This window comes from Carcharhinus amblyrhynchos, chromosome 32, assembly GCF_965287045.1.
Source record: "Carcharhinus amblyrhynchos chromosome 32, sCarAmb.v2.hapA, whole genome shotgun sequence".
Taxonomy (NCBI): Eukaryota; Metazoa; Chordata; class Chondrichthyes; order Carcharhiniformes; family Carcharhinidae; genus Carcharhinus; species Carcharhinus amblyrhynchos.
The window spans coordinates 17,594,388-17,738,566 of NC_137355.1; the positions used below are offsets into that span (position 1 = coordinate 17,594,388).

Sequence of the window (144,179 nt, forward strand, 5' to 3'; positions counted from 1 at the left end):
CATTGCATTGAAGTTACTGTGAAATTCCCCTAGTCGCCACACTCTGGTACCTGTTTGGGTACACAGAGGGAGACTTTAGCATAGCCAGTCTACCTAACCAGCACATCTTTCAGAATGTGGGGGGAAACTGGATAGTTTCCAGGCGGGGAAGGTCGCGCACAGACTGTGCGGGATCAACAGTTAGCACTGCTGTCCCACAGCACCAGGGACCCAAGTTCGATTCCAGCCTCGGGTCACTGTCTGTGTGGAGTCTGCACATTCTCCCCATGTTCGTGTGGGTTTCCTCCGGGTGCTCCAGTTTCCTCCCACAGTCCAACAGTGTGCAGGTTAGAGGGATTGACCATGCCAAATTGCCTGTTGGTGTCCAAAGATGTGCGGGCTAAATTCCCCCTTAGCATCAAGGAGATTAGCAGGGTAAATAAGTGAGGTTACAGCTATAGGGCCTGTTTGGGATTGTAGTTGGTGCAGATTCGATGGGCTGAATAGCCTCCTTCTGCCCTGTAAGGGTTCTGTGATCTTAGATTGATGGCCGTTAGTTTTCCATTCACATTCAAGTGGAAATATCTCATCTAAATCTCCCCTTTCGAACCCATTATCCAATTTACATTTTCACAGATATTTTCAGTCAGAAATCCGGGTGGCAATCCCAAGTTAAAATCTCAACCAGTTCAGAATTTACCTCCAGGCAGAAGAAAGATCAGTGAAATTATCTTACGATCCAACACTGCCTTTTTCAAAATTAAACTGTTCGAAATAACGATTCCCTGTAAATGTCTCTGTTTTCGTGCCTGGCTTTCTTTCAAGTTTGGGAAATATTTCATTTTTTTTAATATTTGCTGTTGACACAATTGAAAGAAACTGGCGGGAGAGGTGACAGAGTTGAAAAACGTGTGGGAAACAGGAACTGAATTAACATCAGTAAAGATCTGCTCATTCATTCTGAATGCCTCAGTAATCATGTCTTTCCAGTGTATGTGTGTCTCTGTATGTTTCCGTGTGCGTGTGCCCATGTATATATGTGTGTATGTGCCCATGTGTATCCTTGTATGTGTGCAATGTGTATCCATGCGTGTGCATCATGTACCTGTGTGTGTGCGTGCCTGCCTTTCCATGTGTGTGAATGCATATTGCTGTATGTGCGTATCCATGTACCATGCACATTTGTGTGTGCGTGCGTACCTGTGTGTGTGTATGTGTGTGCATGCGTGTATCTGTGTGTGTGTGCATATCCATTGCGCATGCATGTCCGTGTGTGTATGTGTGTGCATTTGTGTGTGTAGCATGTGTGCGTATCTGTGTGCGTATGCATCCGTGTATGTGTGTGTGTGCATATCCGTGCATGTGTATGTGTGTGCATGTGTATCTGTGCGTGTGCGTGCGTATCTGTGCATGCGTTTTTCTGTGTGTGTCTGTGGCGTGCGTGCGTGTGGGTATCAGTATGTATATCCATGTTTCTGTGTACGTGTCCATGTGTGTTTATGTATGTGTATATCCATGTGCATGTATGCATATTCACGTGTATGTGCATGCATGCCTATTCTTGCATCTAACTACATATGTATCCATGTGTGTGTAATAACCAAAACATGTATGTGCAAAGTACAAACCAGTGTGTGTGTGTATTCATGTGTGTTTGTGTTTGTTCGACTCCCATGCACAGCTGGCTCAGGAACTTGTATCTGTCCAGTTCTCCCATCTCGTATCCCTCTCTCTCCCCCTCCCCCTACTTTGTCAAAGACTCTGCCACCCCTGCACCTCCCGCCCTGCAGTTTAAACTGAAAAGCTCAAACTGCGGGCAGCGTTAGTGTTCTGGGTACAGTGCTGCACTGTAACTATTCCTGCTGCTGTTTCCAGAACAGATGTCAGTTCTTATGGTTCCTTCAGCTGCCTGGACCCTAAGCTCTGGAATTCCCTCCCTAAGTCTCTCCTCCTTTCTCCCTCCTTTAAGATGCTTTCTAAAATCAGCCTCTTTGTCGGATCAATTACCCACCTGCCTAATAACCCCTTACATGGCTCAATGTTAAATTAGAGGCCTTGAGCACTAGGGACCTGGGTTCAATTTCCGGTTTGGCTTGCTGTCTGTGTGGAATCTGTACATTCTCCCCGTATCTGCATGGGTTTCTTCCGGGTGCACCAGTTTCCTCCCTCTGTCCAAAGATGTGCAGGTTAGGTGGATTGGCCATGCTAAATTGCCTCTTAGTATCAGGAGGTCAGACTAGGGTAAATGCGTGGGGTTATGGGGATAGGGCCAGGGTGAGATTGTGGTCGGGACAGACTCGACGGGCCTCCTTCTGCACTGTAGGGATTCTATGATTCTCACAGCGCCGGGGACCCAGGTTTGATTCCTGGCTTGGGTCGCTGTCTTTGTGGAGTCTGCACATTCTCCCCGTGTCTGCCTGGGTTTCCTCGGGGTGCTCCACTTTCCTCCCACAGTCCAGGTTGATTGGCCATACTAAATTGCCCCTTGTGTGCCAGGGGATTAGGAGAGTAAATATGTGGTGTTCCGGGGATAGGAATTGAATCTCTGTAACTAGGCAAAATACAGGAATGTTTATTAGTGGGGCATGTCCAGAGTTAACATGAATGAAGTTACCTGCAGTGGCTCGAGGTAGAAAACATACTTGGATGAAAGTGAAAATTCAACAGCAGTTGTGCAGTTTTATTAAAATCAAGGCAAATGCAACCAAGGCTCGATGGACCAAATGGCCTCCTTCTACATTGAAGATCCTATGATCTAAGAGCTAAGATACACTGTGGAAACTTTCTCTGTTAACTGGTTGATTGGCTGTGCTAAATAGTATCATGCTAAATAGTATAGTACCATGCGAATAGTATCGTGGGGCATAGCGGGGTAAATATGTGGGTTTATGGGAATAGGGCCTGGCTGGGATTGTTGTTGGTGCAGACTCGATGGGCCGAATGGCCTCCTGCTGCACTGTAGGGATTCTATGGAGTGGTTGGGGTGCGGAATGGACTGCCTGCTGTGATAGTGGAGTCGGAACTTTCAAGCGGTTATTGGGTAGGCACATGGAGCGCACCAGAACGATAGGGAGTGGGATAGATCTTGGTTTCGGACAAAGCTCGGCACAACATCGAGGGCCGAAGGGCCTGTACTGTGCTGTACTGTTCTATGATCTAAGATACCCTGTGGAAACTTTCTCCCCACATCTGCTAATCGACCTGCTCCTGTGCGATTCCTCACCCTGTTTATTTTGGCTGTGTGCGATTTCCATGTTGTTTGCTCCTGTGAGAAAGCTGGCTCCCTTTTCGCTGACAGCACTGTTTATTTTTTTCTCTCCCTAAAATCCTGCTCTCGTGCAACGGGCTCTGAAATAAACTTGCCCGTAACGCACCCCAGCCTGGTTGGATTACCAGCTGCATCCCACTCTTTCCCCCCTCCTCCCAAAAGACACAGCTTCTCACAGGGAAACAATGAGGTTTCTTTTTTTGGCCGGGGAGGGGACAGCGTTCTGGAACTGCTGCCAGGGACGTATCGATGAACAGGCGCCGCTTAGCCAGGCCGATCTACATGACAAAGGAAGGAGCCACTTGACATTTGTATGGGCTGTGTCTCTCCTACAGGAATAGTCTAACCCATTATCTGAAGGAGTCATTTGAAGTGTTTAATCAAATCCTGCACTTTTTCTCCCCCCCCCCAAGAGAGCAGCCTGTTTAGATTGGACAAGTCAAGTTAATGACTATGTTACTATGACTATCGTAGTTTGACTATCTGTGTGTGATACAGTCACACGTGTGTGTGTGTGGGCCCGATGTATATATTCACAGTAAGAAGTCTCACAACACCAGGTTAAAGTCCGACAAAAGCTCCTGGACCTTAACCTGGTGTTGTGAGACTCCTTACTGTGCCCACCCCAGTCCAACGCCAGCATCTCCACATCATATATTCTCAGTTACAGCTCCAAAAAGATACAGAAGTCTGAGAACACGTACCAACCTTTAAGAGGCATTCCGTTCATAGAGTATGTAGGGGAGAAGGAAAGGAGAGAGTGCAGAATGTAGTGTTACAGTCGTAGCTAGGGTGTAGAGAAAGTTTAATAAAAATGGCAGGTCCACTCAAAAGTCTGAAAACAGCAGGGAAGAAGCTGTTCTTGAGTAATTTTTTAAATTCATTTATGAAACGTGGATGTCACTGGCTGGCCAGTATTTATTGCCCATCCCTAGTTGCCCTTGGAGGGCAGTTGAGAGTCAACCACATTGCTGTGGCTCTGGAGTCACATGTAGGCCAGACCGGGGTAAGGAGGGCAGATTTCCTTCCCTAAAGGACATTAGTGAACCAGATGGGTTTTTCCAACAATCGACAATAGTTTCACGGGAATCAAACCTGTGTCTCTGGCGCTGTGAGGCAGCAATGCTAACCGCTGTGCCACCATGCTGCCCCAAAACAATGGCAGTAACCTGAATGCGGTGTTAATGTAAGGGTACTTGTGACACTAATAAATAAGCTTAAACAAGATCTAAGCTGACAAGATAAGGCATTGGGCTTGATCGGACATTGAGAACAAAAGGGGTTCCTTTGTTTATAAGATTCAATTCTCCCCCCCTCCGCCGTATACATTGAGCTACAGCCTATTTACTCAGTAATTAACATCAGACCCTGTGTGTGAGGCAAACTCCAGATTAAGTTCTCGTCACAAAGAAGGAATATAGGCTACGATTCTCCCAAACGTGCTGAATTGGTGGGAAAACTGTTGTAAATTCCGACTGTTTTCTCAGTTCAGCTTCAGATTTGAATCTCCGCACTCTGTGCACTGCCGAGGTCCCAGTCGTGAATCTTATTAAAAACCCGGAGTGGGGGTGCGGAGCCCACTCACGCTGGAGTTTGACAGACCTGGAACTCTGCGCGTGCACAGTGGCCCCAATCTGTCAGACTCCCCGTTTGGTGGCCAGCTCGATCGCTGGCCAGACCCGGGGCCCCCGCAGTGCTGCCCCTCCAACACACCCCCCCCCCGCTTCCCCGGCCCAATCGCGGCCCCCATGACAATTCCTGGACAGACCCTGACACTAACCCCCTGCGCCCCCCCACCCCCACCCCAACCCCAGCCTGGAGTGTCCCGATGCACAGCCCACCACCACCAACACCTCCCCCCTCCCCCCCACCCCAGCAGTGGCTGACACCACCACCCCCCCCAACCCCCTTCAACCCAGCAGATTCCCTCCTGCTGACACCCCCCAGGGTTAGACACCCCCCCACCCCCAGCTCACCCCAATCGCCGCCCTCCCTCTATCTCAGACCTATCCCAATTGCCGGGTGGCAGCAGGACCCCCCCCCCCCGAACTGTTCCTAGGCCACACCCATAATAGGCACCACCCTTGGTATTGCTTGATGCTTGGTGGGCAGTGCCAGGCCCTGGGCCTGGGCACTTCCCCCCCTGGGCAGCACCAGAGGGCACAGGCTGGCCCCACTAAGGTGCCCATGCCCAGGGGGCATCAACCTCCTCCTCCGCCCTGACCATCTGGTGGGGGGGTCCTCAATTGCACCCCCCCCCTTCACTCCGGCGGGGTCTCCCGCTGGTTCCCCGAAGGTGGGGAGCTAGTCTAGATCCCGCCAGAATGAAGAACTCCCGGTGGGGAAGGATCCCGATAATGAGCTAATAAACACATTTCAAATACATTCAGAAAAGATTGAAGTGATTTACCCGCCTTCCCGCTGGTGTCCAGCGTGGTCTGACCAGCTCTGGAAGGTGCACCTGCATTCCCGGCGCCTGTACAAATCCGTGTTCAAGGCCGGAGAGGCGCATCTCCCACCCCGACCCGACAGGAGAGTTGCTGGTTGCGATGGGAGAATCGTGGCCATAATCTTTATTTTGAGGTCAGTACCCCTCCTCCTCTCTGCCAATACCCAGTCAGCCTGGGTTCCACCAGCATTGCACCAAAAAATAGAACTCTGAGCAGAACGTCTGAACTGAATGGTAAGAATCATAGAATCCCTACAGCGCAGAAGGAGGCCATTTGGCCCATCAAGCCCATACGGACCACAATCCCACCCATGGGAGATTCTATCCTTTGTATAGATTGGACAAATTCGAGCTGACTCGAAACCTCAGCTCTTTTCTCTCCTTACAGATGCTGTCAGACCTGCTGAGATTTTCCAGCATTTTCTCTTTAAAGTTAGCCCGTTTGCAAAAAAGATAGTGCGGAATATTGTTTAGTTTAGCTTATTTATTCGTGTCACAAGTAGTCTTACCTTAACACTGCAATGAAGTTACCGTGAAAATCCCCACACTCCGGCGCCTGCTTGGGTTACACTGAGGGAGAATTTAGCACGGCCAATGCATCTAACCAACACTGTGGGAGGAAACCGGAGCACCCGGAGGAAACCCACGCAGACACGGGGAGAATGTGCAGACTCTGCGCAGACCCGAGCCGGGAATCGAACCTGGGTCCCTGGCGTTGGGAGGCAGCAGTGCTAAGCACTGTGCCCGATTGGTAAAGATTAAACTTTACAATGTGTAAGCAACATTGGCAGAAAATGAAATCCCTCGGAGGGGGAGGGGAGGGGGGGTGAGGTTAAAGCTTCGAAAAGGGTGTAAGTTTAACGTGGTGTGTTATCAGACTTCTTACTGAAGGTAAATTTAATCGCGACTTAATCCATCCCAACAGCTCTTGTTCTCAAACAGGCGTCTTGCCTGTTTTAAAGACCTCCAGATGATTTTGTTTTGTTGCAGTGGGTTGACGTATAAACGCCACCACGTTTTTTAGTATATATATATGTCCTTACATCAATGAAGTGGGGGGGGGGCGATATACTGGCAGTTAATGCTGCAATAAGTGGTTGTAAAATGTAATGGCAAACAGATTATTCTCAACAGAAAAGTACTGAGTCCTTTGTCTGTGTGTGTTGGGCACTGATTCCCTTGTGTTTTAAACTGCCTCTCTCTCTTTGCCCTCTCCACACTGCAATGTTCAAATCCTATTCAGAGCAACCCCCCACCACCCCTCCCCTCGCATTGATGAATGGCTCATTGTATCCCATTCCCAAATTCTCTCCCTCTCGCCTTCCCGACAAGTTCCTGTGTGTTTCGCTTTGGAGCTGTTTATGTAAGCGGGTTCAGCTCTCCGGCGCTCAGGGCAAAAAGAAAGGGGAGAGTGCACTGGGAGTCAAACGTATCCAGATGGACTCACTCTCCCACTGTAAACTTTCTCCTCGCTGTTTAATAAACAGCATTGCACTACAGCCCGTCACACACCCTCCACGCTTCGGAGCTCAGCGCTGTTTATTTGAATATTTGGATAATGAAGCGAAAAGCATAATGAAATAGAATTTACAAGTCAACAAAGAAAAGGCGCCCAATGAGGGAATGGTTTTTATTTTGTTGTTGAGGGGAGGTTCATTGAATTTCAACCTTGAAAAACATGATTTTTAAAAATTTATGTATTTATAAATAGAGAGAGAGAGAGGACTTGAACATTAAAATAGGACAAGGACCCCACACACCCCGGACATTCTCTCCTCCACCTTCTTCCATCGGGAAAAAGATACAAAAGTCTGAGGTTATGTACCAACCAACTCAAGAACAGCTTCTTCCCTGCTGCCCTCAGACTTTTGAATGGACCTACCTTGCATTAAGTTGATCTTTCTCTACACCCTAGCTATGACTATAACACTACATTCTGCACTCGCTCCTTTCCTTCTCTATGAACGGTATGCTTTGTCTGTATCGTGCGCAAGAAACAATACTTTTCACTGTATGTTAATACATGTGACAATAATAAAATCATCCATTGAATTTTACAGATTATAGGTGTAAAAAATGGATACTCAGCCACGGGGAGAGGGAGTTAAATATGATGGTTAGCACTGCTGCCTCCCAGCGCCAGGGACCCGGTTCGATTCCCGGCTTGGGTCAACATCTGTGCAGCGTCTGCACGTTCTCCCCTGTGTCTGTGTGGGTTTCCTCCAGGTGCTCCCGGTTTCATAAGAACATAAGAACATAAGAAATAGGAGCAGGAGTAGGCCATCTGGCCCTTCGAGCCTGCCCCGCCATTCAATAAGATCATGGCTGATCTGTCGTGGCTGATCTGTCGTGGCTCAGTTCCACTTTCCCGCCCTCTCCCCATAACCCTTAATCCCCTCTCTTATCAAAAACCCATCAACCCGCTTCTTAAAAATATTTAGCGAGGCAGCCTCCACCACTTCAACGGGCAGAGAATTCCAGAGATTCACCACCCTTTGAGTGAAGAAGTTCCTCCTCAACTCCGTTCTGAACCGCCCCCCCTTTATCTTGAGGCTGTGCCCCCTAGTCCTACTGTCTTTTTTGAGCGGGAAGAGTCTTTCCACCTCTATCCTATCCATCCCATTCATCATCTTATACGTCTCAATGAGATCTCCCCTCATTCTTCTAAACTCTAACGAGTACAAGCCTAGTTTATTCAGCCTCTCCTCATAGCTCAACCCCCTCAACTCCGGTATCAGCCTAGTAAACCTCCTCTGCACTCCCTCCAAGGCCAAAATATCCTTGCGCAGGTGCGGCGCCCAAAACTGCACACAGTACTCCAGCTGCGGCCTCACCAATGCCCTATACAGCTGCAGCACCTCCCACAGTCTAAAATACATGCAGGTTAGGTGAATTGGCTGTGCTAAATTCTCCCTCAGTGTACCCGAACAGGCGCCGGAGTGTGGCAGCTAGGGGATTTTCACAGTAACTTCATTGCAGTGTAAATGTAAGTCTATTTGTGACACTAATAAATAAACTAAACTAGATTTTTGATCAGTGAGAGAATTAAGGGTTGCTGGGAAAGGGACAGGAAAATGGACTTGAGGAAAGTCGGAATAGCCACGATCCATGATTAGCCACGTAACCCAGACATACTCTGTTCCACCTCTTCTCCACCCGGAGGGTGGTGAACGTGTGGAATTCATTACCACAGAAAGTAGCTGAGGCCAAAACATTGTGTGATTTCAAGAGGAAATGAGATATAGCTCTTGGGGCTAAAGGGATTGAGGGATATGGGGAGAGGGGGATCAAGATATTGAATTTGATGATCAGCCATGATCAAAATGAATGATGGAGCAAGCTCGAAGGGCCAAATGGCCTCCTCCTGCTTCTAATTTCTGCGTTTCTTCTGTCAGGGAAAAGATACAGAAGTCTAAGGTCACGTATCAACCGACTCAAGAACGGCTTCTTCCCCACTGCCATCAGGCTTTTGAATGGACCTACCTCGCAGTAAGCTGATCTTTCTCTAACCCTAACTATGACTGTAACACTACATTCTGCACCCTCTGCTCTCCTTCTCTATGAACGGTATGCTTTATCTGTATAGTGTGCAAGAAACTACTTTTCACTGTATACTAACACATGTGACAATAAATCAAAAAAGAGGCACAGGTTAGGTAGATTGGCTGTGCTAAATTGCTCCTTAGTGTCAGGGCAACTAGCTAGGGTAAATGCATGGGGTTATGGGAATAGGGCCTGGTCGGTGCAGACTCAATGGACCAAATGGCCTCTTTCTGCACTGTAGGATTCTACAATTCTAATATATATAAGGCAGACTGTGGTCCCTATTGTAAACTTTTTTTCAAATGTATGCAAGAAATATTACATTTCACTGTATCCCATTGCATGTGACAATAATAAATCAAATCCTAATAGATGATGGAACTGGCTCGAGGGGCCGAATGGTCTACTTCTGTTCCAATTTCTTATGGGCTTAACAGGGAGAGGGAAGGTATGGTTGCGGATGTTTTAAGGGCTGGTGTAATAGTAGCAAACCCCATCAAATAAACCTGTTGGACTTTAACCTGGTGTTGTGAGACTTCTTACTGTGTTTACCCCAGTCCAACGCCGGTATCTCCACATCAAGTCTAGACAAGGCACATAAAATGTTCTGGGAGGCAAGGGGTGGAGACCTCGGTGGGGGAGGAGTGGAATCTTGGGGAGGGGAGGGGAGAGGAGGGTGTAGAACTAAACACCCCAGTCCGGACACAGATTGAGACAGTGGGGTGGGCTCAGCAGCAGGGGAAGGGGGCAGAGTCTGCTGGTGGGAGGCCTGAGCGAGGAAAGTCAATACACAATCAGGACTGACTGTCAGACGTGCAGACTGACAACACAGCAATGGAGAGGGGGAGAGAAGTGAGTGGGGGGGATAGATGCAGGACTGGGTTCAAGCCCCCCGGAAGACAAAAACAGAACTCTGCAAAACAGATACAAAACTTTACCTAAATTTATTTCCAAACCTTATTAGTTGCAAATCCATAAATAGTGACACAAAAAAAATCTCCACTTTTGTATAAAAAGCCTTCAGAAAGTTAACAAATCTATAAAAAGCCAAGAGGTCCAGAAGTTCTGGATCCCGTTTATCAATATTCATTATAAAGACCAGTTGAACCATTTAAAAAAATATTTGCAGGCACTGTATATGTGTTTAATTCAATCTGGCCAGGTCCCAAGCTGGTTAGATAAGTGGCTTTTAAACAAACCCCCTGTTTTTATCTATAAAATATAATTGACTTAGTGGCAGGGTGGGAGGGAGGGAGCTGTGATAGCCGGGATACAGGGGGGTGGGGGAGAGGGATGGGGCTGTGATAGCCGGGGTACTGGGGGGTGGGGGAGAGGGACGGGGCTGTGATAGCCGGGAGACAGGGGGGTGGGGGAGAGGGATGGGGCTGTGATACCCGGGGTACTGGGGGGGGGTGGTGGGGGAGAGGGAGGGAGCTGTGATACCCGGGGTACGGGGGAGGTGGAGGAGAGGGAGGGGGTTGTGATACCTGGGGTACTGGGGGGGGTGGGGGAGAGGGAGGGAGCTGTGATACCCAGGGTATGGGGGTGGGGGTGGAGGAGAGGGAGGGGGTTGTGATACCTGGGGTACAGGGGAGGTGGAGGAGAGGGAGGGAGCTGTGATACCCTGGGTACAGGGGGGAGGGGGGTGGTGGGGGAGAGGGATGGGGCTGTGATCCCTGGGTATGGGGGGGTGGGGGAGAGGGATGGGGGGGTGGGGGGTGGGGGAGAGGGACAGGGCTGTGATACCCTGGGTATGGGGGGGTGGGGGAGAGGGATGGGGGGGTGGGGGGTGGGGGAGAGGGATGGGGCTATGATACCTGAGGTACGGGGGGAGTGGAGGAGAGGGACAGGGCCGTGATACCCTGGGAGTGATGCCCAGGGTAGGGAGGGGGGGGTCTGGGATATCCCTGGGGGGGCTATGATGATCAGGGGAATGGGGGCTGTGATACCCGGGGTGGGTGGGCTGTCAATAGCCCAGAGTGCCGGGGGACCTGTCATACCCGGGATAGTCGGGGGTTGTAATTGAGATGAGAGGAAGGGAAGCTTCAGTATTTGAAATGTTTGTGTTTTGTTACCACTTGAGTTACTCAGTGCCCCCTCCTCACCGCACAGACATAGAAAAAACCCAGACAGATGGCAAAACAGAGAGAGAGAGAAAGAGACTGTGTGACAGAGAGAGAGAGAGAGACAGAGAGAGAGAGAGACAGAGAGAGAGGGAGAGACAGAGAGAGAGAGAGACAGAGAGAGAGAGAGAGACAGAGAGAGAGGGAGAGACAGAGAGAGAGAGAGACAGAGAGAGAGAGAGAGACAGAGAGAGAGAGAGACAGAGAGAGAGAGAGAGACAGAGAGAGAGAGAGACAGAGAGAGAGGGAGAGACAGAGAGAGAGAAACAGAGAGAGAAAGATAGAATGTGACAGAAAGACAGAGAAAGCGACAGAGAGAGAGAGACAGAGAGAGAGAAACAGAGAGAGAAACAGAGAGAGACAGAGACACAAAGAGAAAGACAGAGAGAGAGAGAGGCAGAGAGAAAGACAGAGAGAGTGACAGAGACACAGAGAGAGAGAGCAAGTCAGAGAGTGACAGAAAGAAATTCACAGAGAGAGAGAGACACACAGAAAGGGAGAGAGGGAAAGATATACACACACAGAGAGGGAGAAAGAGACATACAGAGACAGAGAGAGAGTCACGGAGAGAGGGAGAGACACAGAGGGAGACACACACACACACACACACACACACACACACAGTATTAGGAGAAGCACAAGTTTAGCAGAGGGATGAGGAGGGGGAGCAGCAGGAAGCAGCCCCCTGCCTGTGCCCCCAGCCTGGCACAGCCACTCAGCGGCCAGTCAGTGCCCCCCACCTGCTTGGTCCTGTTGCCCTGCGAGTGCCCGGGGGGGTATGCGGACCGGCCCGGGGGGCTGGGGGTGAGGAGGGGGCGGCTGCCCAGCGGGCAGAAGCGCCGCATGTTGCCCTTGACCACCTGGCAGATGGGGCGCTCCAGGCCGTCGCAGGTGCAGCTGTGGAGGGGCAGGCCGGCGGGCAGTGCCAGGAGGCGCTGGATGCTGGCCCGGCACAGAGCGCTGCAGCGGCGCCCATTGAAGAGCTGCCCGCAGCGGGACAGGTAGCCCCGCAGCGCCGCCTGGCACGGCGCCTCCTCCTGGCAGCGCTGGCGGGCCGCCGTGCAGCCCAGGTCGGCGGCGCCGGGCCAGCGGCCCCGGTACCTCCGTGGCAGGCACGGCTCGATGGCTTGCTTGGCTCGCCAGCACTCGGCGTCGCGGCCGCAGTCGCAGCTCTCCAGGTCGGGCCCACTGCGGGTCTGGTTGAGCTTGACCAGCGCCCCGATGCAGTGGCTGGGGCACTGGCTCCGCAAACCCCGCAGGAAGGGCTCGCAAGCGGCGCTGTACTGTCCGTACGCCCAGTGGCAGTCCCTCTCCTCCTGGCAGCGCAGCACCGCCTGCCAGCACACCGGCTGAGTCCCCGACACCGTGCCCAGGCAAGCCAGGATGGCGAGGGGGTACCAGCTCACACTCACGTCCCAGGGCATCCTTCCGCACCCTGCTTCACATCCCAGGAGAAAGCTGCTCACTTTGCCAGCCGCAGCTGCCTTGCAAAAGTCCTTCTCAGTTGCATAACAGTCGTAATAAGTTTCTCAGTCCCACAGCAGTTGCCTTGCAAAAGTTCTTGTCACTTGTACAACAGTTGCCTGGCAAGTTTCTGAGTTCCACAGCAGTTGTCTTGCACAAGTCCTTCACAGTTCCATAACACCAGAGTTTTAGCACAAATGTCAACTTTCTTTGCCCCCAAATTCTCCAGAAGAAAGTGAATCTCAGTTCCACAACAGTTGCCTTGCAGAAATGTTTCTCAGTTGCATAACAGCAAGGGTTCCAGCATGGATTTCAATTTTCTTTGCTCCAGGATTCTCCAAACGAAGTAAACTCAAGCTGACACAGAAGTGAACTCGAGACTGTTCGAAAGCAGCAGAATCACAAAATCAAGCCTTGTGTCCTGGGAGCATTCCCTCCCAAAAATGTCCATTCAACCACGTCCTCCTGGCTGATGCCTCCACTTTCCCCTCTCCCTCCTTCCAAGGCTTTGTCTAAACTCATTGGAATTGGAACTCCAGAGCGGAAATTTGCCGCAGTTCTTCCCTGCAAGATGCGAATTGTCGAGAGAGAGGACTTGCTTTCACTGCCTCCCCCTCTCTCTGTAAAGACCTGCTCGCTTTCTTCCAGTGCTCTGTATCACGCCTTGAATTAACAAGCTCATTCTCTTCCTCCCTCTCCTCTCTCCCTCTCTCTCTCTCCCAAACTGGGGGAGGGGGTTGAGAAAGAGAAAAAAGTTTTTATTTTTCTGGGGGTTGCTTGATTTGCGTTTGTGCAGCCTGAGATTTACCTCCATAATGACATAATGTTTTGGGGGGTGGGGGGGGGGGAGGTGGTGTGGTTGGTGGGGGAGGGTGTAGGGGAAGCCAGTACGTCACATATTGGATCAAATGTTTATATAAATTTACTTTAGAGAAAAAGCAACATGTGTGGTCTTAACTTTTTTTTAAAAAGTTTTGAACCAGCAGGGGGAGTGAGATGTAGAAGCAGGAATGCAAAATGTTCAGTCCCCTCATACTGTGCAGATCTGACTTAATCTGAAATTTCACCTTCCCCTCCCTGCACTCAAAGAAATACTAAGCAAACTTTAGGGGAACCCCAAAAAAAGTTGTTTAATAAGAGATCGCCCCTCCAGTCTCAGTGCCCCCCAGCCCACTTCTACCTCCTTTCCACAATCCACAAACTGGACTGACTTGGCACAGCCTGCTCCAGCCCCACTATACTCACCCCTACCTTTATTCCCTCCTCCCTCCCCTTGTCCACTTACATTAATAAAAGGCAGCACAGTGGTTAGCACTGCTGCCTCAGAGCGCCAGGGATACTGGTTCAATTCCAGCCTTGGGGGCTGTCTGTGTGGGTTAGGTGGATTGGCCATGCTAAATTGCCCCTTAGTGTCCAAAGATATGTAGGTTAGGTGGATTGGCCATGTTAAATTGCCCCTTAGTGTCCAAAAATGTGCAGGTAACACTACATTCTGCACTCTCTTGTTTCTTTCTCTATGAACGGTATGCTTTGTCTGCAGAGCATGCAAGAAACAATACTTTTCAGTACATGCTAATATATGTGACAATAATAAATCAAATCAAATCAAAAAGGTTAGAATGGCCGTACTAAATTGCCCCTTATTGTCCAATGATATGTAGGTTAGGTGGATTGGCCATACTAAATTGCCTCTTAGTGTCCAAAGATGTGCAGGATAGGTGGATTGGCCATGCTAAATTGCTCCTTAGTGTCCAAAGATGTGCAGGTTAGGTGGATTGGCCATGCTAAATTGCCACTTAGCATCCAAAGATTTGTAAGTTAGGTGGATTGGTCATGCTAAATTGCCCCTTAGCGTCCAAAGATTTGTAAGTTAGGTGGATTGGTCATGCTAAATTGCCACTTAGCATCCAAAGATTTGTAAGTTAGGTGGATTGACCATGCTAAATTGCCACTTAGTGCCCAAAGATTTGTAGGTTAGGTGGATTGGCTGTACTAAATTGGTCCTTACTTTTCCAAGATCATTGAATCATAATATCCCTACAGTGCAGAAGGAGGCCATTTGATCCATTAAGTCTGCACTGACCACAATCCTGATCCCTCCCTGGTTTCAAATTCACCTCCCCACCTGTTCCCCGTATCCCTTTGACACTAATTTTAATTAGAAGTTTATCTATATGGGGGGGGAGTCTAGAACCAGGGGTCCTGGTCTGAGGATAGGGGAGGTGATGGTCTAGTGGTATTGTCACTAGACTATTAACCCAGAAACTCAATTAATGCTCTGGGGACCCGGGTTCGAATCCCACCACAGCAGTTGGTGGAATTTGAATTCAATAAAAAATGCTTGGAATTGAGAATCTACTAATGACCGTGAAACCATTGTTGTTTATTGGAAAAACCCATCTGGTTCACTTTAGGGAAGGAAATCTGCCATCCTTACCTGGCCTGGCCTACATGTGACTCCAGAGCCACAGCAATGGGTTGACTTTTAACTGCCCTGTGAACAAGGACAACGAAAGCTGGGCAATAAATGCTGGTCATGTCCCACAAATGAATAAAAAAAAGGATATCAGGTAGACCATTTAGGATGGAGATGAGGAGACATTTCTTCACCTGAAGAGTGGTAAGCCTGTGGAATTCATTCCCACAGGAAGTAGTTGATGCCAAATGTATTCAAAAGGCAGTTGGATATAGCATTTGGGGCAAATGGGATCAAAGGTTATGGGTTGGATGATCAGCCATGATCATGATGAATGGCAGAGCAGGCTCGAAGGGCCAAATGGCCTCCTCCTGCTCCTATCTTCTATGTTTCTATGGTGCATTGGCCATGCTAAATTGCCCCTTAGTGTTCCGCGATGGTTAGAGGAATTAGTGGGGTAAATATGTGGGGTTATAGGGAGGGGTGGGATTGTTGTCAGCGCAGATTTGGATGGGCCTTCTGTCGGAGAACCACCCCAGCCTTGCCAGCATTTTCAGCCAGAGATTCTGCCCTATTAGCCATCCCCAACACCGCACCCCCCCCCACCCCCCCACCTCCTCTCCACCACCCCCAACCCTTTAGCCAGTGAATAGCATTTTCTGGCCTGTTTGATTCCCATTGTAGGGGCTGCTCTTGTGCGCTGTGCTGTATTGCCGGTACGCTGGATCAAATTGTTTACACTCTGCGGGGTCTGAATGGGGTCCGTCCTGAGGGGAGGCAGAGGAGGGTGGGGGTGGAAGGGCCCTCCCCATTTAACTGCCTCTCCCATTCAGCCGCACTTTACAGAGTGCCCCGAATGGCAAGCAGCTCCCAGTCAATTCCATTCTCCCTGCCCCGTCCCCCACCTCGCCTATTCAGATGTAAAGTGACCCGATTTCAAGAGTAAATCGGCCGACACCATGACCGCCTCTGGGAGCGTAAACCTGCAGGGAGAAAGAGAGAGCGAGGCGAGAGACAGAGAGAAAACAGAATAATAAGACTGGTGATTTGTTACTGAAAAGGGCCTTTTCCTTCTGTCCTGATCTGAGCTTGATTTACATCTGCCTTGCTATCCTGAACAGTAAGTTCCTTTAAAAGGAATGACACTATTTCTCCTGATATTGTCTTTGCATCGAAATGCACTCTGAATAATGTAAAAATAAGAGGGGTTTCGTGGAAAATTACTTACCTGATTACTGGAATTAAGTTCTGGATGTGTTTATCTGCACTGTGTGCAGATTTTAATTTTATTTTACCGATATTTATTTGACTTTTAGGGTATTTCATTAAAGTACTTTGGAGTTTACCACAAGGTACGTACATTGCGGTAGATTGTTCATAGAATCATAGAATCCCTACAGTTCAGAAGGAGGCCATTCAGCCCATCAACCCTGCAAAGCCAATCCCACCGAAACACCATGTATTTACCCCACTATTCCCTGAAACTAAGGGATAATTTAACACGGCCTTGAGACACTAAGGGGCAATTTAGCATGGCCAATCCACCTAACCTGCACATCTTGAAACACTAAGGAGCAATTTAGCATGGCCAATCCACCTAGCCTGCATATCTTTGGACACTAACGGGCAATTTAGCACAGCCAATCCACCTAACGGACACATCTTTAGACACTAAGGAGCAATTTACCATGGCCAATCCAGCTAACCTACTCATCTTTGGACACTAAGGGGCAATTTACCATGGCCAATCCACCTAACCTGCACATCTTGAGACACTAAGGAACAACTTAGCATGGCCAATCCACCTAACCTGCACATCTTGAGACACTAAGGAACAATTTACCATGGCCCATCCACTTAACCTGCACATCTTGAGACAATAAGGAGCAATTTAGCATGGCCAATCTACCTGACCTGCACATCTTTGGAGTAGGTATTTACAGTAAGAAGTCTCACAACACCAGGTTAAAGTCCAACAGGTTTATTTGGTAGCACAAGTTTTCAGAGCGTTGCCCCTTCATCAGATGATGGGGTAGTGTTCTGAAAGCTCATGCTACCAAAATGAACCTGTTGAACTTTAATCTGGTGTTGTGAGACTTCTTACTGTGCCCACCCCAGTTCAATGCCAGCATCGCCACATCATCTTTGGAGTGTGGGAGGAAACTGGAGCACCCGGAGGAAACCCACACAGACACGGGGAGAACTCCACACAGTCGCCCAAGACCGGAATCAAACCCAGGTCCCTGGCACTGTGAGACAGCAGTGCTATCCATTGTGCCACCGTGCTATTGTTATTCATTCATGAGATGTGGGGCATCACACCGACAAGGTCAGCATTTATTGCCCATTTTTAATTGCCCTCGAGAAGGTGCTTCTGGGCTACCTACTGAAGATCAGCTGCATGTTTCAGAGGGCGTTTGAGAGTCAACCACATTGCTGTGGCTCTGGAGTCTCTTGTAGGCCAGACTGGGTAAGGATGGCAGATTTCCTTCCCTAAAGAAACATTAGTGAACCAGATGGTCCATCAGTGGGCCAGCTCTGATGAAGAGTCATCCAGATGTGAAACATTAGCCGATTCTCTCTTCACAGATGCTGTCAGACCTGCTGAGATTTTCCAGCATTTTCCATTTTGATTCGGATTCCAGCATCTGCAATATTTTCCTTTTGTTTTTGCAAACTAGGTGGGGTTTTTTAACAATATGAAGGATATAACATAACAACATTTAAGAAGCATTTAGATGAGCTCTTAAAAATGCCACAGCTTGCAAGGATATGAACCAAATGCTGCAAAATGGGATCAGGATAGATGCCCTGCTGATTGATTGATTAGTATCACAAGCAGGCTTACATTAACACTGCAATGAAGTTGCTATGAAAATCCCCTACTAGCCACATTCTGGCACCTGTTCAGAGGGAGAATTTAGCAAGGTCAATGCACCTAACCAGCACGTCTTTTGGACTGTGGGAGGAAACCGGGGCACCTGGAGGAAATCTGTGCAGACACAGGGAGAATGTGCGGACTCTGCGCAGACGGTGACTCAAGCTGGGAATCGAACCCCATGGCCGGCGCAGACAGGATGGGCCAAAGGGCCTCTTTCTGTCCTGCAAAATTCAATGACGACAAATGTAAAGCTAGCCTCAGTAACCATGACAACTGTCTTCAGTTGTTGTAACCACCAGGGATGGTTTGTGATACACACAGTAGCTGCAAGTGGGGACTGGCTAGATGGGCAATGTTGGTGAGACATCACCATAAATGGTTCCGTATCACTGACATATAGGAGGACCAGTCTCCCTCTGCTAATTGACGCATTGTTTAGGGTTTGAGATCATTCTCTTAACAAGAAACAAAACACATTAAAAGTGTCTCATTTGCCTGAAATTTCCTTTTGTCAAATGAATGTAAATAACTTTGAAATTGTTTATAAATCTATGTCCTAAATTATTTGTGGAATTTTCAAGTGAATGACCTTTGTTATAAACAAGCTGCAGTTCTTGTGGCTCAGAGTTGCCTCCCTGACATGGAACTGTCTCTGACTGAGTCCTGATAAACCTCTCTACAATCTCCCTCTCCAAAAACCCCCTGGAACTCACTGGCCGTTGAGGGAGGGGTAGCGGGGGGGTGTGGAAACGCCTGTATTCTGACATTATTAAAACAAAGTAGATTAGTTCACAATAGGCACAACAGCGTGCCTTATATATGTTAGAATCATAGAGTCCCTACAGTGTAGAGGGAGGCCATTCGGCCCATCGAGCCTGCACTGACCACAATCCCATCCAGGCCCTATCCCCATAATCCCATCATTTATGTGCCTTATCCTTGTAACTCTACATATTTACCCCATTCATGCCCCAAACTACACATCTTGGGACACTTAGGGGCATTGAATTCAGGTGGTGGCACAGTGGTTGGCACTGCTGCCTCACAGTGCCAAGAGCCCGGGTTCAATTCCAGCCTCGGGTCACTGGCTGCACATTCTCCCCGTGTCTGCGTGGGTTTCCTCTGGGTGCTCTGGCTTTTTCCCACAGTCCAAAGATGTGCGGGTTAGGTGTGTTATAAAGCCCTGCCCTTTGTTTTTATTCCGTACTTGCCAAAGGTTGAAGGCAAAATAAAAATGTCTTGTTCGGAAATGTTCGGATGTGTTTTGATTGGATCACCTTCGCCTTGCTAAGAAATTAGACAGAGTTATAATTACATAATGGATTTAAAGCATTATTAATAAACTCACGTTGCAGCTAGCAGAGATTTGCATTGAGTTAGAATACTGAGGAGGGACATATTTACATATCAGACAATTAAATGCAAGAGATTTTGGATGTGAGAAATTTCCATGTTATCTGCGGGACAGGAAATGGATCCACAAATAGTGTTTTTACAAGATCTTAGATACATAAGTCACCATTTTCCTGAGGCAAGGCACAGCAAGATCCCACAAAACAGCAATGAGCTAATTGGCTATCGGGGAATTGAAGACATTAGTTCTTTTATTTGTCCATGGGATGGGGGCATCGCCGGCTGGACCAGCATTGATTGCCCACCCCAAGGGCATTTGAGAGTCAACCGCATTGCTTTAGCTCTGGAGTGACATGTAGGCCAGACCAGTTAAGGACGGCAGATTTCCTTTAGTGAATTAGATGGGTTTTTCCAACAATCGACAATGGTTTCATGATAACACCATAAGACATTGGAGCAGAATTAGGCCACTCGGCCCATCGAGTCTGCTCCCCCATTCAATCATGGCTGATATTTTTCTCATTCCCATTCTCCTGCCTTTTCCCCTTAACCCCTGATCCCCTTATTAATCAAGAACCTGTCTATCTCTGTCTTAAATACACTCAATGACCTGGCCTCCACAGCCTTCTGCGGCAAAGAGTTCCACAGATTCCCCACTCTCTGGCTGAAGAAATTCCTCTTTATCTCTGTTTTAAAGGATTGTCCCTTTAGCCTGAACCCTCTGGTTCTAGTTTTTCCAGTAGTGGAAATATTCTCTCTATATCCACTCTATCCAGGCCTTGCAGTATCCTGTAAGTTTCAATGAGATCCACCACCCCCGCACCCCTCCCCCCCTCCCCAGTCATTCTAGTAGATTCTTAATTCCAGATATTTTTTGATTGAATTCAAATTCCAACCATCTGCCGTGGCGGGATTCGAACCCGGGTCCCCAGGACATTAGTTGAGTTTCTGGATTTATAGTCTGGCGATAATACCGCTGTCTCCCCATCGATGGGTTAACCATGGCTGCAGGGTTGAGGGGTTAGAGCTGGGGGTAAGAGCCTGGGTTAGATACTCTGTCAGAGTCGGCGTGGACTCGAAGGGCCGAATGGCCTCCTTCTGCACTGTGGGGATTCTGTAATGAGTTGGCAATTCAACCCTTCAAGCCTGTTTAGCAATTAGATCACGGCTGATTTTTTTTCAGGGCTTTGCCAACCTATAAAATAGATGAGGGATAATGTGTCGCTGTGTGCTGCAGTAAGGCTTGACTAAGTGCTTAATCCAGTATGAAATTTAATTTTTCATTTGCATATTAGCAGTTACCATTCTGAGAGATGTGACTATAATTAGATCTATTTAAATGTATTATGAATGGAAATCATATACAGGAACAATTTTCTCAACAGGAAAAGTCTGGCTGATTCATTGTAATTAGTTCTCCAGGGTCTGTTTCAATAGCTACTTCCCACTGATTGATGAACAGAAGGTTCAGACATTTAAGTAATTGTATCTGAACTTTTGGTGCAGGAGTCACTGTGTCGTCAAGGTTATCTGGGATTTAATTGTCCGCAGTTTTGGGTTTTTTTACTGTAATTTCTTTCTCCTTTGCTCTGGGGTACAGCTTTACCTGACCTTCACCTTTGTTCGAATGATCTTTCTCCATCTCCAGGCCCCGGACCTTCTCTCAGCTCCCAGGAGCTCATATCCAAAAGACAGGAACTTCTGACAGTGCAGCACTCCCACAACACGGCACTGGGGTTATCAGCCCTCTTCATAGGATCCCTGCAGTGCAGAAGGAGGCCATTCGGCCCCTCAGGTCTGCACCGACCACAATCCCACCCAGGTCCTATCCTCATAACCCAATGTATTTACCCTCTTAATCCCACTGACACTAAGGGGCAATTTATCACGGCCAATCCACCTAACCCGTACATTTTGGGACTGTGGGAGGAAACTGGAGAACCCAGAGGAAACCCACACAGACATGGGGAGAATGTGCGAACTCCACAATGAGACTGGAATTGAACCCATGCCCCTGGCGCTGTGAGGCAGGAGTGCTAACCACTGTACCACCATGCCTCTTCACCCTGTCGCCCTTTTTCTCCAACCCCATACACTCAGCATGGCCAATCCCCCTAACAGACACATCTTTGGACACTAAGGGGCAATTTAAAATGACCAACCTGCCTAACCTGCACATCTTTGGACACTAAATCCACCTAACCTGCACATCTTCGGACACTAAGGGATAATTTAGCATGGCCAATCCACCTAACCTACACATCTTTGGACACTAAGGGGCAATTTAGCATGGTCAATCCACCTAACCTACACATCTTTGGACACGAAGGGGCAATTTAGCATGGCCAATCCATCTAACGCACACATCTTTGGATACAAAGGGGCAATTTAGCATGGCCCATCCACCTAACCTACACATCTTTGGACACTAAGGGACAATTTAGCATGGCCAATCCACCTAATCTACACATCTTTGGACACAAAGGGGCAATTTAACATGGCCAATCCACCTAATTTTTAAACATTCATTCAAGGGATGTGGGCAGGCCAGCATTTATTGCCCATCCCTAGGTGCCCTCGAGAAGGTGGTGGTGAGCTGCATTCTTGAGCCGCTGGAGTCCATTCATGCTCGAGGCCCCTGGAGTGGGAGTTTGAACAGCTACATTCTGGCAGAGATGAGAGTGTGACCCACTGAGCTACAGGTTACATGGGTTATTAGTGGTCAACAAGGGGTATTACAGCTGGATTTGATCCTGTGCCCTTTGTGATACCAGCATTGGACTGGGGTGGGCACAGTCAGAATTCTCACAACACCAGGTTAAAGTCTGACAGGTTTATTTAGCAGCACAAGCATTTGGAGCGCTGTTCCTTCATCAGGTGAGTGAGGACTGTGTCCACAAACAGGGCATATAAAGACACAAACTCAATTTACAAAATAATGGTTGGAATGCGAGTCTTTACAGGTAATCAAATCTTAAAGGTACAGACAATGTGAGTGGAGAGAGGGTTAAGCAGGTGTGTATTGTCTCCAGATAGGACACTTAGTGAGATTTTGCAAGGCCAGCCCAGGGTTACAGATAGTGTGACATGAACCCAAGATCCTGGTTGAGGCCATCTCTTTGTGATAGTCACTCCAGTACTAGCAGGCAATCAGAACTTGGCACACAAGCTGACCTTCCACTTCCTTAAGGTGCTGGTGCCAACCCAGCTAATAAAGCACTGACTGACATCAACCCTGCGCAATCCTTCTCTCTAAACTTAGAGAAATAATTATAGTTGAAAACAATTTTGTGGCAACATTCGACAAGGATGTGATTAGGGGATTTCACAGTAACTTCATTGCAGGGTTAATGTAAGCCTACTCGTGACACTAACAAATAAAAAAAAGTCCCTTCTTTTATGGGTGGCACAGTGGTTAGCACTGCTGCCTCACAGCACCAGGGACCCTAGTTCGATTCCCAGCTTGGGTGACTGTCTGCGTAGAGTTTGCACGTTCTCTGTGTCTGCATGGGTTTCCTCTGGGTGCTCCGATTTCCTCCCACAGGCCACAGCGGGTTAGGTGGATTGGTCATTCTAAATTGGCCTTAGTAGCAGGGGAATTAGCTAGGATAAATGCATGGGATCATGGGGATCGAGCCTGGGTGGGATTGCGGTCAGTGCAGATTCAATGGGCCAAATGGCCTCCTTCTGCACTGTATGATTCTATGATACTTCCACGATTGCATTGGAGAGGGTGCAGAGGACCTTCATAAGAACATAAGAACTAGGAGCAGGAACAGGCCATCTGGCCCTTCGAGCCTGCTCCGCCATTCAATAAGATCACGGCTGATCTTTTTGTGGACTCAGCTCCTCTTACCCGCCCTCTCATCATAACCCTTAATTCCTTTACTGTTCAAAAATCTGCTATCTTTCACTCAAAAACATTCAACGAGCGAGCCTCAACTGCTTCACTGGGCAGGGAATTCCACAGATTCACAACCCTTTGTGTGAAGAAGTTCCTCCTCAACTCAGTCCTAAATCTGCTCCCCCTTATTTCGAGGCTGTGGCGCCCCCCCCCCAGTTCTGGTTTCACTCCCCTGCTTCATAATTTGAGAGATTTCTATAAAATCCTCCTCATTAGATGGTTGGCAGTGTTAAATTGGTCCTTAATGTCCAACTATGTGTATTTTTTTTATTAGTGTCACAAGTTGGCTTACATTAACACTGCAATGAAATTACTGTGAACCCAAAGGGGAAAATGCTGGAAAATCTCAGCAGGTCTGGCAGCATCTGTAAGGAGAGAAAAGAGCTGAGATTTTGAGTCCAAACGAGCCTCTGTCAAAGCTAAAAGGAATAAAAAGTGGGAGATATTTATACTGCAGATTCCAGCATCCGCAGTAATTTGCTTTTACCCAGAAGTTACTGTGAAAATCTCCTAGTCGCCACACTCTGGCGTCTGTTTGAGTAGACTGAGGGAGCATTTAGCACGGCCAATGCACCTAACCAGCCCGTCCTTTGGACTGTGGGAGGAAACCAGAGCATCCGGAGGGAACCCACGCAGACACGGGGAGAATGTGCAGACTCTGCACAGATAGTGATCTCAGCCGGGAATTGAAGGGTCCCTGGGCTGTGAGGCATGATGTGGAGTTGCCAGCGTTGAACTGAGGTAAACCCAGTAAGAAATCTCACAACACCCAGGTTAAAGTCCAACAGGTTTATTTGGTAGCAAAAGCCACCAGCTTTCGGAGCGCTGCCACTTCGTCAGGTAGGTGGGAGTTCTGTTCACAAACAGGGCATACAAAGACACAAACTCAATTTACAAAATAATGGTTGGAATGCGAGTCTTTACAGGTAATCAAGTCTTAAAGGTACAGACAACATGAGTGAAGAGAGGGTTAAACACAGGTTAAAGAGGTGTGTATTGTCTCCAGCTGGGACAGTTAGGAGATTTTGCAAGCCCAGGTGAGTCGTGGGGGTTACAGATTGTGTGACATGAACCCAAAATCCTAGTTCAGACCGTCCTCATGTGTTGGAAACTTGGCTATCAGTCTCTGCTCGGCGACTCTGTGTTGTCATGTGTCATGAAGGCCGCCTTGGAGAACGCTTACCTGAAGATCAGAGGCTGCATGCCCGTGACTGCTGAAGTGTTCCCCAACAGGAAGAGAACACTCTTGCCTGGTGGTTGTCGAGCAGTGTTCATTCATCTGTTGTCGTAGCGTCTGCCTGGTCTCCCCAATGTACCATGCCTCGGGACATCCTTTCCTGCAGCATATCAGGTAGACACCAGGTTAAAGTCTACTTGATACGCTGCAGGAAAGGATGTCCTGAGGCATGGTATATTGCGGAGACCATGCAGACACTGCAACAACAGATGAATGAACACTGCTCGACAATCACCAGGCAAGACTGTTCTCTCCTTGTAGGGGAACTGTTCAGCTGTCACGGGCATGCAGCCTCTGATCTTCAAGTATGCGTTCTCCAAGGCAGCCTTCATGACACATGACAACACAGAGTCGCTGAGCAGAGACTGATAACCAAGTTTCGCACACATGAGGACAGCCTCAATCGAGATCCTGGGTTCATGTCACACTATCTTTAACCCCCACGACTTGCCTGGGCTTGTCACATGTCACAACTGTCCTGCCTGGAGACATTACACATCTCTTTAACCTGTGTTTAACCCTCTCTCCACTCACATTGTCTGTACCTTTAAGACTTGATTACCTGTAAAGACTCACTTCCAGCCGTTACATTGTAAATTAATTTGTGTCTTTATATGCCCTGTTTGTGAACAGAACTCCCACTTACCTGATGAAGGAGCAGCGAGTGCTCCGAAAGCTAGTGGCTTTTGCTAACAAATAAACCTGTTGGACTTTAACCTGGTGTTGTGAGACTTCTTACTGCTGTGAGGCAGCAGTGCTCACCACTGTGCCAGGCACGGTAAACATGTGGGGATAGCTCCTGGGTAAGATAATGTGTCGGAGAGTTGGTGCAGACTCAATGGGTTGAATGGCCTCCTTCATTGTGGTGATAAGTTACACCACACTTGGCAAATTTCTTAATTTCTGAATTCTCTGTTGGATTTACTGGTGACTGTCTTGAAGTATATTGGACTTGAACTGGAAGCATCAGAGATACCAGCAGCTTCCTCACAGTAGGGGACATTGCTTTGTTGCCTGGTGGGAGGAGGGAGGATATGGATTTGGGAGCAACTGGATTCAGGACCCTTCATGTTTGTGAGCCTAAGTTTAAAGGGGTCTGGCAGCTGGTTTCCCATGTCCTCATTGCTGGGCTTGTGGCAATATCACTGCTGACGGACTGTTGCCAGGCTCCTCCAGGTCTGCGAGCAGTTCGAGCTGGCCTCGGGAGCCTAAGTCAACCAGGGTAAGAGCGAGGCCGTGTTCTTTGGGAACTGGGCCGACAAATCCTTTGTCCCCTTCACCGTCAGGGCAGATTACCTGAAGGTGCTGGGGATATGGTTTGGAGCGGCAGGGGCATGCGCCAAAAACTGGGACGAGCGCATCACCAAAGCCAGGCAGAAACTGGGTTTGTGGGAGCAACGCTCCCTCTCCATGATAGGAAAAACCTGGTGAACTGGTGCGAGATGCTGTCCGTGTTGTTGTACATGGCACAGGTGTGGCCTATCCCCAAATCCTGCGCTGCAGCAGTGACGCGGGCCATCTTCAAGTTTATCTGGAGATCAAAGATGGATGGCATCCGGAGGGAGGCGATGCACAAATCTCCAGAGAACGGAGGGAAAAACGTTCCCAATGCCGCCCTCATCCTGATGGCCACCTTTGTGTGCGGCTGCATCAAGCTGTGCGTAGATCCTCGATACACTAACAGCAAGTGCCACTACTTTTTGAGGTTCTACCTGTCCCGAGTGTTGCGAAGGATGGGTCTGGACACACTGCCGCGGAATGCTCTGAGTAGTTGGACTGTACCGCAGCACCTGTCCTTCGTGGAGAAATTCTTCCGCAAACACACCTTTGACCACATGGCGATTAAGCAGTGGTCAGCGCGTAATGTCCTTGGGGGCCTGAGAGAAAAGGAGATGGCGGATCCTGTCGGATGGTTCCCTGAGCAGACTGTCAGATTCATCTGGCAGAACGCCTCATCATCAGAACTGACAAACAAGCACCAAGATCTGGCTTGGCTGGTGGTGAGAAGGGCACTCCCCGTCAGATCCTTCATGCAGGCTCGAGGTCTCAACAGCACCGCACGCTGCCCTCGAAGCAGCTGCAGGGCTGATGAGACGGTCGCACACCTCCCTGTGGAATGTGCCTTTGCAAAGAAGGTCTGGAGTGAGATGCAGTGGTATTTGTTGAGGTTCGTCCTGAGCAGCTCGGTGACGCAGGATTCTGTGCTCTACGGGCTGTTTCCAGGGGCGCACACCGAGACAGATATCAACTGCTGCTGGAAGGTCATCAACTCGGTGAAGGATGCACTTTGGTCCGCCCGAAACTTGCTGATCTTCCAGCTGGAAGAACTGTCCTCGACCGAGTGTTGCAGACTGGCACATTCCAAGGTCCAGGACTACGTGCTGAGGTTCGGGCTGAAGCTTGGGGCAGCAGCCGCAAAGGCACAATGGGGAAAGGCCACACTATAAGGACTTTTAATGGAGGCAGACCGAGGGCCTGGGAACTGCAGAATACCCTCGGCCTGCGTAACTGTGTGCCGATCTGAAAAATAACGGCACACAGTAATTTATTGAGGCATGTATATAGCTTTAAGTATTGAAATGTATTGACTGTAATTTGTATAAAAATGTAAAAATGTTTTGATTCTGCTCTGTTTGCAATTTCAAGCCATGTATATTTGCAACAGTTTGTTTCGAATTTTTTATGAATAAAGTATATTTTTGGAAAAAAAAGGAGTGGTCCTGTAGCTGGAGCCACTTCCGCCCCGCAGTAGAAACTTCCGCCCCGCACTGAGAACTTCCGCCCCCAGTCAATACTTTCGCCCCGCACTGAGAACTTCCGCCCCCAGTCAATACTTTCGCCCCGCACTGAGAACTTCCGCCCCCAGTCAGCACTTCCGTCCAGTGGATTTTCCACTCCAATTAGAACTTCCGCCCCGCAGGTAGCGTCATCAGGCTTGCACGTGATCAGGTCGCCGGTGTGGACCAGGCCGCAGCCTCCGCCGTTATCTTCCCCCCCACCCTGGGGCCCCGGCAGCGATGGACATCGCGCACCTGAGGAGCGGCAGCTCGGTGCTGAGCAACGTGGCCGAGGTGGTGGAACGGATCCTGACCTTCCTGCCGACAAAGTCGCTGCAGAGGAGCGCCAGGTAATTCATGCCCTTCCCTTCCCCTGCACCCCGCCTTGACAACCCCCCCCATCCCTAGCAACTGGCACCCCCCCCATCCCTAGCAACTGGCACTCCCCCCATCCCTAGTAGCTGGCGCCCGCCCCCCATCCCTAGCAACGGGCATCCCCCCATCCCTAGCAACTGGCACCCGCCCCCCCATCCCTAGCAACGGGCATCCCCCCCCATCCCTAGCAACTGGCACCCGCCCCCCCATCCCTAGCAACTGGCACCCGCCCCCCATCCCTAGCAACTGGCATCCCCCCATCCCTGGCACCCTGCTACCCCCTGCCCTGGGAACTGGCACTTTGTTCCCAACAGCTAACACTGCCCCTTTCCCCATGGCATCCACAACCTGCTGCCTAACAACCAGCATGCACCCTCCTTCCCCACCCCCAGAACCATCAGCAACCCATTCAGTCTCTCTCAAGCTCCCAACCCTCAGGAACCAGATCCCCCAACTCCAAGCATGGTAACCAGCTGCTACTAACCCCTCCATCCCAGATGCCTGCTTTCTGCACTGGTGCCCTATCTGTTTCAGCAGCTGGGAGTCTTCCCCCCCCCCCCCCCCCCCCCCCCGGCCAACCCTGAACTGGCGCCCTGTACCACTTGGCAATCGGCCTCCAACCGTAACCACGCATCACCTGCCACACCATCTCAAAAGCCAGTTCCACCACGTTTCTATGTTTTAGCGTTGAGGAATTATATTGCAGGGTATGCAGGCTGTGGAGGGACTGTGCACGGAGGGTGATCCGGATGCACCAACGACTATCGTGGATCTCTACTAAAGGCCACACTTGGATCGATGAGGAAGATGGCAATCATTTCCTGATGAAAAAAATGATTGTTGACTTGGAGGTAAGAATTGATGGGCTGAATGGCTTCCAGTGCTGTTATGTACTCTGTTCATTGCTGTAAAGGATGAAGGAAATTTAAAATGATGCAAGAAGTGATCTAAAGTGCCAGTTAGCCGTGCATTATTTTACAAAGGTGACTTCGCTTCTGAACGCCTTTGGAACATCCTGGGGTTATGAAAGGTGCGAGAGAATCATCTTGCTTTATCAGCACCTCTGCCAGTGGATGAAACTGAATTCAAGGAAAATTGTATTTTTATTCTAATTCGTTCATGGAACATGTGGGTGGGTGGCTGGCTGGGCCAGCATTTAAGTAAAGTTAAATAAAAAGCTTGTTTATTAGTCACAAGTAAGGTTTACATTTACACTGCAATTAAGTTACTGTGAAATTCCCCAAGTCTCCACGGTCCAGCGCCTGTTGGGCCAATGCGCCCTAACCAGCATGTCTTTCAGAATGCAGGAGGGAACCAGAGGAAACCCACGCAGACACAGGAAGAACATGTAAACTCCATACAAACAGTGACCCAAGCTGGGAATCAAACCCAAGTCCCTGGTGCTGTGAAGCAGCAGTGCTAACCACTGTGCTACAGTGCTGCCCCATCCCTAGTTGCCCTTGAACTGAGTGGCTCGCTAGGCCATCTCAGAAGGCAATTGAGAGTCAACTACATTGCTATGGCTCTGGATTCACATGCACCAGACCAGGTAAGGACAGGGTGGCAGTGGTTAGCACTGCTGCTTCACAGTGCCAGGGACCAGGTTCAATTCCCGGCTTGGGTCACTGTGTGGACTTTGCACGTTCTCCCCCTTTCTGCTCCGATTTCCTCCCACAGCCCAAAGACGTGCTGGTCAGATGCATTGACCCGAACAGGCACCGTAGTGTAGCGACTTGGGGATTTTCAAAGTAACTTAATTGCAGTGTTAATGTAAGTGACACTAATAAATAAACTGAAGCAGACTGCCTTCGCTAAAGGACACTAGTGAACCAGATTTGTTTTTCTGTCAATCGACAATGGTTTCATGGTCATCAGTAAATTCTTATTAATTCCAGATTTTTTTTGCCTTGGTGGGATTCGAACCCGGGTCCCCAGAACGTGAGCTGAGTTTCTGGGTTAATAGTCTAGCGATGATACCCCTAGGCCATCGCCTCCCATTTAACTTCTCTGGTATTGTTTGTTTTAAGCTAGGACTTGTGGTATTCCTGTCTGACGCTATGTCTGTAAATTGCCTTGGATATTTTCCTACATTTATCCTGCTGAATAGGTTAGGTTATTGAACATCACAAGCCTGCTCCACCATTTATTGAAACCATAGAATCGCTACAGAAGGAGGCTGTTCAGACCAGCGAGCTTGCACCAACAACCCCACCCAAGGCCTATCCCTGTAACGTCATGTGTTTACCCTGCTAGTCTCCTTAATCACTAGGGGGCAATTTAACATGACCATTCCACCTAACCTGCATATCTTTGGACTGTGGGAGGAAACCCCCACAGACATGGGGAAAATGTGCAAACTCCACAAACAGTGACCTGAGGCTGGAATTGAACCCAGGTCCCTGGCACTGTGAGGCAGCAGTGCTCTCGTGATTGGCTATTCAGCCCTGTAACTCGATTTCTCCTTCACCCCTTTATATCCTTATGTAACAAATATTTCAGTGCGAGCAACGGAGGAGGAATGTTCACTTGACTCTTTGTGAACCCAAGTATCAATCCAGATTGTATCCTCCCAGCTGGGCAGGTTGCCCTCTGAGCCAAGCTGACATTAAGTGATGTTCTTAACCCTGATCAGAGTAGGTAATTCAGAATCTTGCTTTCTTTCCTGATCCCATTCCAAAGGCTGCTCATCAATCATCCCTTTCCTCGCCAACCTTGTCATCAGTTCCCCAACACCCCAGATATGAAATTCTCATTCTTGTTTCTACATCTCTTTTTGTATTTATTTTATTTACGCGTGTCACAAGTAGGTTTGCATTAACACTGCAGAGAAGTTACTGTGAAAATCCCCTAGTCGCCACACTCTGGTGCCTGCTCGGGTACACTGAAGGAGAATTTAGCATCTAACCAGCACATTTTTCGGACTATGGGAGGAAACCAGAGTACCAGGAGAAAACCCACATAAACGTGGGGCGAACATGCAGACTCTGCACAGACAGTGACCGAAGCCGGGAATCAAACCTGGGTTCCTAGCGCTGTGAGGCAGCAGTGCTAACCCTGTGCCACCGTGACGCCCATCTCTCCATGGTCCTGGATCTTGATAGCCTCATGTACGTTTGCCCCTGGCTCCAGCTGCTTTCAGCTTGTTAGGTGTAGAATTCTCTCTCTCAAATCTCCCTGATCATTTCTTCCTTCAAACCTAACTTCGAACAAGCCTTACTTTTATTGTGCTGACTGGGCCCGTAGCTTCCAGACTCCCATTTGTTGGATTTGGGAATTACTCCAAAGGTGCAGTGGGGTAACGTGCTCTGACCTTGCTTGGTGAGCATTTGCACAGCGAATGTCCAGAATTGTAAATCAGCCCTGGGCAGCTGTGCTGTGCTGTGAAAGATCTAAGAAAGCAACTTAAATTGCTTTGGACGATGCCGTCAAGGTTACACTAATTGTTACTGCTAATAAAAGTTAAAAGAATTAAACTATTAACCATCTGGATCATTCCTGCATGGGACTGGACTGTTCCCTCTCCCCTCTCCATCCTTCCATGGGGTTTCTGCCCCACCTCAGTCACAGCCCTGACTCATCCTCAACCTGACTGATGCCACCCTCCCTCATCCCTGACCAACCTGGCTCCTCCTAATGTCTCCCCCTCCCCTGAACTCTGCCACCAGCACCCTCTCAAAACCATCAAATTCTATCCATGCAGCTTAGACACCCATCTTTTCCCTGCCTGTCATTTTCAGTCGGATCTCTAAACTTACCTGGTTTATGGCACTTTGTGCAATAAAAATGGGGCCCGTCCTCCTTTGCTTCAGCTATGTTAGTCTTCAACGCTGGAGCCTGAGTTCGCGCTCTGCTGCCTGGATCTCGCCTGGCCTGAATTGGAAGGTCAGGCAAGATGGGCATGGTCCACTACAACACTCTCCAACTTTTACAGCTACACCATAGAAAGCATTCTTTCTGGTTGTATCACAGCTTGGTATGGCTCCTGCTGTGCCCAAGACCGCAAGGAACTACAAAAGGGTTGTGAATGTAGCCCAATCCATCACGCAAACCAGCCTCCCATCCATTGACTGTGTCTACACTTCCCACTGCCTCGGGAAAGCAGCCAGCATAATCAAGGACCCTACGCACCCCGGGCATTCTCTCTTCCACCTTCTTTTGTCAGGAAAAAATTACAAGGTCACCTACCAGCCAGCTCAAGAACAGCTTCCTCCCTGCTGCCATCAGACTTTTGAATGGACCTACCTTGCTCTAAGTTGATCTTTCTCTACACCCTAACACTGTCTGTAACACTATATTCTGCAGTCTCTTTTCTTTATGAATGATATGCTTTGCCTGTATAGCACACAAGAAATAATACTTTTCACTGTATGCTAATACGTGACAATAAATCAAATCAAAGAAATTTGGTGCAGTAAGGAGTAGCAGTATGACACAGATTGCCATTCTGTGGAAGTTGCAGTCCATTCTTTAGCTTGTAGTCGTTCAAAGTTGGGCCTGGAATCAGGTCTCTAGGGCTGTGAGGTCCTCGGTGAACCAGTTGTATTTTTACAACAACTTGACCACTGTTGACGACTTGACCGTCATTGGGGTCAGTTTTGCAAGTTTACACGAAGGGATTTGAATCGGTGGTATCTTGGTTGCTAGCCCCAGTAACAGTACTTCTATATTAAGGAGAGATGATGGTGTCGTGGTCCTGTCACTGGACTAGTAATCCAGAGGCCCAGGGTTGAAATCCCACCATGGCAGCTTGTGGAATTTAAATGCAATTAATTGAAACTGGGGTGAACAAAGCTAAGCATTGATTATTGGTAAAACCCATTTGGTTCACTAATGTCCTTTAGGGAGGGAAATCTGCCGTCCTTACCCAGTCTGGCCTACATGTGATTCCAGACCGACAGCAATGTGGTTGATTCCAAACTGCCCTCTCTTCTCAGACAAACTAAGATTGAGAGATGATTGGTTATGATCATGGACAGTCTAAGTACCGAGAAGATGCTTCTATTATCGAAGAATCAGTTCAGGGGAAATTAACAATGGGCAGCAAAGGGTGGACTTGCCAGAGATCCCACATTGTTAATTTTGATTTGATTTATTATCGTCACATGTATTAGTATATAGTGTAAAGTGTTGTTGGTTGCGCTGTCCACAGACAAAGCATACTATTCATGGAAAAGGAAAGCAGAGGGTGCAGAATGTAGTGTTACAGTCATAGCTAGGGTGTAGAGAAAGATCAACTTAGTGCAAGAAAGGTCCATTCAAACGTGTGACAGCAGCAGGGAAGAAGCTGTTCTTGAGTCGATTGGTACATGACCTCAAACTTTTGTACCTTTTTTCCGATGGAAGAAGGTGGAAGAGAGAATGTCCAGTGTGCGTGGGATCCTTAATTATGCTGGCTGCTTTGCCGAGGCAGTGGGAAGTGTAGACAGTGTCAGTGGATGGAAGATTGGAGAAAACCACCATAAAGCGTTCCTCCAAAAGATCCCACTTGCTATTCTTAATGGGTGCCATCTTCATACATACTGCCTTGCTGCGTTTTAAATCCAAACATCAAACACAATAGGCGTCAATTAAAAAATCATCAAAATTTAAATCCCCTGTGGCTTGGCTCATAGTAAGTGCAATGATGTGTGTTATGCATTCATGTTGGTACAGAGTTATGGCTTCGCAGTGAAGATGTGCTTGAAACAGTTTGTCCTCTTAAGACCACATGTCTGAGGCCAGCCAGCGTTTAATTGCTGTAAGGGGGAGAAAAGGGATTTGCGGATTGCAAGGAGTTGATCATTTCTTGCTCGCGAGCAACACCAAAGCTGCACATAGCAATTTTGATTTGCTTTATTATTGTCGCATGTCTTAACATAAGTGAAAAGTATTGTTTCCTGCGTGCTATACAGACAAAACATACCATTCATAGAGAAGGAAACAAAAGAGTGCAGTACGGAGTGTTATAGTCATAGCTAGGATGTAGAGAAACATCAACTTAGTGCAAGGTAGGTTCATTCGAAAGTCTGACAGCAGCAGGGAAGAAGCTTCTTGAGTTGGTTGGTATGTGACCTCAGACTTTTGTATCTTTTTCCTAATGGAAGAGAGAATGTCTGGGATACGTGGGATCCTTAATTATGCTGGCCGCTTTGCTGAGGCTGCAGGAAGTGTAGACAGAGTCAGTGGATGGGAGGCTGGTTTGTATGATGGATTGGGCTACATTCACAACTCTTTTGTAGTTCCTTGTGGTCTTAGGCAGAGCAGGAACCAGACCAAGCTGTGATATAACCAGAAAGAATGCTTTCTATGGTGCATCTGTAAAAGTTGGTAAGAGTCGTAGCTGACATGCCAAACCCCTATCCCTCTCTCTTTATGAATGATACTGACACTTTGAATGATAGACCATTGAACTCAACATTGACCAGAGATGGAATTTTCAGCCCTCTCTGTTTTGGAACCAGATAATTTCCACACAATTTAATCTGCTTGTAAAATAAAAGCAATTTGTGTTGCTATTGTTGGCAGGTTCTCAACAATTTCCTGTTCTGCGGTTGGGATGGTGTATTCCATAAATACTACTCTCTCTCTCTCTCTCCCTTCTAAATAGGAGATTTATCTACTGCCTGATACAGTGCTCTACATGGCTGGCACTGACACTTTCAGCACACAGACTTCTAACAGGCGGAAGAAAGGTGAAATACTTATTTTGGACATAAATGAATTTATTTAAACAATGAGAATTAATTTCAGTATAAATAACACAAATGTTTACATTGAGTTAATTCATTTGAATGCAGGGGAGTGATTATATTTTGATGTAAATCGCTCCTGATGTCTTTTGGTAGCAACTATAATTTCCAGTTTATACTTAATGTCAGCCTCCTCCCACCTCTCTTGTCCAATCCATCAAGATGTCCTTCCATTCCTTTCTCCCTCGTGTTTAACTAGCTTCCCTTCAAATGTGTCTGTTGGTTTTGCCTCAGCTGCTCTTGATGGTGACGAATTTCTGATTCGCACTGCTCACCAAGGGCTACCTGGTGGCACGGTGGTTAGCACAGCTGCTTCACGCACTAGGGACCAGGGGTTTGGTTCTTGGCTTGGGTCACTGCCTGTGTGGAGTCTGCATGTTCTCCCCGTGTCTGTGTGGGTTTCCTCCGGGTGCTCCGGTTTCCTCCCACAGTCCGAAAGACGTGCTGGTTAGGTGAATTGGCCAAATTGTGCTAAATTGTCTCTGTGTATCCGAGTGGGCACCAGAGTGTGGCAACTAGGGGATTTTCACAGTAGCTTCATTGCAATGTTGATGTAAGCCTACTTGTGAGGCTAATAAGTAAACTTAACTTTAACTTTACTTGAAGAGATGTACCCTTAAAACTAATGACAATTCCTCTTTTCATGCAAACCACAAGTTGTTATTGTTACCCCATAGCTAATGCCCAAGACTTCAAGGTTGTTACAAATTGATTCACTGGCTGATGGTCTGAGACAAAAACTGACACTCCCCTGTTTAAGAGAAATTCCATTAATGCATTTGCAAAATTTATACCTCAAAAGTTGGAAAATAGTACTTTCCAGATGTTGTACTTTGAAAAGTTTCTAAACAACTATTTGTCTTTGCGCTTAACTCCAATGTGTGCACAGGATTTAAGGCAGCCTCATGTTATTGAAACCTTTTATTATTCACTTGTTAATTGTACCTGTTTGTTTATATCTGGCTTAATGCCAAATGGTTGGGCTGCCCGATGATGTTTCACTGCCGTTTTGTTCCGTCACTAGTCATAAGACCATGAGGTATGGAGCAGAATTAGACCATTCGGCCAATCGAGTCTGCTCCACTCGTCAACCATGGCTGATAATTTCTCAACCCCATTCTCCCACCTCTTTCCCCGTAATTTTTGACCCCCTTCCCAATCAAGAACCTATCTATCTCTGTCTTAAATACGCTCAATGACCCAGCCTCCTGTGGCAATGAATTCCACAGATTCACCACTCTCTAGCTGAAGAAATTTCTCATTTTGGTTCTAAAGGGTCGTCCCTTTACTCTGAGGCTGTGCCCTCAGATCCTGGTCTCTCCTTTAATGGAGAACATTAATGGAAACATCTTCCCCGCGTGTGCTGTATTTATACAAATGTGTATATAAGTGCATAGCTGGTACTTGTTCTGCCTTTCTTAATTTGAATGTTGCAGAGAGAAGAGATGGGCTGCCGAAGAAAAGCAAGGATGCAGAAGTGGCAGCAAAACTGGAGAGCTTGCTACCCTTGGAGTGCAAAACAGTTGGTGTCAGCTGCCCTGGAATTGTCTGTAAGTGGCATCTCTTGTGACTTGTGTGTGTGTGTGTGCTGGTTAGTGCTTGTGTGACTGATCTGTGTGAGGTGTTCTGAAATGAAGTATTGAAGAGATTAAATATTAAAAATTCTGTTGTTGTTCCTAATCAGAAAATTACAAAAAGCATTAAAGTTAAAATTCCATCTTTGACTACTCTCCCATCCTGAGCCATCTGCTGTGATATTGAGAGAGAGACTGCTTAATATTACTACAACTGCAGATTTAGAGCCAATTCTGGAAACTGTACTTTAGTGAAGATGTGAAGGCAAAAAGAATGGCGAGAAGATTTACACAAGAGATAGAAGCTGGAGTAGGCCCTTCGAGCCTGTCCATCCATTCAATACTGTCATGGCTGATTGATGCCAGCCTCAACTCCTTTTCTGTGCCTTTTCCCCATAGCCCTGTCTCTCTTCCTCAAGCTATCAAATATTTATCCATCTCCATTTTAAATACTTATTATGATCCAGCTTCCATTACCCTTTGGGACAGAGAATTCCAGAGAATCGCCACTCTCTGCAAGAAGAAATTTCTACACACCTCAGTTATATGACTGGCTCTATCTTGTAGTCATGTAGCTCTTGTATCTTGTTTGAGAATCTCCCACTAGTGAAAACATCTCACGGTGTACCCTGTGAAGCCCCCTCAGGATCTTATATGTTTGAATAAGGTCACCACTCACCCTCTGTCTTCATAAGATATAGGAGCAGAATTAGGCCATTTGGCCCATTGAGTCTGCTCTGCCATGGCTGATATGCTGCTCATCCCCATTTCCCTGCCTTCTCCCCATAACCCTTCAACCCCATTACCAATTAAAAATCTGTCCAACTCCTCCTCAAATTTACTCACTGTCCCAGCATCCACTGCACTTTGAGACAATGAATTCCATAGATTCACAACCCTTTGGGAGAAGTAGTTTCTCCTCCAACTCCTTATCCTAAGTCTGTGACCTTTCGTCCTAGCATGCCCCGTAAGAGGAAGCATCTGCTCCGTGTCTACTTTATCCATACCTTTTATCATCTTATATACCTCAATTTGATCTCCCTTCATTCCTCTAAATTCCAGAGCATATAGGCGTAAGCTGTTCAATCTCACTTCATCCAACAAACCCTTATCTCTGGAATCAATCTAGTGAACCTCCTGAACTGCTTCCAATGTCACTACATCTTTCCTCAAATAAGGGGACCAAAACTGTGCACAGTACTCCAGGTGTGGTCTCGCCCAATGCCTTGTACAACAATACTGCCTTATCTTTATATTCTATCCCTTTAGCTCTTGATGGGACAACCCTCTCGCCCCAGGAATTAGCCTGGCGAATCTCCTTTGGACTGCCTCCAAAGGAGGATTGAGGAGAATGGTTACAAGGATGAGGAACTTCTGGTGCGTTGGAGAAACGGGGCTGTTCTCCTTAGGAAAGAGAAGATCGAGAAGAGATTTACTAGATGTGTTCGTAATCATGGCTGGGGGTTAGAGTGGATAGAGAGAAACTTCCTCTTGCTGAAGGTTTGAGAGCCAGGGGCCTCTGATTTTGAAAGTGAATGATAAAAGACAAGGGGAAAAGTGTTTTTGTAGAGTATGTGGTTAGGATCTGGAATATACTGGTGGTGAAGGAAAAGTTAATTGTGGCTTTCAAAAGGGAATTGAGTAATTGTCCGAAGAGTTTGCAGTGCTGTGGGAACAGTGGGTTTCCTCCGGGTGCTCTGGTTTCCTCCCACACTCCAAAGATGTACGGGTTAGGTTGATTGGCCATGCTAAATTGCCCCTTAGTGTCAGGGGGACTAGCTAGGGTAAATGTGTGGACTTAGGGCCTGGGTGAGATTGTGGTCAGTGCGTACTCGATGGGCCGAATGGTCTCGTTCTGCATGTCAGGTTCTCTGAGTGGGATAAGCTGAGTTGCTCTTGTAGAGAGTCCACATGAACAAGAGGAGCCAAATGACTTCCTCTGTCTGCAGTCATTTCTGATGTTGCCCAGAATGCGAATGTCCTCTGGCTGTTGGAGAGGCAATGGAGCTGAGCCTCATACTGCCCTCTGCCAACAGAAAGTGCATGTTTCCCAGCAAGAATCACAAGTTTGCCTTTTGTAGTGGGTTCCCTCACTTTTTTTCCCCAAGCACGCTTTGCTAAGCTGTCCACCAGATGATAGTGTCAAAATTCACATGTTTTAGAAGAGATTCATTGTGCGTGTTTTATCAAGCTTCTGTTAGTTTGTTTCGTAAACAGTGGTTAGTGCAGATCATGAAACCTATCAGTAATCTGGAGGTTTGAAAAACTTGAATTGGATTTAGAATTTGGTTTTTGGAGCAAGCAAGCAATGGGTTTGCCTGGTCCATTCTGAGCATTGGCTTCATAATCTTAAGAATGGAATCTATCCAACCAACTTGTTTGCCAACAAGATTTAGACCTGTATCAATGCTGTATGTAAAATCCAGGACTTATTCAGCATGGCTGAGAAGGAAATGCTTGGAAATTTGTCCAGCTTTGCATTCTTGTGCAAGATGCTAATTACCCAGTGCATGTCTTGAGGGCTGAAGCAATAAATTGTTTCTCCTACGGCCATATGTTCTAATTCTAGTATACTGTGAAGGGACTGTGCAATTGGAATGGAAATCTCTTCAATATGCTGCTGATAGCACACGCTAGTTGGTTAATAGAATCCCTACAGTGCAGAAGGAGACCACTGGCCCATCAAGTCCACACCAACTCTCTGACAGAGTATCTTACCCAGACCCTCTTCCCCTGTAACCCCAAACATTTACCGTGGCCAATCCACTTAACCTGACACATTTGGACTGTGGGAGGAAACTGGTGCACCTGGAGGAAACCCACATAGACATGGGGAGAACGTGCAGATTCCACACAGATAGTCACCCGAGGCCAGATTTGAAGCTGGTACCGCGGAGCTGAGAGGCAGCAGTGCCAACCACTGTGCCTTTTACTTGGCATTTGAGCACAGGCTTGTCATTTTGCAACTCATCACCCAACACTTCATATTTGTGGCAGTGAGAGATTAGATTAGGGACATTGGAACAGGAGTAGGCCATTGAGCCTATCGAGCCTGCATGATTCAACCAATTGTTGAGTCATAGAATCCCTACAGTGCAGAAGGAGGCCATTTGGCCCATTGAGCCTGCACCAATGACAGCTCACCCAGACATTATTCCCATAACCCCATTTATTTACCCTCCTAGTGTCCCCCCCCCCCCCCCCCCCCCCTCCAATACCAAGGGGCAATTTAGTATGGCCAGTCGACCTAATCCACACACCTTTGCAGTGTGGGAGGAAACTAGAGCACCCAAAGTAAGCCCACGCAGACACAGAAGAATATGCCAACCCACACAGTCAGTGATCCAAGCTGGGAATTGAACCCAGGTCCCCTGGCGCTGTGAGGCAGCAGTGCTACCACTATGCCACCGTTGCCGCTCGTAATACGATCATGGCTGATCGGACCCTTCAGTGGCTTTTACACACACCCAGTTGTCAGCTGTGCTATGCAGTCCTTCATTTGAGTACAGTTTCTCCAGAGATAAATAATAATAATACAACCCTTCTGCTGCCAAACCACCTTTGGAATTTTCCTTTAGCTGGACTCCAATGCGTAAATTTCTGACACGTAAACTGGATAGAAGAGATAAATCCGTTGGCTTGTGAACTCTGATTTGACTTGGGGAAACTCAACGTTGTGTTTATTTTATGCTATTAAATTTAACAGTCCACATGTTGTAACACATCACCTTCCATGTACATGTTAGGAACAAACTGTCAAACTCAACTAAATTGCTGACATTTAGGAAAATGATTTATTAGGGAAAGGATGCAGGTAATTGTAAATGTTTTATGAAGAAGTTCCGGACAAGTTAGACAATTTGAGGTATTTAGCAAATAACTTGTCATGGCACGATAGTTAGCACTGCTGCCTCAGTGTCAGGGACCCTGGTTCAATTCCCAGCTTAGATCACTGTCTGTGCGGAGTCTGCATGTTCCCTCAGTGGGTTTCCTCCAGGTGCTCCAGTTTCCTCCCACAGTTTGAAAGATGTGCTGGTTAGGGTGCACTGGCCTTGCTAAATTCTCCCTCAGTGTACCCGAACAGGCGCCAGAGTGTGGCGGCTTGGGAATTTTCATAGTTACTTCATTGCAGCGTTAATGTAAGCCAACTTGTGACATTAATAGATAAACTATATATTAGGAGAATTTTCACTTTGCATTAAATGGCAATAATAATATCTTGTCAGTAAATTATCCATGGAGTTCCCTACGCTGAGTTGATGCAGACATGTTATTTACATTTGCATGGTGGCACAGTGGGTAGCACTGCTGTCTCACAGCGGCAGGCACCCAGGTTCGATTCAAGGCTTGGTTGACTGTCTGTGTGGAGTTTGCATGTTCTCCCCGTTTCTTCTGGGTGCTCTGGCTTCCTCCCATAATGTGGGTATGCCGGTGTTGGACTGGCGTAAACACAGTAAAAAGTCTGACAACACCAGGTTTTAGTCCAACCGATTTATTTGATAATAGACTCACAAGACACACTAACCCGAAAGCTTGAGTCTATTATCAAATAAATCGGTTGGACTAAAACCTGGTGTTGTCAGACTTTTTACTGTGTTCCTCCCATAATCCAAAGATTTGAGAGTTAGATGCATTGGCCATGTTAAATTGCCCCTTAGTATCAAGGGGACTAGCTAGAGTAAATACATGAGGTTATGGGGATAGGACTTGGGTGGGATTATGGTCAGTGCAAACTCAATGGGCCGAATGGCCCAATGCACTGTAGGGATTCTGTGATTCTACGTGTTGTAACGCGTTGTAAAGTTGGCAACAAGAGACTTGAGAAACTAACCGGCTAGCATTCATGCTAGGATTTCCAGTCTAAATGTTTACATGGGCAGTTTCAATGTTGACCATTGATATAAACCAAAAGTTGATTTATTTTTCAAAAGAAAAGACTTTATTTCACTCAGATCTGAAGCCGATTGCCTGATTAATTTGTTGTTCCAGACACTCCTATGGGATGTGGCACGCAGAGACCTCTCGAGGTAGAAGACGGAATTGCAGGGTTTGCCCTGCTCCTGCCCAAAATTGACGGCGTGACGGTCAAATTCTTCCACTTGTCGAACAGAGATTTGAACAATAATGCATTTGACCAAGAGAAACTCCAAGAGGCAGGTAAGTTCTGCTCGCCCGCCTGCCCCTATCCCTTGGCTGGCACAGTGGTTAGCTCTGCTGCCTCTCAGCTCCAGGATCAGGCTACTGTCTGTGTGGAGTCTGCATGTTCTCCCTGTGTCTGTGTGGGTTTCCTCCAGGTCCTCTGGTTTCCTCCCACAGCCCAAAGACGTGCTGGTTAGGTGCATTGACTGTGCTAAATTCTCCCTCAGCGTATCTGAACAGGCGCCGGAGTTTGGCGACTTGGGGATTTTCACAGTAACTCCATTTCAGTGTTAATGTAAGCCTACTTGTGATTAATTAATTAGCTTTAACTTTTTTTACTTTACAGCGTTAATGGGGGAATAAATTTAAAATAATTGTGGAAACGTAAGGAGTGCAATTCACAGGATAAATTCAAGTTCTGATACTTTTTACACTTAAGAGTGTTTCTGTATCGAAAATATTGATGATAAAAACTGAGTTTGGTAATGGTCAATAATTAATTGGCCAAAAAAAAACTCATTGTACTTGATTTAATTTTGGAATGGCTCGCTGACTGTAAACATCTGTGGCTAACTATTGGATGCAGTGAAAAGGAGCTATTTACTGCATTAAAAAATGTCTTCTGAATTTCACTCCTCCTGTAAATTGACTTCAGACTAAAGGTCAGCTGCTCCAGCTTTAGTCAGTGCCTTCAGTTAACCACAATGATGCCAGACAGGATGGCAAGGTGGCATAGTGGTTAGCACTGCTGTCTCACAGTGCCAGGGATCTGGGTTTGATTCTTGGCTTGGGTTCACTGTCTGTGTGTGTTTGCACGTTCTCCCCATGTCTGTGTGGGTTTCCTCCAGGTGCTCCGGTTTCCTCCCACAGTCCAAAAATGTGCGGATTAGATGCCTCTTAGTATCAGGAGGCTAGCTAGGGTAAATGTGTGGGGTTATGGGGATAGGGCCTGGGTGGGATCGTGGTCAGTGCAGACGTGATGGGCCAATTGACCTCCTTCTGTACTGTAGATGTCGGTGTCTATGTAAAAGACAAGCTCTCCACCTAGTTGGAGAATTGCAGTTCAAATGTTCTTGTAAGCGCAAGGACTTAAACAGAAGCAGTCACGAGCCACACGGGCCTTTGACCCTGTGCTCTGCTGTTGAGCAAGGTCACGGCTGATCTACCTTAACTCTGCTGTCCCATCATCGAATTTTACAGTGCAGAAGGAGGCCATTTGGCCATTGAGTCTGCACTGACTGCAATCCTTTCCCCATAATTCCATGCATTTACCCGAGCTAGTTGCCCTCATACTAAGTGGCGATTTAGCATGGCCAATCCACCTAATCTGCACGTCTTTCAGACAGTGGGAGGAAACCAGAGCACCCGAAGGAAACTCATGCAGACACTTGGGGGAACGTGTAAACCTCACACGGATAGTGACCCAAGCCAGGCATCGAACCCTGCCACTGTGATGCAACAGTGTTAACCACCAAATCTCCATAATCTCCAAATCTCAATTCACTTAACACCCAAATATCTACTATTCTCAGTCTCGAACACACTAATTGGCTGGGAAACCATCACATCTGAAGTTGAAAATTCCAAAGATCCACAACACTGGGGAGTGAGGAAGTTTTTCCCTGTTGTAACCCCCCTCAATCACAAAGTCTTCCCAAATTGCCTGAGACTCTTTGACTTGTCATTCCCAGAACTTGTCGCTTTAAGATACATTTTTGGAAAAGGAAATGAAAGTGATGTGAGGGAAAATCTCTTATTCATGCAGAGTGTGTTTAGGATGTGGAATGTTTTGCCTGAGAGCATGTTGGAGGCGGATTTGATCCAGGCTGTCTAAAGACAACGGGTAATTAACTGAACAATGTTTGCAGACCTTTGGGGAAAAGGCTGGGGAACGGGATGAGCTGAGTAGCTGTTGCAGAGAGCCCACGTGGATACAATGGGCCGAATGGCACCCTCCTGTGCTGTAACCATTCCATGTTTCACCCCAGGCAAAGTAATGCCTTTGCCATTATCATTTTTTTAATCTTTAATTTAACGTTGCACACTTTTTTTTAAAAAGTGTACAAGCTTTTTGCAGTTAAAGCACATTGCATCTCAATGTCTAGGTATGTTGCCATAAATGTGCAAAGTTCCCGGAATGAAACTTTGATAAAATTAAAGTTAAAGTTAGTTTATTAGTCACAAGTAGGCTTATACAAACCATTGAAGTTACTGTGAAAATCCCCTAGTTGCCACACTCCGGTGCCTGTTCGCGTACTCTGAGGGAGAATTTAGCACAGCCATTGCACCTAACCAGCACATCTTTGGACACTAAAGCCAGAATTTTACCAGCATACCTGCCCCGATTCCAGGGTGGGTGAAGCTTGGAGAATGGCATTCTCCGTTGGCCTCGGACAGACGTGCCAGTAAAATTCCACTCTCAGAGACAATTTACCATATCTAATCCACCTAACCCGCACCTTTTTGGACTGTGGGAGGAAACCGGAGTACCCGGAGGAATCCCATGCAGACACGGGGAGAACGTGCAAACTCCACACAGTGACCCAAACTGGGAATCGAAGCAAGGTCCTTGGTGCGGTGAGGCAGCAGTGCTAACCACTGTGCCACCATGCCGATATGTGAGCTGCTTTCAGATTTTACTCATTGTATACTTGAGCTAAGTACGCTTGCTTTACTCCCACGGTGGGGGGTGGCTGGAAGGGAGAGAGGCGAATATTGAAATATTTAGGCTGTTTTGGATCCTCTGAGATTGCTGCAAGCCATCCATCACTGGAGTAAGACTTCCACTTCCTGCCAGCATGGCCTGTGAAACTCTCCAAACGGACCTTTCACAGCGAGGCTTGTTCCAAATAAAGATGTTACAGTTTAAACACAGAAGGGATCTTACTACTAAAAGCAAGAAATTTTCAAATGGAAGTTTTGGCTTTAGCCAATGTATGTGAAAGCTTTAAAAAAAAATCTTGTTGACAGTACATTTGATAGCTGGCAGGGGAATATAAATTTTGATCATGATCCAATTGTAAGTGGATTGATTACAATCTGTGTGGCATAATGAAATTGAGGTAAAGAGAGCCAATTCATTTAGAACAGTTAAATATTACCTTTGTTAAAAAGGTTGTGAGATTGGCCAGGATTTGCCTTTTGCCACTGTTACTAAGTTTATTTATCAGCGTCACAAGTAGGCTTGCATTAACACTGCAATGTACCTTCCAAACCCACAACCACTCCCATCTAGGAGGACAAGAGTAGCAGATACCTAGGAATAGCAACACTTGCAAGTTCCCCTCCAAGCCACTCACCATCCTGACTTGGAAATATATCGCTGTTCCTTTTACAGTCGCTGGGTCAAAATCCTGGAATTTTCTCCCTAACGGCATTGTGGCTCAACCCATAGCACATGGATTGCAGTGATTCAAGAAGGCAGTTCACCACCACCACCACCACCACCACCACCACCACCTCAAGGGCAACTAGGGATGGGCTATAAATGCTGCTGTAGCCAGTGACACTCATGTCCTATGAATGAATTTTAAAAAAAAATGAAGTTACTGTGAAAATCCCCTAGTCACCACACTTCAGGTACACTGAGGGAGAAGTTAGCATGATCAATGCATCCTAACCAGCACGTCTTTTAGACCATGGGAGGAAACTGGAGCAACCGGACGAAACCCACGTAGCCACAGGGAGAACATGAAGACTCTGCACAGAGCCCCAAGCCAGGAATCGAACTGGGCTCCCTGGCACTGTGAGGCAGCAGTACTAACCACTGTGCTGCCCTGCATTAACCCTGCAAGTTGCCATCCCTATGAGATTTTTGACTTGAGTTCTATAATTCATGTTGGGATAAAGCCTTTCATTAGAAAGGGATTTTGAGGGAAGGCAGGAAGTTGAAACTGAATTGCAGAAAAGCTATGACTGGGTTGATTGGTGGGACAGATAGGAGGGTTGACTGTCCTTCCCCGTTGGTATGTTTTAAGATCAAGGACTGGCTTTTGAGCATAGATGCTGGTTGAGGTTGATCCTCATCTAACAAGAGAAGGTGATGGCCTAGTGGTAGTATCACTAGACTATTAACCCAGAAACTTAGCTGTGTACAATTCTGGTCACCCTATTATAGAAAGGATATTATTAAACTAGAAAGAGTGCAAAAGAGATTTACTAGGATGCTACTGGGACTTGATGGATTGAGCTATAAGGAGAAGCCATATAGACCGGTCCTTTTTTCTCTGGAGCGTAGGAGGCTGAGAGATGATCTTACAGAGGTCTATAAAATAATGAGGGGCACAGATCAGTTAGATGGTCAATATCTTTTCCCAAAGGTAGGGGACTCTAAAACTAGAGGGCACAAGTTTAAGGTGAGATGGAAGAGACACAAAAGGGTCCAGAGGGGCAATTTTTTCAGAGGGTGGTGAGTGTCTGGAAAACATTGCCAGAGGTGGTAGTAGAGGCAGGTTTAATTTTGCCTTCTAAAAAGTATTTAGACAGTTACATAGCTAAGATGGGTATAGAGGGATATGGGCCAAATGCAGGCAATTGGAATTAGCTTAGGGATTTAAAAAAAGGGTGACTGGACAAGTTGGGCTGAAGAGCCTGGTTCCATGCTGTAAACCTCTGACTCTAATGTCCTAGGGACCTGGGTTCGAATCCTGTCAGGGAAAATGGTGAAATTCAAATTTGATTTAAAAAAAAACCTGGAATTAAGAATCTACTGATGACCATGAAACCATTATCAATTGTTGGGAAAACCCATTTGGTTCCTTTAGGGCAGGAAATCTGCTGTCCTTACCTGGTCTAGCCTACATGTGATTCCAGGCCCATTGCAATGTGGCTGACTCTCAACTGCCCTCCAAGGGCAACTGTGGATGGGCAATAAATGCTGGCCAGCCAGTGACACCCATGTCCCATGAATAAATAAAAAAAAAATCCATGTATGCAAGTTTTCCAAACAAGGTGACGGTCAGGAATGCAGCCCCCTGCTAACTTTCTGACTAACTCCCGGTGTGGAGCTGATTGTAATCTGCTTATTGCTACTGTGTCTGAGATTGGGCAACTGGACACCATTCACTGACCCTGTGATTTCCATGGTCTGCATAGGCGCCTTCACCAACTGAGCCATTGGAAGAACTAAAATCACAGTTTTTAAACAGTGGCGATTCTATATAAAAATAAGGATGCACTTAATTTAATAAGAGCCTGTTTAATAACTGACCCTTCTTCCCATCCATTTGCAGCAAGTAGCTACTTGTCACTCTGAAGCACCAATTACAACAAATCAGCTATGATATCCCCGTTGCGAAAATTGTCCCTGTATCTGATTTCCATTCATAATACACTTAAATGGATCTAATTACATTTGTGTCTCAGAGAATGATCGCCAGTAGTATGCAAATGCAGAAGAAAATTTCATAACGACACAGTGTAATAAGCATTGGTGATTGAGCATCTAACCCATTTACTGGATTTTGTCAGACTTGATGCGGAAAACTCCGATTTACTGTCTTGGTGAGATCTTTTGCTTTACCTACCACACTTTAGCACAGACTGGGTCTTGATCTGTTGAAAAGCAACTTGCTTTTTGCTTTCTTTGGTAAGTGTTAAATAGGGGGAGGCGATGGCCTTGTGTATTTTTGCTGAACTATTAATCCAGAAACCCAGCTAATGTTCTGGGGACCCAGGTTCGAATCCTGCGACAGCAGATGATGGAATTTAAATTCAATAAAAATAATCTGGAGTTAAGAATCTACTAAAGACTGTGAAACCATTGCTGATTGTCAGAAAAACCTATCTGGTTCACTGATGCCCCTTTGGGAAGGAAATCTGCCATCCTTAACCCTGGTCTGGCCCACATGTGACTCGAGAGCCACAGTAATGTGGTTGACTCTCAAATGCCTTCAGGCAACTAGGGATGTGTGATAAATGCTGACCAGCCAGTGTCGTTTATGTTCCACGAATGAATAAAAATAAAAATGTGTTAAGTGAAAATGTTTGGATGGTTTTGAATTAATCCCCGGGGTTGTTCTATCACAATTCCATCCAGTCCACAACTGACCTGGCAGTCCAACTTTGTACTGCAATGTGTCCTAAGCATTTTGATGAATAAATGTTAGAACACTTTTTGACTTGAGAGTGTTGACTGAAAGCTCTTGGCCTCAACAACCATTTGCTGCCAGCTTCGTTTGGAAGGGAAAAAAATGCAAAATTCACATTTATTTGATTCTTGGTAAAACAACATGTCGTGTCAATGAATTACTTTTTAATTTTGTATGTGGATAAACATAGCAACTAGAAGCTGGAGTAGGCCATTCGGCCCTTCAAGTCTACTCCGCCATTCATTTTGATCATGGCTGATCATGGAATTCAATATCCTGATCCCTTTGGCCCAAAGAGCTATATCTAATTTCTTCTTGAAATCAGACAATGTTTTGGCATCAACTACTTTCTGTGGTAGTGAATTCCACACACTCTCCATTCTCTGGATGAAGAAATTTCTCCTCACCACAAATTCTTAAAGGTTCACTCTTATCCTCAAATCATGACCCCTAATTCTGGACTTCCCCATCATCAGGGACATTCTTTCTGAATCTACCCTGTTAGAATTTTATAAGTTTCTATGAGATCCCTTCTCAATCTTCTTAACTCCACTGAATATAATCCTAACTGATTTAGTCTCTTTTCATATGACAGACCTGCCATTCCAGTAATCAGCCTGGTAAACCTTCACTGCACTCCCGCTATGACAAAGACATCCTTCCTCAGATAAGGACATCAAAACTGCACACAATACTCCAGGTGTGGCCTCACCAACATCCTATGCAATTGATGTTTGGGACCCAGATCAGGAAGTCCAAGGTATTTTATGAAGTTAGCCTAGACCCCAACTTTTACATTTGATTTTGGTATTATGGTGAGGATAAGGTATTTTGTTCTGGGTATCATATAATCCCTACACTGGAGAAGGAGGCCATCCAGCCCATCGAGCCTGCACCAACGACAATCCCACCCAGTATCCCCACAACCCCACCTATTTACCCTGCTAATACCCCTGACACTAAGGGTATGGCCAGTCAACCTAACCTGCACATCTTTGCACTGTGGGAAGAAACCAGAGCATCCAGAAGAAACCCACGTCGATATGGGGAGAATGTGCAAACTCCACACAGACAATGACCTGAGGCTGGAATCAAACCTGGGTCCCTGGCACTGAGGCAGCAGTGCTAACCAATGTGCCACTGTGTCATATGATTCGATTCACCCACTACAAACGTAATGTAAGAACACAGAATCAAACAAAAAGAATGAGCATAACTTTTACCAATTAAAGTACTTAAACATGACAAAGTATAATTCTTAACAGTTAGCTATCTTCCATAGACATAAATCCCTTTTTCAAAACCAGCAATCTGCTCATATGAATGCTAGTTTTCCAGCCTTTTAATATCTCTGTCCAGAGATCCAGACAGCAGTTTCCAGAGAAGGATGTATCCTCAAACAGTAGAATTTCAGAGAAATAAACCTAGGCTCTGGCTGGTTCTAGTCTCCCAATTTCAGAGACTCCAAGTTACTTCTTTCTACAGTCTCAAAAAGCAACTGAGCTTGATTTCTCTGCGTAAGCCTAGCTCCACCCAGTCACCTGATTATTACTATCAGTCAACCCAATCAAGGTCTACTCTGCAAAACCCCAGAGAGAAGCACTAAAACAGTGGAACAGCATTACTTTAGATTGAAATGAGTATTCTAGCAATTAGGAACAATTATGCTGCTGCAGTAACAATATAAGGCTACTGGATATAGACCCAGCAGGTACCGGTAATTAAAAAACTGCTAAAACGGATCTTGCACAAGAAACATGACAAATAACATTTATTTCTTTAAGGCACAATATTGTCACAGTGGGACAAGGGTGATGTTGGGAAACTGCAGTTTTTGTTCATTAACTTTGTCCATTACTTTCAGCATATTGTCCAAATGGAGAGCATTTTCAGAGTTCAGCAGTGCAGAGGGATCTGTGTGTCCTGGGACATGAATCACAAAGTTAGCATGCAGATGCAGCAAGTGATTAGAAAGGCAGATGGAATATTGTTGTTTATTTCAAGTGGCATGGAAGATAAAAGCTGGGGATGTTTTGCTACAGTTGTACGTGGCATTGGTGAGGACATGCCTTGAGTACTGTATACCAGTCTGGTCTCCTTATTCGAAAAAGGGCATTAGAGCAGTTCAGAGAAGGTTCCTGGGATGAGGGAGTTGTATTATGAGGAAAAGTTGGTCAATTTGGGCCATTATCCATTAGAGTTTAGAAGAATGAGAGGTTATCTTATTGAAATGTTAAGACTTTGATGGGGATGTACAACTGATGCCAAAGGGATGTTTCTTCTTGTAAGAAAGACCAGAATTACAGTCACTGTTTAAAAATCCCATTTAAGGCAAAGATAAGAATTTTATGTTCTCTCAGGGTCGTGACTCCCTATGAAACTCTTCCTTAGGGAACGGTAGAGACAGGGTCGTTGAGTATTTTTAAGCAAAGATAGATGAATTATTGACCAACAAGGACATCAAAGAGTTGGGCCCCATACCTGAGGAAGGATGTGCTGACCTTGGAGGGGTTCCCAAGGAGGTTCAGAAGAATGATCCCAGGATTGAAGGATTTGTCATATGAGGAGCGGTTCTACAGTCAATAGAGTTTAGAAGGAATGGGGTGGCGGAGGGAGGGATCTAATTGAAACTTACAGAATACTGAGAGGCCTAGATAGAGTGGACATAGGATGTTTCCACTTGTGGGAGAGACTAGAACTTGAGGGCACAACCTCAGAGCGAAGGTATGCTCTTTTAAGATTGAGATGAGGAGGAGTCTCTTCAACCAGAGCGTGGTGAATCTGGAACTCATTGCCGCAAAGGCTGTGGAGGCCGGGTCTTTGAAGTTTAATTATTAGTCACAAGTAAGGCTTACGTCGACACTGAAATTACTGGGAAATTGCCCTAGTTGTCACACTCTGGAGCCGCAGTTCAGATCAAAGCACCTAACCAACATGTTATTCGGACTTTGGAGGAAACTGGAGCACCCGGAGGAAACCCACACAGGCACGGGGACAATGTGCAAACTCCACACAGACAGTGACTCAAACCCGGAATCAAATCTGGGACCCTGGTGCTGTGGGGTAGCAGTGCTAACCACTGTGCCACCCCCGAGTGTCTTTAAGACTGTGACAGATAGATTCTTGATCAATAAGGGGATCAAAAGTTATGGAGAAAGCAGGAGAATGGGGACGAGAATCATATCAGTAATGAATGAATGGCAGAGCAGACTCAATGGGCCAAATGGCCTAATTCTGCTCCTATAGAATCATAGGACTCCTATAGTGCAGAAGGAAGCCATTCGGCTCTTTGAGTCTATATCTTATGGTAAAGGGTGCACAAGATAGTTGCACTGAGGCCATAATCAGATAAACCATGACCTTGAATGGTGGAGCAGGCTCAGGGGGCCAAATGACTTACTCTTACTCCCAATTAACATATTGTGTACTTTGAACTGGTGATCGTGGGCCTTCTCTTTGAACCACTGTAATCCTTATAGTTACACTGCTGGAAAAATTATGGTGTTAATTAAGGAATGTAATTCAAATTTTTTAAAATTCATTTGTGTAACATGGGTGTCTCTGGCTGGCCAGCATATATCGCCAATCCCTAGTTGCCCTCAAACTGAGTGGTTTGCTAGACCATTTCAGAGGGCAGTTGAGAGTCAACCACATTGCTGTGGCTCTGGACTTGCATGTAGGCCGGACCAGGTAAGGTCCTAGAGGATGTCCCTAAAGGGGATTAGGGCATTTTCACAGTAACTTCATTGCAGTGTAAGTCTACTTGTGACAACAAATAAATGGATGTAAACTTAGTGAGCTAGGTGGGTTTTTCCAACAATTGACAATGGCTTCATGGTCATCAGTAGATTCTTAATTCCAGATATTTTTTATTGAATTCAAATTCCACCATCTGCTGTGGTGGGATTCGAACCTGGGTCCCCAGAACATTAGCTGAAGTTTCTGCATTAACAGTCTAGTGATAATACCACTAGACCATTGCCTCCCTTTTAGGGAATTTAGGAAATGTGATGTGAAGGTGATGGTGTACCCGTGATAATGTTACTCTTGTCCCTTAGGGTGGTGAAGGTTGAAGGACTGATAGATGTCCTGCTTTGACGTGAAGGTATTGTTATTTTGTAGGCAAGGAAAAGTAATGAATCCCCATTAGGGCAGCCTCTTGAATGTTTCTAGGTTTACTAATCATTTAAGAAAATTGGTTTCTGATCTGTTGCCACTGGATGGTGCTGCAGTAAAGCTTTGTGTTGTTCTGTGAACTATGTTGCATAGGATTTGCAGTGGAACTCTTGAAAATTGGTAACTTTGGAGCTTATTTCATTGAAAGGGCACAGAGGTGCCCACTAGCAAAGTTTAGGCACGAAACCAAATAGATTTGACTTATTATTGTCACATGTATTAACATACAGTGAAAAGTATTTGTTTCTTGCGCGCTATACATTCAAAGCATACTGTTCATAGAGAAGGAAATGAGAGAATGTAGACTGTAGTGTTACAGTCACAGCTAGGGTGTAGAAAAAGACCAACTTAATGCAAGGTAGGTCCATTCAAAAGTCTGATGGCAGCAGGGAAGAAGCTGTTCTTGAGTCGGTCGGTACGTGACCTCAGACTTTTGTATCTTTTTCCTGACAGAAGAAGGTGGAAGAGAGAATGTCCGTGGTGTGTGGGGTCCTTAATTACACTGGCTGCCAAGCCAAGGCAGTGGGAAGTGTAGACAGAGTTGATGGCTGGCTGGGGCTGACAACAATCCCACCCAAGCCCTGTCCCCATTACCCCACGCTAGTCCCCCTGACACTGAGAGAGAATTTAACACGGCCAATCAACCTAACCTGCACAACTTTGGAGTGTGGGAGGAAACTGGAGCACCCGGAGGAAACCCACACAGACACAAGGAGAACATGCAAACTCCACACTGACAGTGACCTGAGGCCGGAATTGAATCTGGGCCTCTGGTGCTGTGAGGCAGCAGTGCTAACCACTGTGCTGCCCCATTGCTCTGTGCTACATTTTGGTGGGTTTCCGGCTTGCTGCAGGCTTGTGTCAGTTAGAGCACCCCTATCCTCTCATAGAAGGGAATAGAAGAGATGCATTTGTGCGGTGCCTCATCATGACTTTCAAAGTCCTTCACAAGCAATGAGTTACTTTGAAGAACAGCTACAGTTAATAGGCAAACACAACTGCCAGTTGGAATCTTATTTATGATGTGGAGTTGGATTGGGATGTGCAGTAAGTAGTCTCATAACACCAGGTTAAAGACCAACAGGTTTATTTGGTAGCACAAGCTTTTGGAATGCTGCTCACCTCTCACCTGATGAAGGAGCAGCGCTCCGAAAGTTCATGCTACCAAATAAACCTGTTGGATTTTAACCTGGTGTTGTGAGAGTTCTTACTGAACCTTATTTATGTAAGAGAAGAAAACTGGGTCTCCATTGCTGTTTCTAAAATGAGACTAAATGAATGAAGAAATTTATGCTAATACTATCTTTAAGCTGCATGCATGTGCATCTTAAAGTAGCTTTTTATTTTGCAAGAGTTCCTGGCTGGAAAATGTTTCAGATTTTGCCCTTGCTGCTTGCTGTGCTAGTTAATGAACCTGTCCCAAATCCAGAGTGTGCTGAGAAATTGCACGGCTTTCATTTCTCATTCTGTTTCCTCTCTCAGGTCTTCAGGATAATCCTGACCTCCGCGTTGTGCTGCTGTTTGGATACAACACCTTCAAACCTGCAGCTGCTGACTTCATTCAGCGACTTACCAGGCCGTTCAATGTGAGGAACACTGTTGTGGTGGGGGGCCACATTGACCGAGTGTTTTCTCCCAGTTCCGAAAGGTAGGTACCCTGTGCAGCCACCAAGCCTTTTCCTGTCCACACAGCTCGTTAACACAGGGAAGCAAATGCTTCTGTGCTTTCTCCCTGCAATTAATTCATGCCACGGCTACGAGTGATTTATCCGTCCATCAAGCTGGCTCCCTGCAGTGTAATTAAGCTCCACTCCACCACATTGCCATGTAACCGCATGCTCCCAGACTGCAGTGTAAAAAAAAATTTGCAAATCAGGTCCCCCAAAGGCCCAGAGGTAGATGCACCACTTGGATCTGTGAGTGAGCCCTGGAGAGCAGGGAAGCCTCGGGTTTATTCCCTGCTCCGTGCTGAGCTGGTTGTTCTGGGGAAGGAGTGTTATTAACTGGCTTCAGTGTCACTAAACCAGGGAGAGTTAGAGTCATCTAGGAATTCTGCTCTATTCGCCCAAAGATGTGTATGTTATGTGGATTGGCTGTGCTAAATTAACTGTGTGGGGGGATTAGTAGGTAAATGTGTGCCGTTACAGGAATAGGGCCTGTGTGGGATTGTGGTCAGTACAGACTCAATGGGCTGAATGGACTCCTTCTGTGATTCTATGAGTCTGTTTAGTTAGCTGTTGTTGGAAATGCATTTCTGCAGCAGCAAGGTGAGAAAGTGGTTAAAGAGGCATGCAACAAAAAGGCCTGGAATACAGAAGCAAAGAAATTAAGATGAACTTATATAAAATAGTAGCCTGTTCTTGACTGACATATTATCTGATCCTGCATTTTTATAAATAGAGGCATAGACTATGAAACCAAGGGAGCTTTGGGAACCTTCATAAAATATTCAAACATAAAACAGTACAGCACAGGAACAGACCCTTCAGCCCACGATGTTGTGCTGAACATGACGTCCAATTAAACTAATTCCTTCTACCTGCCCTTGGTCCATACCCCTCTATTCCTTGCACATTCATGTGCTGATCTGAACGTCCATATCGTATCTTTTTTTATTCATTTGCGAGACATGGGCATCACTGGCTGGGTCAGCATTTATTGCCAATCCCACGTTGCTTTTGAACTAAGTGACTCACTCGGCCATTTCAGAGGACAGCTGAGAGTCAACCACACCCCTGACAGCATGCTCCAGATACCTACCACACTCAAAAAAACTTGCCTCTCACATCTCCCCTCTCACCTTAAGTGTACGCCCCATAGTATTCGGCCTTTCAACTTCTGGGCAAAGGATTCGGACTGTCAACCCTATCTATGCCTCTCATAATTTTATAGACTTTGATCAGGTCTCCCCTCAGCCTCCGTTTGTTCTCAGATGGAGGATTGTTCAACTCGGCACCGCACTGAAGGAGGGATGTGAAAGCTTTAGAAAGGGCGCACAAATGATTCATAAGACTTCAGATTCCAGAGACTTCAGGTGCGTGGATAGGTTGGAGAAGCTGGAGTTGTTCTCCCTCGGCAAGAGAAGGTTGAGAGGAGATTTGAAAGAGGTGTTCAGAATTATTAGATGTCAAGATGCGCAGTAGACAGGGAGAAAGTGTTCCCAGTGAGAACAGGATCGAGAATCAGAGGACAGAGATTTACACCTTCAGGGACCAAGGTTCGATTCCCAGCTTGGGTCACCGTCTGTGCAGAGTCTGCACATTCTCTCCGTGTCTGCATGGGTTTCCTCCAGGTGCTCCGGTTTCCTCCCACATTCTGATATACCTGCTAGTTTTTTTGATTAGTGTCACAAGTGGGCTGACATTAATACTGCAGTGAAGTTACTGTGAAAATCCCCTAGTTGACACACTCCGCTGCCTGTTTGGTCACACTGAGGGAGAATTTAGCATGGCCAGCCAGTACATCTTTCGGACCATGGGAGGAAACCGGAGCACCCAGAGGAAACCCACACAGATACAGGGACAACGTGTAAACTCCATAGAGACAGTGACCCAAGCTGGGAATCGAACCTGGATCCCTGGCGCTGAGGGGCAGCAGTGCTAACCACTGGGCCACACCTTGCATTGGCCGTGCTGATTTCTCCTTCAGTGTGCCCGAACAGGTGTCCGAATGTGGCGACTTGGGGATTTTCACAGTATCTTCATTGTGGTGTTAACGTAAGCCTGCTTGTGACACTAATGAACTTTAATTAAGCTTAAAACTGCTCACTGTCCTGTTGAACGCTCAGTGTAGCCGAAGTGCTGTTTTGATCCTGCTGTTCCCTGAATTGTCCAAGCCGAGTGGAAAATATTCCATGGGTGCGTGTGAACGGCCCCTGAATATGGATGTAGTGGAAAGCTTGATAGTGGAATGATTGCTTTGGCATGGTTTGTGGAACTTGAATTAATTGTTTTGGTGTATTTATGTGACTGATTTTTCTTGTCAGCCTGTTTTGTATGTTCCATTTTGATTAAAGTGATAGTAGGCATGTGGGTTCACCAGTGAAGATGTTGCCCATTAGAGAGCCTTCACTGTGTTTTGACTTGCATCTTAAAGGGAGGGAAGCCCGGATGAGTTTCCTTTCATTACAAGGTGCTTTCCCACCCCACCTTTAGTCGCTTCAAAAGGTATGTTTCTCGTTTCATGTGGTGGGAAAATGCCGTCAGCAATTTTAATATCAATTGTCAGTTAGAGTCAGAGCAGAGAGATGAGTCAGCACTGTAAGGAACTTCCAGTTAATGAAACAAGGTGTAGGATGCAGTACCTGACAGCAGATTACTCAGAGATATGAAGGCATGAAGAGAGACAATCTTGGAAGTTAAATTGTTGTCTTAACAATGTTTGTCTCCAATTATAAATCCACTGACAAAGTTGCATTAGAAATTCCACATTTCAGAACCATATGTTAGATTTTCTTCACAGGTTGGAGTCATTCTCTGGGGTTTTTTTAGATTCTGGCCCACCTGGACTCAGCTGTGTTGTTTTATTTTCCCACGGAATTGACACCTACGTAGAGAAGAAAAGTATTTAATTCATAATTAATTCCTCTTACCTGTGCAATAGCGAGGTGACTAAATTTAAACCATAGAATGAGTCTTAAAATTGAAGCCTGCCATTTATTTTTGTTCATGTGAATGTTACACAGATGGAGGTGAGGAAGGTACCACCAAGAGTATATTTATTAGTGCCACAAGTAGGCTTATGTTAACACTGCAATGAAGTTATCCCCTAGTTGATACTCTCCAGTGCCCATTTGAGGGAGACTTTAGCATGGCCAATGCACCTAACCAGCACATCTTTCAGACTGTGATGGATTGGAGGAAACCGGAGCATCCGGAGGACACCCACGGAGACATGGGGAGAATGTGCAGACTCCGCACAGTGACCCAAGCCGGGAATCAACATCCCTGGCGTTGAGGCAGCAGTACTAACCGTTGTGCTACTGTGCCAACATGAAGAATGGGACGTTGAATTCTAGTACAGTTAAACACCATCTAGTTAAGTACGAACATTTAGATGGGGGAAGAGTTCCCTCTGTTGTCCCTCAGTAGTGTGTCTCAGCTCTATCCTCACAAAGATATTTGACTACCCCTATTCCTTAAGGGTTTTTTTCAGTTGCAACCACATTTTTAGAGATTTACCAAACTCGCTTCAAGTTGCAGACCAGAAAGCACTTTGTGTTGGCCTGGGTGTAATTTTTAACCCTAGTCTCAGAGGTAAATGACAGCAGTCTAATCCACAGCAATCTCTCATCCACACAGTATCTCCATAGAAGTGCCTTTTGGGTGGCACAGTGGTTAGCACTGTTGCCTCACAGCGCCAGAGACCCAGGTTCTGCATGTTCTCCCCATGTTTGCGTGGGTTCCTCCGTGTGCTCCGGTTTCCACCCACAGTCTGAAAGACGTGCTGGTTAGGTGCAGTGGCCATGCTAAATTCTCCCTCAGTGTACCCGGTACAGGAACCGGACTGTAGTGACCAGCGGATTTTCACAGTAACTTCATTGCAGTGTTAATGTAAGACTTACTTGTGACACTAATAAATAAACTTTTAACTTTTCCTTTACTTTTTCCCCATAACCTCTTTTTTGTTTGAGAGCACAAAATGATGTAAGAGTGGTTAGCACTGCTGCCTCACAACGCCAGGCACCTGGGTTTGATTCCTGGCTTGGGCCGCTGTCTGTGCGGGGTCTGCACATTCTCCCTGTGTCTCCATGGCTTTCCTTCGGGTGCTCCGGTTTCCTCCCACGGTCCGAAAGGCGTGCTGGTTAGGGTGCATTGGCCATGCTAAATTCTCCCTCAGCGTACCCGAACAGGCGCCAAAGTGTGGCAACTCGGGATTTTCACAGTAACTTCATTGCAGTGTTAATGTAAGCCTACTTGTGACATAAATAAATAAAATTTAAAAACTCATCATAGAGATTAAGGAACAAGTATTAATTTTGTACAATTCCATCAAAAACACTGGCTCTGGGAAACTTCCCAAACGATGTCTATTATCATTTAATGTGAATTATTGGATATTCACTCTATTCACTCATAAACGCAATACGCATAAAGTGTATAGACAAAAACCTGAACTAAAGAACCTTCAGACTATATGTAGCAACTCGGTAAGTAAACAAATCTGTGTTTTACTTCTCCCCCTCGCCCACGTGACTCCCACCTTTTTCTCCAGCATTGATGTCCGGCACATGTACGGTTTTGTTGGCCTGTCCTTGAGCGGGAGATCGATCCAGGCGGCGTCCATCCTGCTGGACGAGGACGTCGAGACGCCCAAGAGCGCCGAAGCAGCAATGCAACGCCTCAAAGCAGCCAACATTCCCGAGACCAACACGGTGGGATTCATGTTCGCCTGCATCGGGCGGGGTCAGAACTACTACTCCAGCAAGGAGAACGTGGAATCGGACGCCTTCCGGAAGCAGTTTCCCGGTGTCCCATTGTTTGGGTTTTTCGGCAATGGCGAAATCGGCTGTGACCGAATCGTGACCGAGAACTTCTCGCTGAGGGAGTGCGGCAACTCTTCGGATTGCGATGAGTTGCTTCATGGCTACACTACAGTGATGGCGCTTCTTCACCTGGGGCCGGTTAAATAAAAATTTTAAACACCCTCCGATCAGCTCAAAGGGTGGGCCGACGGTACGCAAGAATACACGCCAGTTGTGGGTCAGTCTTCGCAAAGGTGCAGAAAATTGCTTGAAATGACCAAAAAAATTCACGGGACAAGGCTGGTAAAATGGTCAGGTTAAGTAATCTATTCAAACAATCCTCTTAAATTTCAGGAGAACAGGGGGAGCAATCAAGCTTTTAGATTATCCGTTCAATCGATTCTGTAGTTTTTGATAGATTTGCTTTATTATATTTGAATGCAGGACTAATAAATAAATACGTGGTATTCCTAGGTAATTTTTTTTTGTAATTTTTAAAACCTTTTGTGATTTTAAACCAAAGCTGTGTGCAGGATTTTAACAACCTGACGGGTGAAATCTGGGAAGGGCTTCCTTGTTATTGATGAACGCGAAGAAGCTGGTTATCTGCTCTTCTTCCAATAAAATGGACTGGCTGACGTTCTGTTATTGTCGTTCTTAAAGTTTCAGCAAAGAGCAGTGGCGGCGAAAGCGAGAATGTGGGGAATTTGCACGTTTCCCTGGCAAAAGTTTGGAGAGGAGGAAAAGACCTGTGTTTATATAGCACATTTCACCACCTCGGGACCTCCCCAAGCGAGTAAGACCGATTTTTGGCCGGAGAAATGGAAAGGCAAGTTATTATGTAGACGGAAAGCAGATTCAAAATGCATCTCGGCAGAAGGATCTGGGTGTCTTTGTTCATGAAATGCAGGTACAGCGTGTAATAATAAAAGCAACTGAGTGTTGGCATTTATTGCAAAGGGGCTGGAGTATAAAAGCAGAGAAGTGTTGTTGCGATTGGGTAGGGTGTTGGTGAGACCACATCTGGAGTATTTTGTCCAGTTTTAGACTCCTTACTTTGAGGACGGATGTGGTGGTATTGAGGCAGCTCAGAGGAAGTTCACTAGATTGATTTCGGGGATGAAAGGGTTGACGCATGAGGAGAGATTAATCAGTCTGGGCTTAAACTCGCTGGAGTTTAGAGGATGAGAAGGCGTCTGATGGAGGTATATCAAATACTAAAAGGGATCGATTAAAATAAATGTAGACCAAATGTTTCCCCTTGAGGGGCAGTCTAGAACAAGAGGTCACAGGTATAGGTTGAGAGGCGGTAGATTTAACACTGAGATGAGGAGGAATTACTTCTCGCAGAAGGTGGTGAATTTGTGGAACTTGCTGCTTCCTAACATACTGGAGTCTGAATCATTGAATGATTTCAAGAAGGAGATAAGATATGTTTCTGATTTTTTAAAAATGGGTTAATGGCAGGTTGGCATAGTGTTTAGCACTGCTGCCTCACAGTGTCAGGGACCCCGGTTCAATTCCAGTCTTGGGTCACTGTGTGGAGTTTGCACATTCTCTTCCATGTCTGCGTGGATTTCCTCCAGATGCTTCTGTTTCCTCCCACATTCCAAAGATGTGCAGGTTAGGTTGATTGGCCATGCTAAATTAACCCTTAACGTCAGAGGATTAGCAGGGTAAATATGTGGGGTTACGGCAATAGGGCCTGGGTGGGATTGTGGTCAGTGCGGACTCGATGGGTTGAATGGCCTAAGAATGTAAGAAATAGGAGCAGGAGTAGGCCATCCAGCCCCTCGAGCCTGCCCTGCCATTCAGTAAGATCATGGCTGATCTGTCGTGTCTCAGTTCCACATTCCTGCCCTCTCCCCATAACCCTTAATCCCCTTGCCTATCAAAAACCTATCAACCCGTGTCTTAAATATATTTAGTGAGGAAAACCTATCAACCCGCGTCTTAAGTATCTGTACTGTTGGGATTCTGTGAAAGGGGTGAGGGGAACAGGTCGGAAGGTGGATTAGGAAGTCTTGTGATGTAGCCTCCAGGATCACGCCAAACCAGAGATGGCAACTCGCGTTTACCCCACCATTCCCTTACAACTTCTAATCTGAGACTGCAGTCCTTGTGTGAGCGAGGATGCTGCATGATGGGATAAGTGCAGCTTATGTAGCAGGTGTGACCTGTTTGTTGTTAGATCAGAGATCATTATCTGAATTGGAAGCACTGTTACTATAATTAAAATTGCTAATTACACTCATTAACTTTCCTTTTATAATAGAGGTAGGGTTTAAAATAAATGCATGTAAATAGTCGACATCACTGCCTTTTTCTCTGTTTAGAATTACTCGCCGACACCAACACTGGGCAACTATTGCTTAATAAGACTCTAAACTTTCGTTCAATTCTCTCATATTTCTGTGCGATTGGCAAGTACAAAAGGAACACCCCAAATTCTGGAATGTTACAAAATTCACACAGTCCACTCTCAGGGACTGAGGATTTGTAGTGGCAGGCAGGGTCGTGTTTTCATTCAGTACATTTTGTAACATGGCTAATTCACTCAGTGGAGGAATTGCAAATCCTTCAAGTACCCATGCCTATGGTTTCCCCACCGATGGTTCAACAAGCTTATTCGTAGAGGGCCTGAGTCACACAGATCAGCACAATGTTTGTTTCTATCCCAGTGCTGACCTTAATATAAAAGGAAAATACTGTGGGTGTTGGAATCTGAAACAAAATGCTGGAAAATCTTGACAGGTCTGACAACATTTGTGGAGAGAGAGAATAGAGCCAATGTTTCAAGCCTAGGTGACGCTTTGTGAGAGTTGACGCTGTGACGAAGGGTCATCTAAACTTGAAATGTTGGCTCTATTTTCTCCCCACAGATGCTGTCAGACCTGTTGTGTTGGTCTTGTTGATTTAAGTTGAGTTGCACTACATCACAAACGTTTAAGTTTGAGAAAACAAAGTTTTTAAGAGTAAGATTTAATTCTGATTTGTCCTAACTTAAATCAGTGCATTTCTTCTTCCCCATTTTTAAAGTTTAAAGTTTATTTATTTGTCACAAGTAAGGCTTACATTAACACTGCAATGAAGTTACTGTGAAATTCCTCATTTTAATTAACAACGTGCATTTACATAGCACCATTTCATGTAGAGAAAATTTATTTATTAGTGTCACAAGTAGGCTCACATTAACACTGCCCAATAATGAAGTTACTGTGAAAATCCCCTATTCGCCACATTCCGGCCCCTGTTTGGGTACACTGAGGGAGGATTTAACATGGCCAATGCACCCTAACCAGCATGTCTTTCAGACATGTTCTAACATGTTGCAGCATCATTGAAATAACATAAATTGTGTAGGCATTCCCACTCAGTGAATTAAAATGTGCAGATTCCACGCAGACGCAGGGTGAACGTGCAGACTTCGCACAGACAGTGTCCCAAGCCAGGAATCGAACCCGGGTCCCTGGAGCTGTGAGGTAGCAGTGCTAACCACTGTGCCACACATAGATATCTGAACTGGGGCTTCTGCAAATTTATAAATCTTAAAAATCCACATACAATAAATTTTGAGAAATATAAAAATATATCTTGAAAGGAACAATCAGGTTTTACCATTTATCAGCAGGAAATTTTTAGAAGTTTAAATTCATTTATTAGTGTCACAAGTAGGTTTAATTAACACTGCAATGAAGTTACTGTGAAATTCCCCTAGTTGCTACACTCCAGCGCCTGTTCAGGTACACTGAGGGAGAATTTAGCACGGCCTGTGCACCCTAACCAGACTGTGGGAGGAAACCTGCGCAGACATGGGAAGAACATACAGACTCTGCACAGACAGTGACCCAACCCAGGAATCAAATCCAAGTCCCTGTTGCTGCAGTGCTAACCACTGTGCCATCCCTGGTCATTGCAAATGGGAAGACAGGACTGAGTGAGGATAATCAGACCACAATATCCAGATATAATGTAGCCACATTTTAAGATTTTTTTTAGTTCAAGAGTAAGTCAGGAATTTGGAAAGCTCTGAGGTTGAGAGGGCTGAAATTATGCAAATTGCAATTTTTTCTTCTTTATTTACAATGGGAGTTGCTGGAAAGGGCTGCAGTTGTTGTCCATCTGTAGCCCATTGTGGACGGTAACTAAGAGTTACCAAGTTGCTGTGGGTTTGGAGTCACGTATAGGCCAGACCAGCTGAAGGACGCCTTACAGGGGCATTAGCAAACATCCATATATACAGTGCAGATGGAGGCCATTTAGCCCGTTGAGTCTGCACCAACTATGAGCCCACCCATCCCCGTAACATACATACATGTGGAAGGTGATCTCACAGAAACATACAAGATTCTGAAGGGACTGGACAGGGCAGGCATAGATGTTGACGGGGATCTCACAAACTTACAGAATACTGAAAGGCCTGGATAGAGTGGACGTGGGGAAGAAGCTTCCATTAGTCTGAGAGACTGGGATCCCAGGGCACAGCCTCAGAGTAAAGGGACGACCCTTTAGAACCGAGATGAGGAGGAATTTCTTCAGCCGGGGCGGGGGGAGGTGGGTGGATCTGTGGAACTCTTTGCCACAGAAGCTGTGGAGGTCAGGTCATTGAGTGTATTTAAGACAGAGATAGATAGGACCTTGATTGGTAAGGAGATCAAAGGTTATGGGGAAAAGGTGGTAGACTGGGGTTGAGAAATCTATCAGCCATGATCATGAGGCAGATTTGATGGGCTGAATGGCCTAAATCTGCTCCTTTATCTTATGGTATTATGGTCGGTTCCACTGGTTGGGCATTCTAGAACATGGCGGGGCACAGTCTGCAGGATAAGGGGCCGATCCCTTAGTGATTAAGATGAAAAAGAACCTCAACACCACCTCCTGGAAGTCTCCCTCCAAATCACGCACCACCCCTAACTTGGAAATATATCGGCCGTTCCTTCGTTGTCACTGGATCAGAATCCTGGAACTCCCTCCCTAGCAGCACTGTGGGTTTACGTGCACCATGTGGAATGTGGCAGTTCAAGAAGGTGGCTCGCCACCACCTCCTCCAGGGCAATTAGGGGACGGGTAATAAATGTTGGTCTAGCCAACAACGCCCCATATCCCTTAAATGAATTTACAAAGAAACCTCGAATGTTTGGAATTCTCTAACCTGGAAAGTTGTGGTTGTTCCATTGTTGAGTAAACATAAGGCTGGAGATAGATCTCTGTGGGAACTGAGGAGTGGGCTGTGCGATGGAGTTGAGGCAAAAGGTTAACCATAATCGTATCAAATGGCCTGAGGGAGTGTTTGGTTTTCGCCTGTTCATGTCACTTACATTATGAAGAAAAGTTAAAGTTTATTTATTAGTCACAAGTAGGCTTACATTCACACCACAATGAAGTTAATGTGAAAATAAACTTAGATCAGATGCAAATCATGGGGTGGGATTTTTCGGCCATTCCCGCCAGCAGGATCTTTCAAATTCCGTCAACCCCCAATCCCCTTTGACTCCATTGTTAGTCAATAACCTGCCTTAAAAATATTCAATGACCCTGGAACTGTTCTCGGATTAGAGTTCTGGAGAAGAGAGTTCCAAAAATTCATGACCTTTTGAGGAGGAAAAGAAATTTCTCTCATCTCTATCTTACATGGGTAATGCTTTATTTTTAAACAGTGTTAGCTGGTTCAGCACGGTGGCACAGTGGTTAGCACTGCTGCCTCACAGTGCCAGGGATCCAGGTTCAATTTCAGCCTTGGGTGACTGTCTGTATGGAGTCTGCATGTTCTCCCCATGTCGGCGTGGGTTTCCTTTGGGTGCTCCAGTTTTGTCCCACAGTCCGAAAGATGTACAGGTTAGGTGGATTGGCCATGTTAAACTGCCCCTCAGTGTCTAAAGATGTGTTCATTAGGGGGATTAGCAACGTAAGTACATGGAATAACAGGGATAGGGCCTGAGTTGGTGCAGACTCGATGGGCTAAATGGCCTCCTTCTGCTCTGTGGGGATTCTGTGATTTAATGGGAGGGTCATTAATCAAAAGGCACAGACTTAAAGAGCGGCACAGTGGTTAGCACAGCTGCCTCACAGCGCCAGGGACCGGGTTCAATTCCCAGCTTGGGTCACTGACCATGTGGAATCTGCACATTTTCCCTGTGTCCACGTGGGTTTCCTCCGGGTGCTCCAGTTTCCTTCCACAGTCTGAAAGATGTATTGGTTGGGTGCATAGGTCATGCTAAATTCTCCCTCAGTGTACCCAAACAGGCACCGGAACGTGGGGACTAGGGGATTTTCACAGTAACTTCATTGCAGTGTTAATGTAAGCCTTACTGCACACAGACAGTGACCCAAGCCAGGAATTGAACCCAGGTCCCTGGCGCTGTGAGACAGCACTGCTAACCACTGTGCCACCCATTTTGGATGATCTCAGGTTTATGGAGACTGGAAGATACAGGGTCAGCTGAGGGATGCAACTGCCAAGTCTGGAGGTAACAAAGACTTTGAATGAAAATCATAGGAGTACATGAGCCAAGGCAGTGTTGGAGCTTTCAGAGGTGAAGGCAGACAATCTGAGTATAAATACTGACTCACAGACGTCACTCAATTGCAATAGCATTCCTCACGTTTATGCAATAAATCCCAGGCAAAATAACAAGGTATACACAAACCATCTTCACAAAGTTCAGTTCTGGAGTTGTAGATAAAAAATTTACACTGTCCTTATAGGGTGACCACCACTTACAAGTTGGGCAGTTGTTCCCCTACATGAGATTGTGCTGCCGCTATAAGTCTTTCAGCACAGTCCAGGAGTTGGGAGAGTATGGACGAAAATCCAACTTCGAACATTCTGAGTTTAAGAAATTTCATCGCCGGAATTCAGAACCAAGGGTAACAGCTGAGATGACCATGGAACACAGAAAGAGTTCCAGAGACATGTGGAGATCCTCTTTTTTCATTCGCTCGTGGAACATGGGCACTACTGGCTGGCCGGCATTTATCGCCCATCCACTGTTGCATGAGGGCAGTCGAGAATCAACCACATTGCTGTGCCTCTGAAGTCACGTATAGGCCAGACCAGGTAAGGACGGCAGATTTCCTCCCCTAAATGGGTTTCTCCGACAATGGTTTCACAGTCATCAGTAGATTCTTAATTCCCGATATTTTTTAATTGAATTCAAATTCCACCATCTGCCCTGGTGGGATTTGAACCTAGGTGCCCAGAACATTAGCAGAGTTCCTGGATTAATAGTCTGGTGATCATACCACGAGGCCATTGCCGCCTCATTATTTGTGGTCTGGGAGGACGGGCTGATAAGAATGAACGAGGTGATGGGGGGGTTTGCTGTTTGTGCTGTCACACCTGGACACTTGTGTGTGTCTCCAACATTCCAGTCGCTCATCCATTCAAGCCTGCAGAACCAATTTCGATGCCTCTCATTTAGAATGAGCCCGTCCTTGGTGCGTTTAAACAGGTCTGCAGTCGACATCCCGTGTGATGAATCTGACTGATATTATGTCCCTGATGTTGGTGACTCTGCGTGTTGCCACTGTGTAGTACGGGCTGCTATTTCGCTGATTGCCTCTGGTTTGCCTCCATCTCCTGAAAGTGCAAGAAACTGTGTGATTAACTCAACTGCCAGGCACTCATCTTCAGCTCTTGGTTGCAAGCTGCTGCAACTTTGCAAAGGGTCGTTTGTGTATCTTGAGGGGAGTGGGGGTAGGGTTTTTCACTCGAGCTTATGCAAAATTCTGCTGCCCATTTTACCACCCATACCACGTCCTGTCCACCCATCAGCTACTGCACTTGCTTAACCGTGCAGGGCTCCCAATCTGGAAACGTGGGGTGGCACAGTGGTTAGCACTGCTGCCTCAAAGCACCAGGGACCCAAGTTCCATTCTGGCCAAGAAATGTGCTATATAAATGCACAGACTTTTACACAATACATTGAAAGCATTATGGGCGGCACAGTGGAACAGTGGTTAGCACTGCTGTCTCACAGAGCCCGGGTTCAAATCCGGCCTTGGGTGACCGTCGGTGTGGACTTTGTACATTCTCCCCATGTCTGCATGGATTTCCTCTGGGTGCTCTGGTTTCCTCCCACCAAAGATGTGTAGGGTAGGTGGACTGGCCATGCTAAATTACTCGTCAGTGTCCCAAGATTGGTCATGGTAAATGTGTGGGGTTACGAGGTCAGGTGGGGAAAGGGCCCAGTTAAGATGCTCTGTCGGAGAGTCGGTGCAGACCTGTTGGTTTAAATGGCCTGTTCTGCACTGTAGTGATCATATAACATCTCCACTTTATAATTTTCACCTCTGTTTTCAGTGTGGCCTTGCTCCCTCTCCCTCCCTATTCCTACAATCTCCACTAGTCCTGCAATACTGTTGAGATCTCTGCATTCCTCAATTCTGGCCTGATTCTGAGCGCTCCGCCATTTTGATTGCTGGGGCTGAAACTTGGAATCTCCCTTTTGAATAAGCCTCTCTAATTCTCTCCATTTTAGAACAAAGAGAAGTTCAGCACAGTAACGGGCTCTTCGGCCCTCCAAGCCTGTTCCAATCACGATGCACCAATTAAAATCCCATCCAGGCCCTACTCCCATAACCCCACATATTTACCCTGCTAATCCTCAGACACTAGGGTTAATTTAGCATAGACAATTCACCTAATCTGCTCATGTTAGGACACTTAAGGGGCAATTTAGCATGGCCAATCGACCAAACCTATACGTCTTTGGACATGAATGGGCAATTTAGCATGGCCAATCCACCTAACCTACACACCTTTGGAGTGTAGAAGGAAACTGGAGCACCCAGAGGAAACCCACGCAGACAAGGGGAGACAGTGGCCCAAGCCAGGAATCGGAGCTGTGTTCCTGGTGCTGTGAGGTAGCGGTGCTAACTACTGTGCCACTTGGCTGCATCTTTGGGCACAAGGCTAATAAAGGACAGTTGTACGTTTATCAGCAGAGAGAAACCGAGACCTTCCTTCCCTGATCCTTGCCTGGCTGGCAAGTCCAGTTAATGACAGTTACTGAGAGCCACTTACCTGTAGCACAGGTATATTCCGATGATGCTCAGAGCTAATGTAACAAGCAGGACTGCCACAATAACAGCCACCGATTGGTTTATACTCCTATCTGGCTTTTGGCTTTGGAGTAGGAATTCTTCGCAGCGGCTTCCTCTGAAGCTGTCATCACACCTGGGGGAAACATCAGTCTGAATTAGGCCCATCCACAGGGAGATTAGCTGTGGATAAATGTCAAGATTAGTGTGATCCATTTGGATCAGCTCACACTTTTCAATCGCCCACCTTTGTTCAGAAGGTTGATCTCAATGCTGAGGGGATTATACTGGAACATGGGAACTGGCTCAGCCATTCAGCCCCTCTATCCTTTTCCACCATTCAACTCAGATCAGATCAGCTGACCTGTTCCTTAACTCCACTGACCCATCTTAATTTCCAAACCCTTTATAAAAAAACCTTAGCTTGAATCTTTAATTCATAGAATCCCAATGAATCATAGAATAGAATCTCTTCAGTGCAGAAGGAGGCCAGTTGGCCCATTGAGTCCGCACCAATTCTCTGATAGAGCACCTTACCCAGGCACACCTTCTGCCTGTAACACTACGTAGGTTCCCTGCTAATCCTCCTAATCTACATATCCGAGGACACTAAGGGGCAATTTAGCATGGCCAATCCCCCTAACCTACACATCTTTGGACATTAAGGGACAACTTCGCATGATTAATCCACCTAACCTGCACATCCCGGGAAACAAAAAGGCAAAGCACGATTAATCCACCTAACCTGCACATCTTTGGACACTAAGTTGCAATTTAGATTGGTTAATCCCCCTAACCAGCACATCTTTGGATACTAAGGGACAATTTAGCATGGCCAATCCACCTCACCTGCACATGAAAAATGGGCTAGACTGTTTCTAGCTATTAGGGCCAGTGGGTGGGGCTTAAATTGCCAGCCAGTAGTAGAGGGAGCTAGTGCATGCGTGCAGATCCGTGTATTTGAACATGTGCAAATGTAACATCAAAGGCCTCAACCCAGCCCCGGCCATGATCGCAGGGGCCCACAGCCGATCACAAGCCCCGCATTGCCTGGAAATATAGTCCCTGCTACCCCCTCCACCCCCTGCTGCTCAGCCCGATCGTATCCCTTCCCTTTGCCCTTGGCCTCACCCAGGGGGCTTCAATGGCCTCCAGTTCCACCAGCGAGGCCAACATGACTGTTCCCTGTTCATGGGGAGCAGGTGCTTTCCTTGCCGGAGCGAACCTCTCCCGGCCAGGCCATGATGACTGAACACCAGGCTCACTAAACAGATGCAAATTCATATTTAAATAAATCTAAGTACATTATTCAGCCTGTGGCCAGAAGTGGGTAAGAGGCTGACCTTGCCGGAAAACTGGTTTTGGTAAGATCGCAAGAGCCAAGAAAGTGGGCGGCACAGTGACACAGTGGTTAGCACTGCTGCCTCACAGCGCCAGGGACCTGGGTTCGATTCCCTACTTGGGTCACTGTCTGTGTGGAGTCTGCACATTCTTCCCGTGTCTGTGTGAGTTTCCTTTGGGTGCTCCTATTTTCTCCCACAGTCTGAAAGACGTATTGGTTAGGGTGCATTGGCCATGCTAAATTCTCCCTCAGTGTACCTGAACAGGCGCCGGAGTGCGGCGACTAGGGGAATTTCACAGTAACTTTATTGCAGTGTTCATGTAAGCCTACTTGTGACACTAATAAATACTTTATTTTAAATTCCACCTGTAGAGTCATACGGTGCAGAAAAGGCCCTTCGGCCCATTGAATCTGCACCTACAATAACTACCACTAGAGGCGCACTAGTCCCACTTTTCTATATTTGTCCCATATCCTTGAATGTTTTGATATTTCAAGTGCTCAGCCAAATGTTTTTTGAAGATTCCATTCCCAGGCAGTGCATTCCAGATCCCCACCACCCTCTGAATGAAAAGGTTTTCTCAATTCCCCTCTGAATCTCCTGCCCCTTACCCTAAAACTCGTGATTGACCCATCAACCAAGGGGAACAGCTACTCACCCTGTCCATTACCCTCATAATCTTATCCACTTCAATCATGTCCCCCCCTCAGCCTTCTCTGCTCTAGAGAAAACAATCCAAGCCTACCTAGTCTATCCTTATAGCTCAAATGTTCCATCCCAGGCAACATCATAGAACATAGAATATTACAGCACAGTACAGGCCCTTTGGCCCTCAATGTTGTGCCAAGCTATGTCCAATCCCAAGATCAAGCTATCCCCTCCCTATCATTCTGGAGTGCTCCACGTGCCTATCCAATAACTGCTTGAAAGTTCCTAAAGCATCCGACTCCACTATCATAGCAGGCAGTCTGTTCCACACCCCAACCACTCTCTGAGCAAAGAATCTACCTCGGACATCCCTCCTATATCTCCCACCATGAACCTTATAGTTATGCCCCCTAGTAACAGCTACACCCACCCAAGGAAATAGTCTCTGCACATCCACTCTATCAATCCCTCTCATCATCTTATAAATCTCTATTAAGTTGCCTCTCATCCTCCTCCGCTCCAAAAAGAAAAGCCCCAGCTCCCTCAACCTTTCCTCATAAGACCTATCCTCCAAACCAGGTAGCATCCTGGTAAATCTCCTCTGCACTCTCTCCAATGCTTCCACATCCTTCTTATAATGAGGTGACCAGAACTGAACACAATATTCCAAATGTGGTCTCACCAACGTCCGGTATAGTTGCAGCATAACCCCACGGCTCTTAAACTCAAACCCCAGCAACGCCCATGTCCCATGAATGAATGCGGTGGTCCAAGAAGGCAGCTCACCACCACTTTCTCAGGAGCAATTAGGGCTTGTCAATAAATGCTAGCATTGTCAGCGATACCCACATCTTATGAACAACCCCAAAAAGACCTGGTCACTCAGTGTCCTTCCTGATGATGGAGAGAAGGAATAGGTTCACATCCAATTGGTCAGGAGTTGTCCTCAGGTCTTCATTCTCAGCATGGAGGGACATCATTGTGCATCTGTGATCTGCATGGAGCACCATATCAGGGGTCTGCAGTAACTTGGTGGGGTCTTACTGTGACCTGTTACACATTGAGGCTTATATTTGACTTACCAACAGAACGCTTTGGATGTCCTTAGAATGTAGCAAGTGCCTCCATTAAGACAGTAGGAATCATAGCTACTTGGACAGAGCTCCCCGTGTGCTAAAGGAATTGAAAAAGAACCAAGGTGTGGATTAGTTTACTAAATCTTTGAAGAACAAACCATAGCTCAAGACAGATGTTTACTGTGTTAATGACCAACTCAGAAATTCCAAGGTGCTTTAAGGTTAACCTAGACCCTAACTTAAACATTTGATTTTGGCATCGTTGAGCACAAGGGAGGTGGTGGTCTAGTGGTGTTATCGTGAGACCATTAATCCAGTAAACCCAGCTAATGTTCTGGGGGCAGATGCTAGAATTTGAATTCAATAAAAAAATTCTAGAATTAAGGATCTACTGATGACCATGAAACCAGTCTCAATTGTCGGAAAAACCCATCTGCCCTTTAGGGAAGGAAATCTGCCGAGCTTACGCGGTGTGGCCTACATGTGACTCCAGAGCCACAGCAATGAGATTGCCCGAGGGCAGCTGAGAGTCAACTAGGATGGGCAATAAATGCTGGCCAGTCAGCAACGCCCATGTCTCATGAACAAATAAACTAAAGTGTTTCTCTTCAGGTATGATTCTATTAACCCACTCGGAACCTTTTATCAAAACAAACATTATTTAAGAACACAATTAGAATATAATAAAAAGAATCAGCACAATGTTTACCAGTTAAAGTATGTAATAAAGTATAATTCTTAACAACTAATGGTGCAGTGGTTAGTACTGCTGCCTTACAACGCCAGGGACTGGGTTCAATTCCCGGCTTGAGTGACTATGTGGAGTTTGCACATTCTCCCTGTGTCTGCATGGGTTCCTCCAGGTGCTCCAGTTTCCTCTGAATGGCCATGCTAAATTCTCCCTCAGTGTACCTGTACAGGTGCCACCGGAGTGTGGCGATTAGGGGATTTTCACAGTAACTTGTAACCTACTTCTGACTAATAAATAATCTTTAAACTTTTCTATTGCTCCAATTTAATAGTACCCCCACAGACATGAATCCCTTCTTCAGCACCAGTTAGCTCAGAAACCAAAGATACGTATATAGGTACTAGATTTCCAGCCTTTTGACACTTCTGGAGAGTGATCCAGACAGACAGTTGTTTTATTCTCATGCACTAACTTCCAGAGAAAGTTCTACCCCAAACAGTAGAATCTGAGAAAGAGATTTATTTCTGAGCAGATTCCAGTGTCCAGACCTCAGAGAGGGGAAAGGAGAAGCACTTCTGCCTCTCCCAAAAAGCAGATTGAGCTCGAGTTCTCTGTGTAAGCCTAGCTGTCCCCAGTCATATGACCTTACCTGTCAATCAGCCTAATCAAGCCCCGTTCTGCAATACCCCAAGGAAAAACACTAAACAACAAAGCCCTGCATTAATTCAGTTCAAAAACAAACACAGTTTTAATTAAGATCAGTTATGTTGCTGCAGGAACAACACAGTGCTGCTGGAGCCAGACAGAACGGCTCCAATAAAATGGAAGGGACTAATAAGCACATTTAGCACAGGAACATGACTAAGATACATTTCTTAAAGGCACAGAATTGCCACACCTTTTACCTTGTTATTTGGTTAGTTGAGCTATGACAACAGCATGGGTTCAATTCCTGTCCCGGTTGAGGTTATTAATGACCTTCTCAACCTTGGGGTGCAGTGACCCTCAGGTTAAATCACCACTCGTCAGCTCTGGCCACCCCGAAGGGGAAAGCAGCGTATTGTCATCTGGGACTATGGTGATTTTACCTTTCCCTTGTTATTGGGTATTTGATATTCCACACGGGTAGTTTATCACTATGGCATATTAGCGCTATTAAAGTTGCTTTCATTCATGGGGAGTGAGTTTGATCCAAATTCCAGGGAACGGTATCAGCTCCTGCTGTTCACACTGCTCAATCTATTCCCCCTTTCCGGCTGTGGGAATACGGAACCACAAATGAGACTGAGATGGGAGAGGGTGGGCGATTCTCCCATCCTGCTGTGTGGATTTTCTAGTGCAGGTGACCGGGAGAATCTTGCAAGTGGGTCGATTCACAGCGTTCCCACGTGTGTTTGTGTCCCGCGGGCATCTCCCAGCGCCGGATTTCCAGCACAGTCTGCTCTGCGCTGGAAACTGGCGGGGAGGCAGGTCTAGTATTTAAATAATAACTTAAATATCATTTACATGCTATTAGTGGGCTGGGGACTGAATTCTCCAGGCCCACTAGCTTCTCCCATCCCGCCAGAGTGTTTCACTCCAGCAAGGTCTACACAAGCTCCTCACTTTTGGGGAGCTAGCAACCTGACCGTGCTGGAGTGAAGAGGGGGGTGTTCTGAGACCCCCAGGGGGTTGGACAGCAGGTGATGCTGTCCTCTGGGCAAGAACACCCTGGCAGTTCCAGCCTGTCCCTCTGTCACTGCCCAAGGAGCAAAGTGCTCATGCCCCTGGGGCACCTTAGCACTGCCCATCGGGCATGGGGCAGTGCTAAGTGGGTGTGGCCTTTGAGGGCAAGGCCTAGGGGGCGGTAGGTGGGGTGGAGAAAAAGATACAGAAGTCTGAGGTCACGTACCAACCGACTCAAGAACAGCTTCTTCCCTGCTGCTGTCACACTTTTGAATGGACCTACCTCGCATAAAGTTGATCTTTCTCTATACCCTAACTATGACTGTAACACTACATTCTGCAAGGGGGGGAGGGACTGAAGATTGGGGTGGTCCAGGACAGGGGGGACCTGGGTATGATTGGGAAGAGGGCTTCCATCAGGCTATGGGGGTGTTGGGTGGGGCAGCACTGTGGGGTCCCGGGGCTGGCCAGCAAAGGGAAGCTGAAAGTTTGTGGTGACTGCGCATGTGCAGAGTCCCCACCTGTTTCAGTCTCTCCAGTGGGAGTAGGCCCTGTCCCTGAAATCTAATGATATTCATGCTGGTGGCCTCTGCCCTGCACACAGTGTGGGTAATTCTAATGTGAACTCACACTGAAAAAACCGACATGAATTACTCCAGTTTTCCCGTAAATTCAACACTTAGGATTTTTTTGAGAGAATCCTGGCTGAGGAGTTTGAAACCAGCCTCCCATCCATTGACTCTGTCTACAATTCCCACTGCCTCGGAAAAGTAGCCAGTGTAATTAAGGACCCCACCCACCCCAGACATTCTCTCTTCCACCTTCTTCAGTCGGGAAAAAGATACAAAAGTCTAAGGTCACGCACCAATCGACTCAAGAACAGCTTCTCCCCTGCTGCTGTCAGACTTTTGAATGGACCTACCTCGCATTAAGCTGATCTTTTTCCACACCCTAACTATGACTGTAACACTACATTCTGCACTCTATCCTTTCCTTCTCTATGAACGGTATGCTTTGTCTGTATAGCGCACAAGAAAGAATACTTCTCACTGTATGTTAATACATGTGACAATAATAAATCAAATCAAATTGTGTGAACAACAGGGGGGGAATAGGCAGAAATCTCCTGGAATGTGATCTAAACAAGTTCCGATCATTACTAATCCCTCCTCCGCTACACTCTGTGATCAATTCTGACACCAACACAGTAGGAAGGATGCCAAAACTCTGGAGTGGCCTCAGAAAAGGTTTACCAGAATGGCATCAGGGATACTGGACTTCAGTCATGAGGAGAGACTAGAGAATGGCAGCCCGGTGGCACAGTGGTTAGCACTGCTGTCTCACAGTGCCAAGGACCCAGGTTCGATTCCTGGCCTTGGGTCATTGTCTGTGCGGAGTCTGCATGTTCTCCTCGCGTCTGCGTGGGTTTCCTCCGGGTGCTTTGGTTTCATCCTAAGTCCAAAAGATGTGCAGCTTAGGTGGATTGGCCATGCTAAATTGTCCGTTAGTGACCCAAAATGTGCAGGTTAGAGGGATTAGCCATGGTAAATTGACCCTCAGTGTCCTGAGGTGTGCAGGTTAGAGAAATTAGCCATGATAAATTAACCCTTAGTGTCTCAAGATGTGCAGGTTAGGTGTATTAGCCATGCTAAATTGTCCCATAGTATCCCAAGATGTATAGATTAGGTGGATTGGTCATGGTAGATTGTCCCTTAATGACCCAAGATGCGTAGATTAGGTGGATTGGGCGTGCCAAATTGCCCCTAAGTGTTCAAAGATGTGTAGATTAGGTGGATTGACCATGCTAAATTGCCCCTTAGTGTCCCAAGATGGGCAGGTTAGGTGGATTGGCCATGCTAAATTGCCCCTTAGTGTCCAATGATTTGTAGGTTAGGTGGATTGGCTATGCTAAGTTGCCCCATAGTGTCCCAGGATGTATAGATTAGGTGGATTGGTCATGGTAGATTGTCCCTTAGTGTCCCAAGACGTGTAGATTCGGTGGATTGGCCATGCTAAATGTATGTGCTTACAAGGATAAGGTGAGGAGAGGGCCTGGGTAAGATGCTCTGTCAGAGAGTTGTCGCTCACCTGGTGACCGAATGGCCTCATCTGCGCTGTTGGGATTTTATGAACAAATAACGGATGGATATATTTATCCGACGTTTGAAAGTATTTGGTAACCTTGTTGGTGGCAGAGTGTTAGATCACCAAAGGGTGTGATTGGGAAATCGGGGAAATGGTTAATGTGATAGAGTTTCTTATCTGCGGATGACACAGAATCATTAGTCAGCTATCTGGAATGTCAGGTGTTGACATCACTCGGATTCGGTATAAGTTGTTATGAATGACTTCAGGCAATGGGTTGTGTAAGAAAAACCACAAGGTGGGCCTCACTACTTATACTGAGAACTCTTGAATGCAGGTGGGTATCGTCCCACAGTCAAACCCTAGATTGCTTAACCCGAGTTCAACACTGGAAAGAGCCCCTCCCCGTGGGGCCACCTGACCTGCACTCTTAAAGGGACAGTACGCACCCCTAAACCCCAACATAAATATATCACAAGTAGGGGGTGGTAAGGTTTAGTAAGGGGAGGTGATGGTGTAGTGGCATTGTCATTAGACTGGTATTCCAGAGACCCAGGCCAATAAAAAGTCTGGAATTAAAAGTCACATGATGATTAATACAGAAACTCAGCTAATGTTCTGGGGACCCGGGTTCGAATCCCGGCCACAGCAGATGGTAGAATTTGAATTCAATGAAAAAAACAATAACTGGAATTAAGAATCTACTGATGACCATGAAAACATTGTCGATTGTGGTTAAAAGCCCATCTGGTTCACAAATGTCCCTTTAAGGAAGGAAATCTGCCGTCCTTATCCGGTCTGGCCTACATGTGACTCCAGAGCCATAGCAATGGGGTTGACTCTTAAATGCCCCCAGGGATGGGCAGTAAATGCTGTACGATGCCCACATCCCATGAACAAATAATAAAAAAAGTGAATGTTGAACAGGACAGTACAAGTTAAGATGCGGGCAACAGAGGCTTGGATGAGTTATTGAAGACGGAAGGTGAACTAGGCGAGTGTTGAAATGGCTAGCTATTTTATCAGACATGCACATTAACTATCCTATACTTAACCCCCAACTGACTTTCTCTTGATATCTTCATAATTTCCCAAAGATAAATTGGGCCTAGTCCTAATGATCCATTAACAAAAGGGGAGGTGATGGCTTAGTGGTATTAATCCAGAAACTCTGCTAATGTTCTGGAGACACGGGTTCAAATCCCGCCACGACAGATGGTGGATTTTGAATTCAATAAAAAAAACCTGGAATTAAGGATCTACTGATGACCATGAAACCATTGTCGATCGTTGGAAAAACCCATCTGGTTCACGAATGTCCTTTAGGGAAGGAAACCTTCTGTCCTTATCTGGTCTGGCCTACATGTGACTCCAGAGCCACAGTAGTGTGGTTGACTGTCAACTGCCTTCTGAAATGGCCTAGCAAGCCACTCAGTTATATCAATCACTACAAAGTCTCAACAAAGAAGTGAAACCAGATGAACCACCTGGCATCAACCTAGGCACCGGAAAAGACAACGACAAAACAAACAGCCCTACCATCCCTGCAAAGTCTTTGCTTACGGCATTGTGGGTCAATCCACAGCATGTGGACTGCAGCAATTCAGAAACACAGCTCACTATCACCTTCTCAAGGGCAACAAGGGATAGGCAATAAATGCTGGCCAACCAGTGATGACCACGTCCCACAAATGAATAAAGAAAAGAAACAAGGGATGGCACAGTGGTTAACACTGCTGCCTCACAGCTCCAGGGACGTGGGTTCGATTCTCAACTTGGGTCACTGCCTGTGTGGAGTTTGCACGTTCTCCCGGTGTCCACATGGGTTTCCTTTGGGTGCCCTGGTTTCCTCCCACAGTCAAGATGTGCAGGTTAGGTGGATTGGCTATGTTAAATGGTCCCTTTTTGTCCAAAGATGTGCAGGTTAGGTAGATTGGCCATGCTGAATGGTCCCTTTGTGTCCAAAGATGTGCAGATTAGGTGGATTGGCCATGCTAAATTGCCCCTTAGTTTCCAAAGATGTACAGGTTAGGTGGATTGGCCATGCTAAATTGCCCCTTAGTGTCCAAAGATGTGTAGGTTAGGTGGATTGGCCATGCTAAATGGTCCCTTAAGTGTCCAAAGAAGTGTGGGTTAGGTGGATTGGTCATGTTAGATTGCCCCTTAGTGTCCAAAGATGTGGGGGATAGGTGCATTGGCCATGCTGAATTGCCCCTTAGTGTCAGGAGGATTAGAACATAAGAACATAAGAAATAGGAGCAGGAGTAGGCCATCTAGCCCTTCGAGCCTGCCCCGCCATTCAATAAGATCATGGCTGATCTGTTGTGGCTCAGTTCCACTTTCCGGCCCTCTCCCCATAACCCTTAATCCCCTCTCTTATCAAGAACCCATCAACCCGCTTCTTAAAAATATTTAGCGAGGCAGCCTCCACCACTTCAACGGGCAGAGAATTCCAGAGATTCACCACCCTTTGAGTGAAGAAGTTCCTCCTCAACTCCGTTCTAAACCGCCTCCCCTTTATCTTGAGGCTGTGCCCCCTAGTCCTACTGTCTTTTTTGAGCGGGAAGAGTCTCTCCACCTCTATCCTATCCATCCCATTCATCATCTTATACGTCTCAATGAGATCTCCCCTCATTCTTCTAAACTCTAACGAGTACAAGCCTAGTTTATTCAGCCTCTCCTCATAGCTCAATCCCCTCAACTCCGGTATCAGCCTAGTAAACCTCCTCTGCACTCCCTCCAGGGCCAAAATATCCTTGCGCAGGTGCGGCGCCCAAAACTGCACACAGTACTCCAGCTGCGGCCTCACCAATGCCCTATACAGCTGCAGCAAGACCTCCCTACTTTTATATTCAATCCCCCTCGCTATGAAGGCCAGCATCCCATTCGCCTTCCTGACCACCTGCTGCACCTGCAAGCTGGGTTTTTGCGACTCATGCACAAGGACCCCGAGGTCCCTCTGCACCGTCGCCTGCTGCAGTTTTTCGCCACGTAAGTAATAGTCCTTCCTACCATTCTTCCTACCAAAGTGGACCACCTCACACTTGCCAACATTAAATTCCATTTGCCATTTCCTGGCCCATTCGCCCAGCCTATCTAGATCCTTCTGCAGACTCTCCACACCCTCCGCACAATTTGCCTTTCCCCCAATCTTGGTGTCATCAGCAAATTTCGACACCCTGCACTCGGTTCCCTCCTCCAGATCATCTATATAAATGGTAAATAGCTGAGGCCCCAGCACCGACCCCTGGGGCACCCCACTAGTCACCAACCGCCAATCCGAATAGCACCCATTGACCCTCACTCTCTGCCTCCTATTTGACAACCAATCCTCTATCCACGCTAACACCCTACCCCCAACTCCATGTCCCCTGACCTTCTGCAATAACCTCTTGTGAGGTACCTTGTCAAACGCCTTCTGAAAATCCAGAAAGACCACATCCACCGGCTCTCCTCTATCCACTGCCCTAGACACATCCTCATAGAACTCCAGTAAATTTGTCAGACACGACTTCCCTTTAATGAAACCGTGTTGCATCCGCCCTATCAAGCAATTCCCTTCAAGATGCCTCGCAATTTCCTCCTTAATGACGGATTCTAACATTTTACCTACCACAGACATTAAACTAACCGGCCTATAATTCCCCGCCTTTTGCCTGGCACCCTTCTTAAACAACGGCGTAACATTAGCCGTTTTCCAATCTTCCGGCACTTCCCCGGAATCCAGCGACGTCTGGAAAATGACCACCAAGGCATCCACTATAACCTCCGCCATTTCTTTCAGAACCCTCGGATGCATTCCATCCGGTCCTGGGGACTTGTCCACAATCAGCCCCTCCAGTCTGTCGAGCACCACCTCTCTAGTAACAGTAATGTCATTAAGACCCTCCATTCCTACCACCTTTCCATCTCTAACACCCGGCAAATTATTCACGTCCTCCTCCGTGAAGACAGAAACAAAAAAGTTATTCAAGACCTTAGCCATATCCCCATCCCCTACCACTAGCTCCCCTTTCTCATCCTCTAAAGGACCAACGTTCACCCTAGCCAGCCTCTTCCTTTTTATATATTTATAAAAACTCTTGTTATCCTTTTTTATATTAAGTGCTAGCCCAGCCTCATAGCTTCTCCTACCCTCCTTTATCAACTTCTTTGTCAATCTTTGTTGACATTTAAACCTTTCCCAATCCTCTTCTCGCCCACTGCTCTTAGCTACTCTAAATTCCTCCGCTTTTAATTTAACACTTTCCTTCACCTCCTTCGTTATCCACGGCTTATTACCTCTCTTCCTACTGTCCTTTTTAACCATCGGAATAAATTTCTGCTGAGCACCAAGAAAGATCTCCTTAAAGATCCTCCACTGCTCCTCAGCAGACCTACCTTCCAACGCACTCCCCCAGTCCACATTCGCCAATTCTTCTCTCATCCTACCATACTCCCCTCTATTCAAACAAAGGACGCGTGTCCGGGAACCCACTTTCTCCTCCTCCATCTGCACCAGAAACTCCACCATACAATGATCACTCTCTCCAAGAGGATCCTTCACCGCAAGGTCCCTAATTCTACCCGCCTCATTACATAGCACCAGATCCAAGATAGCTCGCTCCCTCGTCGGCTCCAACACACACTGTTCAAGGAAATTATCCCGGCAGCATTCCAAGAACTCCTCCTTGAGCCCACCTCGTCCAACATGGGTCGACCAATCAATATGCAGATTGAAATCTCCCATAACTACTGCCGTCCCATTCCTGCACGCCGCACTTATTTGCGTGTTAACAGCCCGCCCCACCTCCAGATCATTATTCGGGGGCCTATAGACGACACCCACCAGCGTCTTCCTCCCTTTGCTGTTCCTAATCTCCACCCACAACGATTCCACGTTCTGCTCTTTGGTTCCTATATCATCCCTTGCTACCACCCTGATACTATCCTTAATCAGCAGAGCTGAGGTTACAGGGATAGGATCTGGGTGGGATTGTGGTCGATGCAGACCTAATGGGCCAAATGGCCTCCTTCTTCACTGTAGGGATTCTGTGATTTTATAAATAACGGATGGATATATTTATCCGGCACTGGAAAGTATTTGGTGATCTTGTTGGTGGCAGAGTGTTAGATCATCAAAGGGTGTGATTAGGAAATCGGGGAAATGGTTAATGTGATAGAGTTTCTTATCTTCGGATGACACAGAATCATGTGATAAGATGTCAGCTATCTGGAATGTCAGTTGTTGACACCGATCAGATTCAGTTTAGTTGTCAAAGCATCTGATGTGTTTACTTTTATGTAAACATTACATCATTGACACTAACAGCGAGGAGGGTTTCTCAGGAATACATTGCCAGCTGAGGCTACGAGCTCTCTACCCTCACGTGGGAGCTGGACAGGATCTTGACTGCGGTCGAGGTTCATAGAATCATAGTATCATCGAATCCCAACAGTGCAGAAGGAGGCCATTCGACCCATCAAGTCCACACCACCCACAATCCCTATTCCCCGTAACCCCACACATCTTTGGACTGTGGGAGGAAACCGGAGCACCTAGAGGAAACCCACACAGACATGGGGAGAACGTGCAAACTCTACACAAACAATGACCCAAGGCCGGAATTGAACCTGGCTCCCTGGTGCTGTGAGGCAGCAGTGCTAACCACTGTGCCACCTGGTTGCACAGATATAGAGTGTAAATGAATGGTAGGCAGCCCATGTGGGGAGGTAGTGGCATAGTGGTATTGTCACTGCACTAATTAATCTGGAGACCCAGGGTAATGCTGTGGGCACCTGGGTTCGAATCCCCCATGGCAGATGGTGAAATTTGAATTCAATAAAAATCTGGAATTAAAAGTCTAATGGTGATCGTCAAACCACTGTCAATTGTCATAAAAACCCATCTGGTTCACTCATGTTCTCTGGGAAGGAAATCTGCCGTCCTTACCTGGTCTGGCCAACATGTGACTCCAGACCCATAGCAATGTGGTTGACTCTTAAATGACTCTAAAACTCAGTTCAAGACCAATTAGGGATGAGTCACAATCGCTGGCCCAGCCAGCGACACCCACATTCCATGAATGAATTTTTAAAAATCTGTGGCCTGGGTTCTGAGTGCGGCCCATGATGGGGCCCACTGCCACTCTGCCTATGATCAGTGAGGGAGGAAATGGGGGTTGTGATCGGTTTGGGTTGCTAGGGGCTGCTTCTTGGGCCAGGGGAGGGGTTGGTGGTTGAGGCTGTCTGCAGCAGCAGGGGCCTGACAGCTCTCTCTGTTGGACAGACCTCTGTTGCTACTAATGCGCATGTGCAACATCAGAGATCTCCACATGCGCAATACGTCTCTCTAAGCCCCATCCACAGCCTGTCTGGCTAAAAACTGACTAACCCATCTTTTCAGATATAGATTGCATAAGATTTGGGTGTGAAAACCTGCCCAAAAAATGGATCATCAACTCTCCTATTTTCACGCTAGCTGGACACTTAGAAAAAACCTTTCAAAATTCCATTCAAATAGTCAACTCTGTATTCCCCTCTCCACAGATGCTGCCAGAGCTGCTGAGTTTATCCAGCATTTTCTGTTTTTATCTCTGGATTACTGGCCCAGTGACATTCCCACTGCTCCAACATCTCCCCCTTTTCAGTGGTGTTGTTCGAAGGAGGAATGGAAAGCTTCCTGCTTGCTCAGCTGTAAGTCATAGATTCATAGAAGCCCAACAGTGCAGAAGGAAGCCATTTGGCCCATCAAGTCTGTCTGACACATCGACAGAGCACCTTTCCCAGTGCTACCCTCATCCTATTCTCCTACATCTATCCCGCTAATCCATCTAACCTACACATCTTGAGACACCTAAGGGGCAATTTAACATGGTTAATCCACCTAACCTCCACATCTTTGGACACTAAGGGGCAATTTAGCATGGCCAATCCATCTAACCTGCACATTTTTGGACACTAAGGGGCAATTTGGCATGGCCAATCCGCCTAACCTACATATCTTTGGACACTAAGGGGCAATTTGGCATGGCCAAACCACCTAACCTGTACATGTTTGGATTTGTAGGAGGAAACTGGAGGAAACCCACACAGACACATTTCCATTAGTTGGAGAGACGAGGATCCCAGGGCACAGCCTCAGAGTAAAGGATGACCCTTTAGAACCGAGATGAGGAGGAATTTCTTCAGCCAGAAGATGGTGAATCTGTGGAACTCTTTGCCACAGAAGGCTGTGGAGGCCGGGTCATCGAGTGTTTGTAAGACAGAGATTGATAGGTTCTTGATTGGTAAGGGGATCAAAGGTTAGGGGGAAAATGTGGGAGAATGGGTTGAGAAACTTATCAGCCATGATTGAATAAGTTTTTAAAGTTTATTTATCAGTGTCACAAGTACGTTTACATTAACACTACAATGAAGTAACTGTGAAAATCCCCTAGTCACCACACTCCGGTGCCTGTTTGGGTACACTGAGGGAGAATTTAGCATGGCCAATGCACCAAAGCAGCACGTCTTTTGACCTGTGGGAGGAAACTGGAGAACCCGGAGGAAACACACACAGACACGGGGAGAACGTGCAGACTCCACACAGACAGTGACTCAAGCCGGGAATCGAACCCAGGTCCCTGGCCCTGTGAGGCAGCAGTGCTAACCACTGTGCCACCATGAATGACGGAGCAGACTCGATGGGCGAGTGGCCTAATTCTGCTCCTATATCTTATGGTCGTGGGGAGAATGTGCAGACTCCGAACAGACAGTGACCCAAGGTCAGGAATCCGACCTCAATAATACAGCTAGGGATATGATTTCCAAACGAGCGTTTGGAATTTCTTTGTCCCCTTGGCGGGATTAAGGAACATTCTTACCCCATTAATCCTGATTCCATTCCTTACCTGGCATCATCAGTTCACCGTGATCCATTCAATTTAAGATGATCGTCCTGTGAAACAGGGAAACAGATCAGTTAAGCTCGATGGTTAAGTCTCACTTTCTGGTGTCCCTGTCAGACTACAGCAGTGAAAGCTGTCCGCATCAAAAAGGAAGCAGGTTAATGGCCAGTCTGACATTTGATTGAAAGCCTCTTTCATCCGGTGTGTTTTACATAGATGGAATCTTTTCCGGGCACAACAACAACCTGCATTTATATTGCAGCCACAAAGCGGTAAAACACCCTCAAGGCGCTTCACAGGAGTGTTCCAACAGTAAGAAGTCTCACAACATCAGGTCAAAGTCCGACAGGCTTATTTGGAATCACAAGCTATCAGAACGCTGCTCAGGTGAGTGGAGAGTTGGGTTCACAAACATGGCATATATAGACAGAGACACAAGTACAAGATAATGGTTGGAATGCAAGTCTTTACAGGTAATCAAGTCTTTATAGGTACAGACAGTGCGAGTGGAGAGAGGGACTTTAATCTGGTGTTGTGAGACTATTTACAGTGCCTACCCCAGTCCGACGCTGGCAATTCCATGTCGGAGCACTGAGCCATATAGAACAAGTGACCAAAAGTTTGGGGAAGGAGGGAGACGGCATGGTGGCAAAGTGGAAAGCACTGCTGCCTCACAGCACCGGGGGACCAGAGTTCAATTCCCGGCTTGTCTGTGGGGAGTTTGCACGTTCTCCCTGTCTCTGCATGTGTTCCCTCCGAGTGCTCCGGTTTCGTCCCACAGTCCAAAGGTGTGCTGCCTTGGTGGATTGCCCATACTAAACTGATCCTAATATCGTGGAGAATTAGCTATGGTAAATATTGGGGCTACAGGGATAGGGCCTGGGTGGGATTGTAGTTAGTGCAGATTCAATGGCTGAATAGCCTCCTTTGGCACTGTAGAGATTCTATGATTCTAAAATTCTGCCCAAGGCCAACAGAGATTTCCATTTTGTGGTAGAGCTTCAGCCAAAGTTTAACTACACGTATTTACCCTGCTAATTTCCCTAACCTTTGCATCTTGGGTCACTAAGGGACAATTTATCTTGCCTAATCCACCTAACCTGCACAGCCTTCGGACTCTGGGAGGAAACTGGAGCACCCGGAGGAGATCCATGCAGACATGGGGAGAACATGCAGATTCCACACAGACAGTGACCCAAGGCTGGAATTGAACCCAGGTCCCTAGTGCTGTGAGGCAGCAATGCTAACCACTGTGCCACCGTGCCGTCCCAGAGCTCCATGCAAGAATTTGCCCTTTTTTTGCCACAATTCAGCAATGGTATAGTGGTGGCATTCTCATGTCTGATGTGGGAGTTTGTGTGTTCAAGTCCCACTGCTGCAGTTGAACCCAAGAATTTTAGTTGACATGCCTGTACAGTTCTGAGGAAACACTGCTCTACCAGAGGGCAGATGAGATGTTAAACTAAAACCTGGACTTCTCTTTCAGGTGGACAGAGAAGATCCCATGATTCTACTTTGAAGAAGGGCAGGGGAGGTATCCCTGGTGTTCTCCCCAGTATTGATCCCTCAAGCCAACATGGTAAAAACATTATTTAGTCATTACTTGCATTAACGAGTTATATATTGGCAAGTTTTAATGAAAGGCCCATGTGTTGTACACTGACTTCCAAAGCCTGTTTGATTTGATTTGGTTTATTATGGTCACAAGTATTGGGATATAGTGAAAAGTATTGTTTCTTGCATGCTATAGAGACAAAGCATACCATTCATAGAATACATAATGGAGAAGGAAAGGAGAGGGTGCAGAATGTAGTGTTGCCAATAGGTTGAAGAGAAAGATCAGCTTAAAATATAGTAAGTCCACTGTGGGAGCTTGCTGTATGCAAATTGGCTGTCACAATTCCCGCAAGAAACTACAAAGGGAATGAATGTAGCCCAGTCTATCACGCAAACCAGCCTCCCATCCATTGACTCCATCTACTCTTCCCACTGCCTCGGGAAAGCAGCCAGCATAATGAAGGACTCCACGCGCCCTGGACATTCTCTCTTCCAGCTTCTTCCATCGGAAAAGGCTACAAAAGTCTGAGATCACGTGTCAGCCGACTCAAGAACAGCTTCTTCCCTGCTGCCATTAGGCTTTTGAGTGGCTTATATGTTAAGTTGATCTTTCTCTACACCCTAGCTATGACTGTAACACTATATTCTGCATCCACTCCTTTCCCCCTCCCTTATGTTTTGTCTATGTAACGCACAAGAAACAATACTTTTCACTAACCCAATGCATGTCATAGAGCAAGAAGTCTCACAACACCAGGTTAAAGTCCAACAGGTTTACTTGGAATCACAAGCTTTCGGAGTGGTGCAAAAGCTTGTGATTCCACATAAATCTGTTGGACTTTAACTTGGTGTAGTGAGACTTCTTACTGTGCCCACCCCAGTCCAACACCAGCATCTCCACATCATGTCATAGAGATATAGAACAATACAGCATGGAAATAGGCCCTTTGGCCCATCCAGTCCATGCCAACCATAGTGCCCTCCCAGCTAATCCCAGTTGCCCGCATTTGGCCCATATCCCTCTAATCCTTTCCCCTCCGTGCACTTACCCAAATGCTTTTTAAATGTTGCTATTGAACGTGCCTCTACCACTTTCTGGAGCAGCTCATTCCACATTCACACCACCCTCTGTGTGAAGAAGTTACCCCACTTTTAATTCTTTCTCTTTTTACTTTAATAAAGCCTGTGACAATAATAAATCAGATCAAAAGATTATTTGGCCATTACTTATATTAACGAGGTATAGATTGGCATGTTTTAAAGTAAAGTTTATTTATTAGTCACAAGTAAGGCTTACATTAACACTGCAGTGAAGTTACTGTGAAATTTCATAAGAACATAAGAAATAGGAGCAGGAGTGGGCCATTTAGCCCTTCGAGCCTGCCCTGCCATTCAATAAGATCATGGCTGATCTGAAGTGGATCAGTTCCACTTTCCCGCTTTCTCCCCATAACCCTTAATTTCCTTGTCTATCAGAAACCTATCTAGCCGTGACTTAATTTCTCTAGTTGTCACACCCCAGTGCCTGTTCAGGTCAATGCACCTGACCAGCAGATCTTTCAGACTGTGGGAGGAAATCAGAGCACCTGGAGGTAACCCACACAGACAATGTGCAGATTCCACACCCACAGTAGCCCAAGCCGGAATTTAACCTGGGTCCCTGGTGCTGTGAAACAGCAGTGCTAACCACTGTTCTACCTTGTCACCCATGTGTTGTACCCAATCGCTGGAAAATCTCAGCAGGTCTGGCAGCATCTGTAAGGAGAGAAAAGAGCTAATGTTTCGAGTCCAGATGACCCTTTGGCAAAGCTTTGATAAAGGGTCATCTGGACTCAAAATATCATCTCTTTTCTTTATATACAGCGTCTGCAGTAATTTGCTTTTATTCAGTGTTTAACTCACTGCCACTTACTTCTCTTCCAGAGAGAAAAGAGTGACATTTCGAGTCCAAATGCTGTACGCTGATTTCCAAAGCCTGTTTGGGAGAGTTTGCTATGTGCAAATTGGCTGCCACAATTCCTACATTACAATAGTGACTACACAAAACATTAGCTGTAAAGTGCTTTGGAATGTTCTGTGAATGGTGGAAGTCATTTTTAAAATGTTATTTCTACTGTCAGACGCAGGGTAGGCATTTGCCAGGCTTTGGCAGTCACATGGAGATGAATTTGCCCATTCACAGCGACAGAAACCGACACGCTATGTGCCCTCCAGTAACACCACTAAATCGAAAATGGAATGACAAATGTACGTACTTACCTTCAAATACAGTCCGCAGTTAGTGGTTACTCCTCTGCAAGATTTTTTGATATCAGCCCAATATCTATTCAACCCTTGGTTGTGCCATTGCCATATGGGAGTGTGCTGGGTGTGAACAAGTGCTCAGTTAACCCCCAGGCAATTATAATCAAAGAACGCATGGGTCTTAACCGAGTGTGAAACCAACGCTGGACGCAGAATAACTTATGTGTTTCTCAGTTAGATCGTAAACCGACGGCAAACTCTGAGAAACAGCTCCTGGACAATTTTGTCAGCCTGGCTATATCAGCTAGAAAAGTCTCAGCTTGTTCTGGGAGGTCCTACACCTTTCCCTACTTCCTTGTTCCTGCATTCCTCAGCTTGGCAGATGGCCCAGTGAGATCAGATCTCTGAGATTTCGTTCCCCTGATTTGAGGGAAGGGCAGTGGGGGCTGGCAGAGTGCTTGCAACATCTTCAAGAGCAGTCACAAAGGAACAGCACACAGTTTTGGAATGCGTAAAGAACTTTCCCATCAAAAGCTTTTAACCCACGGCGACAGTGATTATTTTGAAATCACCATTATGTACATGGCCCTTTCATTAGGCATGTTGGAGTAGAACTAGTTATTACATGCTGCTACATAACGTCTTTACAAAAGTTGAACAAACTTGTTGAAACTCTGAAAAGTTGAAAGGTAAGATTTGTAAACAACAGTAAGGCTGATGAGGCCCAAACCTCGCATCGCTTCCACTCACCTTCACTGCCTCTCCCACCCTCTCACTACTGGCCCTCTCAGTCTTTCCTTCCTACTCCAGAGATGTTCCCCATTGTTTTCCAAACTCACTGTCAATCTCCACTTCAGTATTTTTCCCTGGAAGTTTATTCCACTGGTGTTGGCACAACTGGCAAAATGCTGGGGGGGTGGGGGGGTCGCTCACACGCTACTATGCCCACATCCAGTAAAATAATCCGTATCCTGTGCATTGTATCCACAAACCACCACCTCACATACACAATACCACACACACGCAATACCCCACACACATAGAACCACCACCCCACACATGCAGTACCCCACATGCACAATACCCCACACACGCAATAACCCACACACACACAAAGCCCCACCCCACACACACAAAGCTCCATCCCACACACACACACGCACACACACATCCCCACCCACACATATGATACCCCACCCCACACACATGATGTGCCAGACTCACACTCAAACACACATACACACACACACACACACTATGCCCACTCACATACATACACACACTACCCCACCCCACACATGCAATATCCCCATCCACATACACACTACCCCACCCCACACACTCAAACTCCCACCCCACACACACAAAACTCCCATCCCACACACACAGTACTCCCACCCACACACACAATTTCCCCTACCCACCCCACCCTTACCCACACAATACCTCATACCCTTCCCCATACAAACACCCATCCCCCGCCCCCACTTTGGAGAACTCAGCGCGTTTTACAGGTTTACTTGGAACCTTTACAGATGCACCATAGAAAGCGTCCTTTCTGGTTGTATCACAGCTTGGTCTGGCTCTTGCTCTGCCCCAGACTGCAAGAAACTACAATGGGTTGTGAATGTAGCCCAATCAATCACACAAAATAGCCTCCCATCCACTGACTCTGTCTACACTCCCCGCTGCCTCGGCAAAGCAGTCAGCATGATTAAGGACCCATGCTCCCCAGACATTCTCTCTTCCACCTTCTTCCATCGGGAAAAATACACAGAAGTCTGAGGTCTCGCACCAACTGAGTCAAGAACAGCTTCTTCCCTTCTGCCGTCAGACTTTTGAATGGACCTATCTTGCACTAAGTTGATCTTTATGCCCTAGCTATGACTGCAATACTACGTTTGCACTCTCTCTTTCTCTATGAATGGTATGCTCTGTCTCTATAGTGCGCAAGAAACAATACTTTTCACTGTATGTTAACACATGTAACAATATCAGATCAAATTAAGTCAAATCAAAAAATCCCATCACGTTCTGTTTGAAGATGGCCAGAAATTCTAAGAAAGGGTTTATATTTAAATCGCATCTTTGGATGTCCTTAAGGAGTTCACAATCTACTGTTAACTTTGAACTGTGGTATTGCAAGGAACAGGTCAGGTTCTGAGCGGCCTGACCAGGCTGGATATGGAAAGGATGTTCCCCCCCGGGATATTCTAGGGCAAGGAGTCAAATGGACAAGGAAAGCGTAAAGAAAATTTATTTATTAGTGTTACAAGTAGACATACATTATCACTGCAATGAAGTTGCTGTGAAAATCCCCTAGTAGCCACATTCCAGTGCCTGTTTGGGTACACTGAGGTAGAATTTAGCACGGCTAATGCACCTAACCAGTACGACTTTCAAACTGTGGGAGGAAACCCACGCAGACACAGGAAGAATGGGCAAACTCCCCACAGACAGTAACCCAAGCCAGGAATTGAACCCAGATTCCCAGCGCTGTGGGGCAGCAGTGCTAACCACTGTTCCACTGTGCTGCCTCGAGTCACAACAATCTTGTTTGAGGGATAAATATCAGGCAGGACATGCTGAGGGCCCGATTGATAATTGAAAAATTCTTAGAATACTTGGGATGATTCAGCAAATGCTACACACTTACATCTATTTTATTCCGAGTTTTGCATGTGCCTTGCATATTGCCCAAGGGAAGGTGGTAGGTCTGATTAATTTGAACATGAGCTATATGAAAGGTTTTCCGCATACACCGACATGGTCCATCCTAAATTCAGTTTCACCTTTGAAATGGCGCAGTCCAGCAAGCTCCACTTCTTCAAGGAGCTCGCTGAAGAATCTGCTGATGCGTTCTTTACTTCCCTTCATCTTCCGTCCACAGCCTCCAACCTCATCATCTCCCAACCCCGGATCACTCACCCCTACCTCCTATCCAAAATCCACAAACAGGACCAGACCTTGCTTCACTTCTACACATCTTCACTGCCTCTCTTACCCTCTCACTACTGAGGCCCATCGTGTCTGCCTGTTCCTGCCTCACCAAACTCCTATCCTCCTATCTTGACTCCATTCTCTCTCCTCTCATCCAGTGCCTACATCTGCAATTCCTTCAATGCCGTACACCACATCAACAACTTCCGGTTCCCCGGCCCAAAGTGCCTCCTCCTCACCATGGTCGTCCAATCCCTCTAACCTCCATTTCCCACCAGGATGGCCTCAAAGTTCTTCACTTCTTCCTTGAACAGAAGTCTGAAGTGTGAGGCACTGGCCTAGTGGTATTATCACTAAAGCATTAATATAAAAACTCAGCCAATGTTTTGGGGACTCGTGTTTGAATCCCGCCACGGCAGATGGTGGAATTTGAATTCAATAAAACAAAAATCTGAAATTAAAAGTCTAACGATGACCATGAAACCATTGTTGAAAAAACCCATCTGGTTCATTAATATCCTTCAGGGAAGAAAATTTGCCCTCCTTACCCGGTCTGGCCTACATGTGACTCCAGAGCCACAGCAATGTGGTTCACTCTCACTGCCCTCAGACAACTAGGGATGGGCAATAAATGCTGGCCAGCCAGTGATGTCCATGTCCCATGAATTAATAAAAAAAATGAACAACCCCTTCTGCCACAAGGCTCTTCCGACTGGTTTTCTCACTCAACGGCTTCTCCTTTAACTCAGCTCTGACGAAGGGTCATCCAGGCTTGAAGCATTGGGTCTATTCTCTCCCTACAGATGCTGACAGACCTGCTGAGATTTTCCAGCATTTTCTGTTCTTGCTTCTCTCCTGCCATCTATCACAAGCTCAACTTCACTGGAAAATATGCACACATTGGGATTCCTACTGCTCCATGTGCTGTAAGATGGGCCTCATCAGCAACCTGGTAAAGGAGGCCCAAACCGATTGGTCACCGAGCAAGGTTGTTGCCAAAATGGGACAAATCAAAGCATCCCGTGGCGCCCTCATTCCCATCATCACTTGCTGCCATGGGAAGACTGACGAATGGGCCTAAGGCCACCATCTTTGGACCTGAAAAATGTCCAGTCCACCTCAAATTATCCTGGAAGGTCTCAAAGTGTCTCAGAAACCTTGAGCAATGGATGAGGTTAACCGTTTCATGATGTTGTCATGCAGTAACCAAGGCACGTTTCTACTGACAAGAATCTGCCATAAAGCCAAAAAAACCTTCGACCTATCACACAATTGCAACCAGTCTCCCATCATTTGACTCTGCCTATACTTCCCGCTGCCTCGGCAAAGCAGCCAGCATAATTAAGGACCCCACCCACCCTGGACGTTCCCTCTTCCACCTTCTTCCATCGGGAAAAAGATACGGAAGTCTGAAGTCACATACCAACCGACTCAAGAATACTTCTTCCCTGCTGCCATCAGACTTTTGAATGGACCTACCTTGCATTAAGTTGATCTTTCTCTACACCCTAGCTATGACTGTAACACTATATTCTGCACTCTCTCCTTTTCTATGAACAGTATGATTTGTCTATATAGCACGTAAGAAACAATACTTTTCACTGTATACTAATACCTGTGACAATAATAAATCAAATCAAATCAAATCAAACTCACAAAAAACTGCCATGAAGCCAAAAAGTCCTGCGACCTATCACACAAGTGAATAATGTGGTGTATGAGTTTCAATGCCTGTGTGATGTCAATTATGCACGGTGAGCGTCCCAGTACAGGCCGATCCTATCAGATAGCATGTCCCTTTAGCTATTCATAATAAGCATAGAAACAGAGAAGGTAGGAGCAGGAGGAAGCCATTTGGCCCTTCGAGCTTGCTGCGCCATTCATTACAATCATGGCTGATCATCCAACTCAATAGCCCAATCCTGTTTTTTCCCCATAACCTTTGATCCCATTTGCCATATCTGTGCTACATCCAGCTGCGAAGTGCTGCCTGTACTCAACCCAATTCATACTTACAAATCTTAAGACACAGCAAGTCGGAATTCCCAACATTCCCACCACATTGAATCTTCTGGTCCTGCTGATGGCAACCGCTCCCCCCACCGTTGCATGTTCCCTAGTGCCGGAGTCTGCAAACTGCAATAGGAAAACACGTTGACAGCGACGGGATGGGAAGATCCCGCTACTGGCCAATAGTGGACCACGTCCGCCGCTGCAAAACACTCCCCAGGGATGGGAGCTACATAAAATACCCCCGTCCTCCAACATCTAAACGTTGGATGTGGTTCCCTGACTGGACAGCACTTGCTCAATAATGCCAGCTGTGCTCTGAATTACACTGGCGAATTATTTCAGATGATCAGTTGGACTCACAATGTGGTTCCCTTACACTTGCTAGAAGCTTCATTTATATTCTTAGTAAGAAGTCCACAGGTTTATTTGGAATCACGAGCTTTCGAAGCACTGCTCCTTCATTAGGTGAGTTATTTTCTCATGCAGGGACCTGTCCTCTGGCATTATGCCTTTTTAGAATCAAACAAAAGCATTGTGGTCAATAGTTCTCTCGTTCCTCCTCTGTGGCAATGCTTCAAGTAATCAACGTTGACCAATCAGCTCGTTTTTCTCATGCAGTAAGTATGACTTCGTAGAATCACAGAATCCCTACAGTGCAAAAGGAGGCCATTCAGCCCATCAAGTCTGCACCAACCACGACCCCACCCTATCCCCGTAACTCCACGTATTTACCTGTACTAATCCCCTGATACTAAGGTAAAGTTAGCATGGCCAATCCACCTAACCTGCACATCTTGTTGCTGCTTTGAAATTTGGCATTCTTGCATCTATCCTGGCAAGTGCTAAACAAAAAGCTTCGACAGCATGTCTCTTTCTTCTGGCAATATCTTAGTCATAAAAGGAGGCCATTTAGCCCAGCTAGTCTATAAATTTTATATAAACAGCATACCTTTCTAATCCTTTTTTTCTCCCCTTCACAGAATCCCTACAGTGTAGATGGAGGCCACTTGGCCCATTGAGCCTGCACCAGCAACAATCCCACCCAGGCCCTATCCCCATAACCCCACATATTTACCTTAGCTAATCCCCCTGGCACTAAGGGGCAATTTAACATGACTAATCCACACATCTTTGGAGTGTGGGAGAAACCCCATGCAGACACAGGGGAGAACACACAAACTCCACACAGACAGACAATCACCCGAGGCTAGAATCAAACCTGGGTCCCTGGCGCTGTGAGGCAGCAGTGCTAACCACTGTGCCACCATGCCACTTCATGTATTTATCTAGCTTCCTCTTTACTCCATGTTGTAACAAGTTTCTAATACTCTCCGGGCGAAGGTAATTTCTTTGAATCAGTTAATTCAGTACACTTCCCAGGTCTGGGCTTGTATGGTACAGTCCTACAGTGGGTATAGCATTCAATCACAGTGCCATGAGAGGAACGTGAGTCTCCTTCTCCCCTTCCTTAGCCCTTGAAATTGCAGATGGGCTGTTTATCCTAATGCAGTATTGTAATAAGCTGGGCTCACCACAGCACCATTTGACACACTCACCTATAATCCGATAAACTGATGTCTAGAATCTGCCAGTGATCAGCTGTTGACATGAGCTTTGCAGACATTATGTTATGCTTCATTGGAACGCAGAGTAGGAGAGTTGTAGAAATGATTTGGATCACAGCGTGCATTGGATTACCTGTATTTGGAGCCAGTGCTTATAGATCCCAGCTGCTGAAGAACCCTCTTTGCAGAATGTATTCACCTCTCCCTCCAAACCGCAACCCCATCCCGCCACCCCACAAAATAAAGAGATACTGCCCCCATTTACAGGAGAGTTCAGAGCCAAGGAATACAGATTTAAGATAATTGGCAAAAGAATCAAGGGAGGGAATGGGGAGTTTTTATTTCTTTACCTAACTGTTGGGTTCATTCATTCATTTGAATAGATGAAGGCACAGCACTGGTACAAGTATTAAAATGGTTTTCTTTTGTTGAAACTCCATGGCAGCAGGAGACTTGGAGGACGACACTTTAGGGATGTTCTAAAAGCTTCCTCTGAAGGGGTCAAGTGTGCCTACCGAATCATGGAAGTCCCTGGCCTGGGACTGACGGAGAAGGCTCATTTGGGAAGACTCCAAAGCACATCGAGAGAATGGTATGCCTTTGTCTGTATAGCGTGCAAGAAACAATACTTTTCACATGTATCCCAATACATGTGACAAATCAAATCAAATCAAAATCAAAAGGTGTACTGTGCCACATAAAAACTTGGGAACCAGTTGGCTAAAAGTACCCCAGGTCAAGTGTCTCAGGAATTCTCCAATATAAATTTTGCGGGAAGCCCAAGTAAGCCAATTGCCCCATCAGTTCCTAATCAGCATTCAAATGAATGAGTGAAGAGTTTATCATATGAGGAATGGTTGAGGACTCTGGATCTGTATTCGTGGAATTTAGAAGGATGAGGGGGGGATCTTTTTGAAACTTACAGGATACTGCAAGGCCTGGATAGAGTGGTTGTGGAAAGGATGTTTCCACTAATTTGAAAAACTAGAACCAGAGGGCACAACCTCAGGCTAAAGGGACGGTCCTTTAAAACAGGAGGAGGAATTTCTTCAGCCAGAGAGTGGTGAATCTGTGGAACTTTTTGCCGCAGAAGGCTGTGGAGGCCAGGTCATTGAGTGTCTTTAAGACAGAGATGATTGTTCTTGATTAATAAGTGGATCAGGGGTTATGGGGAAAAGGCAGGAGAGTGGGATGAGAAAAATATCAGCCATGATTGAATGGCAGAGCAGAATCGATGGGCCGAGTGGACTAATGCTATGTTTTATGGCAGTTCTCCCATTTGAGGGAGAGAGCTGACTGGTGGTGATTTCACCTGATGGTCACCACACCTCAGATGTGGGGCAAGGTTGAGAAGGCAGGGCCTTCATGAATAACCTCAGCCAGTATGGGAATTGAACCCACACTGTTGGTGCACTCTGCATCACCAGCCAACTATCCAGCTAACTGAGCTAATCCTTCCTCACGCCCCCGTTCAGGAATAATTGGCTGATGGAGTGACGTAAATCACTCGTATACCAGCACAATCTCTCCTCACCTGTCCGTGATTGGGGTAAGAGTAAATTAATAGCTCGGTTGCAACAAGAGATGGAGTCAGGACTGTGTCACCAAGTATGGTTAAATTGGGGCCATTGCAGTCCAAGGTAAATCCCCAAGCTTTTAACCATGAGCTAGAACTACTTCCTTATGCGTATCGTACATGGCCTATGGGATGACTAACAGTTATCCTATTTCAGAAGTACAGCTCACTGGAAAGCACATGGGCCGGAGTTTTAACCTCCTGCCCACCACTGGAATTGGAGCAGGCGAGGGGCAGAGAATGGAAATGTCCTTTGACCTCTGGTGGGATTTTACAGTTTCGGGAATAACAAGGCCGTAAAATCTCGCCCATGGGATTCCTTCTATACTCTGCTATACACAAACCAGCGTAAACCATCAGGGGAGGCAGTTCCATCCATCATTCATTGTACAACACAGAAAAGGCCCTTCAGCCCATCAAGTCTGCACCCACAATTACCACCACCATTCATGTCACATTTAACCACTTCTTACAAACGTGATAATTACATAGAAATAGAAATACGCCTTAAATTTGTGATTGAGCAAGAAATGGCAGAAGTGGCATTTGTTATAGCATCTTACATAACATCACAAAGCACCTCACAGCCAATGATGTATTTTTGGAAGGTAGGCACTTTTGGAAACACAACAGCCAATTTGTGCGCAGCAGGATCCCATAAGCAGCAATGTAGGCAATGGAAAATGCTCTTTTTTTTCCAGCGCCGGTGATTGGGGGTTAAATACTGACCAGGACGCTGGTGACAATTACCCCAATGGGGCAGTCCCCATGGGATCTTTTCCATCCATTTGAGAGCACAGATGGGAGTTTAACCTCCCCTCTGAAAGCTGCCAGCTCCGACAGTGTGGCACTCCTTCGGTATGGCACTGGAGTGTCAGTCTAGATGTTTATGCTTCTGTCTTTGGAGTGGATTCTGTTGACGCAAAGCAAAGAGTGCTACACACTGAATTACAGCTAACATTGACTACAGGACATGGCGGCACAGTGCTGAGCATTGCTGTCTCACAGCGCCAGGGACCCAGGATCGACTCCGGCCTCAGATGACTATGTGGAGTTTACACTTTCTCCCCGTGTCTGTGTGGGTTTCCTCCGGGTGGTCCGGTTTCCTCCTACAATCTTTTGTGCGGGTCAGTTGGATTGACTAAATTGACTAAATTTGTGCTAAATTGCCCCAGAGAAACATAGGTTAGATGGATTAGTCAGGGTAAATGTGTGGGGTTACAGGGATGTGGTAGGATAGAGGGCCTAGGTAAGATACCCAGCAGGAGAGTTGGTATAGACTCAATGAGCCAAATGGCCTCCTTCTACACTATAGGGATTCTATGATTCTACAAATACTTGGAAAACAGTCTGATTGGATCAAGTTAGAAGGGGTTGGAATATTTTTCCCTGATGCATTCCTTTTGTATTATTGCAAACAGGAGGCAGCCTTGGGGTGCAGTTGTCGCACCCCTGCCATTATCCCAGAAGCTCCAGGTTCGAGTCCAGTATCAGGACTTGTTGACCATGAAAGAAGTGTTTAGAATTCAGTTCAAGGGGCTAATAATCAGCTACGGAATCCTTTTCTCCAAAGGCTAAAAAGCAGTGTTTGGCTATGAAGATAGGTTTAAAAAAATTGGAAACTGCAACGTTCTTGTAGATTATTCTTTTGTCCCACTCTTAAGATCATATTTTTACAAGCGACACAATCCTTTCAGTCAGATAGCCAAAACTGAATTTGAACTCTGAGCTTAGAGTGACTGGCTGTAGAAATTTTTCTTTTATATATGCCAGTGGAAGCTATTTTGTCATAGATATTCATCTTAAAATGTTGATAACGCACTTCCTGTCCATATATCCGAAATAGATCAATTACTGAAGATAAGAAACCGAGAAACTTCCCTTCCGGCTGTTTCAAGTCGACCAAATAAGCAAAATCAAATTAACAAAGGGACAAATTAAAAAGGGACAGCTCCCAAAAGCAGGGGAACCGCGACACGGTGACACAGTGGTTAGCACTGCTATCTTACAGCGCCAGGGACCTGGGTTCGATTCCCAGCTTGTGTCACTGTCTGTGTGGAGTTTGCATGTTCTCCCTGTGTCTGCGGGGGTTTCCTCCGGGTGCTCCGGTTTCCTCCCACAGTCTGAAAGACGTGCTGGCTAGGGTGCATTGGCCGTGCTAAATTCTCCCTCAGTGTACCCGAACGCTAGAGTGTGGCGACTAGGGAATTTTCACAGTAACTTCATTGCAGCGTTAATGTAAGACTACATGTGGTGCTGATAAATAAGCTTTACTTTAAAGTTAAAAGAAAGGAAACTTAAAACTTTAAATTAAAATGTGATTAAAGGGGTCAATAATACACCCCAGTCCCTGCTGTGCCCAGCGGGCATGAAGGGCGTCAACAGTGCCCTCGGACACTGCATGTTCCCCCTCCAGGGACATCCGGCCGCGATTATAGCTGCGGCAGAGAGGCACACAGTCGGGTCGAACAGCCCCCTCAAGGTTGCCCACTGCCTGAACCCGTTTATGGCAACTTTTGCTGGACCCCAATGCAGGTTCACAAGGGGGTTCTCACCTTCTCCGCTCTTCCTCTGCACCGGGTGGTACTTCCCTTCTCTCAGCCTGAAAGCTCAACATTCAAACAAAATAAGGATCACAGTCAATTTACCAGCTCAGCCTAATGAGCCTTTGGTCACAGACACTGCCACTGAAAAACAGAGTAAACTTCCACCAGAACCATGATGGCCAGGGGCAGGTTTATGCATTGGCTACTTCTCACTCAGAAAAGCAAATAACTTGTTTATTTTCCTGAGATGTCTGCAGCCAACCTTCAATTAAAGCCAGAGAGAGAGAGGGAATGGATATACTCTCTGGAATTTAGAAGAATAAGGGGAAATGAGATTGAGGTGTACATGATGATAAAATGTCTGGATAAAGTAGACATGGAGTGGATACTTCCTCTTGTGGGACATTCTGGGATACGAGGTCATAGTCTTAGGATAAGGAGCAGCAAATTTAAAACAGAGTTGGAGGAGAAACTGCTTCTCCCAAAGGGTTGTGAATCTGTGGAATTCCCTACCCCAAAGTGCGGTGGATGCTGGGACAGTGAATAAATTTAAGGAGGAGTTAGACAGATTTTTAATTGGTAATGGGTTGAAAGATCATGGGGAGAAGGCAGGAAAATGGGGATGAGGAGCATATCAGCCATGATCAAATGGCAGAGTGGAATTGATGGGCTGAATGACCTAATTCTGCGCCTATATCTTATGGAAAGTGGGTGGTACAGTGGTTAGTGTTGCTGCCTCACAGCGCCAGGATCCCGAGTTTGATTCCAGCCTCCGGTGACTGTGCAGAGTCTGAAAGTTCTCCCCAATGTCTATGAGAGTTTCCTCCAGGTGCTCCGGTTTCTTCCCACAGTCCAAAGATGTGCAGGTTAGGTTGATCAGCCATGCTAAATTGCCTCTTAGTGCCCCAAGATGTGTAGGTTAGGGGATTAGCAGGGTAAGTACGTGGGGTTATGGGATTAGGGCCTGGGTAAAATGATCTGTCGGACAGTCGGTGAAGACTCGATGGGCCGAATGGCCTCCTTCTGCACTGTAGAGATTCTATGATTTATGATCACTGGGAATTGGTGCAGGATGAAAACTGTGCTTCTGTTACATGATCTGCACGCACAGGCCATTCAGCCCAACTGATCTTTGCTGTAGTTTATGCTCTAGACTCCTTCCATCTTTACTCATCTAAATCTACCATCATAACCCTCTATACCCTTCTCCATTATTTGCTTGCCGAGTTTCCCCTTATGTGCATCTATTCCATTTTCTTTAACCACAACCTGTGGGAGCGAGCTCCACATACTCCCCACTCTCTGGGTTAAGATGTTTCCTCTGAGTTTCTTATTGGATTTCTTGGTGACTATTTGATATTGATAGTCTTGGAGTGTAAGTGGTCTGGCATAGAAAAGATTAATGTAGGATCAGGTACAAATACTGCTCACATTGTCATATAAAGAAACACATGACCCTGGTCTGAATCTAGAGGACAGCTTGTACCGGACAGAAAGGTGTGTAGAAGTAAGCATGGAGACAGCTCCTAGCTTAGCTCTCATACTATATGTATGTTTAAAGAGCCATGTTTACAGCATGGAAACAGGCCCTTCAGCCCAACTTATCCATGTCACCCAGTTTTTACAACTAAGCTAGTCCCAATAGCCTGCATTTTGCCCATATCCCTCTATACCCAAATTACCCATGTAACTGTCTAAATGCTTTTTAAAAGACAAAATTGTACCTGCCTCAACTACTGCCTCTGGCAGCTTGTTCCAGAACTCAACATCCTCTGAGTGAAAGAATTGCCCCTTTGGACCCTTCTATATCTCTGCCCTCTCACCTTAAACCTATGTCCTCTAGTTTTAGACTCCCTTACCTGTTGATTATCTACCTTATCTATGCCCCCTCATTATTTTGTAGACTTCTATAACATCACCCCAAAGCCACCTACGCTCCAGGGGAAAAAGTCCCAGTCTACCCAGCCTCTCCTTAAAACTCAAACTATCAAGTCCCGGTAGCATCCTAGTAAATCTTTTCTGCACTCTTTCTAGTTTAATAATATCCTTTCTATAATAGGGTGACCAGAACTGTACACAGTATTCCAAGTGTGGCCGTACTAATGTCTTGTACAACTTCAATAAGATGACTCAACTCCTATAATCAATGTTCTGACCAATGAAACTAAGCTTGCTGAATGCTTTCTTCATCTCCCTGTATATCTACGATTCCATTTTCAAGAAGTCATGAACCTATACTCCTAGATCTCTTTGTTCTATAACTCTCCCCAATGCCCTATCATTAATGGAGTAGGTGCTGCCCTGATTACAGTTGCTAGTAGTTAATAAACATTTGCTGTTAAACTAACTCTACAAGACTCAGAACCTCTCCATGAGACCTACCAAGCTGCACATAACATAGCTATACTCTTCCCCACGAGGGGAAACAATCTCTCAGTACCAACTCTGTCAAAACATTTCAAGATTTTAAAGGCTGGAACCTTCTGGTCTCACAAGCCCCGCTACCGCTGCCAGTGAAAACGGAGAGTTTGGCACTCAACCAAGCCCCCGTTCACAGCAGCAGGACTGGAGAATCCCAGCTACAGGCAAGGTCGGAGAATCCCAGCCAAAAGCTATCAGAAGGATGTGGATGCTTTTGGAGAGGGTACAGAAGATGTTCACCAGGATGTTGCGTGGTCTGGAGGTTATTAGCTGTAAGGAGAGGTTGGATAAACTCGGTTGGCTCTCACCGGAACGACGGGGGTTAAGGGGTGACCTGATAGAGGTTTACAAGATTATGAGCGGCAAAGACAGAGTGGACAATCAGATGCTGCTTTCTAGGGTAGAAAAGTCAAATTCTCGGGGGGAAAAGTATAGAGGGGATGTGCGAGACAAGTTTTTTTACACAGAGGGTGGTGAATGTCTGGAATGTGCTGCCCGGGGATGGGGTGGGAGCAGGTACGATAGCAGCATTTAAGGGGCATCTAGACAAATACATGAGTAGGATGGGAATGGAAGGACACGGGCTCTGTAAGTGCATACGGTCTTAGTTTAGTTAGGGCATTGTGATCGGCGCTGGCTTGGAGGGCTGAAGGGCCTGTTCCTGTGCTGTAATTTTCTTTGTTGTTGTTCTTTGTTCTTCGGTCGTCCCTCAGCCTTCTTTTCCCCAGAAAGTAGAGACCAGCCTGTCAATCCTTTCCTGGGTGTGTGTACAATCGTTGCAACGGTGAGCACGGCTAAGCATTTTACCTTCAAATGTAACGGTTTAAAAAAGAAATGCACAGACATACAATATTTATTGTGTAATTTATGCATCTCTCCACCAGAGCCTTCGAGAACTAATTTTAGATTTATCCCCAGACATATCTTTCAAGAGAGTTATAGCCTCAATAAAACAGTGCCACCACATCAAGCACTCTTTGTAATAACTTACGTTCAATAGCCATGAGTTTACCTTTCTCTGCACGCAATCTTTATGGTCAGATGTTCCGTCAGTGTGCCTGGCGTGACTTAATGACACAATATTGCTCAGCACTGCAACTAAACAATACGCTGTTGGAAAAGAAAAATATAAAAAAGAACAAACATTTTCTACAGAGTAAGAAATGTTTGATTTGTACACTTTTCCCCCTCTTTTTTATCTCCCCTTTTCTTACCTTTTCTCCCCTTTGCTTCCCCTTTTCCCCCCTTTTCTCAATTGTACCTCTCTCGCACCCATCTCCCCCACATTTTCATCTGTTACACTTTACCTTCTGATTTCAGCTTCTCTGCCATTTGGCCATTCACACCTTGCTATGGACTGCCATTAGCAGCCTTTCCCCTTGGCAATGACTCATCTTTCATTCCCTCCCCCTGCAGTATAAATATCTCCCACTTTCGATGCCTTTGAGCTTTGACAAAGGATCATCTGGACTCAAAACGTCAGCTCTTTTCCCTCCTCACAGATGTTGCCAAACTTGCTGAGATTTTCCAGTGTTTTCTCTTTTGGTTTCAGATTCCAGCATCCGCAGTAACTTGCTTTTATTTACAACAATGCCTCTTTCAACAGGTGAAGATTTGGGTTACATTGGCAATGAAATCCTGGCGGAATGCTATTTTCGCTCATTGCTAAGTTTGTGTATACTCTTGGATTGACAGCTTGATAAACTCAACAGAAATTGGCTGGAAAATCTCAACAGGTCTGACAGCATCTGAGGGGAGAGAACAGAGCCAACATTTCAAGGCAGGATAGTCATCCAGACTCGAAACATTAGCTCTAATCTCTCTGCATGAACGCTGTCAGACCAGCTGAGATTTTATGTCTTGTGTAAGATTCCAGCATCCGCAGTAATTTGCTTTTTGCTTGATAAACCAGTCACATAAGTTTTAAAAATTCATTCATGGGACATGTGCGTCACTGACTGGCCAGCATTTATTTCCCATCCCTGGTTGCCCTTGGAGGGCAGTTGAGACTCAACCACACGAGCTGTCCTGTTTCATTTCTTTGCTGAGACTTTTTGATACAACTGAGTGTCTCGTGAGGCCATTTCACAGGGAAGTTGAGAATCAACCACATTGCTATGGCTCTGGACTGACCTGTAGGCCAGACTGGGTAAGGACAGCAGATTTCCTTCCCTAAAGGGCATTAAAGAACCAGATGGGTGTTTCCAACAATGGTTTCATGGTCAACATTAGATTCTTAATTCCAGATTTTTAAAAATTGAATTCAAATTCCAACATCTGCTGTGGCAGGATTCGAACCCAGGTCCCCAGAACATTAGCTGAGTTTCTGGATTAATAGTCCAGCGCTAATACCACTAGGCCGTCACCTCCCCCCTCTCCATTATAATCACACTTTTCATGATCTCAGGATGTCTCAAAGCAAATGAAACACTTTTTGAAGCATAGTTACTGTTATGATATATCTACAGGGCAGTCAATTTGCCCACAGTAAGCCCCTATGAACACCAATGTGACAAGGACCAGATAATTCATTGACTGAGGGGAAGATATTGATTGTGACACCAGTGATGATGGCCCTGTGCTTCCATGGGAATTGTACCATGGGATCTTCACCATCCACCCTAAAAGACAGATAGGGCCTGGACTTGTTTCCGTTGGAGTTGGGGGTGACCTGATTAGGCAGGTGTAGTTGTAATTACTGACTAGTAATTCAGTGACCCAGGATAATGCCCTGAGGATCTGGGTTCAAATCCTGCCACGGCAGTTGGTGATACTTGAATCCAATTAACAGAAATCTGGAATTAAAAATCTAATGATGACCATGAAACCATTGTCGATTGTTGGAAGAACCCATCTGGTTCACGAATCTCCTATAGGGAAGGAAATCTACCGTCCTTACCTGGTCTGGCCTACAAGTGATCCAGACACAGCTATGTGGTTGACTCTCAACTGCCCTCTGAAATAGCCTAATTTAGGGGCAATTAAGGATGGATAGCAAATGCGGCCTGGCCAGTGTTGCCTAAATAATGATTGAATAAAAGGAAATATAAGATCTGGCATGGTGGAACAGTGTTCAGCAGTGCTGCCTCACAGCGCCAGGAACCTGGGTTTGATTCCCGGCTTGGGTCACTGTATGTGGTGGAGTCTGCACGTTCTCCCTGTGTCTGCATGGGTTTCTTCCGCGTGCTCCGGTTTCCTCCCACAGTCCAAAGATGAGCGGGTTTGGTTGATTGGCCATGCTAAATTGCCCCTTAATGCCCCGGGATGCGTAGGTTAGGGGAATTAGTAGGGCAGATATGTGGGGTTACGGGGATAGGGCCTGGGTGGGATTGTTGTTGGTGCAGGTTCGATGGGCCGAATGGCCTCCTTCTGCACTGTGAGGTTTCTATGAAGTCAGTGTTTCTGGACAGTCTCAAAATGGTGGACATGGAAAGGGTGTTTCCTCTTGCTCCAGAACTAGAGGATCTAGTTTTAAAATTAGGGGGTCACCCTTTTAGGACAGAGATGAGGAGGATCTTTTCCTCGCAGAGACTTGTGCTTCTTTGGAACTCTCTGCCTCAAAAGGTGGAGGAGGCAGGAGTCACTGGGTCTTTTTAAGGCAGAGGTAGATAGATTCTTGTCAGACAAGGATTATCAGGGGTATAGAGTGCAGAACCCAACTTGAATAGCCATGGCGTCTTGTGGTGACTGTCCCTTTAAGGGCAACATAGAGAAGGGTAAAGGTCACCTGACTTGGATGACCAACTGGGATTCAGTGTGGGTAATCACCCCAGGAGGTGCAGCCCTCCTAGGGAAGAGACATGTAGGGAACTAGATATAGCCATCTGTCGGCTATACAGTTTGTTTTATTGGGGCGGCATGGTGGCACAGTGGTTAGCACTGCTGCCTCACGGTGCCAGGGACCCTGGTTCGATTCCAAGCTTGGGTCACTGTCTGTGTGGAGTTTGCATGCATTCCTCGTGTCTGCGTGGGTTTCCTCCGGGTGCTCTGGTTTCCTATCAAAGCCTATACATGTGCAGATTAGGTTAATTGGCCATGCTAACTTGCCCCTTAGGCTGGAACTTTACCATCCCACCCACCACAGGAATCGGAATGGGTGAGGGGGGCGGATCTTGGAACAACCTCAGGCTAAAGGGACGATCCTTTGAAACAGAGATGAGGAGGAATTTCTTCAGCCAGAGAGTGGTGAATCTATGGAACTCTTTGCCTGGGAAGGCTGTGGAGGCCAGGTCATTGAGTGTCTTTAACACAGAGATAGATAGGTTCTTGATTAGTAAGGGAATCAGGGTTTATGGGGAAAAGGCAGGAAAATGGGGATGAGAAAGATATCAGCCATGATTGAATGGCGGAGCAGACTCAATGAGCAAGTAGCCTAATTCTGCTCCTATATCTTACGGTCTGATGGTCTTATAGAAAGATCTGTTGACCTCAGGCAGGACTTTACAGTTTCGGGACAAGCGAGGCTGTAAAATCCCACCCTTAGTGGCAGTGGGAGTGACTGGGGTAAACATGTTGGGTTATGGGGATAGGGCCTGGTTGGAATTGTTGTTGGTGAAGACTCGATGGGCCAAATGGCCTCCTTCTGCATTTTAGGGATTTGATGATGATATGAGTATGGGCAACATGGTGGCACAGTGGTTGGCACAGTGGTTAGCACTGCTGCCTCACAGCGCCAGGGACCGGGGTTTGATTCCCGGCTTGGGTCACTGTGTGGGGTTTACACGTCCTCCCCATGTCTGTGTGGGTTTCCTCTGGATGTTCTGGTTTTCCCCTCACAGTCCAAAGACGTGCAGGTTAGGTGGATTGGCCATGCTAAATTGCTCCTTAGTGTTCAAAGATGTGCAGGATAAGTGGAATAGCCATGGTAAGTTGCCCCTTAGTGTCCAAAGACGTGCGCGTTAGGTGGATTGGCCATGCTAAAGAAGTGGGGTTATGGGTATAGGGCAGGGGAGAGGGCAAGGGTAAGATGCTCTGTCAGAGAGTTGGTGCAGAGTCGATGGGCTGAATGGCTTCTTCTGCACTGTAGGGATTCTATGATACAATTCTTTGAGATCTCTGCATTCCTTCAATTCTGACCCCAATATTAATTGCTTCACCTTTTAGGCCTGTGCTATGACCTCTCTAAACTCTGGAGATCCCTCCCTACAGCTCTCCCCCCACTCCCCTTTCTACCCTCTCCTTTGAGTTGCTGCCTAAAACCTGTTGACCAAGCATTTGTCCACAGGTTTAAATATATCTGTACGTGGCTCACCGTTAAGTTTATTTTGATAGTGTTGCTGTGAAATAATTTGGGATGTTTTACTGTGTTAAGGGTGCCACACAAATGCAATTTGCTGTTGTTGCAGTCACTGTGGTAATATCGTCCAACACACTCCTGTCACTTGGCAGAGATTTCACCCAATATATTATCAGCCCAATCGCATTTAGCAAGCACCATGAGTGTTCAGTTCTAAAGTGAATCTGCTTTTAGACCTGTATTGTTTTAGGTCATTTATTTTCAGAGTTTGCCAGCCAGAGTACATTTAATAAAAAACACCGTGAATTAAAATATTAATTATGTCCCGGGTGGCTCACTTTTATTGATATTTTCCATGCGGCCAGCAGCAGATTTTGTTTTCTTCAATACAATCGACAAGAGGGATATTGCAAAGCTCTTTTCTTCACATTGGATGTCATCTGTTGCCAAAAATCACAAGATGTCTCTAGTCGATGAGAATTAACAAGAAACACCCTCAGTAATCTCTGTAAAGAGTGGACTCTCATGACAGCGAAAATAGAAAGACTTGCATTTATGTAGCACCTTTTGTGACCTCCCAATGCCATTGTGGCGCAGTTGGTAGCACGCTTTTGAAGTTTAAAGTTTATTTTATTAGTGTCACAAGCAGACTTACATTCACACAGTAATGAAGTTACTGTGAAAATCCCCTAGTTGCCACACTCTGGTGCCTGTTCGGGTACACTGAGGGAGAATTTAGCACAGCCAATGCATCTAATTAGCGCGTCTTTTGGACTGTGGGAGGAAACTGGATCACCCGAGGAAACCCATGCAGATACGGGGAGGATGTGCAGAATCCATACAGACAGTGACCCAAGCGGGAATCGAACCCAGGTCCCTGGCACTGTGAGGCAGCAGTGCTAACCACTGTGCCACCATGCTGCCCCCTTGTCCTAGACTGCTCCCATCTGAGGAAATGGTTTCTTCAGCCTATCTAGACCACCTATTTCCTTGGTGCATTTCTAACAACCCTGAATCCCCTTTGTTGATTTTGATTTGATTTGATTTATTATTGTCACATGTATTGGGATACAGTGAAAAGTATTGTTTCTTGCGTGGTATACAGGCAAAGCATACCATTCATAGAGAAGGAAAGGAGAGAGTGCAGAATGTAGTGTTGCAGTCATCTAGGGTGTAGAGAAAGATCAGCTTAGTATAAGGTGGGACCATTCAAAAGTCTGATGGCAGCAGGGAAGAAACTGTTGTTGAGTAGATTGGTACATAACCTCAGAGTTTTGTATCATTTTCCTGATGAAAGAAGGTGGAAGAGAGAATGTTCAGGGTGTGTGGGGTCCTTAATTACACTGGTTGCTTTTCTGAGGCAGCGGGAAGTGTAGACAGAGTCAATGGATGGGAGGCTGGTTTGAGTGATCGATTGGGCTACATTCACAACCTTTTGTACTTCCTTGCAGTCTTGGGCAGAGCAGGAGCCATACCAAGCTGTGATACAACCAGAAAGAATGCTTTCTATGGTGCATCTATAAAAGTTGGCAAGAGTCATGGTGGACATGCCAAATTTCCTTAGTCTTTTGAGAAAGTAGAGGCATTGGTGGGCTTTCTTACCTATAGTGTTGGCATGGGGGGCAAGGAATATTGCAAGGAATCTATCTCGTTCTTTCTTGAGAGGCATAAAAAGTTCCAATAGACAACCGAAGGGCGTGAGAATAAACATTGGGTTAGAACATTGTGTTCCAACACCACCCACTGAGTTACACAACCTGTTTGCCAAAACCCGTAATCTTGATTCACAATTTTCTGCTGGAATTTTCTGTATTCAAATAACTTGCTTAATTGAATAGGTTATTTGCATAAGCCACTAATATGCATACAAATGTGTCTTTGCCCCAGATATTGATTTGGTTTCCTTTTTTTGCGTGACTTTTGTACTCATCAAGATGAATCATCTCGACACTGGGACATGCAACCCCTCTATTTTGGCCTCTGATCTGTCTCTCCCGGGGGGCAGGGGGTGGATGAAATATTACGCCAAGAAGCAAAATACTGTGGGTGCTGGAATCTGAAACAAAAACAGAAAATTGCTGGAAAATCCCAGCAGGCCTGGCAGCATCTGTGGAGAGAGAGTAGAGCCAATGTTTTGAGTCTGGATTACCCTTCGTCAGAGCTAAGAGCAAAGAAAAGCAGAGGAGATTTATACTGTAGGGTGAAGGGGCTGCAACTGGACAAAGGGAATGTAAATGAGGATGAAGAATGATGTGGAGAGGCTGACATTGGACTGGGATGGGCACAGTAAGAAGCCTGAGAACACCAGGTTAAAGCCCAACAGGTTTATTTGGAATCATGAGCTTTCAGAACGCTGTTCCATCCTCCCTCTCCGCTCACTTGATGAAGGAGCAGCTCTCCGAAAGCTTGTGCTTCCCAATAAACCTGTTGGACTTTAACCTGGTGTTGTGAGATTTCCTAGAATGCTCTAGATGAAGAAGACTGAGGAAGATGCTGGTGTTCCATTAATTGGTCAGGATGTGTGAATGGCAGAACAGAGGTATAGATTGTTAAGGGACGGCCTGTGGGATGTGACAGTTACCCTGAAAGGCAAAGGTTTCTGGGGGGCTTGCCACTTCAGCGCACCTCCCTGCTCTCCTATCCACATGTTCATCCTTGGCTTGTTGCAATGTTCCAGCAAACCACAATGCAAACTGGAGGAACAGCACCTCACCTTCCAATCAGGCACTTTATAGTCACCCGAGGCCAGAATTGAACCTGGGTCCCTGGCACTGTGAAGCAGCATGTTAACATCTGCACCACTGTGCTGTGACTTGCTAAGCCATTTCAGAGGGCAGTTGAGAGTCAACATTGGCTCTGGAGTCTCATGTAGGCCAGACCAGATAAGGACAGCAGATTTCCTTTCCTAAAGGACATTAGTGAACCAGATGGGTTTTTCCAACAATTGACAGTGGTTTCATGGTCATCAGTAGGTTCTTAATTCCAGATTTCTTTTTGTTGAATTCAAATTCCACCATCTGCCATGGCGGGATTCGAACTGGGGTCCTCAGAACATTAGTTGAGCTTTTGGATTAATAGTCTAGCAATAATACCACTAGGCCATTGCCTCCCCATGCAATATTACAAGCATGGCAGCCAAAGTGTGCACCGAAAGCCCCCAAAGCCAATAACATGCTAATGACCAGAACATCTGTCTGTTGTAGTGATGTTGGCTGAGGGGTGAATGTTGAAAGAAACCTTTGCATTTCTGGAGCACCTGTTACAGGAAACACAAAGTGTATTACAGCCAGTGAAGCACTTTAGAAATGTGTTTTATTCATTCATGGATGCGGGCATTGTTGGCTGGGCCAGAGTTTGTTGCCCATCACAGATTCCCTGAACTGAATGGCTTGCTAGGGGCATCTTAGCGGGCATCTAGAAGATGGTGGTGTAATGGTACTGTCACTGGACTAGTAACCCAGAGATCTAGGGTAATGCTCTGGGGACACAGGGTTCAAATCCCACCGTGGCAGATGGATGGAATTTGAATTGAATTTCGGGCAGCACAGTAATTAGCACTGCTGCCTCACAGAACCAGGGATCCAGATTCGATTCCGGCCTTGGGTGACTGTTTGGAGTTTGTATATTCTCCCGTGCCTGTATGGGTTTCCTCCAGGTGCTCTGCTTTCCTCCCACAGACAAAAGATCTGCAAGATAGGTGGATTGGCCATGCTAAATTGCCCCTGAGTGTCCAAAGACCTGTAGGTTAGGGGGATTAGTGGGATAAATACATGGCATTACAGGGATAGGACCTTGGTAAGATGCTCTGTCGGAGAGTTGGTGCAGACTGAATGGGATGAATGGCTGTGGGAATTCTATGACTCCAAGATTTAAGAATCAACTACATTATTGTGGCTCTGGGAGTCACATGTAGGTAGACTGGGTAAAGATGGCTGATTTCCTTCTCGAAAAGACATTGTATGGGTTTTCACAACAATGGTTTCAACGTCATCATTTTAATTCCAGATTTTTATTGAATTCAAATTTCAACATCTGTCGTGATAGGATTTGAACCTGGGCCCCCAGAGCATTACACTGGGTTTACTCGTCCAGCGACAATACCACTGTGCCATTGTCATTGTAATGTAGGGAGCCCAGCAGCCATGTTGCACACAGCAAGCTCCCACAAGCAGCAATACGATAATTGTTAGGGAATAGTTCCAGGGATGAGAAACTTCAGCAATGACGATAGGTTGGAGAGGTTGGGACTGTTCTCCTTGGAGAGAGAGAAGACTGAGAGGAGATTTGATAGAGATGCTTAAAATCAGTACCGCAGTGGCGTATGGGCCGAGATTTTGTGCTCAAGTCTTTGGGATAGGACTAAAAACCCACAACCTCTGACTCAGAGGCTAGAGCACGACCTACTGAGCCAACACCTGCTTCCTATTCTCCTGCCAGTCATCGCATATGTCACCTGAGTGAGGATTAGCTTTGAGATAAGAGCACTCTGTGCTGTAAGACCATATCCAGTAACCACCCGTTGGGACTCCTTCAACTCATTTCCTGTTTACAGATTTATTCTCCAGTTTCATGGACAATAACAAAAACTCCCACTTCTCCGCCAGCCTGCAATCTGGGGAGGGGCAGTGCCGCAGTGATACGATTACAGGAGACTAGAGTCGTGGGGCAATAATCCAGGGGCTTGGGTTTGAGTCTCACCAAGGCAGATAGTGAAATTTTCAATATTTGAGTTAAATAAAAATCTGGCCTGGTGATGATTATTGTCGATTGTCATAAAAACACATCTGGTTCACTAATGTCCTTTAAGGAATCTTTACCTAGTCTGCCTACACATGACTCCAGAGCCATAGCAATGTGGTTGACTCTTAAATCATAGTGATAGAATCCCCAAAGCCATTCATCCCATTGAGTCTACACTGATTCTCTGACAGAGCATCTTACTCAGGCCCTAACCTTGTAACGCCACGTATTTACCCCACTAACCCCATAACCTATATGTCTTGGGTCACTAAGAAATAACTTAACAAAGCCAATCCACCCATCCTGCACATCTTTGGATTGTAGGAGGACTTTTGATTTTGATTTCATTTGATTTGATTTATTATTGTCACATGTATTAGTATACAGTGAAAAGTATTGTTTCTTCCGCGCTATACAGAAAAAGCATGCTATTCACAGAGAAGGAAAGGAGAGAGTGCAGAATGTAGTGTTACAGTCATAGTGAGGGTGTGGAGAAAGATCAACTTAATGCGAGGTAGGGCCATTCAAAAGTCTGACGGCAGCAGGGAAGAAGATGTTCTTGAGTCGGTTGGTACATGATCTCAGACTTTTGTTTATCTTTCTCCCGATGGGAGAAGATGAAAGAGAGAATGTCCAGGGTGCATGGGGTCCTTGATGGATCACTTGTGTCCTTTAGGGAAGGAAATCTGCTGTCTTCCCTCCTGTATACTTCATTCCTGTATACTTCCCTCCTGTCTACTGCAGGAGGGAGGGAAGTATACAGTAAATGGTAGAACCCTTAGAAGCATTGACATACAAAGGGCTCTCGACGTAGAGGCCACACAGTTCCCTGGAAGTAGGAACACAACACTACAATAAGGTTGTCAAGAAGGCGTATGGCATGCTTGCCTTCATTGGTCAGGGCACAGAGTATAAAATTGACATGTTGCCACTGTATAGAACTTAAGTTAAGCCACATTTGGAATATTGTGTACAGTTCTGGTCACCACACCACCAGAAGGATGTGGAGGCTTCGGAGAAGTTACAGAAAAGTACTACCAGGATGTTGCCTGGTTTGGAGAGTGTTAGCCATGAGGAGAGATTGGACTAACCTGGTTTGTTTTCCCTTGAACATCAGAGGCTGCGGGGTGACCTAATAGAAATTATGAGCGGCACAGATTGATGGATAGTCGGAGTCTTTTCCCCAGGGCACAAATGTCAATCAATAGATTCACTGTAAAATGGGAAAAGCTTAAGGGAGATGTGAGATGGTAAGTGCCTGGAATGTGCTGCCAGAGGAGATATAATAGCAAAGGTTAAGAGGCAACTTCTCAAATATATGTCTATTACTATTGTTGTTGCAGTAGTAATCCTGCTGGGTACGAGAGGAACCGCAGGCGCAGACATTCGGTATATGTGCTTGGCTGAAGAGCAAATGGTGCGAAGCCACCATCTGTGGGATTATGACTGAACCCCCCTCCAAAGTCAGAATCCCGCTTAAAAATTGCACTTGAATTGAGTGGCCCACTCGGCCATTTCAGAGGCCATTGAGAATCAACCACATCGCTGTGGCTCTGGAGTCAGGCCAGACCAGGTAAGGATGGCAAATTTCTTTCCCTAAAGGACATTAATGAACCAGATGGATTTTTTCAACAATCAACAATAGTTTCATGGTCATCAGTAGATTCTTAATTCCAGATGTGCTTCATTGAATTTAAGTTGTGCGTGGGATCTGTCTATGTGCAAATTGATAGGGTGTTATGGTGGCACAGTGACGGTGGCACAGTGGTTAGCACTGCTGCCTCACAGCGGCAGGGACCCGGGTTCAATTCCGGCCTCAGGTCACTGCCAATGCAGAGACTGCACGTTCTCCCTGTGTCTGTGTGGGTTTCCTCCGGGTGCTCTGGTTTCCTCCCACCATCCGAAAGATGTGCTGGTTATATGCATTGACCCGAACAGGCACCGGAGTGTAGCGACTAGGGGAATTTCACAGTAATTTAGTTGCAGTGTTAATGTAAGCCTATTTGTGACTAATAAATAAACTTTAATTTGACTTTTAACTTTAAGAAAGGGTGGCACAGTGGTCGGCACTGCTGTTTCACAGCACCAGGGACCTGTGTTTGATTCCTGGCTTGGGTCACTGTCTGTGTGGAGTTTGCACGTTCTCCCTGTGTCTGCATGGATTTCCTCCAGGTGCTCTGGTTTCCTCCCACAGTCCAAAAGTGTATAGGTTAGATTGATTGGCCGTGCTAGATTGTCCCTTAGTGTCAGGGGATTAGCAGGGTAAATATGTGGGGTTAGAGGGAATAGGTATGGGTGGGATTGTTGTTGGCCTTGACTCGATGGGACGAATGGCCTTCTTCTGCATTGTGGGGAGTCTAGGATTCTATGACAGCCATTGCTTCCCTACCTTACCACATTACTTCAAAAGTACCTCACCAGTTGCAAAGCAGCTTTGGAACATGAACAGTGTTATAACTGCAACTTTTTTTCCCTCTTTGATTTCTGATATCTGATGCTAAATTGACACTGTAGACTTTTTAGTTTAAAGTTTATTTATTAGTGTTACAAGTAGGCTTAAATTAACACTGCAATGCTGTTACTGTGAAAATCCCCAAGTCGCCACACTCCGGCACCTGTTTGGATAAACTGAGGGAGAATTTAGCACAACTAATTCACTTAACCTGCATGTCTTTTAGATTGTGGGAGGAAACCAGGGCACCTGGAAGAAACCCACGTAGACATGGGGAGAATGTGCAAACTCCACACAGATAGTGACCCAAGCCGGGAATCAAACCCAGGCCCCTGGTGCTGTGAGACAGCAGTGCTAACTACTGTGCCAACCTTTCTTAAAGTTAAAAGTCAAATTAAAGTTTATTTATTAGTCACAAATAGGCTTACATTAACACTGCAATGAAATTGCTGTAAAATTCCCCGAGTTGCCACACTCTGGCGCCTATTCGGGTCAATGCACCTAACCACACATCTTTCGGATGGTAGGAGAAAACCAGAGCACCTGGAGGAAACCCACGCAGACACAGGGAGAACATGCAGACTCCGCATACGCAGTGACTCAAGGCCGAATTGAATTCGGGTCCATGGTGCTGTGAGGCAGCAGTGCTAACCACCATATAACCGTGCTAGATGGTGACGTATAATGTTAAATTGATGCTGTAGACTTTTTAGTTTATAGTTTATTTATTAGTGTCACAAGTAGAGTTACATTAACACTGCAATGAAGTTACTGTGAAAATCCCCCCGTCGCCACACTCTGGTGCCTGTTTGGGTATGCTGAGGGAGAATTTAGCACGGCCAAAGCACCCTAACCAGCATGTCTTTCAGACTGTGGGAGGAAACCGAAGCACCCAGAGGAAACCCACGCAGACATGGAGAGCACGTGCAAACTCCGCACAGACAGTGACCCAAGCCGGGAACCAAACCCGGGTCCCTGACGCTGAGGGGTGGCAGTTCTAACCACGGTGCTACCTTGCTGGATGGTGATGTCTCATGTTAAATTGATGCTGTAGACTTTTTAGACTTTTTATCGAAAGTTATTCGCAAGATTGCTGTGCAGCATCTGGTGTGCTCTGTCTGTTACCTTTCAACAGGTTGCTGGTGTCGTGTCAGAAATTAGGTGTGAAAGTGTTCAGCAAAGCAGAGCCATCTGTAGTGCTAATGTGCACAGGGGTAAGGCTCCAGTGAGCAGGGCGACAGCTAATATGGAAATTAACCCAAGACACCAATTAAGAAGTGTTTCGTAAATTGAAGGAAACAAGAGCATTCAGGGAGCAGTGTCTTAACACGTCAGGTAATTAAACTATAGATAACCATAGTTTATAAATGAAGTAATGTAAGCCTAATCAAGGAAATATTGTAAATGAGGCTGTGCATAGAATTTCTGAGAAATAGCAAAAGGTTAAAGTCGGAGGACAGGTTGAATAGATATTCAGGTCTTTATTGCCTTGTGACGTAAGCAAGCAGGTGACTTTTTTTTTCTCATCTGCCTTGGCTGTGTTTAGAAGGTTAAAAAGGAACCAATTTGAGGTCTTTAAAATGTCGAAGAGATCCGATAGGGTGGATAGAACAGGAAGTAGTTGATGCCAAAGCATTGAATGCATTCAAGAGGCAGTTGCAAGTAACACTTGGGGGGAATGGGATCAAAGGTTATGGGGAGAAAGCGGGATTAGTCTGTTGAGTTGGATGATCAGCCACAATTGTAATGAATGGCGGAGCAGGCTCGAAGGGCCAAATGGCCTCCTCCTGCTCCTATCTTCTATGTTTCTGTAATGTCAAAATATTTTCTGTTGTGGAACAAGTAACATGATCTTAAAAATCAGAAACAGACCATTTATTGATTTGATTTGATTTGGTTTATTATTGTTACGCATGTTGGGATACTAAAAAGTACTGTTTTTTGTGCTCTACACAGTCAAAGCATACAGTTCATAGAGTACATAGAAGAGAGGGAAAGGAGAGGGTGCAGAATGTAGTGTTACAGTCATAGCTAGGGCGCAGAAAGAGATCAGCTTAATATAAGGTAGGCCCAGTGTGGCGATTAGGGGATTTTCACTGTAACTTCATTGCAGTGTTAATGTCAGCCTACTTGCGACATTAATAAATAAATTTTAAAACTCTTTTTTTATAGTTTAATTCAAATTCCATCATCTGCCATGGCTGGATTCGAACCCGGGTCACAAGAACATGCCATGAACTTCTGGATTAATAGTCTAGGGATAATATCACTTGAGCATCACTTCCCCAAGCACCCCTGGCACATCCCAAAATGTTAACATTCTCGTTAGACAAGTATATCATTCAGGGTTTCAGAACCAAAGGTAGTGAATGGATTTAAGACACAAATCGACCTTATTCTAACTATGGAATAGTCTCAATAGTTTATTGTAGGACCCTTTTGACAAAGTGACCCACCCAGAGTTTGACTTAATTAACCTATGTTAGACTACAAGTCATAGAATCATAGAATCCCTACAGTGCAGGCGAGGTCATTCAGCCCATTGAATCTGCACTGACTCTCCTTCAAAGCAACTATTCAGGCCCTCTATCCCGGTAATCCCACATTTCCCATGGCTACTCCATCTGACCTACACATCTTGAGACACTGAGAGAGACTTTGGCATGGCCAATCCATCTAACCTGGACTGTGGGTGGAACCAAATCACCCGCAAGAAACCCATGCAAACACGGGGAGAATGTGCAAATTCCACACAGTCACCCAAGTCGGGAATTGAACGTAGGTGTCCGGAGCTGTGAGGCAGCAGTGCTAACCACTGTGCCACCATGCCACGTGTTAAGTCCCCATTGAGTTTTAATGAGCCTCTCTGTCTTATAAGATGAGAAACATTTATCAGATGCTCGTGGCAATCCAAGATGTTTTGCAGTCAATAATTAGTTCTGAAGTAAATCATAGAATCCCTACAGTGCAGAAGGAGGCCAGAGGGTGGTGGGTGAGTGGAATCAGCTGCCTTCGGTGATGATGGAGATGAACTTGTTGGGGTCTTTTAAGAGACTTCTGGATAAGTACATGGGATTTAATGGGATTGAGGGTTATAGGTAAGCCTAGTAGGTAGGGATATGATCAGCGCAACTTGTGGGCCAAAGGGCCTGTTTGTACTGTAGTTTTCTATGTTCTATGTTTTATTCAGTCCATCATATCTGCACCAACCACAATCCCACCCAATTTTTCCCCATAACCTCACACATTTAACCTTCTAATCCCTTGATACTAAGGGGCAATGTATCATAGCCACTCAACCTAACCTGCATATCTTTGGAGTGTGGGAGGAAACTGGAGCACCCAGAGGAAACCCACGCAGACACAGGGAGAACATGCAGACTCCACACAGACGGTAACCCAAGCGGGAATTGAACCCAGGTCCCTGGAGCTGTGAGGCAGCAGTGCTAAGCACTATGCCACCATGCTGCCATACTTGCGATGTAGGCAAATGCATCAGCCAGCCTGAGTGAAGCATTTCCTGTAAATACCCCCCGCCAGCTGGTCCACGTGGGACCTGAGTCCTCATCTGGTTACCGCATCCAGGCCAGTCACATTATGTTAACTTTCAAGAAGGCTGATCTGATGTCTGTAATGGTGACTTCAGCTACAGGTTCGACCGAGGCTCTCAGAGTGGAAGACATGCTGTCGCTGACCTCATGCTCAAATAAGCATAGAATGCATTGAGCTCACTGAGGACAGGGAGGGGGGTGCATTGTTGCCGACGATTCTACTCACCTTCACCTTGTAGCCTGTTATGTCTTGCAGACCTTGCCATAATTGGTGGATGTTGGTTTGGCTAGCCTGGGACTCTAGCTTGGTCCAGTACTGTATCTTGGTATATTTGATGATTCTGCTCCGTAGGTCCTATCTGTATTTCTTGTATAGATCAGGGTCACCTAACTTGAACGACTCAGCCCTGGACTTCTAGTCGGCAGTGGTATTCCTGTTCATCCATGGTTTCCGTTTGGAAAACACTCAGATTAGCTTTTTTGACTGTCTTCTATGCACTTACTATTTGATTTGATTTGATATGTTATTGTCACATGTATTAGCATGCGGTGAGAAGTACTGTTTCTTGCATGCTTTCCATACAAAGCATACTGTACATAGAGAAGGAAAGGAGAGGGCGCAGAATGTAATGTTACAATCCTGGCTAGGGTGTAGATAAAGATTAACTTAATGCGACGTAGGTCAATTCAAAAGTCTGATGGCAACAAGGAAGAAGCTGTTCTTGGTATGTGACCTCAGACTTTTGTATCTTTTTCCCGATGGAAAAAGGTGGAAGAGAGATTGTCCGGAGTGCGTGGGGTCTTTAATTGTGCTGGCTGCTTTTCCAATCCATCGGGAGGTGTAGACAGAGTCAGTGCATGGGAGTCTGGTTTGAGTGATGGACTGGGCTTCGTTCATGATCCTTTGTAGTTTCATGCGATCTTGGTCAGAGCAGGAGCCATACCAAGCTGTGATACATCCGGAAAGGATGCTTTCTTTGGTGCATCTGTAAAAGTCGGTGAGAGTCAAAGTGGATATATCAAATTTCCTTAGTCCTCTGAGAAAGTAAAGGCATTGGTGGACTTTCTTAACTATAGTGTCGGCATGGAGGGACCAGGACAGGTTGTTGGTGGTCTGGACACCTAAAAGCTTGTAGCTCTCAACCCTTTCTGCTTCATCCCCGTTGATGCAGACAGGGACATGTCCTCCACTATGCTTCCTGAAGTCGATGACAATCTCCTTCATCTTGTTGACACTGAGGGAGAGATTACTGTCGCCACACCAGTTCACCAGATTCCCTGGCCGGAATTCTCCCATCTCGCCCACTATTTAAATTTTAGCAGGCGGGTCGCGGGCAATGTGAAACTCCATAGAGAGTCGGGTGGGAATTTCTGATGTTTAGGCTAATGTGGCCGGAGAATTCTGCCCTCTACCCCCTTCCTGAACTCCATCTCATCATTGCTTGAGATCCGATCCACTACAGCAGTATCATTGGAAAATAGAACCGGAGGGGAATTTGGCCACACATTTACGAATGAAGTCTATTACTATGGTGGCGTACCCATTTAAGTTGGTCACAGAATTCTTGAATGTTTACCAGTCCACCAACTCGGAGTCCTCTTGACTGAAGGATGGAGGCTGGTCAGGTCACTGGGGGAAATCCTTTCTCTCCTGGCAATAGTGGCTTGGAATCCTTTACAAGCATCATCCAGAAAATGTCAGTGAGGGAGGGGGGTTGCTGTTGGAGTGAGGGAGAATGTGGGTTAGATATGCTTACAATGCATCTCAGGTAGCTAAATAAGCACATACCATGTTCTCCTGCTGTAATCATTACTGGGAAAATTTAAAAGTAACCCAGTGGAACCGGCTGGTATCTTCATTCTCAATATCTCCTGCTGCATTATTTCAGAATCCAATGAGTTTGATCTCATCATTTTGTTTTTTTTTTATTTTGTAAGGAAGATCGAGTCCTTCTGGTGAATCCAACAAATGCATATTCAACTAGGACACCAGTGCCCAGAGAAAATGGTTATTGGCACACACACACACACACACACAAACAGATAAACTACAGTAAGTCGTGACTAGCTGAAATATTTTGCATGCAGGGAACCGAATGCAGCATTCGTTAAGGCGATTTAATAGTGTAAATACAGCGAAGGCAGGGTGGGGGAAGGGGGTTTGAGGGTGGGTGGATTTCCACTACCCCCCCCCCCCCCCCGGCCCCCTCCCCCTTAACAAGGAGAATAAAATCGCGTGTGAACTGGCTGTTGGAATCTGCGCCTGGTTTACCGGTATCGAAAGCAAGGGTCTGAGGCCACGACACACACACACACACACACACACACCAGAAGCATATAAATAACCTCAGACCACCCTTAAGTAAAAGGCGAGGATTTAATTATCGCCGGCAAAATGATTGCAAGCAAGCGTTGCTGCTTCTATATTAAGACCGTCCTCATGTTTCTGAGCACGTTTCTGTAACGCGGAGTCTACTTCTGGGGAGGGAGGTGGGGGCCGGCCGGTCGGCTGGCTGGCTGGAGGTTTCAGCACCCTGGCTAGTTCCCTGGTTGATGGGCACAGTGTAATTCCCCGCAAAGGAAACCTCTCTCTCTCTCCTCTGTTTGGGCTGCAGGAGGTGGTGGGGAGAATAGCAAGCTGGGTCTGTGGATCTTTTTTTTGTGTGCATTAGTGTCGATTAATTTTTCTGTGTGTGTGTGTCCCTATCCCCGCTCTTGTTTATCCAGTTGGTGCCTCTGTGTGTGTGTGTGTAAATGCTACATCCAGTGCTGAGATTTGTTTTGGGGGCTTTTTTTTTGGTGAACATCTCAGCTCCGCTGCCGATGACGGCAGCATTTTTATTTCACTCCTTGTTCCAGAGCAGGGGAGGCAGCAGTTCTGGTGGAAGGCAAATCTACTAAAGGAGATACAGAGAGAGAGAGAGAGAGAGACTGCTCCACCGAGGCAGACTGACTCCCGTGCAAGAGCAAGGAGAAACCCCCTCCTCCTCTCCCTTCCCCCCTCCTCTCCTCTCCTCCTCCACCCCCTGGCCATCACTCTCACCAGACAAGGAATGGGAACCTCGCTGGCCATCCAGGATGTGTGACTTGCAAAAGGTAACGGTACAATTTCTCAACCCTCAATCCTTTACATACAGAGAGAGAGAATTAAATAAATAAGCCTACCATCCCTTCCTTCCTTCCTTCCTTCCTCTCTAGACTAGAATGCATCGCTTGTAAAAAAAAATGCTAAGTAGACATTATGTGAATGCCTGACTTCTGAGTTAGTGTAAATAGCCACAAGGAAGTGATTTCAGAGGGGACTGTGTGTGTGTGTGTGTGTGAGAGAGAGAGAGAGAGAGATGGGGGGGGACTTTGCACTTTGAGATTGGAAGGTGTAGTCTATTGCTTTGCCATTGATATGTTAGATGTCAATGCACTATGCGTGTCTCTGCGTGTGTTTGTGTATGTGTGTGTGTGTGTTTGTGTGTGTTTTCATAATACAACCGCACAAGAACAGGTCAAACCATGAAGGCCTGGAAACTTTAAAAGCAGCCAGGCAGATAATACAGATTTGAATGTGCCAGCAGTGTAACGACTGACCACAGAGAGAGAGAGAGGGAGAAGCTTGTAGCGTGTCTGGATTCTGCTGTAACCATGCAACCTCTTAAAGCATTGAATTACAGACCTGCCTCTTGATTTTTAGGATTTCAGCCTTGGTTTATGCAATCTGTAAACACTAATTCATAAATATTTAGGGAGGAGGGAAAAAGAAACAGTTTCTGCTCGGCTGAGATACTTAATTTTTTTAAATCAGGGTTAATTCTGATGGTTGGAATGTTTTAACTTGATCTTGAGTCGACGAGGCCTAGTGTACAGATTTACAAAGCCAGTACAACATCAATTTGCTGATAATCCCACACAGGTTAAAGATGGTTAGGAATAATCTCACCTCTCCTGGAATGTGTGAGCCAAGCACTCTTCCCTATCCCCCCTCCCCCCCCCCCCCCACAGTTGTGGCAGGCATCGCTTCCTAGGGACTGGGGAAGCGTGAGGCCATGTGGGGGAAGCCCACCCCGGGGAACTCTTGGCTTGCAAGTTCCATCTGATACGGAGTGACCCTGGGTTAATTGTGCACGAAATGTTCGTTATCTTGCGGACGTTCTCGCTAGCTCGCCACAGCTCGGCTGAACCAAACCATTCTAATCAGCAGGGACCTACAGGAGGACAGGAGTTCATCTGCTGGCGGCATCTGATATTGTTTAACATAAACTTCAGTCTGTTATGTACCAGGTCAGACTCCCCTACTCTCCCTTCCTTTTCTTTCCCCTCTCTCTTTCTCTCTGTCTTGCTCTTTTTCTTTTTCCTCCCCCTTCTCTCTTTCTCCCTCTCTCTCTCCATTTTCAATCTCCTCTTCTCTCTCTATTTCTCCATCTCAGTCTCTCGTTCTTTTTCTCTTTCCCCCCTCTCCAACTCTCCGTCTCTTACTCTCTCGTTCCACTTTCTCTTTTTCCTCCCCCTCTCTCTAAATCTCCTTCTCTCACTTTCTCTTGTTCCCCTTTTTCTCTTTCCTCCCCCTCTCTCTATTTCTCTTTCTCTCTCTCGTTCCTCTTTTTCCTCCCCCTCCCTCTATTTCTCCTGCACTCTCTCATTCTTTTTCTTTTTCCTCCCCCTCTCTATTTCTCCTTTTCTCACACTCTCTCGTTCCTCTTTTTCGCTTTCCTCGCCCTCTATCTCTCCTCCTCTCGCTCTCTCATTCCTCTTTTTCTCTTTCCTCCCCCTCTCTATTTCTCCTTGTCTCACTTTCTCTCATCCCTCTTTTTATCTTTCCTTCTCTCTATTTCTCCTTCTCACACTCTCTCTCGTTCCTCTTTTTCTCTTTCCTCCTCCTCTCTCTACCTCTCCTTCTCTCACTCTCTCATTCCTCTTTTTCTCTTTCCTCCCCCTCTCTATTTCTCCTTCTCTCACTTTCTCTCATTCCTCTTTTTATTTTTCCTTCTCTGTATTTCTCCTTCTCACACTCTCTCTCGTTCCTCTTTTTCTCTCTCCTCCTCCTGTCTCTACCTCTCCTTCTCACTCTCTCGTTCCTCTTTTTCTGTTTCCTCCCCCTCTGTATTTCTCCTTCTCTCACTCCCTCGGTCTTTTTTATCTCTAGCCTCCCCCTCTCTATTTCTCCTTCTATCTCTCTTTCCCTTTTTTTTCCCCCCGCCTCTCTTTCTGTCCTCTCTCTCTCTCTTTACCTCTCCCTTTCTCCTTGGCTAACTATTTCCAACAATTTCATCTCTGAATCTGATTAGCACAGTCGACCATTTGGATGCATCCTGATAAACAACACTAATTAATTAATGACAGTGGCAAATGATATAATGGCTGGTTAAGTCAGCAAGCATGCTACCCGTGGGTGATGGATGATAGTGTCGGAGAACAATTCACTCTTCTCTTCATACTTTTTTGTGTGTGATTTTTTTTTCACTAATATGTCCCAAGTTTACACACAGGTACAATGCAATTGTGTAACAACAGAGTTGTCCATCCTCCAATTCCCTTAGTTCTCCATTGGTGGCTGTGCCTTCAGCAGCCTGGGCCTAAGGCACGGGATCCCGTCCCTAAACCTCTCCACTTCTCCCGATAATTTTTTTTAAAGATTCTGCACAGAAACTGCCCCTCTGACCATCTGCCATAAATATCTCCTTTGCGGTGAAGTGGTTATCACATTCACCTCACATGTTCAAAGCCGGGCAGAAAAGTTGGCACAGTGGTTAGCACTGCTGCCTCACAGCGCCAGGGTCCCAGGTTCAATTCCAGCCTCGTATCACTGTCTGTGTGCAGTTTGCACGTTCTCCCCGTATCCACGTGGGCTTCTTCCAGGTGCTCCGGTTTCCTCCCACACTCCAAAGATGTGCAAGTTACTGGATTGGCCATGCTAAATTGCCCCTTAGTGTCCAACAATCTGCAGGGTAGGGGAACTGACCATGCTGAATTGACTCTGATGTCAGGGGGATTAACAGGGTAAATGCTAGGGATTGCAGGAATAGGGATTGTGGTTGGTACAGACAAAATGGGCTGAATGGCTTCCTTCTGTACTGTAGGGATTCTATGATTCAGTTGCTTTATGGGTGGCATGGTGGCACGTTGGTTAGTACTGCTGCCTCACAGTGCCAGGGTCCCAGGTTCAATTCCAGCCTCGGGTCAGTGTCTGTGGGGAGTCTGCACATTCTCCCCATGTCTATGTGGGTTTCCTCTAGGTGCTCTGGTTTCCTCACGCAGTCCAAAGATCAGGATAGGGGGATTGGCCATGCTAAATTGCCCCTTAGTGTCCAAAGATGTACAGGGTACGGAGATTGGCCATGCTAAATTGCCCCTTAGTGTCAGTGGGATTAACACGGTAAATACGTGGGGTTACAGGTTAGGGCCTGGGTGGAATTGGTGTCAGTGAAATCTCGATAGGCCAAGTGGCCTCCTTCAGCACGGTAGAGATTCCATGATTCAATGATGCTGTCAATTTCTACCTGATCGTAGTCCAGTATAGCACCTTGGAATGTCTCACTACATGAGAAGTGCTATATCAGTATAAGTAAATATTGTTGGCAAACTGCAGTGCTTTAAGAAACCACACCCATGGCAGCAGTATGCATTTGAGGCTTCAAGCATTTCCCTTTCATTATTTTCCAGAAACCCTTTTTGTAAGGGCATTTGATTGGCACCTCATCCACTCCCTCCATCTTGGATGTGCAGTGGCAGCAATGTGTACCATCTACAAGATGCTGTGCAGCAACTAACCAAGACTCCTTGGACAACACCTTTCAAAATCGTGACCACTACCATCTTAAAGGGCAAGAGACACATGGGAACACCACCACCTGCAAGTTCCCCCCCAGGTCATTCCCCACCCTGACTTGGAAATATATTGGCCGTTCCTTCACTGTTGCCCTGTCAAAATCTTAAAGCTCATTCCCTGACATCACTGGGAAGGTACCTACTCCACACGGACTGGAATGGTTCAAGATAGCGGCTCACCACCACCTTCTCAAGGGCAGTTAGGAAATGGGCAATAAATGCTGGCATAGATATCGATGCCCACATCCCATGAACGAACAAAGGAAAACTCCCTTATTGCATGGCCTGTCAGTCATTCGATTATGGAATCGAGTTTCTAGAGTTGATAAAGAGGCTAACCACCCCCCAGCACCCAAATAGAGTGAACTTTGCTGCTACCAAGCCCAAGTGAAATGGCAGGTTCTTGAAGGTGAAGTTAAGGTTCTTTTATTAGTGTCACAAGTAGGCTTACATTAACGCTGCAATGAAGTTACTGTGAAAATCCCCTAGCCGCCTCACTCTGGTGCCTCTTCGGTTTCACTGAGGGAGAATTTAGCGTGGCCAATGCACCCTAACCAGCATGTCTTTTATGAAGTTGTATCTCTTGGTTTTAGGCTGAGCAGGAGTTTGATCAACATGACCCTCCACATGGACTTTGCACTCAACACACAGTTGGGTCTAATCAGCTGATGAACAAATTGCTGTCGCTCTCGGTCACTGGACAGTTATTCGTAGAAATACAGAATCTCTGCAGTGCAATGGAGGTCATTCGGCCCATCAAGTCTGCACTGACAATAATCCCACCCAGGCCCTACCCCTGTAATCCCACATATTTACTCTATCAATCTCTCTAATTGACGCATTAGACTGGGACTTTAAGGGGCAACTTAGCATGGCCAATCAACCTAACTCACACATCTTTAGACTGTGGGAGGAAACCGGAGCACCCGGAGGACACCCGTGCAGACACGGACAGAAGGTCCAAACTCTACACAGACAGCGACCCAAGCTGGGAATCGAACCCGGGTCCATGGAGCTGTGAGGCAGCAATGCTAACCACTGTGCCACCCACTGATAGTCTTGGCAACTGTTATGTTCTCACTGCACCAAGCCACCACACATAGAATCCCAACAGTGCAAGAAGGAGGCCCATCAAGCCCACACCGACCACAATCCCACCCAGGCCCTATCCCTGTAACCCCACGCATTTACCTTGCTAATCCCTCTGACTCTAGGGTCAATTTAGCACGGCCAATCAACCTAAACCGCACATCTTTGGACTGTGGGAGGAAACCCACACAGACACACGGAGAATGTACAGACTCCACGCAGACAGTAACCTGAAGCCCTGATTGACACTGGATCCCTGGCGCTGTGACACAACAGTGCTAACTGCAAGGCTCGCAGATGGAAAAAATGGATGGAATTACATGTGCAATTGCCCAAATTCTGTTAAAAAAAATTCCAAGTAATCCTCTGTGACAGAATGAGGAAAATATCTGTCACAGCTGTGTATGAGGGGACTTCAGTTGTAACTTAGAATCATAGAATCGCTACAGTGCAGAAGGAGGCCATTCGGCCCATCACGTCTGCTCAGACCACAATCCCCACCCAGGTCCTATTCCTATAACCCCACATAATTACCCAACTAATCCCCCGGACTCTATGGTCAGTTTAGCACAGCCAAACAACCTAACCCGCACATCTTTAGACTGTGGGAGGAAACCGGAGCACCCGGAGGAGACCACACGCAGACACGGGGAGAACATGCAGACTCCGCGCAGACCCGAACCGGGAATCGAACCCGGGGTCCCTGGCGCTGTGAGGCAGCACTGCTAACCAATTTGCCACCCCGTTGCAGCATTAATGTAAGCCTACTTTGTGACACTGATAAATAAATACACTTAAAAACAAACACCAGTTTAAAAGCCTCGCAATCCAGTGAAACAGAAGTTTCACTTCTTTCAGTTATTTAAAGTTAATCGATCGATATGTGATATGATTAATGATGAGGCTTTTTTTTGGAGGTTTAGAGTTGTTTAAGAAATGCATCGCAGCTGTCAGCGAGTAACTTAATGCATTCAATTATCATTTTTGATTTCACTGCACATCAGGGGGCAGAGATATTACTCTCGCCATGCCATACATAAAATATATTTCCTGCTTAGGTTTAAACTGCTTGCTTGCGAAGTGCTGCGCAAAGGATGCTGAGTCCCAGGAGGATTTATTATTCAGTGTATTGTTTGTTTCCTTGTCTTTTTAGAAAAAGTTAATTTAAGTTTATTTATTGGTGTCACAATTAGGCTTACATTAACACCGGAATGAAGTTACCGTGAAAATCCCCTAGTCACCACACTCCAGTACCTGTTCGGGAACACTGAGGGAGAATTTAGCACAACCTAACCAGCACATCTTTCGGACAGTGGGAGGAAACAGGAGGCCCTGGAGGAAACCCACGTAGACGTGGCAGGGGGCACTCCGGCACCTGTTTGGTCACAGAGGGAGAATTTAGCATGGCCACTGCACCTAACAAGCATGTTTTTTTGGACTGTAGGAGAACATGCAGACTCCACACAGACAGCGACCCAAGCCGGGAATCGAACCCGGGCCCCTGGCACTGTGAGGTAACAGTGCTAACCCACTCTGCCACCATGCTGCACGTAACTTCTCTGACCACAGGTCAGCAGTCTGGAGCCTTGTTCACTGGAGGTCAGATAGGAGGCAGCATGGTGGCACAGTGATTAGCACTGTTGCCTGTCCATGCCAGGGATCTGGATTCAATTCCCAGCTTGGGTCACTGTCTGTGTGGAGTCTGCACATTCTCTCCATGTCTGCGTGGGTTTCCTCTGGGTGCTCTGGTTTCCTCCCACAATGAAAGGCATGTTGGTTAGGTGCATTGACCATGCTAAATTGCCCCTTAGTGTCAGGACGACGAGGTAGGGTAAATGAATGGGGTGACAGGGATAGGGCATGGTTGGGATTGTGGTTGGTGCAGACTGGATGGGCCAAGTGGCCTCCTTCTGCACTGTAGGGATTCTGTCATTCTATCATAGGCATGAGGGAGAAAGAGATACACGGATCTGCCAATGGGAGTGAATGAAGAAGGTGGAGAGAGAAACAGAGTCGACATCCCAGTTGGAATGACTGTTCTTCAGGTGTGTAAGATGCTCTGAAGAAGAGACGCACAGACTCGGAAAGTCAACTCTGTTTCTCTCTCCACAGCTGCTGCCAGGCCTGCTGAGCTTATCCAGCATTTTTATTTCAGATTTCCAGCATCGGTGATATTTTGTTGTTTTATTAAATTAGGAGGGGCTTGGTATGTCAATGACACCAGCTTAGGCCAGTTGGCCGAATAGCCTGTCCTTGTGCTGTGGGCTGCACATGATGTTGGAAAGGGCATCAGTGAATCAGATTTTTTTACAACAATTGACAATGTTTTTATGGTCATCACAACTCTTGTAATTCCTGATTTGTTGTTACTGAGTTCAAATATCACCAAATGCCATTGGTGGGATTTGAACCCGGGACCGGCAAGTTCCCCTCCAAGCCACTCACCATCCTGACTTGGAAATATACCATCGTTCCGTTGCAGTCGCTGGATTAAAATCCTGGAACTCCATTCCTAACAGCACCATGGGTGCATCTACACCACATGGTAGTTCAAGGGCAATTAGGGATAGGCAATAAATATTTGTCTCACCAATGACACCCACATCCCATGAAAGAACTTTTGTTAAAAACCTGATAAGATTCGGACAAGTAAGCCTGATCAAATGGATAAGTTTTGATGCACGGGTTATAGGAAGCCACAGAGACTTAGAAAGGCCGAGAGATTTAGGGAGGGAGTAAAAGAAAAAAGAGGCACACGTAAGGTCCAGGCAGCTAAAAACAGAGGAAGCACTGAAGGAACACAGAGAAAGTAGAAGAGAACTCAAACAGGGAATTAGAAGGGCAAAGAGGGGTTATGAAATGTCCTTGGCAGACAGGATTAAGGAGAATCCCAAGGCATTTTATACATATGTTAGGAACAAGAGGGTTGTCAGAGATAGAGTCGTATCTCTCAACAAAGGAGGGGAATTATACTTAGAACCCAAGGAAGTAGGTGAGATCCTAATGAATACTTTGCATCGGTATTCACAAGGGAGAGGGACACGTTGATTGGTAGTATCTCAGAGAGATGTGTAGACCCGTTAGAACAAATCACAGTTACAAAGGAGGAAGTGTTAGGTGCTTTAGAAAGCATTAAGGTAGACAAATCCCCAGGGCCAGATGGCATCTGTCCTAGATAACTGAGGGAGACAAGAGATGAAATTGCTGGGCCTCTAACAGAAATCTTTGTTCCTTCATTGGACTCAGGTGAGTTCCCAGAGGATTGGAGGATAGCAAATGTAGTCCCATTATTTAAGAAGGATAGCAAGGATAACTCGGGTAATTATAGACCAGTGAGCTTGACATCCATGGTAGGGAAATTGTTGGAGAAGATTCTTAGAGATAGGACCTATGCACATTTAGAACGGAATATCATCATTAGTGATAGACAACATGGTTTTGTATGAGGGAGGTCATGCCTCACAAATTTGGTTGAGTTTTTTGAGGAGGTGACAAAAATGATTGACGAGGGAAGGGCCGTGGATCTCGTCTACATGGATTGTAGTAAGGCATTTGATAAGGTCCCTCATAGCAGTCTGGAGCAAAAGGTTAAATCACACAGGATCAAGGGCGAACTAACGAGATGGATTCAGAACTGGCTTGGCCATAGAAGACAGAGGGTAGCAGTGGAGGGTCTTTTTCTAACTGGAGGTCTATGACAAGTGGTTTTCCGTAGGGCTGTGTAGTGGGATCTCTGCTGTTTGTGCTATATATAAATGATTTGGAGGAAGATGCAGTTGGTCCGATTAGTAAGTTTGTGGATGACACAAAGATTGCTGGAGCTGTGGATAGTAATGAACATTGTCAGAGAATACAGCAGGATATAGATAGGCTGGAAAATTGGGCAGAGAAATGGCAGATGGAATTTAAACCAGATAAATGTGAAGTGATGCATTTTGGTAGATCTAATGCAGGGGGGATGCTATACAATAAATGGCAGAACCACCAGGAGTATAGAGACACAGAGGGATCTGGGTGTGCAAATCCACAGATCCTTAAAGGTGGCAACAAAGGTGGAAAAGATGGTGAAGGCATATACATGCTTGCCTTTATTGGATGGGGCATAGAGTATAAAAGTTGGCAAATGATGTTGCAGTTATATAGAACGTTGGTTAGGCCACATTTGGAATACTGCGTCCAGTTCTGGTCGCGACACTACCAGAAGGACATGGAGGATTTGGAGAGAGTGCAGAAAAGGTTTACCTGGATGTTGCCTGGTACGGAGGGCCTTAGCTATGAGGTGAGATTGAGTAAACTATTGTTGTTCTGCCTGGAAAGACAGAGGTTGAGGGGCGACCTCATAGAAGTTTGTAAAATTATGAAGGACATAGATAGAGTGAGCAGTTGGAAGCTTTTACCCAGGTCAAAAATGCGATCACAAGTTCAAGGTAAGGGGGACAAGGTTCAATATAGATATGCGGGGTATGTATTTTACCAGGCGGTGGTGGGGGCCTGGAATGCACTGCCAAGCAAGGTGGTTGAGGCAGACATGTTAGGATCATTGAAGACTTATCTAGATTGCTACATGAGCAGACTGGCAAACGGATGGTCTAGTTAGGAACACATGATCGGTGCAGGCTTGGAGGGCCGAAGGGCCTGTTCCTGTGCTGTGTTGTTCTTTGTTCTTGTTCTTGGAATTGTACAAGATAGGTTTCCCATGGTAGGATCATGAAGAAGGTAAGGAGGTGTGGGATAGAAGGAAATTTGGCCGATTGGATAAGTAATTGGCTGTCTCGTTGAAGACAGAGGGTGGTGCTGGAAGGAAAATTTTCAGACTGGAGGCCAGTTACCAGTGGTATGCCATAGGGATCAGTGCTTGGTCCTCTGCTATTTGTGATTTTTATCAATGATTTGGAAGAGGGGGCTGAAGGGTGGGTTAGTAAATTTGCTGATGACACTAAGATTGGTGAAGTAGTGGATGAGGTGGAGGGTTCTTGCAGGCTGCAAAGAGATATTGATAAGATGCAGAGCTGGGCCGAAAATTGGCAGATGGAGTTTAACCCTGATAAGTGCAAGGTGATTCATTTTGGTAGGACAAACTTGAATATGGATTACAGGGTCAATAGCAGCGTTCTGAGTAATGTGGAGGAACAGAGAGATCTTGGGATTTATATCCACAAATCTCTGAAGGTTGCCACTCAAGTGGATAGAGCCGTGAAGAAGGCTTATAGTGTGTTAGCGTTTATTAACAGGGGGTTTGAGTTTAAGAGCCGTGGGGTTATGCTGCAACTATACCAGATCTTGGTGAGACCACATTTGAAATATTGTGTTCAGTTCCGGTCACCTCACATAAGAAGAATGTGGAAGCATTGGAGAGAGTGCAGAGGAGATTTACCAGGATGCTGCCTGGTTTGGAGGGTAGGTCTTACGAGGAAAGGTTGAGGGAGCTGGGGCTTTTCTCTTTAGAGCGGAGCAGGATGAAAGGCGACTTAATAGAGGTTTATAAGATGAGGGGGAATAGATAGAGTGGACGTGCAGAGACTATTTCCTTAGGTGGATGTAGCTGTTACCAGGGGGCATAACTATAAGGCTTATGGTGGGAGATATAGGAGGGATTCCGAGGTAGATTCTTCACTCAGAGAGTGGTTGGGGTGTGGAATGCACTGCCTGCTGTGATAGTGGAGTCGGACACTTTAGGACCTTTAAGCGGTTATTGGATAGGCACATGGAGCACACCAGAATGATTGGCAGTGGGATAGCTTGATCTTGGGTTTGGACATAGCTCGGCACAACATTGAGGGCTGAAGGGCCTGTACTATGCTGTAATGTTCTATGTTTCGAAGATAGGGCCTTGACAAAATTGATCAGAGGCCTTTCAGAGAATGTCTTTATTAAAATCTCATTTGGACGCCCTAATCATTCCTGTGACACAGTGGTTAGCACTGCTGCCTCACAGCGCCGGGGAGCCGGGTTTGATTCCCAGCTTGGGTCACTGTCTATACAGAGCCTGCACATTCTCCCTGTGTCTGGGTTTTCTCCGGGTGTTCCAGTTTCGTCCCACGGTCTGAAAGACGCGCTGGTTAGGATGCATTGGCCTTGCTAAATTCTCCTTCAGAGTACCTGAGCAGGCACCGGAGAGTGGCAACTAGGGGCTTTTCACAGTAACTTCATTGCAATGTTAATGTCAGCCTAATTGTGACACTAATAAAATATTAAATGCAGGGGCGGGGGGTGCAGGTGGTGGGATCTCCTTATTAAAGAACCTTTTAAATAAAGAGTTGCATCATCAGGTCGCCTTTCATAGCAAGAATATTCATGCCTGGAGTTTTTTGTAAGACGAAAGAGATAGAACAATTTTCTTTTGAAAGGTAGACAGTATCATTACCAGGTTCACCCCTTTAAAAGGGCTTTCACTGAAGAGGTAATGTCGCCCTGAGGAGCTCTGATAAAAAGGGAGTCACTCCATCAGGGTCACTGTGAGGAAGGGCATCCCGTTATCAAAGAATCCCTCCAGTAGAGAAGGAGACTATTCAGCCCATCGAGTCTGTGCCGACCACAAACCCACCCAGGCCCTATTCCCATAGCCCTCATTTAGCCTGCTAATCCCGCTGACACTAGGGTCAATTTAGCATGGCCAATCAACCTAACCCGCACATCTGGGCAGAATGGTGGCACGGTGATAAGCACTGCTGCCCCACAGCTCCAGGGGCCTGGGTTTGATTCCCGGTTTGGGTCAATGTCTGTATGGAGTTTGCACGTTTGCCCCATGCCTGGGTGGGTTTCCTCTGAGTGCTCCAGTTTCCTCCCACAGTCCAAAGATGTTCAGGTTAGGTTGATTAGTCAAGCTAAATTGCCTGTTAGTGTTCCGGGATGAATGGGATTAGAGGAGTAAATTCCTGGGGTTGTGGGAATAGGGCCTGGAGTGGGATTATTGCCAGTGCAGACTCGATGGATGAATGGCCTCCTTCTGTGATCTTTGGAGTGTGGGAGAAAACCAGAGCACCCGGAGGAAACTCACACAGACACAAGGATATTGTGCAAACTCTGCACAGATAGTCACCTGACACTGGAATTGAACCTGGGTCCCTGGTGCTGTTGAGGCAGCAATGCTAACAGCTGTGTGCCACCGTGCCACCTATTAGCGGGACCCTTTTAAAGTGAGATATCTCATTCCTTTTGGTTCCTGAATAACAGTTCACATATGTGTGTGTACAGTTTTGAGAAGTAGGTTGACAGGAGACTGAGTAATCAATGCTGATGTGACATCATTGTTATTTTGTGTGGAATAGGTTGATTAATCTTACACGTACTCTCGAGAATATGTAATCTAGATTTAAGTTTTCTTTTATGGCCTTTCCTTCAACTGCCCCACAATCCCAGTTATTGTGTGGATTCCCAGGAACTCCAGATCCTCTTATTGATGGGAATTCTTATAGGTATTCCCATTGGTAGGAATAACAGCAAAATGGACTATTATTTAAATGGTCAAAAAATTGCAGCATGCTGTACAGAGGGACCTGGGTGTCCTTGTGCATGACTGGCAAAAAGTTGGTTTGTAGGTGCAGCAGGTAATTAAGAAGGCAAATGGAATTTTGTCCTTCACTGCTAGAGGGATGGAGTTTAAAAACAACAAGGTTATGTTGCCGTTGTATAAGGTGCTGGTAAGGCCACACCAGGAGTACTGTTTACAGTTTTGGTCTCCTTACTTGAGAAAGGAATTACTGGCACTGGAGGGGGCGCAGAGGAGATTCACTAGGTTGATTCCGGAGTTGAGAGGGTTGGCTTATGAGGAGAAACCGAGTAGAATGGGGCTACACTCATTGGAATTCAGAAAAATGAGGGGAGATCTTTTAGAAACATAAAAGGTTACAAAGGGACTAGATAAGATAGAAGCAGGGAAGTTGTTTTCACTGGCGGGTGAAACTAGAACTAGGGGGCATGGCCTCAAAATAAGGAGGAGCAGATTTACGACTGAGTTGAGGAGGAACTTCTTCATACAAAGGGTTGTGAATCTGTGGAATTCCCTGCCCAGTGAAGCAGTTGAGGCTACCTCATTGAATGTTTTCAAGGCAAGGATAGATAGATTTTTGAACGGTAAAGGAAATAAGGGTTATGGTGAGTGGACGGGTAAGTGAAGCTGAGTCCACGAAATGATCACCCATGATCTTATTGAATGGTGGAGCAGGTTCGAGGGGCCAGATGGCCTACTCCTGCTCCTAATCCTTATGTTCTTATATCCGACTTATCATTAAAAATCTCTCTCTGGAGGAGATCGGCTGGTAATGGTTAGATTGAGGGCTGAATCTCTCCCCTCCCCACATGCTACATGTAAAAGTCTGATGGCAGCAGGGAAGAAGCTGTTCTTGAGTCGGTTGGTGCGTGATCTCAGGCTTTTGTATCTTTTTCCCAATGAAACGTGGTCGAGGAGAGAATATCCAGCGTGCGTGGGATCCTTGATTATGCTGGCTGCTTTTCCAAGTGTGAAGTGTAGACAGAGTCATTGGATGGGAGGCTGGTTTGCATGATGGACTGGGCTTCATTCACCACCCTTTGAAGTTTCTTGCGGCCTTGGACAGAGCAGAAGCCATACCAAGCTGTGATACACCCGGGCAGGATGCTTTCTATGGTACATCTGTAAAAATTGCTGAGATTTGTTGCGGAGATGCCAAATTTCCTTAGCCTCTGAAGAAATAGAGGCATTGTTGGGCTTTCTTAACTCTATTGCGGCATGGAGAAACCAGGACAGGCTGTTGGTGATCTGGACACCTAGAAACTTGAAGCTCTTGAACATTTCCACTTCATCCCTGTTGATGCAGACAGGGGCATGTTCTCCATTATTTTGTACAAGTTCTCAGGATTTTACTACTGCCGGTGCACAGGGATGCTCCCCACCCGCAGAGAGAGGGAGAGTGAAAGGTTTGCGGGGGGAGAAGAAGACAGGAAGGGGAGATTCACCAAAAAGAAAGACTCACAACAGAATAGTCCATTCTGCCCCTCCAGCCTGCTCTGCCAGTCAATAAGATTATGGCTGACCTGATTGTGACCTTAACTCCACTGTCCTGTCTGCCTCCCAGAATCCATGACCCCCTTGTCAATTGAAAATTTGTCTAACTCAGATATTCAATGACCCAGCACCCCCACTGCTGACTGGAGGAGAGAACTCCACAGAACCAAACGTCTCAGAGGGAAAAATAATCCTCCTCGTCTCCATCTTAAATGGGAGACCCTTCTTTGATACAGCAGGCAGTAAAGAAGGCAAATGGTATGTTGGCTTTCATAGGCAAGAGGATTTGAGCAGAGGAAAAGGGATGTTTTTCTGCAATTGTGTAGGGCGTTGGTGAGGCCAAAATCAAATGTAAAGGTTGGGATCTAGGTCAACTTCATAAAATACCTTGGAGTTTCTGATCGGGTCCCTAGGTCTTAGTGAGGCCACACCTGGAGTATTGTGTGCAGTTTTGGTGTCCTTATCTGAGGAAGGATGTCTTTGCCATAGAGAGAGTGCAGTGAAGGTTTACCAGGCTGATTCCTGGGATGGCAGGTCTGTCATATGAGGAGAGACTAAATCTTTTAGGTGTATGTTCACTGGAGTTAAGAAGAGTGAAAGGGGACCTCATAGAAACTTATAAAATTCTAACAAGGTTAGAAGAGTAGATTCAGAAATAGTAACTAGTCTCACAGTACCAGGTTAAGGTTCAACAGGTTTATTTAGCTGCACTTTATACACCTGCACTCACCTAATGAAGGAGCAGCATTCTGAAAGCTCGTGCTACCAAATAAACCTGTTGGACATTAACCTGGTATTGTGAGACTTCTTATTGTGAACACCTCAGTCCCATGCCAGCAACTCCACATCATAGATTCAGAAAGAATGTTCCCAATGGTGGGGGAGTCCAGAATTAGGGGTCATTGTTTGAGGATAAGGGATAAATCTTTTAGAACTGAGGCGAGGAGAGATTTCTTCACCAGAAGGTGGTGAATGTGTGGAATTCACTCCCACAGAAAGTAGTTGAGGCCAAAATGTTGTGTGATTTTGAGAAAAAATTAGATATATCTCTTGGGGGGGAAATCAAGGGGTACGGAGGGAAGTGGGGATCAGGATATTGAATTCGATGATCAGCCATGATCAAAATGATTGGTGGGGCAGGCTGGAAGGGCTCCTTCTAGTTTCTATGTTTTAGAGCTGTGCCTCCTGTTTCTAGATTCCCTCATGAGGGGGAGAAGTCGTCTCAGCATCCGCATTGTCAGACTCCCCCTCAGAGTATTTTCTGTTTCAGAAATATCACTTCCCCTTTTTCTAATTACTTTTTGAAGTACAGAAACAGATCTAACATTAAGAGAAATGCAGCAGGCAATTAGTGGACCGCATCCTCCGAGGAACAGCCTTGTGATAGCTACCAGATAATTGAAAGATTAAAAAAAAAGGGAGTTGGAGGAGGCCATTCAGCCCTTCAAGCCCTGCTCCGCCATTCAGTATGATCATGGCTGACCCTCAACTCCATCACCCTGTGGCCTCCCCATTCCCCTCAACACCTTTAAAGGCGAGGAATCTATCTAATTCCTTCTTGAATATATTCAGTGATTTGCCCTCCACAGCCTTCTGCAATAGAGAATTCCACAGGTTCACCAACCTTGGGTGATAAAATTTCACTGCATCTCAATCCTAAATGGCCTATCCCAGATCATAGAATCCCAACACTGCAAAAGGAGGCCATTTGGCCCATCGTGTCTGCACTGACCGCAATCCCACCCAGCCCCTATCCCCTTAGCTCCATGTATTTAGCCTACCGACCATCCCCTGACACTAAAGGGCATTGTAACTGGACCAATCAACCTAACCCGCACATCTTTGGAAGAAACTGGAGCATCCAGAGGAAGCCCACGCAGACACGGGGAGAACGTGCAAACTCCACACAGAATTGACCTGAGGCCAGAATCAAACCCGGGTCCCTGGCACTGTGAGGCAGCAATGCTAACCACCGTCCCACCATGTCTCCCATAACGCTGTCGGTGTATTGTATAAAAGCTTGTGCATTTATGTAGCACATTTCATGATCTTAGAGCGGTTTCCAGCCAATTAAGTACTTTTAACATATATTCACAATTGTAATGTGAGGTAAATATGATATATTTATTAATAGGGTAGTGAGGTAGCATTATATATTATTATGATAAATACAATTAATATCTATTATTAATGAAGTCAGCACTTCTTATTAACAAGCTCTCTACAGATGAAAAGTAATACTATCCATGCGAGTTAAGAATAGTGCCTAACATATATGGAGAAAAATTTATCTAAAGTAATGTGGCAGTCAGCGCATTAAAAACTGCCCCATAGCATCCATGCGGTACGTTAGAATTGGCCTCAGCCTTCTTGGTCCAGACAAGGGATGAATGAGCCAAAGGGCCAGGCAGTGAATTCCTAGGGGTGGGCTCCGAAGACGGGATAGGGATCAGCTAGGATAGCCAGCCACGGCTTGTCAACTTGTCCTTGTGCAACTAAAGGTCACCAGTCTGATCCCTGAGATGAGAGGGGTTGGTGACGGTGTGGTTAGCACAGTGATTAGCACTGCCGCCTCACAGCACCAGGGACCCAGGTTCAATTCCGGCCTCAGGTGACTCTGCGGAGTTTGCATGTTGTCCCCGTGTCTGCATGTGTTTTCTCTGGTTGCTCATGTTTCCTCCCACAGTCCAAAGATGCATGGATTGTTCATGCTAAATTGCCCCTTAGTGTCAGCGGTATTATCACGGTAAATGTGTGGGATTACATGGATAGGGCCTGAGTGGGATTCTTGGCTAAATTGTCCCTTAGTGTCCCAAGATGTGCAGGTTAGGTGGATTGGTCATGCTAAATTGCCCCTTAGTGTCCAAAGATCTGGAGGTTAGGGAGATTAGGGGGGGTAAATATGTAAGGTTACGGATATAAAGGTGGGTAAAAGATGGGCTGGACCTGGGTAAAATGCTCTGTTGGTGAGTTGGTAACTCTCCAACAGAGCATTTTCCCAGCTCCCCCCACTACCCCGTAATTTAAGGCATTTACTCCACTAATTCACCAAACATCCCTGGACACTAAGGGTCAATTTAGCATGGCCAATCCACCTAACCTGCACATCTTTGTACACTTGGGGCAATTTAGCATGGCCAATCCCCCTAACCTCACGTCTTTGGACTAAAAGAGGCAATTGACCATGACCAATCCACCTTACCTATGCATCTTTCGACTAAAAGGGACAATTTAGCATGGCTAATCCATCTAACCTACCCATCTTTGAACTAAAAGGGGCAATTTAGCATGGCCAATCCACCTAACCGGCACATCTTCAGACTGCGGGAGGAAACCGGAGCGCCTGGAGGAAACCCATTCAGACACAGGGGGAATGTTCAGACTCCACACAGACAGTGATCCGAGGCTGGAATCAAGCCCGGGTCCCTGGTGCTGTGAGGCAGCACTGCTAACCACTGTGCCACCATGCCGTTGCATTGAGTTCAGTTAGACCACATGCATCCATGTTGTCCTTGGAGCCAGCCTGTCAGTAAATATTTTTACACATTATTTCTGTTGAGAATGTGAATCCTGGTCATGACTTTCATTTCTCTTTTTTAATAAAGGGCTTTAATAGAATGAAATCTCTGCAAAATTGAAGGTTGGGAATCACTCTTGGAAAGGAAAGCATTGCCTAGCATTTACATCTCCTCTGGGATATCATGTACAATTAGCAAATAACCTTTGAAGTTTGTCACTATTGTAATGTAAGCAAAGGCAGCTGTTAATTTATGCACAGCAAGATTCCACAGAGAGCAAGTGAGATTCATTTTATTCGTTTGTGGCATATGGGTGTCGCTGACTGGCCAATATTTATTGTCCATCCCTAGTTGCCCAAAGGCAGCAGTTCAGGGTCAAGCTGTGGCTCTGGAGTCACATGTGGGCCAGACCGGGTAAGGACGGCAGATTTCCTTCCCCAAAGAAACATTAGTGAACCAGATGAGTTTTTATGACAATCGGCAATGGCTTCATGGTCATCAGTAGATCCTTAATTCCAGATATTTTTTATTGAATTCAAATTCCACCATCTGCCGTGGCGGGATTCAAACCCAGAACATTAGCTGGGTCTCTGGATTAAGAATCAAGCGATAATATCACTAGGCCATTACCTATCAATGGCCAGTCAGTTAGTTCTGATGGTGTAGGTTGAACAATAGGTATAAGATAAAATAGTGACATATTAATCATCTTTCATAGCCTCAGGACTTTGCAAAGTCAATTACGTCCATTTCTGGAGTGTCATCACTGTTGTAGCGGAGGAAACATGGCAGCCATTGTACGCACAGCAAGCTCCCACAACCGCAATCTAATAAAGGACCAGCTGATAAGCTTCTGTGATGTTGTTTGGAGGATAGGAGTCAGCATACCAAAAAGACTACCCCAGCTTTTCTTCAAAGGGTTAAGACCACAACTCCATAAGACATAGGAGCAGCATTAGGCCACTCGGCCCATTGAGCCTGCTCCACCATTCAATCATGGCTGATATTTTCTCATCCCCATTCTCCTGTCTTTTCCCCATAACCCCTGATCCCCTTATTAATCAAGAACCTGTCTATCTCTGTCTTAAAGACACCCAATGACCTGGCCTCCATAGCTTTCTGCAGCAAAGAGTTCCACAGATTCACCACTCTCTGGCTGAAGAATCTGTGGGATCTCTAACCCGAGGGCACCCTCAGTTTAAGATCTCACCCAGAGTATCCTCTGTGTCACACTCCCTCCGTATGGTACATAGGTGCCAGCCACAATTGAGCACTCAGGTCTCAGCAGTGGAAACTTGAGCTCACAACTTGGTGGCTGAGAGGTGAGTGTGCCAGCTACTTGGAGTCTTGGTTGGTTCGGCCAACCAGGAGGGCTCTCTTAGCGCTGCACTCATTTACAAATTGTATACTTAGGTCTTGGAGTGAGCTTCAAACCAATAACCTTCTGAAACACAGAGGTGAGGGTACCACCAACTGAATCAAGCTGGCACATTTAGAGATAAATGCTTGTATGATGATTTTGTAAAGCAGGATTCACCTGTTTCAGGTATATCAGGTAAACCTTAGTTGAATGTCCACAGTCCCACAGTGATTAGCACTGCTGCCTCACAGCACCAGGAATCCGGGTTCAATTCCAACCTCAGGTTGCAGTCTGCGTGGAGTCTACACGTTCGCCCTGTGTCTGCATGGGTTCCCTCTGGGTGCACCAGCTTCCTCCCACAGTTCAAAAATGTACGAGTTAGGTAGATTGGCCATGCTAAATTGCTTCTTGATATCCAAAGATATGCAGGTTATGTGCATTTGCCATGCTAAATTGTCCCTTTTAGTCCAAAGGTGTCTAGGCTAGGTGGATTAGCCATGCTAAATTGCCCATTTTATAATCCAGTGATGTGTAGGTTAGGTGGATTGGCCATGCTAAATTGCCCCTTAGTGTCCAAAGATGTCTAGGCTAGGTGGATTGGCCATGCTAAATTGCCCCTTAGAATCCAAAGATGTACAGGTTAGGGAGATTGGCCATGCTAAATTGTTCTTTCATGTCCAAAGATGTGCGGGTTAGGTGGATTGGCCAAGCTAAATTATCCCTTAGTATCCAAAAATGTGCAAGTCAGGTGGATTGGCCATGCTAAATTGCCCCTTAGTATTCAAAGATGTGCAGGTTAGGTGGATTGGCCATGGTAAATTGTCCACTGGTGCCTTGGGGATTAGTAGGGTAAATACGTGGGGTTACAGTGCTCGGGTCTGGGTGGGATTGTTGTTGGTGCAGACTCAATAGGCCGAATGACCTCCTTCTGCACTGTAGGGACCCAGTGATTGAAACAGAATGTGCGACACATGAAGTGTTACAGCAGCAATTTTGAAGTTCAAATGTTTATTGAGCTGGATATTAAGATAAAATTGAAACACATCTTTTAGATTTCTACTTGTGATAACAACGTTAAAGTCAGTGAACAGATCACTGTCCGTTTCGGAAACGCTGTATCAACTTTCATTTCATTTTAGTGAGATTTAATTTCAGCTCTGCTGGATGCTCCAGGTACGGTACAGCAGTCAGCTACAGAGGAAAAGCTGTCTGCCCTGCCACAACCTGACTGTACCTTCTGGCTTTCTTTTGATCTCCTATACGAGTGGGACTAACAATCTCTTGGAAAATGAGGAGCAGTTTTCCTCTCTAAGCCAATGCCCACAATGATTCAGAATGCCCTTACTCATTTTCCGTGGAATTCCCAGCAACCAGCCAGGTTTCCACCCATTGCTCCAAACTGGTGTACAGCATCGATTACCAAAGCAGCTCCATTGACTGAAAGGCCCCATGCCCCCCGTGATGCCTTTGATGCCAGCCTGTCTCAGAGAGAAAAGGCTTGAAATGCAAACCACAGGATAACAATGAAAGGGGGAATAAATGCTAGTTGGATTGGCCATGGTAAATTGTCTCTTAGTGTCCAAAGATATGCAGGTTAGATGGATTGGCCAGGTTAAATTGCCCATTAGTGTCCACAAATGTGCAGGTTAAGTGGATTGACCATGCTAAATTGCCCCTTAGTGTCCCAAGATGCACAGGTTAAGTGAATTAGCCATGCTAAATTGCCCTTAGTGTCCAAAGATGTACAGGTTAAGTGAATTAGCCATGCTAAATTGCCGTCAGTGTCCAAAGATGTGCAGGCTAGGTGGACGGACCATATTAAATTGCCCCTTAGCGTTCACAAATGTGCAGGTTAGATGGATTGGCCATGCTAAATTGCCTCTTAGTGTACAATGATGTGTAGGTTAGGGGGATTAGTGGGGTAAATGCGTGGGGTTTCGGGGATAGGACGGGGTGGGCTGGGTAAAATGCTCTGTCCAAGAGTTGGTGCTGACCCAATGGGTCGAATGGCCTACTTCTGCACTGTCGGGATTCTATGACTCTGAAGTGGTGGTAAACATTTAAACATCCCCCAGTCACAGCTCTTTAGGGCACCGTTATAGCAGAAGGTTTGATAAAAGGATATAGCATCGTCAATTATTGCATCGGTAACATACTAAAACCTTAACTGTGCAACACATTTGGAAGTAACTTCAGCACTTGAACTGCAGTCAACAATTGGTGGTAGCAAAGCTGCCTCTGAGCCAGAAGATAAAGGGTTCAAACTCTGTCCCTGTGTAGAGAAGGAAGACATTTAGCCCTTTGAATCCATCCTAGCTCAATGCAAGAATCTTAACCTGAGCAAATGTTTGTCTCCAGGTTCTTATCCAATTTCTTTTGAAATCTGTGTTTGAATATGCCTCCACCACACTCTCAGGCAGTGCATTCTCATCGATCCTAACCACTCACCGTGTAAATATTCTATTCTTCATATTTCATTTGGTTGTTTTTGCCAGTCTCTTTAAATGTGAGTCCTCTGGTTCTTAACCTTTTTGCCCATGGGAACAGACTCTCTCTCAAATCTGTCCATATAGTCAGCACAGACACGATGGGCCGAACAGCCTCTTCCATTGTGGGATTTTTCTACCTGCTCTCGCCCCAAATCTGGAAAATCCCGCCCGAGGTCAACGGACTGTTCCATGGTCCACCCCTCGCCCGCTCCAATCCCCGTGGTGGGCGGGTGGGATGGGAAAATTTACCCTCAAGAGTCTATAACTCCAGCTTTTCCAATCTATCCACAGCCTCTCATCCCTGGAACCATTCTTGGGAATCTTCTCTGCGCTCTCTCTGAAACCTTCACATCAAACTGTGAATCCTTCCTTTCTAAGTTTCAGCGCAATCACCTCTTATTCAAAGAATATTTCATTTGCATTTTCCAGAGTTTCAAAGAATGAGAGATTTGAGATTCACAAACCAGCACGTTGGCAGACTGGCTGCAGAAAGAATCTTTCCCCTGACTGACGAGGCAGGAACTATGATGACTTCAGTCAGGCTAATGTGGTTGGCTTGCTAGAGTATGAACTACCTGATGAGTCCTTAATGGCATGGTAGCACAGTGGTTAGCACTGCTGCTTTACAGCGCTCTAGGCCAGAGTTCGATTCCTGGCTTGGATGACTGTCTGGATGGAGTTTGCGCATTCTCCTTGTATCTGCATGGATTTCCTCTGGGTGTTCAAATTTCCTCCCACATTCTGAGAGACGTGCTGGTTCAATGCATTGACCTGAACAGGCGCCGGACTGTGGCGAATTGGGGCATTTCACAGCAACTTCATTACAATGTGAGCCTTTACCTGTGACTAATTATTGGGGAGGCGGTGGTGTAGTGGTATTGTCACTGATCCAGTAATCCAGAGACCCAGGGTAATGCTCTGGAGACCTGAGCTCAAATCCCACCAAGGCCGATGGTGACATTTGAATTTGTTAGAAGTCAGATGATGACCATGGATCCATTGTTACAAAATTGTTCACTTATGTCCCTTAGGGAAGGAAATCTGTTGTTCTTACCTGGTCTGACTCCAGGCCCACATCCTTTCAGTGCCTGCAGAGATTGGTGATTAAAAAACCTAAATGAGATACCTGATGCATCCTAATTGATGGTTAAATCAGGGAGCCTCATGCTGCCTGTTTAAAGCAGATGTGTCAGACTCCCTGCCTGCATTTAGCAGGGAGCAACTGGAGAGCTGGCTGTGTTCAGACGTATGGTGTAAATAAAGTAACTTGGTGACGGGACTTCCACCTCCGTGGAGTTATTACAAGGACCGTTTTGATTTGATTTATTATTGTCACACATATTGGTATACAGCGAAAAGTATTGTTTCTTGCGTGCGATACAAACAAAACATACCATTCATAGAGTACATAGGGGAGAAGGAAAGGGTGCAGAGTGTTGTGTTACAGTCATAGTCATAACGCTTTGTAGTTTCTTGCGGTCTTGGTCAGAGCAGGAACCATACTAAGCTGGGGACATGATCTCAGATAAGGAGCAGGCCATCCAAGACTGAGAAGAGGAGAAATTTCTTCACTCAGAGGGTGGTGAATCTTTGGAATTCTCTACCCCAGGGTGCTGTGGAAGTTCAATCATTGAGCATGTTCAAGACAGAAATTGCTGGACTTCTGGAGACTCATGCCAACAAGGGGTATGGGGACAGTGCAGGAAAGTGACATTGAGGTAGATTGTGAGACTAATTGAATCGTGGAGCACATTTGTTGGGCTGAGTGGCCAATTCCTGCTCTAATGTTCCGTCCCATACTTCATGCTGTTCATCAAAGAAAAAGCTTTTTTTTAAGTTCATTCGTGGGACATTGACATCACTGGCTAGATCAGCATTTATTGCCCATCCCTAGTTGCCCTTGAGAAGGTGGTGGTGAGCTGCCTTCTTGAATCGCTGCAATCCATGTTCTGTGGGTTGACCCACAATCTGATAGGGAGGAAATCCCAGGGTTTTGACCCAGCGACAGCGAAGGAATGGCAATATATTTCCAAGTAAGGATGGTGAGTGATCTGGAGGGGGACTTGCAGGTGGTGTTCTCATGTATCGGCTGCCCTTGTCCCTCTAGATGGAAGTGGTCATGGGTTTGGAGGGTGCTCTGTAAGGATCTTTGGTGAATTGCTGCAATGCATCTTGCAGATATTACACACTACTGCCACTGAGCGTCAGTAGTAGAGGGAGTGAATGTTTGTGGATGTGGTGCCAATCAAGCGGGCTGCTTTGTCCTGAATAATGTCAAGCTTTTTGAATGTTGTTGGAGCTGCACCCATCCAGGTAAGAGGGGAGTACTCCATCACACTCCTGACTTGTGCTTTGTAGATGGTGAACAGGCTTTGGGGGGAACCATAAGATGAGTTACTCACTTTAGTATTCCTAGCCTCTGACCTACTCTGTAGCCACTGTGTTTATGCAGTGAGTCCAGTTGAGTTTCTGATCAAATGGTAACCCCAAGGACGTTGACACAACATCAGGGGCCAGTGTGTGAAAGGGACATGTCACTTTACAGAAGGCCATGGGTTCAATTCCTACTGGAGAACTGTACAGAACAAATATTGCATGCTCAGTGTGAAGTGAGAATGTTTGATTTGATTTGATTTGATTTATTATTGTCACATGTATTGGTATGCACTGAAAAGTATTGTTTCTTGCACACTATACAGACAAAACATACCATTCATAGAGTACATAGGGGAGAAGGAAAGGAGAGAGTGCAGAATGTAGTGTTATAGTCATAGCCAAGGTGTAGAGAAAGATCAACTTAGGGCAAGGGAGGGACATTCAAAAGCCTGATGGCAACAGGGAAAAAGCTGTTCTTGAGTCGGTTGGTACACGTCCTCAGACTTTTTTATCTTTTAGCCGATGGAAGAAGGTGGAAGAGAGAACGTCCAGGATCTGTGGGGTCCTTGATTATGCTGGCTGCTTTTTCGAGGCCACGGGAAGTGTAGATGGAGTCAGTGGATGGGAGACTGGATTGTCGGATAGACTGGGCTACGATCACACCCTTTGTAGTTTCTTGCTTTTGTATCTTTTAGCGGATGGAAGAAGATGGAAGTGACTATGTCCAGGGTGTGTGGGGTCCTTGGCTGTTTTGCCAAGGCACGGGAAGTGTAGACAGTGTCAACAGTAAGTAGTCTCAAAGCACCAGGTTAAAGTCCAACAGGTTTATTTGGTAACACGAGCTTTCGGAGCGCTGCTCCTCCTTTCTTTACTCAGAGAATAGTAAGGGCATGGAATGCCCTGCCTGCAACAGTAGTGCACTCGCCAACATTAAGGACATTTAAATGGTCATTGGATAAACATATGGATGATATTGGAATAGTGTAGGTTAGATGGACTTTAGATTGGTTTCGCAGGCCGGCGCAACATCGAGGGCCAAAGGGCCTGTACTGCGCTGTAATGTTTTATGTTCTATGTTCATCAAGGTGACTGCTACGAAAGCTTGTGCTACCAAATAAACCTGTTGGACTTAAACCCTGGTGTTGTGAGACTACTTACTGTGCCTACCCCAGTGCAATGCTGGCATCTCCGCATCATAGACAGTGTCAATGGATGGGAGGCTAGTTGCGTGATAGGCTGGGGCTACAGTCCACCTTTTTGAGGTGGACTCAAAAGATTGGATGTCAGACCATTCGAAGAAGAGTAGAGGAATCTCTTCAGGTCCTCTGGGAAACACTCCTACCTTCAAAAGAAAAAGCAAATTATCCGTTCATTTTACTCTCTGATGTTTGTGGGAACTTGCTGTGGGCAAATTGACAGCGACAGTACTATACTATGGTGATTGCAGTTCAGAGAAATTCATAGACGCAAGTTCTCCTTGTGTGTGTGTGTGTGTGTGTATGTTTGTGTGTGTGTGTGTGAGAGACGACCTGCTATCCTAATGTACAGAGAGACCTGCATTCCAACTTTAATCTGTGCTTAGAACTAACCTGGGAGTGCTTGACACTGACACAAGTGTGCTTAATATCCTCTGTAGAGCTATTTTTAGCACACTGATGAATGCAGTCATAGAAATTCCTGTCAGTGCTATCCTAACGCAGATGTGAATCGATTTAAAATAAACAGCTTCAGTGGCTCTGCGAAAATGCACATTAATTGCGGAGTTAAAAATAGCCTGCAGAGGAAATCAAACAGACAGGTGTCAAATGTGAGAGTACGTTGCATTCTTCAACACTGACATTGCCCAGCATGAGAACCCACCGAGAAGTGGGCGCAAGAAAAAAAAGAAAACACTCATGAATTTTTCAGTGCCAAATGCGTGCTTGGATTTCAGTTTTGCTCAATTGTTGAAGGCATTGTCTCAAAGCTGGTGTCAGGAGCTGAGATCAGACCTTGCAGCAGCAGAGATTACTCAGTGATATCACTGGACACTGGCTCCGCAGTCACCTCAAAAAGGGAGTTCAAAGTTTTTTTATTTATTAATGTCACGAGTAGGCTTATGTTCACGCTGCAATGAAGCTACTGTGAGAATCTCCTAGTCGCTAAACTCCGGCACCTGTTAGGGTAACTGAATTTAGCACAGCCAATTTCTCCCACAGTCTGAAAGAAGTGCTGGTTCGGGTGCATTGGCCGTGCTAAATTCTCCCTCAGCGTACCCGAACAGGCGCCGGAGTGTGGCGAATAGAGGATTTTCACAGTAACTTCATTGCAGTGTTAATGTAAGCCTACTTGTGACACTAATAAATAAATTT

General features: G+C 46.2%; 4 protein-coding genes across 5 annotated transcripts in view; 2 read left to right on the forward strand and 2 right to left on the reverse strand.

Moving 5' to 3' along the window:
• Positions 1-11,988: 11,988 nt before the first annotated feature.
• On the reverse strand, positions 11,989-13,533 carry LOC145360666 (growth arrest-specific protein 1-like). Its single transcript, XM_080216015.1, has one exon. It carries the CDS (start codon positions 12,784-12,786, stop codon positions 11,989-11,991), a length of 798 nt encoding a protein of 265 aa, XP_080072141.1. The 5' UTR covers positions 12,787-13,533.
• Positions 13,534-27,563: 14,030 nt separating this feature from the next.
• On the forward strand, positions 27,564-58,577 carry fbxo22 (F-box protein 22). Its single transcript, XM_080216100.1, has 7 exons — positions 27,564-27,744; positions 28,476-28,620; positions 34,356-34,440; positions 35,934-36,047; positions 41,061-41,228; positions 52,958-53,123; positions 57,689-58,577. The coding sequence occupies exons 1-7, from the start codon at positions 27,635-27,637 to the stop codon at positions 58,104-58,106; spliced, it is 1,206 nt and encodes a 401-aa protein (XP_080072226.1). The 5' UTR covers positions 27,564-27,634; the 3' UTR covers positions 58,107-58,577.
• A 5,950-nt stretch (positions 58,578-64,527) lies between these two features.
• On the reverse strand, positions 64,528-86,481 carry nrg4 (neuregulin 4). 2 transcript variants are annotated; one of them, XM_080216061.1, is made up of 5 exons: positions 86,173-86,481; positions 82,360-82,406; positions 70,054-70,144; positions 66,964-67,116; positions 64,528-65,517 (listed from the first exon to the last, which is right to left on the reverse strand). In XM_080216061.1, exons 2-5 carry the CDS (start codon positions 82,385-82,387, stop codon positions 65,382-65,384), a joined length of 408 nt encoding a protein of 135 aa, XP_080072187.1. In that variant the 5' UTR covers positions 82,388-82,406; positions 86,173-86,481; the 3' UTR covers positions 64,528-65,381. The 2 variants fall into 2 exon arrangements, with proteins under 2 accessions (XP_080072187.1, XP_080072186.1); XM_080216060.1 differs by having other exon boundaries at positions 82,360-82,489.
• A 31,549-nt stretch (positions 86,482-118,030) lies between these two features.
• The window catches only part of tmem266 (transmembrane protein 266), a 144,547-nt gene continuing 118,398 nt past the window's right edge, over positions 118,031-144,179 (forward strand). The window contains exon 1 of the mRNA XM_080216292.1: positions 118,031-118,293. The gene's annotated coding sequence lies outside the window, so the exon portion shown is untranslated. The remainder of the gene's footprint in view (positions 118,294-144,179) is intronic.

Bases quoted from the DNA above. Each gene is read 5' to 3' on its own strand.
- LOC145360666 (XM_080216015.1), bottom strand. From the start codon at position 12,786: ATGCCCTGGGACGTGAGTGTGAGCTGGTACCCCCTCGCCATCCTGGCT.
- fbxo22 (XM_080216100.1), top strand. From the start codon at position 27,635: ATGGACATCGCGCACCTGAGGAGCGGCAGCTCGGTGCTGAGCAACGTG. The intron at 36,048-41,060 runs GTAAGTGGCATC...TTGTTGTTCCAG, and splicing joins CAGCTGCCCTGGAATTGTCT to ACACTCCTATGGGATGTGGC. The intron at 41,229-52,957 runs GTAAGTTCTGCT...TTCCTCTCTCAG, and splicing joins AGAGAAACTCCAAGAGGCAG to GTCTTCAGGATAATCCTGAC.
- nrg4 (XM_080216061.1), bottom strand. From the start codon at position 82,387: ATGGATCACGGTGAACTGATGATGCCAG. The intron at 67,117-70,053 runs GTAAGTCAAATA...TGTTTCCCCCAG, and splicing joins ACATCCAAAGCGTTCTGTTG to GTGTGATGACAGCTTCAGAG. The intron at 65,518-66,963 runs GTAAGTGGCTCT...TTGCACTTTCAG, and splicing joins GGAATATACCTGTGCTACAG to GAGATGGAGGCAAACCAGAG.